This window comes from Cibotium barometz, chromosome 13, assembly GCF_041138505.1.
Source record: "Cibotium barometz isolate CiBa-2024 chromosome 13, ASM4113850v1, whole genome shotgun sequence".
Classification (NCBI taxonomy): Eukaryota; Viridiplantae; Streptophyta; class Polypodiopsida; order Cyatheales; family Cibotiaceae; genus Cibotium; species Cibotium barometz.
This window is the reverse complement of record NC_141058.1, coordinates 28078070-28210414: the sequence shown is the minus strand read 5'-3', so window position 1 is coordinate 28210414 and position 132345 is coordinate 28078070. Positions and strand designations below refer to the sequence as shown.

The 132345-nt window shown below is 42.0% G+C and overlaps 1 protein-coding gene across 5 annotated transcripts; it reads right to left on the bottom strand.

Moving 5' to 3' along the window:
* Window positions 1-48233: 48233 nt before the first annotated feature.
* Window positions 48234-100004, bottom strand: LOC147632562 (uncharacterized). 5 transcript variants are annotated; one of them, XM_086807340.1, is made up of 8 exons: window positions 99769-99819; window positions 64986-65073; window positions 64242-64296; window positions 61854-61896; window positions 51284-51348; window positions 51066-51134; window positions 50931-50980; window positions 48234-48567 (listed from the first exon to the last, which is right to left on the bottom strand). In XM_086807340.1, exons 3-8 carry the CDS (start codon window positions 64257-64259, stop codon window positions 48453-48455), a joined length of 360 nt encoding a protein of 119 aa, XP_086663466.1. In that variant the 5' UTR covers window positions 64260-64296; window positions 64986-65073; window positions 99769-99819; the 3' UTR covers window positions 48234-48452. The 5 variants fall into 5 exon arrangements, with proteins under 5 accessions (XP_086663466.1, XP_086663467.1, XP_086663464.1 ...); XM_086807341.1 differs by having other exon boundaries at window positions 51066-51119; XM_086807338.1 differs by lacking the exon at window positions 61854-61896 and having other exon boundaries at window positions 99769-99926.
* Between the last annotated feature and the right edge of the window lie 32341 nt (window positions 100005-132345).

Sequence of the window (132345 nt, the reverse complement as noted above, 5' to 3'; positions counted from 1 at the left end):
AGAAAATCAAAGGATGATAATCATGCACCAAAAGAGAGGGGTTTTGAGAAATGATGAAAATCAGAGTTAGCGCTCATAAACTTGTGATTTGAAGTTTGAAACTCCCAAAAATAGTGTTAATCACTTGCTTAATGACAATGGGCTAATGAAACGCTTGGTTCTCCTCAACCGGTGGGTACTTTGATTCAAGATTTGGTGTGACAACTTCTTGTACACCCAATTGTTGATGGCTAAAATGAATTCGATCAATTCAAACTGTAGGCATCAATTATACCTTTTTACTTGCTCTAGAACCCTATACTTTTTGCTAGTATTTTTTGAAGCCGTTTTTGCTTGACTTAAGTTGAGCCCTTTGGTATGGTGGAAGCCCTTTGAGTTGTCTTGAAATAGGTTGAGCCCTTGATGTGGTGGAAGCCCCATGGCTTGAAGACCCTATGCTTAGTCTTCAAAGAAACTTAGTCCCAAGGAGTGAGAAACAACCAAATTAGTGAAAGGTGCATTTTTTACAACCAGATTAGTGAAAGGAGTGAGAAACAACCAGATTAGTGAAAGGAGTGAGAAACAACCAGATTAGTGAAAGGTGCATTTTTTACATAAAGGGAAGAGAGATGTTTATGGTTAATGGGGTTATAAGTTATGGCTTAGAATGACGATAGCTAGAAATCATGGCACTGATACCATGTTAGAATTAGGGTTTAGAGAGATTGGGGTGGAAAGAAGTGATCAATAAGCATGGTGGTCAGTGCTAATGAATTAGGGTTTAGAGAGATTAGGGTGGAAAGAAGTTGCCATTAAGCATGGTGGTGGTCATTGCTAATAAATATGGTTAAAACTTAATGATTCTAACATAAGATGTGGACACACATAAAGGGAAAAAATGAGAATGAACCAAGAATCACAAGTGTAAGAGTGCTTTCTCCGTCAGCTATGATGAGCCTTTTATCGGCACCAAAATTGAGAATGACAAGAACCACCAGCATAAGAGTGATTTCCCCATAAATTGATGAGCCAAGAACCACAAATGGAAGAGTGATTTCTCCATCACTTGATGCGCCTTTTATAGGCACCAAAAGTACACAAAAGTGAGCACCCAAGAATATTCCTCAAGGTACCCCAAAACCTTAGAACCTTTTACACACTATTTGTTGATGGATGATTATTTACTTATTTCAAACATTTAGGAGATTCATAGAATCAAGGGTAGTGAAGAGATTATGGGTAATTTAATGGAGTAAATCATGGAGTTGATTTTAGATCTAGATGCTCATATGAGATATATAAATTAATGTAACCACAAGCTCATTTTAGAGGGGAATTTGCATTAAAATAAAGCATTGATTTATGATTGTTTTGTGCATGTTTTGGTTCTTTGTTAGTTTTGATTAATTTATCATGGTGCTAAGTATTTTCTATAAGCCTCCCTAGCTTTGTAATTTCAAGTTAGTATCAGAGCCTCGAGGGCTAGTCTTAAAAATGATTAGGATAGAATTAGAGGAAGATTAGTAGCTCATAAATTGATGTAATTACAAGCTCATTTTAGAGTGAAATTTGCATTACAATAGAGCATTGATTTATGTTTATTTTGTGCATGTTTTGGTTCTTTGTTAGTTTTAATTATCTTGATTAATTCATCATGGTGCTAAGTATTTTCTATGAGCCTCCCTAGCTTTGTAATTTCAAGCTAGTATCAAAGCCTTGAGGGTTGGTCTTAAAAATGATTAGGAAAGAATTAGAGGAAGATTAGTAGCCTATAAATTGATGTAACCATAAGCTCATTTTAGAGTGGAATTTGCATTAAAATAGAGCATTGATTTATGCTTATTTTGTGCATGTTTTGGTTCTTTGTTAGTTTTAATTGTCTTTATTAATTTATCATGGTGCTAAGTATTTTCTATGAGCCTCCCTAGCTTTGTAATTTTAAGTTACCATCAGAGCCTTTAGGGATGGTCTTTAAGTAACATAACAAAGGTGTCAACAACAAGTAGAAGAGCGGATGGAGTAGGTGGGTAAAGTCCCGTAGTAGAGGTAACCTACTGGCTCTCTAATACCATGTAGGTTGACATGGTACCATGAGAGCCTTTAACTAGAGAGAGAGAGAGAGAGAGAGAGAGAGAGAGAGAGAGAGAGAGAGAGAGAGAGAGAGAGAGTATTATATGACTTAATGATTACTTAATTGATTGATGTGTTAACCTACACCAAAAGTACAATGCTTTAATAGGCATGTCACATTATCTTTTGACCCAAAGAAATCACACACACACACACACACACACACACACACACACTGGATGAGTGACACATGGCACATTTATATCCTTATCCACACCTAAGCCAAGTAGGATGCATTCTTGTGCAGGCTATGTGATTGTATTAATGAGTATTGTGATAGAAAATTGAGGACACATTGTTCTCGGGTATGGGGCTCATTTGAGGGTCCATATGTTCTCAGAAGGCCATGGAAGCAGTCGGATAATATGGTCGGTTAGTCATTTTAGACCAAGTTAGGGGTTAGGGGCTGACGTGGCCAACCTACGTCCATCCCAACCATTGGTGCTATGGACTAGTTTGGCAGCCTTAGCTCAAGTTTATTGTGTTCAAGCACTTTTGTAAGAAAGATATCCAAATCGCCATCAAAGCTCCTTACCTGGAGTAGACAGGTGGGTGGATGCCATCAAGTCTTCGCGCAAGCAGTAATATTGCTTACTCTCCACTTCTTTCTATAATTCAATGCTTTGTATTGTGTTGATCTAGCTTTCACTTTTATGTATTCTTACAAGGATTACATAAGAGTCATGGAAAGAATAATTGTATTACAAATTTTTGGTTCGTTTTAAATATAGGAGAGGGTTCCCTTTACAAGATGTGTGCATATGCTGACCATACATGGAAAGCATAATTGTATTATGACTTTTTAATCTATTTAATAGGAGAGGGTCCCCTTTACAAGATGTGTGCATATGCTGCCACCACACATGCCACATATCCTAAGAGGTGTCACCTTTATATATCATTTCTTACATGGTTATTCCTACACAAAAAGGAATCCACACACTCGTGGCTTTTCACACAAACTAGAGCTGCATTACACACACTAGAGTGCTAGTTTACACAACCACTTAGTATTGATTTATTCCCACATTAACCACCATTAATATTTAACAAGTTGAACACCCTCATTGAATTTTTGGTTGAGTTGATTATAATATCTAAAATAGCACCATAACGGCTATTTGTAGATCTCTCTCAAATCACTCACTCCAATATAATGTAGCATATGTATATATAGCTTACATGTGATTTGAAACAAAATTTCCTATTGTCATGCAACTTAATGATGCCTTAGTGTGGTGTCTATTTGTAGATATCTCTCAAATCACTGACTCCAACATAATGTAGCATATGTATATGTAGCTTACATGTGCTTTGAAACAACATTTCCTATTGTCACACAACTTCATGATGCCTTAATGTGGCTTCTTTTCCATCTTTAACTAACTAAAGAAATTTATTTTATCTTTGTGTGGAAAAAAAGTAAATCTTAAGATCTCTTTGCAGAATTGGGTGGAAGGAGCTTTTAGGTTTTCTAAAAGATAAGAGAGTTTTCATATGCATTGAATGAAATTTAATTGAAATTATTAGGCAAGACAGTAATGCTTCCCAACTTCATTAACACAAATTGTTGAAAATTATAGTGATGTGGATGATGTGTCTTTAAGGGGGAGCACATGAGAGCCTTCTATGTGTGCACACGCATAAAGGTCTAGAAGGGCCTTGGAGAAAATACTATTTGTATGGTGTGCACGCAAAGTTTGGTTTTCCTTGGAGAAGATAGTATTTGTATGGTGTGTAGGAAAAGGTTGGTTGTCCAAAGGTCAAATTGGTTGGTGACATCATAAAAGGTGAATAGGTAGATGTGATTGAGAGAGAATTTAGTGTTGGAGTTAGGGTTTGGAGAGATTAGGGTGGAAAGAAGTGAAGGGAAAAAGTGAGAATGAGCCAAGAACCACATGTAAGAGTGGTTTCTCCATTAGTTGATGAGCCTTTTATAGACACCAAATCACATAAAAGGGAACACCCAAGAATATTCCTCAAGGTATATCCCAAAATTTTTGAATCTTTTGCACACTCTATTTGTTGATGGTGGATGATTATTTACTTATTTCTAACACTCTTCCTCAAATAATTATCCATCAATCTAGAATATATATACATGTGTGTGTGTGTGTGTGTGTGTGTGTGTGTGTGCCTATATATACATATCTCTCTCTCTCTCTCTCTCTCTCTCTCTCTCTCTCTCTCTCTCTCTCTCTCTCTCTCTCTATATCTATATATATATATATATATATATATATATATATATATATATGCATGTATGTATGTATGTATATTAGTTTCACTACCCTAGCCTTTGACATGTTTGGATTTACCTAGCAATCTTTGACTTAGTCTTCAAGGAGACTTTATAAAAGAGTAGCGATATTATGTGAGTGGCTTTGATTTCAAGGAAGCCTTTTAGAACGCCCATTATAATTTTTTGACAAGGTTAGCCTCTTCTTTGAAGGTCGGTTCTTCTTCATTGGTTGCATTGCTTGTTGATGATGATAATCTCCTTTTGGCATCTTCTTTGAAGGTCGGTTCTTCTTCGTTGGTTACATTGCTTGCTGATGAAGATCTTATTTTGATGGAGAAATCATTTTTTTACTGATTAGGTTAAGCCCTTTGTTGATTCTTTTGTTGGAGTAGACGACTTGACCTTCAATGATGTCACCAACAACCAATTTGACCTTTGGACAATCAAACTTTGCCTACACACTACACAAATAATATTTTCTCATATGTATTGGGATTTTGAGTCTCTTCTAGACCTTTACTCATGTGTGTTGGGATTCTGAGCCTTGTGTGTATGTGAATGCCAAGTCTACATAAGCAGTGTCCCAACCATCTGGCCACACTTGGCCAGATGGTTGGGATTCTGAGCCTTGTGTGTGTGTGAATGCCAAGTCTACATAAGCGGTGTCCCAACCATTTGGCCACACTTGGCCAGATGGTGTATGTGAATGCCAAGTCTACATAAGCGGTGTCCCAACCATCTGGCCACACTTGGCCACCATCAAGTGTCTAAATTGGAACTACCAGGTGCCCGGTTGCTCACCACAATGGCTACTCATCATAAAGGGGGCCCTACAAAATAGAGCACATCCATCACATATAGAAACAACATGAGGGTGGAGCATTGAACATTTTTTTAAGGGACCAGTATATATATATATATGTGTGTGTGTGTATGTATGTATGTATGTATGCATGTATGTATTATTCAAAAAGCATTACATCCTTTCAGACTTAGACAGTAATTTATCCTTCAACCTCTATTAAGCAAGCTACAAACCAAATCCCATCTATCATCCTCAAGCACAAAAGAGGATTTCTCCCAAGATATCTGATAACCAAGCAAAATGCAGGCTTCTACCATAGCCTCAGTGGTACATCCCCTAGGTGCTTGTTTCTCCAACACATCTCCTTTCTTGAACCGTATTTGACTATGGGTTTGGTGCCAACTTGGGTTCTCAATAAAGGCAACAAAAGTGTAGTTTATTTGCTTCACCTTCTTGTACCATCTCTTAGTTTTAGGTCCATACTTGATTGGTTTGGACTAAAAGCAAATACACCACACAATTAGGCAAAGCCCAGTATGAATGAATTCTTTTCTAAAAATCCCCTTTTTAATTCTCTACTAATGTGTTTATTATTGTGTTAGTCGATATCACTCTCTCTCCCTACTCAATCATACTCCTTACTCTCACTCACAAATGGAACCAGCTCTTGTCCACTCTCAACAAGGGACTAACCATGGTATCAGAGCTATAGAGACACAACCATTGTAGAGCAAATCATTATTGTTTGCCACCATCTCAAATCTGGTCTCCCCACAATCATCGAGCTGGTTCATCACTCCATAGCCCATCGATTTTAAAGCCTTCTTTTGTCATTGCACATAGCACATAGCTCATCTCTGCCAGCTCACACCACCACACACCACTATCATTGGTTTTTGGGGAGGCCTAGCCCAACCAATGGAGTGGGAAGCTCTAGTGGAATGAAGACCACCTCAACCACTTTTCCCAGCTCCTCCACCACCCAACCATCCTTCTAGAGTTGGTGTGCCAACACATAGTAGAGCTTCTTAGCTAGCAAGGGGAGTAGAGGTATTTCGAGCCAACATAGCATCTTGCATATAGAGGTTCATAAATTTTTGGACTTTTATGCATACACCAATTTTGGGGCAAAATCAGTCTTTTGTGCTAGGAATTTTGGGGATTCATAGGCACTCCAATACAAGTGCACACTCTAGGCACTCTCGAACTTGTGCATGTTTTCTGAGCCTAGTTTTTCTCACCCAAGTATACATTTTGTTCTTGATTGCATTCTAAATTTTGACAAATCCTGATGTCTTGTGTACGCGTTCATCATTCAATATTTTCTTACAAACATATAGGGTGCATCAAGGGTTCTCTTCTAGGGGGGTCTTTCCTATTTTGTGTGCACATATTTTTCTTTGAGAAATCTAACATTGCATTATTGTTTTGGTACCAAGGAAACCTTGATAGTGTGGACTCCGAAGAAGCCCTTACCTATTACCAACCCAACTAGCTGCTCCTGGAACTACACCAATCAATAGTGACCCTACGACCAATATACTCTAAGAGTTTAGAATAGGAGAGTTATGAACCACATGAGCAAGATGATTCATATGGGTATCTACAACAGCCTCCACTTGTTGTTCAACCTCCTTGTTTGTATCCCCATAGTGCAACTAAGGTTGAGAGATTTTAATAACATGTCATGCAAGCCACCTCTTCAATGTTTCCTTCATGGTCCTACACCATGTTTTCGAGTATCCTTACAAAGCCATTGCCGAGTGTCCTCATAAAGCCATTGTACTAAGTACCCCACCCATCCATGAATCTAATTCCAAAACCCCAATGTCATTTCTTATGGAGGCACATGTTACAAGTGTGGATTCAAACATGCTTTCAAGGATGGTCCCAATAGAGTGGCAATCACCCCAGTGAGGCAAGAGTTTCAAACCACTTTGGTGAGCCTTAATTTGTGGAGTGTACAAGGAGTAATTATTCATATAGTTCCCCTTAATGTCATCCCAAGGCTCCAAAACAAGATGAGGGCATTAACCAAGGGAATCTCCAAGGCTGATAAATAATAAGAAAAAAGCTCAAGCTTGAATACCTAAGGAGCCTTAGGTGCAAGGCTTAAAGGCTAATACTTAAAGGCTACAAGTAGCCCTTGACAACTAGTGGATTAGAACCTAAGGTCCAAAAGTAGCCCTTGACAACTAGTGGATTAGAACCTAAGGTCCAAAAGAAGAAAACATTGAAGAGAATGTATAAATGTAACACATGAGGTAACACATGATGTCATAGCCATTGAAAGTTTTTTTAATGAGAGCTTTGAAGCTACATCCATTGCAAAGATAGCAATTAACCTCCCACTCAAACCAGCTCTTCCCAAGGAAAAGAAGCCCATTGACTTTGCAAAGCTTCGCAAAGAAAAGAATTCCATTGACTACATAAACCTTCCCAAGAAATTTAAAGAGTATCCCAACCCCATGTTGGAAAAAAGATCAATGAAATAATCCCAATAAGAGTGTATGAGGAAGCATGTCTTGACAAGCAAGTGATGGTTGAGTACAAACCACTAACCCTACTTGACTATATCCTAGACCCTATCTTAGATCCAATCATAGAACCTATGAGGGAGTATCAAAGCATACCAAAGGCCTTGACTGGACTTGTGACTATTCTTAAGAGGCCGTAGAAAAATCCACTTCTAGAGCCTCTACCTCCAAAACCAATCCACAGACCCTATCTTAGATCCAATCATAGAACCTATGAGGGAGTATCAAAGCATACCAAAGGCCTTTACTGGACTTGTGACTATTCTTAAGAGGCCGTAGAAAATTCCACTTCTAGAGCCTCTACCTCCAAAACCAATCCACAGACCCTACATTGCTAGATACAGTGAAGGACTCAATGGTGGGAGATAAAATTTGGCCTTCCATGGGTCATCACACATAGTCATCATAATATTTTCTTTGAGGTGATTTGTGATGACTTCATTTCATCACCTTCAAAGGCACCACATTGTAAGGAAGATTAAGTGCACATCCCTTACACATTGGCAGGTCCAAGCCCACCCTGTGCAAACCAAGTGTAAATATCCACTCGCATGGGACATAGCATGCCTCACAGCCTTCTTGTCCTCAAAAGTCTAAGTTTTGATAAGTTCTCTTTTGCAAAGGAAATTTTCAAGTTTGGAGAGACTTATCTGACTAGATAAGTGGGAATCTAAGAGCTCACGTAGTTGAATCTATAGAGGAGGAGTTTTAACAACAATCGCTCATTAAGCACTCTCATTATATTCCCAAAAACCAAAGGATAGTTAAAAGTGCCCATGAACAAGTTGGGATACTATTTTAAAAGGATGAAAAGAATGTCATGTTATCTCTATTATTTATAAAGAAATGTCGTTCTCTACAATCTTGGATGGTGGTGCTTGTGTTAGCATAATCATCAAGGATTCCTGTGAGGCCTAGGGAAGCCCACCACTCTTAGGGCACAAACCTTGTGGTCAGGCTCACCAATGGAAACACAACTAAACCACTGGGCATCCTCCAAGGTGTAGATATTAAGACCTCTAGGCTAATCTTCCCACTCATTTGCAGTGAAGAGGATTATGCATTTTGAAAGACCTTCAGGCCACGAATCATTTGTGTGGTGATGGATTTCTTGAGAAGGCCTTACATTTAAGACACAAGGCTAGATCATGATTCACGTACAAAAAGGTAACTGGTCCTTAAAGGTAGGCTTGAAGATACAAAAAACTCACCCCATGGGTTGTAGTGTCCTCTCGCCAATGAGTCTAACACATGCAAACCGCTTTAGTGAATATCTGTAAAGCATACATCAAAGAGGCTTCCATCAATTCAATTAATATTAGTAGATCTTGTCCACAAGATGTTGGTGGATGGTGAAGATGAGGAACTAGAATATGATCCCCTCATCTCGCGGATCCTATGACCCATAGGATTGCATTCACATTATTGTGAAAACCATGGACACTCTTCCATAAAAGCTTGTGATAAAGTTTACACATGATTAGATGGTGCTGAAATTATATTCCTGATAGTGGTTAGTCGTGGCTGACACCGGGGCTAGTCACAACATTTTATCTTGGGAGGCATGGACCTCATGAAGTCACCCACCCCTCATACCATCTGTAGCTATCATCACCACAGAAAACAACCCTCAATATGTAACCATCGATAGTTTTTTTAAAGCACAGTTTCACATATGAACAAAACTTATATCTTGTATGTTTTATGAGATCTCAACTAGGTACAATGAAAGAGTGCATCATCCTTGTAAGGGGACGGATTGATTGTGTAGTTAGTTACCAAAAAAAGTACCATAAAACTTAAGCTTTTCCATACAAAATGGTTAAAAAAGAACTGCAAAACTTGAGTTTTTCTACATGAAATAGTTAAAAAAGAACTAAAAAACTCGAGCTTTCCCATGGAATGGTTATTGTACCCTTGGTGGATGAGGACGCCATGAACATACCAACATGAAATGGTTAAATAAGAACTAAAAAACTCGAGCTTTCCCATGGATTGGTTACCATACCCTTGGTGGATGAGGACACCATGAACCTATCAACATCCCAAGCCTCATCAAACAGACTATTACCTTACGTAACCCCTAACACCAACACTCCTCTCGCCTCAATGAGTCACACCCCCTCAAACCATGTGTGGTTTCTCCATTTTTGGAAGAGAGTTCTTGTGATCTATTTGTTGTTGTTACTTGTGAGCAATTTTGCCCCCATCCAAGTGATGAGGCAATAGGCAAGTTCTTATGATTTGCTTACTATTGCTACTTGAGACATTTTTCCCTCATCCAAGTGGTAAGGTAGTAGGCAAGTTCTTATAATGTGCTTACTACTACTTGTGAGAGAGTTACTCCTCATCCAAGTGGCAGTAGGCAAGTTTACATGTTGGTTGCCCTTGTTTCCCTTGTGTTAAGTTGAGTGCAAGTAGATTCTTATGGTTCCTCCATTTTTTGGGAGAGAGTTTATGTGATCTACTTGCTACTACAGTCTCCACACAATGTGAGGCTTTTATGCTCTTGTCACTAAGGTTGGTGGTGAAGCATTATTTTTGTTGTTTTATTTAGGCTCCCATACAAAGGAAGTAACTTTATGATATCCTTGAGCATGTAGTAGGCATGTGGGCACTCATCTTTTCTGAACCTTTTAGCTTGGGCACCAATCTTTTTTGAACTTTTGGCTTGGGAGTTGGTGCTATCATTAGAGGAAATTTGGACTCAAATTGGGCCCTTTAAGGATTGTTGCACATTCTCTCTCTACAAAAATGGGCGTATGGTGAAATTTTTACAAATCAACTTAGAAGTGAGAGAAGTTTGGACATTTGGAATCTAGTCTTTGAGACCTTTCCAATGATATATAGCATGATAAGCAATTTTGCATATTCAAAAAGTCCCCAAACTTTGTGATGATGTGGCAATGTTACCCATCATGCTATATATCATTGGAAAGGTCTCAAAGAGTAGATTCCAACTATCCAAACTCCGCTCACTTTTGAGTTGATTTGCAAAAAAATTACCATGCTCCCATTTTGTCGAGAGAGAATGTGTAGCAATCCTTAAAAAGGTCCAATTTTGAGTCCAAATTTTTCCTAATGTGCTGTTGAGATTTCTTCCCTTGTTTTATGAGTTAGTGCCCTTTTGCGATTGAGGTTTTTTCTCTTGGTTTATGATTCAATGTCCTTGAGATTGAGGTTTCTTCTTTTGTACAATGTTAGGGAATCTTATGGGTTTCTTTAGAATCCACACTTCAGCATTACCTTCATAGTATCCTTGAACTTGCAATAAGTTCTTTAAAACCCTTTAGAGTTGGCACAGATTGTTGTCAGGCTCTTGTGGGTTTTTGTGGAAGAGGTGGTAGTTGGATAGCCTTCTTTTTAAAATTACGAGATTTGTATTATTGAGGATGCAGCCAAATTGGATTTCCACCCATATAGTAGCCTTGAGCTATAAGTAGCTATTTTTCCAACTATCTTTTAATTCTTTGTAGATTATGGATAATGATTTTTCAGGTTGAGTTACCTTCTTTAGTGGAGATGAAGGTTAGGTGCCCTTCTTGACATGAGGACTGACATCTGTGGGCTTGGGCGACAATGATGATGAGGCTTGGGTTTGAAAACAGAGGGGTTGTTGATGCAATGTCATGTCAATGGGACTTATCTACAATGATGACTTTTAGTGTTGTTTGCCGATGCCTTAAGAATGTTTACAAGAGGGGTTGGTGATGATGATGAAGTTTTAATGATAAAAAAACTTTTTCTCCTCGAGTGTGGTTGGTCAAAGAGGGTTTCTTAGAGTAGATGCATCATCATGGGGGGGTTTGCTGAGATAGAGACTTCATCATGGGGGGTTGCCAAACATAGAGGGTAGGTGATTAATAGTAGTAGTTGTTAGAGAGGCTATACTCTTGGTGGGAAGAGGGTCTATAAATGTTGAGGGTAGGTCTTGATTAATAGTAGTAGTTGTTAGAGAGGCTATACTCTTGGTGGGAAGAGGGTCTATAGATGTTGAGGGTTACCCTTGCTAGAGTAAGATTCAATCTTTTTTGTTGGTGCCAATAAGATTGGCGGGGCATGCTTAGAAATAGCTACTATGAGGTTGGAGATAAGGGTATGTTTCTTTGATCATATTGAGGTCAAAATTAAAGGAATAGTGGATTTTCCAAAGAGGGATTTTGATGGAAAGGCATATCTTCAAGTAGGGGAGCTCTCTAGGAGGAAGCTAGTAGTCTTTTGCATTGAGTAGCATCATAGAGATCATTCAGTGTTGGATCTTCATTATCACAAAATAGTACCACCAATTCTATATTGTCAAACTTCACAAGGTGAATATGTCGCTGGTTTTCTTGTTTTACATTTTTTTCCTATTGGAAAATATAACCAAACTTTGATAGAATCCTCAAATGTAATCATGCATGTCCTAGTTTATAGCTTCAGCTTTAGTCTTGAAGTTTTCAATTCCCCATTCTCTTTCAAACATATGCATTGAATCTTCATTCCTTGGTTCACTCATAAAGACTTGGTCAAAAGCATATGTATCCATACTCTAGCTATCACCATTGTCCAAGATGCTTAATGTGGCACTTAGTGTGTACAATGGCACTCTAGGCCACACATTGTAGGCACACTCATCGTTATTTACAGAGACTTGTTAAAAATCTTGTGAATCCTTTAAACGGTATATGTGTGGCATTAGAATACCCTTCTATGTAGCCTTTTACATCTAGTTACAAACTATGGTTAAGTCATAGGGGTGCAAAGATGGTTACAAGTATAGTTACGTTATAGGGGTTCAAAGATGGAAACTACTAAAGCATCAACTTTGCACGAAAAGAGTATCACCCAATATGGATGTAATGGAATGTTTCATCTTTTTTCACAATCGAATAGTGTACCAGCCAACATGAACCAATACTAATTTGTAATGAGGTGTTTCATTTTTTTCACAGTTAAATACTAGCTTCCAATATCATCCATATACAATTGCATAAATTAAACAAGATTGGTAGATCCATCATATTTTCCCATGAGCTTGGATATTACAAGTTTTTGCAATCAATCAATTCAACTCTTGAACTGGCGATTTCTTGGATCGATCGATTTTGCTTTCTAATTCTGTTCTTTAATTGATGATCCCACTTTTTGGAATTGCTATGAGTAATGGTTCTTCCATCGATCCAACTCTACCGATCCTAGTTTACCGATTCCACTATTTTCATGAATTCCACTTTCTCTTGTGATCCTACCTCGACTTATTCCACTTGTAGGATCCTCCAATTCTACTTTTTGGGATTGACCGATTCCACTTCTCGGATTAGTCCATTCAACATTTAGAATTTCTCGGCTTTACTTTTAAGGATCATTCAATTCCACTTTCTTAGATCGTTCAATTCCACCTTCAAGGATCGTCGAGTTCTACTACTAATTTTAAAGTCTACACAAGCTTTATTTTAGCATCTTTTATTCTCAAATTCTCCAGCATCAATAGGTATGACCCAGCAACTCTACAAATGATTGTTTGGTATTCTTTCCAAAGAGGATAAATTAGATGGGTCAAATTACTTCCTACTATAGAGTTTTATGGTCAGAAACATCCTAATATAAAGGGTTTATGGGTCATGTGTTAGTGGTGATGATGATGACCCTTGATTGCTCTTGTAACTCCACAAAGGGGTTAGGGCTAATAAATCTGACAACAAGCTCCTCAAATTACTTATGATGGATGACCAACAAAGATGGGATTCACATGATACTCAAGCTTTGGCGTTGATCTCTTTGTTAGTTAAAGGTCTATTGTTCCATATATTCACTCTTATAAAACATCCATGCTTGCTTGCAACACTCTAGAAACTATGTATGAGGCTAAAAATGATACAAGGGGATTTCCTTTCTCAGAAGGCAACTTGATAATGAAAATATGCAAGAAAAGGGGTGCATGAATGAACATTTAATAAAAATACAAGACTTGAGAGAGAAACTTCTTAATATTAATGAAGTCGTTCCTATGAAAAGGACATGATTAAAAATCACCCTTAACTCATTACATGAATCTTATCAGGGTTTTAAGCCAATTCTCCAAACAAGATTCTTATTTGGTGCAAGGGGTGCATGAATGAACATTTAATAAAAATACAAGACTTGAGAGAGAAACTTCTTAATATTAATGAAGTCATTCCTGTGAAAAGGACATGATTAAAAATCACCCTTAACTCATTACATGAATCTTATCAGGGTTTTAAGCCAATTCTCCAAACAAGATTCTTATTTGGTGCAAGGGGAATGTTCAAGGACTTGATGCACCAACTTCTCATTAGCTGGAAGATGCAGTAAATGTTAAAAGGTCAGTAGTCAGTAAATCTAGGCTTATACCTAGATGGGTTAGAAGCACCTTGCAAGATAGCAAATTATCTGCTCCTTTATAGAGTAGAACTAGATCCAGTGCTCGAACCACTTCTTCATCACTGAGTTTGCATTTCTTAGTATTGAATGTGTATGGTCAGGATTGATGGAGGATCTTTGTGTCCCTTTAGACACCCCTACTCCTATTCTTGTTGTGTTGATACTCAAAGTGCCATGGTAGTTGGCAAAGAATCTTGTCTTTCATGCTAGGACCAAGCACATAATAAAGTGTATTATCACTATGTTAGAGAGAGGCTCCATGTAGGAGAGATCAATCATCTGATCTATTAGAGCAGTACACATAATAATGTGGTAGATATTTTCACTAAAGCATTATCATATGAAAAGTTTAAAGCCTTCTACAAAGATTTGGATCTCTTTCCTTTCATAGATTGATATGTAATCTTTGTAAACCTCAGATTTGTATTACTAGGGAGTTTTGTTAGATATTTGGGAGTACTACACTGTGAGGCCATGCACTTATGCGATGGAAACTTTTGTCCCACTAGGTTTTTTTCCCATGGCAAGAAGCCCACTTTTCTTTGTTGAAAAACTCCAAATATATGTATAGTCAAAACATTAAAAACTATGTGGAGATAAAGTTTCTCCTAGGAGGTCACCCATCCCAACTGTGTTCTTGAACATGCACAGTTCGCCATGGAGTTTCTAAAAATGGTGCAACCTCAAAATGGATATTTTCTTGAGTACTTTATGCGAGAATTTGAGATGTTTTTTTCAAAAAATAAAAATAAAAAAAGACAAGTCTCTCCACTCTTTTGTTTGAGAGAAACATTTTCCCTAGCCTCAACAACTACAATGTCTTTTGAGAGAAAAATACAAGCCCCTCCACTCTTTTGAGAGAAAAATTTCCCCTTGCCTCCCCAGTTCCAATGTCTTGAGTATTAAAATTTTTCCTCTCCTCGCATCTTCTAGGCTTATAGAGAGTATCTTACTACTTCTCCAAAGCTTCTCTCCACTCCTACTAGCACTTTTGTATCCCTTTCTTGACCTTGGCTCTTGTTTTTCATAGTGACGTGAAAGCTTTAGTTTTTCACGATGGTATGAAAAACTTTGGCTTTTCACTGTGTGACATACTTTGATGTGAAAAATTTGTACACCATGAATTGGCCATATCATGAAAAACTATGCCGTGAAAGTTTCATTTTTCATAGCGTGAAGAACTCATACAGGGATGTACCATGAAAAACTCTAGTTTATCATATTTGAAAAACTCTACCATGAAAAACTTACACTACAAATTGGTATACCATGTACTGAAAGTACCTAGTTTTTCATGGCATAGAAAACGCATACAAGCTATATTATGAAAAAATCTATCATGAAAAACTCATACATTGTGAAAAAACTCGTGCATTGTTTATTGGTTGTATCATGAAAAAACTCTTTTTCATTGCATGAAAATCTCTTGTTTTCATGCCAACTCTAATTGTGGATAACCTCTTATCCAGTTTCCTAATCTCCTAATCTTAATCGTGTAATCTCTCTATAGTCATGGCATGATTTCAAGAAGGTTTTCATAACATGATAAAAAATGTTTCTCATGGGCATGGAGAACCATGCAATTTATAGATTTTTTTTTATTTTTTTAAATCATTTTTTGTGCCCTAATGTTCCAGTTTAATTCTCCTAAAATGGGGATTATGATTTTAAACTCAATGACACCTAAACACAAAACAAATTTTTGATTTTTCATGTCTCGACTCTATTAAGCATGAAAATCAATGGACTAGTGAAAATTAGCAAAAAAAAAGAGTTTCTTATGATTTTTGTGTGCTTTTTTATTTAATTAGTCTTTCCAAATGTCTTGCTAACCTACCTATTATAAGAAAAACAATACAAAACAATCAAAAAAAATTGTGTGCTTTTTTATTTAATTAGTCTTTCCAAATGTCTTGCTAACCTACCTATCTACTCTATTATAAGAAAAACAATACAAATCAATCAAAAAATTAGATCTAAGCTTATCCTAAACGTTTTCCTATAGATTATGCACAAATCTCTTCCAACTACTATATGCAACTCTATATTCTAAATGTATCTAGCTAGTTTCTATCATGCTCTGAGATATAACCAAATAAATAGATTCATAATAGATCCAAGAAAAATAATAAAAAAAGCACACATAAAAAAATCATTTTCCCCTTCTTTACTCACCTTTCTAACCGTATGAGGGAAGTGAATATATCACTCACCACACTGGACGACAAATCCAAAAGAAAAACTATAGAAGCACAATGAAACTCCCGGGTAGTAGCACCAAAAATATTAGACCACCTATCTCTCTCAAAAACTCTCTACTCTTTCTCTCATTCATGGAGAAAATATAAGAGCAAGAAAAACATGTCATGGGAGCTTTTTGATGTGTCACACGGATGCAACACCCTCTTCTTTTAGGGAGCTCTATGTCATAATACTCCCCTCGATTCTTTATCATGCTGGCTAGTTATCATCCACCATTGGGTAGCCACACGCTTCTCTCTCTCACACTATGGTAGCTACACAAGCATAAGGATAGAGTAGAGAAGCAAAATCAAGACTACAATTACATAATAGAAGAGTGTGTTGCATTATGAGAGATAATTGACTTATATATAAGGTTGTAGGTGTTCACACACACACTTAAATTATGGTCAACCAGAGGTGCCCAAGGCTCATAAGTGGCCTGTTTGTTATACAATTATTAAACTCATAATACATGCATGAAGTACATTCACATGGGATTCATCCTAGCTTGCTACCATATGCTCTTATGCTCTTAGAGTGGGAATTGCTATAAGTATTCCCTAGAACCATCATAAGTGCCCACCCAAGTTGTAGATTTGGACATCATTGCTTCTTATCTTGATCTTTTTAGTGTATTAGTCTTTACTCTTTGATGTAGAATATTAGTGGCAACAATTGGTAATCCCAAAATGCATTAACAGCATCCAAATAGATTACTAATCCACAAATCTTTGGATATTCCAAGCTAGATCTTAGAACTTTCGAAAGAGAAATCAGAGGGAGATGTGGAATTTGACCTAATCTCAAGAATGTTTGATGAGATTTTTGAATGAAAGCATGACATGTGTTTTTAGAGGAGATTATCATATGATAAGTCATCCTACTCACAACAGAATGTCAAAATCTACTTAAGAGATATTGCGAGACTAACTACATTTTTATCTCTAAAGATCGTTATGCCTATTGGACTGTTAGACAAATCCAAGTCTTTAGACACACTTGAAAGATTGGATGGATGATAGTTTGATAAGGGTAAAAAAATGTGTTGTAACTATCTACATAGGAGAAGCCTAACATTATTAAGAAGATAGAATGGTAAAACTTGGCCAATATAACAATGAATGAACTTGGTTATCATTTGAGAAAGATAATTTTAATGCAACATTTTCAGTTATATTTAAAGGTTGGGAAACCATAACTATCCTAGATGGAGGTGTTAGTGTTACAATCATAAATAAACATTACTAGGAGCACTAATTTGCATCAAAATGGCTAATTGAACAAACACTAGAACACTGGAATTCATGGCCTAAAATTCAAGGTATTTTCTTTCACTTATTTTCATACTTATGTGGTGATGAATGTGCATTTTTGCCGCACAGGTCGTAGCTGGTGGGGACTTGCCAGACACCGTATGCGAGCCACGAATGGCTGTAAGCATACAACCAGGGAAGGAAGCTCAAAACAGAATGCAAAAAGGTGTGTCACTCACCGCTTAACTGCTGCCGCCTTGAAGGATTCCCGCGTCGCAGCCGTGAAGGAGGAGCCGCCGTCGCCGCTCTACCGCCTCTCCGCCGCCATGCCGCTACACAGTGCTCGATCACTCTCTCTCTCTCTCTCACATACACGCAGGAGAAGGAAACCAAAGAGATAAGGCAAGAGCACTCTTGTATTCACAACACATGAGAATGAGGATTTTAGGGTTACATTTGACTCTTATAGGTGACTTGGCCGTTCACACTTGGGCGCCCATACATGGCCGGCCGATCCTAACCCTTATCCTACTGATATTCAAGGTGCGCCTCTCATCGGTGATCACCCAATCCCTTCATCCTTAACATATGGTGCCGACAAGCCCGGCCCATGACTCAGAATAGTTAAACTAATTACACGACGTAAAACATAGTACATCTCATCATCCGTCATGGGTTAACATGCCCCCCTTCCTGATGTAGATTCCGTCCTGGGAAGCTATGGTATGGTAAGCTCGAGAGGGTTGGGAGACCGTTTGCAAAACAAGGAAGTAGAGTGAAAGTGTGCTGGAATTCAAAAGATATAAAGTGTATAAATTCAAGCATGTTAGACCACAATGGATGTTGTATGAGAACTTAGTTTAAGGGTCACATGAATGAGCTAGTGTATCAAATTAACAGGAGTTTAAGATTATTGAAAGTAAATCAAGAGTTAGCAAGTTGTCCAAGGTTAATCAAGGTCTAAGTCAAGGAAAATAACCAAGCTTAATAAATAAACAGATGACCACACTGTGTCTACTCTAAGAACAAGTAGTTACCACGAGCCTAGGGACACAAGAACATCAGAGTTACATGAGCCTTTTGCCTCTTTTTTTTTTAATTTAAAAAATGCACATGACAATTTTTACACACAATGGCGACCTTCCTAAGGCAAAACTAACATCAATCCTGGTACCATGTTTAACACAAAGCATTCTCCAAGAATCTATTAGTTCACCTTAGGCAAGGCTACCCCCTACCAACCAAGGCATCGGTCTGGAGTAGAATAATCCTCGCCTACCAAGTATTAATAAGGCGATAGGCCAACATTAAAGCACATCATAGACTTGCATTGCCATTTATTGTAGGCTTTTTTTTTTAATTTAAATTTCTTTTGATCTTTGCTCCTGAACTAAAGTGTGTTCTTACATCCTTTCGACAAAGGGGTAATAGCTATGTCCTAGAGGTCAACACACACATGGCCAGGTGTCAAACATTAAGATGGTTTGACCCTAGACCTAAGACAATCGTATTCCAAGGTTAACTAAAGACGTCATGCTGCCTAGGAATATTTCCAATAAAGTTAAGCTCATTAATGATTTACACTTGCATGCAAGCAACTTCCAAAACTAAGTAGTACATTGACAATTTCCATGTGGTCATGCATTATAGTTTATGCAATTAATTGAACAGTAAAAACGAAAGAGAGTGGGTATGGAAGAATTACACCTGTAATTGGAGATCTCCTTGATTTGACGAGACAGCTTGCAATTTGATGTAGATATATTTTAATGAACGTTGCGGCAGTCTCAGGACTTGAAAGCAAACCCACCTCAAACTTTTCCACCTGTACAATCAACTAACAAGCATCATACCTCGAGAGGCACATCAGTGTGAAAATTTCAAGACTTATTTAAGGAATCTAAACTAGAAAAAACTTGAAAACACTAACCTACCTACCTACCAGTCACCACACTACTACTGAGGATACGGTAAGAGGATGTTGTAGAGTCCTGGCTCTAGCCCTAAGGCTAAGCCTCTATCCGCATCATCCAAACAAATAAAGTCAACCTCAGTAGTGCCATGAGTTTCATCTATCCATTCATCATTGTCAGATATTTCCTTTTCATTTTCCTATCCACATAAACTCTTCAAGAATGTAACCATGCGAGGATAGTCATCTTGTGGAAAAGGAAAGCATTGGGCTATCGGGGATATTTTCTCTACGGAGTAGGGGTCAGTCATGGTCAATAGGCGAATTAGCCATTCTAATTCCTCAACATTTTCCTCTCTGGCTAGTACATCTATATGATCCCATTCAATTTCAATTACAGGATAGCACATGTGGAATATCTGAGAAAGGTACAGATGATACCTCTCATTAAAGGTAGGAGTGGATGAAGTGTATGATGATCGTGCATCTGCCATATCTGCAAACACAGATATAGCATCAGTAGGTTTATGACAGGTCAATCTAGTTCTTGATTGGATACGAATTTGTCTCCTCTTTTTGTGCTCTTGTCTTTTTACTATTTTTTATTTTTCTATTCTTTGGTTGTTTTTTTTTAAATGTATGAAGCTATATATATACATCCCCTTAAATTTGGCAATTACATGGTCAGGGGAGAAGGTTAAGGAGGAAGCATTAGAATGTCGAGCGTGAGTACATGCTCCCCCTTTCCTTGGGTAGATCATATTATTTGCAATGATATTGCAGCCTCTTGGAACCAATTTGTCCAGCGGGTCATAGGTTGTGATGTGGGCAGATAGCTTTTTATGACCCTTGTGGCCACATCCAATTGCCAAGATGGTAGTGTACGCTCCCATTGACGAATGGAGGAAATGGTTTCCGACGATACTATTACAAGGGGAGACGTAGACTCATCGATTTTTTATTGGGTGTTGACAAGAGTAGGTGTAGAGCATGTAGAAACTTCTATATGAGTGTGTGCCTGGCATGAGGAGCTAGAAGCTTCATGTGGCTCTCCCCTTCCTGAGCTAGGTGGTAATGATCGATATCGTTTGGGAATCCAAACTAACTCTGGAAGAAGTGGTGCAGAGCACTCTGTTACCTTTGCCTTACCACGGTCTTGAATTGTCATTGGGGTGGCAACAATTGGTTTGCAAGGTTTTACAGGTGATGTAGAGGGATTCATATGTTTAGGGACCCAAATCTGGTCATTCCCCTCGTAGTACCCTTGGGCTACTAATAAATTTTTAGGGATCCATCGTGATGTTACATTGCCCTTTCTCGGGTGGGTAGCTGCTTTCCTTCTACGAGGCTTCTTGGTGGCTGAACGAGATTGAGTAGAGGAAGTAGCTATTAACGAAGCTTTTGGGACCCATTTGTATGTGCTCTTTGGCATAGGAAGCGGAGCCTTAGAGACCACCCTCTTGCATGTTTCCACTCTTGGCGTTGAAGCGTTAGAGGGATGGCAAACAATCAAAGATGGTTTTGCCACTGGACTTTGTGATTTTTCATTATCTAGCATTTGAGTGGATGACTTAGGTGCAGGATTTTGAGCGGTCAGACCTAGTGTTGGTTCTTGCGTTGTGACTCGTCTAGTTGCCCAATCGATATTGCACTTGGTGGCCATCATCCATTTGCGCCCTAAGTTTACAGTCCCTTCCATGGTACCAGCAGGCATAACCAAAAAGCTTTGAATTATGGTCCCCTTGTCATAGGCAACCGGAGTGTGCAGAATTCCTGAGACAGGGGTTTTCTTCTTGTTGATTCCTTGAACTTGGATAGCGCTCTTGGATAAAGGTGGTTTTCCAAGTTCACACCACACGCCATATGATAGCAAATTGTGTTGAGCTCCTGTATCCAATAATGCATTATACAGCACCTCCCCGTAAGGACTTTGTAACTCAATTGGGTATCTTAGAGGTGGGTCGGATTCCCAGTGAATCCTCCTCTGCTTCCTCGAAAAATACTTGCGTAATTCCCAAGTTGGCTTCTCGTTGTCGCCTAGCACGCTGTTGACGTTCTTTGGCTTTGACTCTCGCTTGTATCTTTTTAAGCTCAGCTTGTTCTTTAGCTGCCTTCTTTTGATGGATTGCATGTAACTCTTCTTGGCTCAGGGGGTCATAGTATCTTTTGAATTTACTCCCATTAAGGAATCCAATGGTTTCAACTCCGTCGAGAGTCTCCACTCTAATGGTACCTTGCGAGGTAATTTCACATACTCTATACGGTCCCTTACCAGCGTATTTGAGCTTCTTCTTTTCGTTACGCACTCCATACATCAGGACTTTATCCCCAACCTTGATGTCCTTGTCCTTCAGGTGACGATCAAACCATTTTTTCCTTCTATCCTTCTCCACAAGGGCATTGTATACAGCCAATTGTCTCTCTTCGTTTAGCTGCTCAAGGATATATAGACGCTCTACTAAGGGATTACCATCCCAACCCTCTTGAGTAGCAACACGAAGACTAGGAATGAAAAATTCCCACGGCATGATTGCTTCTTGGCCATATACCATTTTGAATGGTGTGCAATTAATAGCCACTTTGTACGCAGTACGATAGGCCCATAAAGCTGTCGTAAGCTTTAGATCCCAATCCGTGCGATGAGCTTCAACTGTCTTTGTCAAAACAGAGATTAATGTCTTGTTTGTACTCTCGGCTTGGCCATTCGCTTGTGGATAATAAGGAGTAGATTTATGATGGGATATCATGAAATTTGTTGTGAGCTCCTTAATCACGTCATTTATAAAATGCGTCCCATTGTCGCTCACAAGTTCAAAAGGACAACCGAAGCGTGTGATTATATTTTCAAAGAGGAACTTGGCTGTTGTCCTCGCATCTGCCTTACGTGTCGCTTTCGCTTCAGCCCATTTGGTCATATAGTCAGTGGCCACAATAATATAGCGAGATTGTGTGTTTCGGGCCGCTGGGCTAATTGGACCTACAAAATCTAAACCCCACTTTTCAAATGGTTGGTTTACTTTGATTGGATGTAGGGGCATCTGATCTTTCCTCTGGGGTTTCTTGTATCGTTGGCATTCATCGCAACCCTTCACAAAGAGTGATGCATCTTGGAACATAGTGGGCCACCAATACCCTGATTGTAAGATCTTTCGCGCAGTCAAGTCTCCTGAGAAGTGACCACCGGCTACGCCCATATGTGCCTCTTGCAAAATGTATAGATACTCATCCTCTCGGGCACAACGCCTAAGAATGTCATCCTTTTCTCTTTTATAAAGAGTCCCGGCTATCAGGCAATAGGGTTCGCATTCTTTGATCAGCTTTCGAGCTAGATCTTTACGAAGCTCCTTGGGTGGGAAGCCATTAACCAAAAAGTTAACAATCTTCTCACTCCATTCAGGCATTGTCTCCACCATGAACAGGGAAGTGTCAGGTAAGTCATCATCAACCCCCGTAGGAGCCTCACCATTAGGTATGCGAGACAAATGATCAGCCATAACATGTTTTTTGCCAGGTCTCACAACAACACTGAAATCAAACTCAAGAATAGCCATCGTGTGATTCTCCCTGTGAAGCATGGTTTGTTTACCAGATACAACAATGCTTGATGATCCACATAGAAAACAAACTTGGTGGCAAGGAGGTAATAACGAAATTTCCTTACTGCATATATCATTGCCAACCCTTCTCGCTCCGTAGTGGTGTAGTTCATCTCAGCATCGTTCAACTGGCGACTGGCAAAGCTAATGGGGTAGTCTAGCTTGTGTTCTCCAGGTTGAGTTAACACACACCCAATAGCAAAGTTTGATGCATCAATATGCACATGGAAGAGTAAATCCCAGTTAGGCATTCTCAAGATTGGAGCACTCGCCAAGGCCTTCTTTAATAGCTCATAGGCACGGTCACATTCTTCGGTCCAAATAAACTCGATGCATCAATATGCACATGGAAGAGTAAATCCCAGTTAGGCATTCTCAAGATTGGAGCACTCGCCAAGGCCTTCTTTAATAGCTCATAGGCACGGTCACATTCTTCGGTCCAAATAAACTCGATGAGAAGCTTATACAATGGTCGAGCTATCTCGGCGAAGAATAGAATAAATCTTCGATAATAACCAACGTGGCCCATAAAGCGTTGGACTCCCTTGTAGTTGGTGGGTGGTGGCAATTCCAGAATGACCTTGATTTTACTCTCGTCCGTGGAAATCCCATTTTTGGACACTATATACCCTAAGATAGCTCCGTGTTTAACCCAGAATTGGCATTTGAAAGGATTCAAGGAGATGCGATATAATCTACACCTTTCAAATATTTTTCGTTAACACATCAAGTGCTCGTCCCAAGAGGAATGAACACAAAGATCATCTAAGAAAGCTTCACAGAAGTCCCTTAGATATTCCTTAAAGGCCGTGTTTATCAATCGTTGGAATGTTGCAGGTGCATTGGTCAAGCCAAAAGCCATGACGCGAAAGGCAAACACTCCAAACTCCGTGATAAATGCTGTTTTAGCTTGGTCCTCGACTGCAATTGTGATCTGATTGTAACCCGAGTACCCATCTAAAAAGCTATATGCCTCTTTGCCTGCCACTCTTTCAAGCACATGTTCAGAATATGGCAAGGGGTAATGATCCCTTCTAGTAGCTGCATTAACCTTTTTGAGATCAACGCACACTCTGAGTTTCCCATTCTTCTTTGGTACGATGACTATCAGAGAAACCCATTCTGAGTGCTCAATAGGGTATATGAATCCACATTTTACAAGCTTTTCAATTTCCTCTTGTACAATCTTTGCGTACTTAGGATTCATTGGGTAGGGACGTTGCTGGACTGGTTTAGCAGTGCTAATCATTGGAATCGTATGTTGCACCACCGAGGGTGGAACACCCTTCATATCATGATATGTCCAAGCAAATATGTCCTTGAATTCTTTAAGAAGCTTCGTAAGTGCAGCTTCTTCTGCCTTGGTGAGGTCTTGAGCAATAAAAACTGGTTTAGACTCCTCACCCGGATCTGCTAAGTCTATCTCCTTAACTACCGCAGATATTTTCCCCATCAAGAGGCATAGCCGTTGATTCCTATCCATAGAACAATTACTATCCGGGATTTACTTTTTCTATCGTAATAACAGAATTTGAGTCTCGATGATCCATCAGTCCAGCCTAACCCCATCTAGTCCCATGGGTTAGCCAACCGCCCAACCACTGTAGTGATGGGATCCAATTAGGAATTTGGTTAGGTTTTGTCTCGGGTACCAGGGAAAAGAGTTCCCAGGCCCCCTAGCCGGAAGTTCATGTAAAAATAAAACTAGTCACACCACTTACACACCCAATATGAAATTACCTTTTTCACAAATTCAACCAGTTTTAAAACAATCCTTTAATGAAACCATAGTATCACTGATCACAATCTTCCAAATTATCCGGTTGATTCTTAATTTCCCATCATTCCTTCATCAGAGTATCTATGGCATCATTGGCAACCAGAACGCTCACCACCTGTCCACTCAGGGGCCTTTTCAATAGTTCTTAGCCCATAATACTCGGCAATATAATCACTTATAAAAATAAAGATGGACTCTCATTGAAGATCAGCAAGATCAACCAACAAATCCATATAAAGAGCCATGGACTCATCCATTGAAGACCAGCAAGGTCAATCAACCAGATCCATGCCCGGTTTCAGAAAACAACTCTTACTCCTTGTTCCAATATCTTCCTCGACGCACGTGTGGGTATCCTAGGCGACCCAGAGCCCGAGCACTGTATGGTCAGCACCCTCTAGGATCCTTCGCAGGTGACCTAGCGCTTCACTCATAGGCCGCTTCCTTGGTTCCTCATCCACCGTACCGGAAGCTCACCATTTTAATCGAACCGAGGCTGGTCAAGACCTCGGCGGGTTGACCTTGCTACGCGAGATGTCCTCCATTGACTCTCCATCCCCAGCAGTTGCAACTTTATCAGTTAGGTCTCCACAACCTTAATCACAAGACGGTCAAAATGCTTTCCCAGCATTCTTGACATAAAACAGTCATTTACAAATAGCATTTACAAACAGTTTACAATACAGTTTCTATATTAACTCTCATTTTTTCACATTATCCCTCATCAATCCACATTACTTATTCCATATTCCATTTATATGTGTACTCATCCCATCACATCATTTTCCATCTCATCACTTCAGATTCCTTCACATCACATATCATATATTCACATCCATACATATATCCACATCCACATCCACATTCACATCCATACATCCACATCTACATCCATACATCTATTTTCACATCCACATCTACATGCATCCTCATCCATACATCCACATCTACATGCACATTCACATCCATACATCCACATCTATATGCATACATTCATATCTACATGCATACATCCACAACTCCATGTATACATCCACATCCACATTCACATTCACATCCATACATCTATATCTACATGCATACATCCACATCTCCATTCATACATCCACATCCACATTCACATTCACATCCATACATCTACATCTACATGCATACATCCACATCTCCATGCATACATCCACATCCACATTCACATTCACATCCATACATCTACATCTACATGCATACATCAACCTCCACATTCACATCCACATCTATACATCTATATCTACATGCATACATCCACATCTCCATGCATACATCCACATCCACATTCACACTCACATCCATACATCTACATCTACATGCATACATCCACATCTCCATGCATACATCCACATCCACATTCACATTCACATTCACATCCATACATCTACATCTACATTCATACATCCACCTCCACATTCACATCCACATCTATACATCTACATCTACATCTACATGCATACATCCACATCTCCATTCACATCAAAATCTATACATCTACATCTACATGCATATATCCACATCTCCATTCACATCCACATTTATACATCTACATGCATATATCCACATCTATACATCTACATGCATATATCCACATCTTCATTCACATCGACATCTATACATCTACATCTACATGCATACATCCACATCTCCATTCACATCCACATCTATACATCTACATGCATACATCCACATCTCCATTCACATCCACATCTACACATCTACATCTACATGCATACATCCACATCTCCATTCACATCCACATCTATACATCTACATCTACATGCATGCATCCACATCTCCATTCACATCCACATCTATACATCTACATACATACATCCACATCTCCATTCACATCCACATCTATACATCTACATCTACATGCATACATCCACATCTCCATTCACATCCACATCTATACATCTACATCTACATGCATACCTCCACACCTCCATGATTACAATAAAATTCTTTTAATTAATCTAGGATGATAATTCCTAGAATATGGTAGGAAGTCCTCTTTTCATGCTTTGAATGAAATTATTCCATGTGTAATTTTTATAAAAATTTTACCATAGCTCCGCTGCTATGACTGATAAATCTCAATTATCTTAAAAGATAAAGCTTATCATTAAGGGAATGATTAGAATGATCCCTAATTGGATCATTAACCCATAATGGATTGAATCATCAACATTCATGAAATACATAAACTAAAAGCATAGGAAAAGCCATTAATTTGGTCTTAAGTATAGATTAATCTTGGATTAAGAAAAAGCTTTATTTGGATTGAGAATAGGTCATGAGTATGACCATTTCTTGAGTGAGAGAGAGATATTACATAAAAACCATTAGAATTAAGCATAAATGGAATTTTATGTAATTCTTTACTAACATTCATTAATTACTTCTATAGCATTATCATTCATCAATTAACTTCAATAGCATTCATCAATTTATGTAATTCTTTACTACCATTCATCAATTAACTTCAATAGCATTCAAAAACCATTCCAATTAAGCTTCTCAAGCTTGAGAGGGGTTGAGAAGAGAGAAACATTGAGAAATTATAGAAAAGATCAAAATTCACCACTTGCTTGAGAGGGGTTGAGAAGAGAGAAACATTGAGAAATTATAGAAAAGATCAAAATTCACCACTTGCTTTACAAATTGCTTGATTCTTTGTTCACGGTAGAGGCCCCCAACCAATCAATTGGTTTAGTATGTTGATGGAGCCACCAATGAAGATTGAAGAAAGAGGGAAGCTCCAATTTCTTGCAAATTGGAGAGAATTTTAGAGAATAGTAAATATTAGCATTATTTCAGCATAGTTCTAGAATAGTAAAATTCTCCTCCTTTTTTTCAAAGGACTCATGTTCTATTTATAGGAGAGGGAGGCTCTAACCAAATCTAACTGATTTTTAGAATTTTCCAATTTCAGTTTGGTTGAATTTGGACTAGATTTAGACCTAGTTTGGTTCCTTTTTTATTCGGTTTGGTTCCTTTTTTATTTGGTTTGGTTCAAGAGAGAGGAGAGATAAAAATATCACATTATTTTTGAGTTTAAAACTCATTCAAGCATGTGAAATATGCTTAATGGACTCCCCTCCCTTACATATGTGTCAAAATGGAATCATTATACCCAAAATATCTCATATTTTTAATATTGCTCATAGTTTTTTACTAATAAACCTTGTACATTTTCAACTCTTCATCTTATGTGAGCATTTACTCATTTTTGGATACCCAAAATATCTCATATTTTTAATATTGCTCATAGTTTTTTACTAATAAACTTTGTACATAGTCAACTCTTCATCTTATGTGAGTATTGAAGGGACTCCCCTTCCTTACATATGTGTCAAAATGAAATCATTATACCCAAATATCTCATACTATTAAAATTACTCATAGTTTCTTACTAATAAACTTTGTACATAGTCAACTCTTTATCTTATGTGAGCATTTACTCATTTTTGGGTATCTTCTTTTACAAAATTAGATTTATCTCCTTCCCACACATGGATTGATCCTATTGGCTCACAGGAACCTTAATTGGACCATAATCCAAAGATTTCTGAAAATCTAGACTCTTAGACTAAGGTTCTTTATACCCATTTCCAATTAATTCCAATTGCACATTGGAAAGTTCTTTTTGAATTTCTGTTTCAGGAGAACTTATTTTAATAAGATGAAATAATTTTCTATCCAAAAATGTTAAAAATTTGAATATTCTCTCTCTAGAATATTTTCTCTCTCTAGGTTAAAATAGTTAGAAACAAGGTCTTTTATATTTTTGAAGAGGGATTTAATTACACGGAAAGATGCTGGACATCTTGAGAGGCTGGGGAGGAATCTTACATTCTCTCCCACTTGAAAAACGCGAGATGTCCTCATCTCACAAACTGGGGGTAATTTTGCAAGATGCACGAATATGAGACTAAGAGAAAATTTAATTAAGATTAACCACCAAGAAAAGTCTCAAAGAGAGCAAGACTCAAGACAAGAACAAAGGTTTCAACTTTATTCACTCTTGGAGCATATATAGCAAAGATAGAAGGACTTTTTACAATTCCATAAGCCCGTCCATCATATGGTCACAAAAGCAGCACTCACAAGCTGCACACGTATAAGGTAACTCATCTATGGGAATAATTTGGCTGGTTATTGTTGCAGCACCTACCTCAGTGGTATGAGGTGATATAACAAAAAGACCTCGAAGAGGCAAGCCGAAAACGGAATAAAGACATATCTTTTGGTGAGGAAGAAAACACGCGAGTAAGAAGACCCGCTCAGAAAATCCACCATGCCTTGATCTCATCATGCAGTAGTATCGGGGACCCAAACCCAAGGCTTCAATAACCATAGCCAAGCGGATATTGTTACGAAAGTGTTGTCGCCCCCACGGTGTTACCCTAGTTATATCTCGACAGGTCCGCCATTTGGTCTGAGCTACAGAAGTTCCAAAGAGAGGGAAAAGTGAGCGCTCATACAGTTCTATAAAATCCTTCTTCACAGACTCGTTTGCGTCTTGAAGGTGAGAAATCATCATGGATAAAACCAATTCCTGCTGCCAAGCCATGAAGGAGATTAAGAAAGAAAGGGGATCGATGGAAGTAAGATTACTGTGAGCGACAAGTAAAAGTTATGACTTTATATAAAGGAAGGAGCTAGCGTAACCTAGAAGCCAACGGTATCTTGCCACTGAAGTTTTACCGTCTTTCCATGATTTGGGTTTGGCACATATTTCTATAGAAGGCTTACATGAAATACATTATGAACTTTGAGATGAGGACGTAAACGAAGCTCGTAAGCTAAGTCACTTACTTTCTTTGAATTCAGATAAGGCTCACAATATCTGGGGGATAACTTCTTATACTCCCAACAGATAAAGAACTTCTTTTGGGCCGTACTCGAATGAAGACCAAAACCTTGGTATCCAAAACACCGATTTTTACTTCTTAACTCATTGTTCTGAATCCTTAAAACAGGTGGGACTCCTGAGAAGTATTCTAGGGAAAGGGTCTTCCTTTTTTTTAAACAGAATTTTTCTTTTATTTTAGAGAGGGAATAATTATAAGATCAGAAAGGGAGATTCTTACTCCTGTATACCTCGAAGGTTGGGGAGGAATCTTACATTCTACCCCACTTAAAAAAGTGTGAGATGTCCTCATCTCGCAAGGTAGAGGACAACTCTTTTTCTTAAGATCCAATTTTATTCTGGGGTTCCTTATATTCTGGTCAACCCAACAGAATACTGGGATAAATATCCCTTAGTCAACCCAACAGAATACTGGGATAAATATCCCTTATATAGAACTCATTATTAAATAACATCATATCCTTCATATCTTTAACATGATAATGGTCCATTAGACTGAAAAATTTCCTTCTGAACATTCCTCCACGGGAATTTCAGTCAAGCAAGTTCTCAATTTGTCATCCCTTAACTTGATCTACCGGTCAAGTGTTAACAGTAGCAATCTGACAGCACAATCCACTAATCTCATAGTGATTTGCTGAATTCATTATCATCATTCCAGTTATGAATATCATCACAGGGATTCGTCCCATTCATCCTCATTGTGGTTTGTTGAATTCATTATCATCATTCTAGTTATGAATATCATCACAGGGATTCGTCCCATTCATCCTCATTGTGGTTTCGTTCAGGTTATTATATTTCAACTAAATTTCAAAAATCATCATTTTTCAATCAAAATCCAAATCACAGGGATTCGTCCCATTCATCCTCATTGTGGTTTCGTTCAGGTTATTATATTTCAACTAAATTTCAAAAATCATCATTTTTCAATCAAAATCCAAATCAATTCATCAATTCTCAAACAGAATTAAAAATCATATCAACCACATTCAAAATCATCATCTGGATAGCATTAACGCTTATAATTTCAAGTCTTAGATTTACTCGTATATACTGTCAGTAAAGAGCTGCAGTTATACTCTCGGTATATACGGCTAGTCACGGCCCTTGGAATTATAAGGTAAATACCATCATGTCTAGACCTCAAGCAAGTCAGGGATTCTATATAATTGCAGTACTTCCATCTGAAGACCCAATTACCAAATTATGAATTTCAGTTTGAATATCAAATTGTATGAATTATATCACACAATTACAACCTTTTTGAGTTTCTTGATAAATTTTTGACATATTTGTCTTCTCAGTTGATCTTTATTAGCCAAATTGCTCTGATACCAACTGTGAGATCCCTATTCCCACTGCGCAACGGGTTCAGGGTGCTAGCAGTGGAAGAAGCATATCATACGCGGGGCAGAGTCCCACACTCGGGGCCTCGTCCACAGATATCCGGACAAGAGACTAATCCGTCGGTTTTTCCAAAATCGAACCCGAAAAAACTTCCTTTATCCGGAAAGCTGCACGGGCAATTCCACCAGGATAACTTTTTACTCTAACGTAGTCAATACCATTACTGATCAAACTGATCCGACTGTACCTCTAAAGGTACTCGGTCAGATCAAGGAAGAAACTTGCACTTGGATCATTGGGATCAACGCTTTTTTCCCCATCAAGAGGCACAGCCGTTGATTCCTATCCATAGAACAATTACTATCCGAGATTTACTTTTTCTATCGTAATAACAGAATTTGAATCTCGATTTACGGATCCATCAGTCCAGCCTAACCCCATCTAGTCCCATGGGTTAGCCAACCACCCAACCACTGTAGTGATGGGATCCAATTAGGAATTTGGTTAGGTTTTGTCCCGGGTACCAGGGAAAAGAGTTCCCAGGCCCCCTAGCCGGAAGTTCATGCAAAAATAAAACTAGTCACACCACTTACACACCCAATATGAAATTGCCTTTTTCACAGATTCAACCAGTCTTAAAACAATCCTTTAATGAAACCATAGTATCACTGATCACAATCTTCCAAATTATCCGGTTGATTCTTAATTTCCCATCATTCCTTCATCATAGTATCTATGGCATCATTGGCAACCAGAACGCTCACCACTTGTCCACTCAAGGGCCTTTTCAATAGTTCCTAGCCCATAATACTCGGCAATATAATCACTTATAAAAATCAAGATAGACTCTCGTTGAAGATCAGCAAGATCAACCAACAGATCCATATAAAGAGCCATGGACTCATCCATGGCTCTTTATAAAGATCAACCAACAGATCCATATAAAGAGCCATGGACTCATCCATTGAAGACCAGCAAGGTCAATCAACCAGATCCATGCCGGGTTTCAGAAAACAACTCTTACTCCTTGTTCCAATATCTTCCTCGATGCATGTGTGGGTATCCTAGGCGCCGAGCACCGTATGGTCAGCACCCTCTAGGATCCTTCGCAGGTGACCTAGTGCTTCACTCATAGGCCGCTTCCTTGGTCCCTCATCCACTGTACCGGAAGCTCACCATTTTAATCGAACCAAGGGCTGCTCAAGACCTTGGTCGACCTTGCTATGCGAGACGTCCTCCATTGACTCTCCGTCTCAGCAGTTGCAACTTTATCAGTTAGGTCTCCACGACCTTAATCACAAGATGGTCAAAATGCTTTCCCAACATTCTTGACATAAAACAGTCATTTACAAACAGCATTTACAAACAGTTTATAATACAGTTTCTATATTAACTCTCATTTTTTCACATTATCCCTCATCATCAATCCACATTACTTATTCCATATTCCATTTATATGTGTACTCATCCCATCACATCATTTTCCATCTCATCACTTCAGATTCCTTCACATCACATATCATATATTCACATCCATACATATATCCACATCCACATCCACATTCACATCCATACATCCACATCTACATTCATACATCTATTTTCACATCCACATCTACATGCATCCTCATCCATACATCCACATCTACATGCACATTCACATTCATACATCCACATCTATATGCATACATTCATATCTACATGCATACATCCACAACTCCATGCATACATCCACATCCACATTCACATTCACATCCATACATCTACATCCACATTCACATTCACATCCATACATCTATATCTACATGCATACATCCACATCTCCATGCATACATCTACATCTACATGCATACATCCACATCTCCATGCATACATCCACATCCACATTCACATTCACATCCATACATCTACATCTACATCTACATGCAACATCTACATCTACATGCATACATCCACATCTCCATGCATACATCCACATCCACATCCAAATTCACATTCACATCCATACATCTACATCTACATGCATACATCCACCTCCACATTCACATCCACATCTATACACCTACATCTACATGCATACATCCACATCTCCATGCATACATCCACATCCACATTCACACTCACATCCATACATCTACATCTACATGCATACATCCACATGTCCATGCATACATCCACCTCCACATTCACATCCACATCTATACATCTACATCTACATGCATACATCCACATCTCCATTCACATCCACATCTATACATCTACATCTACATGCATACATTCACATCTCCATTCACATCCACATCTATACATCTACATGCATACATCCACATCTCCATTCACATCCACATCTATACATCTACATCTACATGCATACATCCACATCTCCATTCACATCCACATCTATACATCTACATCTACATGCATACATCCACATCTCCATTCACATCCACATCTATACATCCACATCTCCATTCACATCCACATCTATACATCTACATCTACATGCATACATCCACATCTCCATTCACATCCACATCTCCATTCACATCCACATCTATACATCTACATCTACATGCATACATCCACATCTCCATTCACATCCACATCTATACATCTACATGCATACATCCACATCTCCATTCACATCCACATCTATACATCTACATCTACATGCATACATCCACATCTCCATTCACATCCACATCTATACATCTACATCTACATGCATGCATCCACATCTCCATTCACATCCACATCTATACATCTACATCTACATGCATACATCCACATCTCCATTCACATCCACATCTATACATCTACATCTACATGCATACCTCCACACCTCCATGATTACAATAAAATTCTTTTAATTAATCTAGGATGATAATTCCTAGAATATGGTAGGAAGTCCTCTTTTCATGCTTTGAATGAAATTATTTTATGTGTAATTTTTATAAAAAATTTACCATAACTCCGCTGCTATAACTGATAAATCTCAATTATCTTAAAAGATAAAGCTTATCATTAAAGGAATGATTAGAATGATCCCTAATTGGATCATTAACCCATAATGGATTGAATCATCAACATTCATGAAATACATAAACTAAAAGCATAGGAAAAGCCATTAATTTGGTCTTAAGTATAGATTAATCTTGGATTAAGGAAAAGCTTTATTTGGATTGAGAATAGGTCATGAGTATGACCATTTCTTGAGTGAGAGAGAGATATTACATAAAAACCATTAGAATTAAGCATAAATGGAATTTTATGTAATTCTTTACTAACATTCATTAATTACTTCTATAGCATTATCATTCATCAATTAACTTCAATAGCATTCATCAATTTATGTAATTCTTTACTACCATTCATCAATTAACTTCAATAGCATTCAAAAACCATTCCAATTAAGCTTCTCAAGCTTGAGAGGGGTTGAGAAGAGAAACATTGAGAAATTATAGAAAAGATCAAAATTCACCACTTACTTTACAAATTGCTTGATTCTTTGTTCACGGTAGAGGCCCCCAACCAATCAATTGGTTTAGTATGTTGATGGAGCCTTCAATGGAGATTGAAGAAAGAGGGAAGCTCCAATTTCTTACAAATTGGAGAGAATTTTAGAGAATAGTAAATATTAGCATTATTTCAGCGTAGTTCTAGAATAGTAAAATTTTTCTCCTTTTTTTCAAAGGACTCATGTTCTATTTATAGGAGAGGGAGGCTCTAACCAAAGCTAACTGATTTCTAGAATTTTCCAATTTCAGTTTGATTGAATTTGGACTAGATTTGGACCTAGTTTGGTTCCTTTTTTATTCGGTTTGGTTCCTTTTTGATTTGGTTTGGTTCAAGAGAGAGGAGAGATAAAAATATCACATTATTTTTGAGTTTAAAACTCATTCAAGCATGTGAAATATGCACCTCCTTTAATAGACTCCCCTTCCTTACATATGTGTCAAAATGGAATCATTATACCCAAAATATCTCATATTTTTAATATTGCTCATAGTTTTTTACTAATAAACCTTGTACATTTTCAACTCTTTATCTTATGTGAGCATTTACTCATTTTTGGATACCCAAAATATCTCATATTTTTAATATTGCTCATAGTTTTTTACTAATAAACTTTGTACATAGTCAACTCTTCATCTTATGTGAGTATTGAAGGGACTCCCCTTCCTTACATATGTGTCAAAATGAAATCATTATACCCAAATATCTCATACTATTAAAATTACTCATAGTTTCTTACTAAAAAACTTTGTACATAGTCAACTCTTCATTTTATGTGAACATTTACTCATTTTTGGGTATCTTCTTTTACAAAATTGGATTTATCTCTTTCCCACACATGGGATTGATCCTATTGGCTCATAGGAACCTTAATTGGACCATAATCCAAAGATTTCTGAAAATCTAGATCCTTAGACTAAGGTTCTTTATACCCATTTCCAATTAATTCCAATTGCACATTGGAAAGTTCTTTTTGAATTTCTGTTTCAGGGGAACTTATTTTAATAAGATGAAATAATTTTCTATCCAAAAATGTTAAAAATCTGAATATTCTCTCTCTAGAATATTTTCTCTCTAGGTTAAAATAGTTAGAAACAAGGTCTTTTATATTTCTGAAGAGGGATTTAATTACACGGAAAGATGCTGGACATCTTGAGAGTCTGGAACACCATATTGGGGAATATGGAAATTTCTCACAAGTTTGGGACACGTGGTCAAAAGTTTGGATTAACCATAACTTGAATACCACTAATCCAAAATGAGCGCTTTATAGCTCTTTAGATTCCATTTTTCAAGCGCTTTCCAACGATAGGTCATATGATAGGGTTTTGAGAAACTTACAAACATGTTATCCATGTCTCCTTTTTTAAGTATTCAAAAATGGGAATTGGAAAATTCCCAAATTCACTAATATGGTGTTCTGGGGAGGAATCTTACAACTTTTTTAGAGAGCTTGAGCTCAAGATCTACGTAGACACCCACGTAAGGTCACCAGCACATCACCACGTTAGCATAGTCGTACATGGATATGGCACACACCAAGAACACCGCACGTGTTACCATGCCTTCACAAAACACAGTGCAAGGCACCCAACGAACACATACTGGCGACACCACGGAAGAGAGTGATCTAGGACACGCCCAATGGGATCACCAGAGTCCAACCCTCCCCCCACAGCAATACCAGCGCCGCACACACATGCGGGCCCTTCTAGATGGAGCAAGCGTGTGAAGAAGACCCCACAATGCAGCCACCCCAGAGATCAAGACAGAGAGGCCAATGATGAGCAGTTCGACTGGGTTGGTGAAAACATTCCTACATTGTGCAGCACCATAGGTGGCAAGAGCCTACTACCAGGACAGGGTGCCCTACCTACCCGGGAGGAACTTGATACACAGGTACCATAGCAACAGGAGAAGGAGGATATGCAACTAGCTCGGCACATTTGAGGTGAGTGAGACACGATCTGCAGATCTTAGATGTTAACCTTTTTTTTGAAGCAACTCTTTTGTTTCAAACCCCCCTTTGTAACAAGCCTATCTGGCTTTCATTTGTAACCTTTTGATAAATTAAAATTTTAAGTTTCTCTTACAATGTCTCGGTGTCATCATGTTTGTTTAACATGGAGTGTCTATCATGTGCCAGTTTGTCACCCAAGGCATCAGAAATACTCCTGAAGGACAAAGGAAGTTGTGCCAGAACAGTGTGAATTTGGCCTCTGCAACAACGATGTAGGCTCAAAATTCGCATTGTTCAGGCACTTCTCCCCTAGCCACTCGGGATCAGTTCTGATAATGAAGTTGAGCACACTAATTGTAAGAAACAATAGTTTATAAGATAAAAACACCTTTAATCATGTGTAAAAATATAGTGTTTATCATCCAATACATCACAATTGCTCCTGGAGGACTGGGAAAGTTATGCCAGAGCAGTGCGAATTTAGGCTCTACATCGACGGTGCAGGCTCAAAATTCGCACTGTTCTGGCACTGCTCCCCCAGCCACTCAGGATCATTTTTGATGCATTTATAATGAAGTTGAGCACACTAATTGTGAGAAATAGTAGTTTATAAGATAAAAATACCTTTAATCATGTATAAAAATATAGTGTTTATCATCTAATGCATCAGAATTACTCCTGGAGGACTGGGGAAGCTATGCAAGAACAGTGCGAATTTAGGCTCTACAGCGGCGGTGGAGGCTCAAAATTCGCACTGTTCTAGCACTGTTCCCCCAACCACTCAGGATCATTTCTGATGCATTTATAATGAAGTTGAGCACACTCGGGATCATTTCTGATGCATTTATAATGAAGTTGAGCACATTAATTGTGAGAAATAGTAGTTTATAAGATAAAAACACCTTTAATCATGTGTAAAAATATAGTGTTTATTATCTAATGCATCAAAATTACTCCTAGAGGACTGGGAAAGCTATGCCAGAACAGTGCGAATTTAGGCTCTGTAGCGGCGATGCAGGCTCAAAATTCGCACTGTTCTGGCACTGCTTCCCCAGCCACTCATGATCATTTCTAATGCATTTATAATGAAGTTGAGTACACAAATTATGAGAAACAATAGTTTGTAAGATAAAAACAGCTTTAATCATGTGTAAAAATATAGTGTTTATCATCCAATGCATCAAAATTGCTCTTGGAGGATTGGGGAAGCTATGTAGAACAGTGCGAATTTAGGCTCTGCAGTGACGGTACAGGCTCAAAATTTGCACTGTTCTGGCATTGCTCCCCTAGCCACTCAGGATCATTTCTGATGCATTTATTATGAAGTTTACACTAATTGTGAGAATTAATAGTTTATAAGATAAAAATAGCTTTAATCATGTGTAAAATTACATTATTTGTCATCCAATGCATCAGAATTGCTCCTAGAGGGCTGGGGAAGCTATGCCAGAACAGTGTGAATTTGGACTCTACAGCAACGGTGCAGGCTCAAAATTCGCACTGCTCCCCCAGCCACTCAGAATCATTTTTGATGCATTTATAATCAAGTTGAGTACATTGATTATGAGAAACAGTAATTTACAAGATAATACCTTTAATCATGTGTTAAAATACATTTTTTATCATCCAATGTATTAGAATAACTCCTGAAGGGCTGGGGAAGCTGTGCCAAAACAGTGCAAATTTGGGCTCTACAACAGCGGTGCAGGCTCAAAATTCGCACTGTTCTGGCACTACTTCCCCAGGCTCCCAGGGTCATTTTTGATGCATTCACAAAAACATTGATGGTACAAACTAGAAAAAACAATGATATACTTGATGAAAATAAGTTTACAAAAATTGTATTGTATTCATAATAAGAAATGATACATCATCTTTACAAAAACTTTCTTACAATATTGAGCTTCCTTCTCTTGTTATTGGGCAGAGTGTGCTCAAGGAGTGATTGGGCTATTTCTTTAGGATCCTCTATGCCTATGCTTTTGGCTATACCTATATGAGCAAGAAGCTTACCCCTAAATCCAGAACCAAAAACATTGACGAAGGCAAGGGATTTTTTAATCAAAACTATACATTTAGTGCTCTGTGCCATAGAGGCTACACAAAGCACCTTAGAGAGGGCTTTCAAAAAGAAGAGAGTGAAGGCAGATTGAGGGATGTAGTCCCTGTGGATAATGGCGATGCCATCCACAGGAAGTCGACCAAGATAGTGCGCCAACGCAGCATCATGTCCATGGACCTTGGCTTGGTCTCTGTCGGCCGCCTCTCCCAACAAATGCGTCAATTTCAACCACCCTCTACAATCAAAGGAAAAATTAAAATATTTTCCTATACATAATTACAAATGTTTCTAGGTTGTAAAAGGTCAATTATTACCTCTTGCTCAATGTCTTCTTTTGCCAAAGTGCTGCTGGTGGGCGGTGAGGTCAATCGAGGACTTAGCCTCATTCTTTTTTGGTGCTTTGGTCTCCTCCATTACTCCAGCACAGCAAGGGTATCCTTTTCAGCCTCTAGCTTATCTTGTAAGGTTGTGAATTCCTCCTCTGGAACTAGGGCTTGCTCCGCGGTCTTAACCACAGTTTCCTTGACCAAAGCAACTATCTCTGCAATAGACTCTGCAAGGGGTAATATAGCACTATCTAGGTGAGGACTGAGGTTGGACGTATCAAGGTCCACCTCACATCGCGTGCATATAATGCCCAAGCATTCATCCATTCTCAAGCCAGCTGTCTTTTCAAGGTCATGAAGAAATAAGTATTCTTCACCTTCCACCACAATGGTGCTTAAGAGATTGATCTCAAGCTCTGGCAGCACCTTGCTCTCCTCGTGTGGTGGGAAAGATGGCCCCGCATCTTCTACTACAGTGGACTGTTTAGCAGATTGTGCACCCTCTGGAAAGTGCTCTGATGCAAGCTGCTCTTCTACACCAGCACTCGTTCCTACTATCTTCACTTCCTTGTCATCCCTCAAATACCTTGCCAACTCCAATGCAGGCATCTCTACCTCCTCATCCGAATCCTCATCATCACTGATGAGGAACGCAAAAGTGGCAAGCCATGAGAGGAAACTAGTTCCTAAATTGCCCTTCCCCAACCTCTTCACCTCCTGCTTATTGAAGGTACAGTAAGCTCCTGCGGGGATGTAGATGTCGATGATGCGTTCAAGGCGCTGGATGTAGGGGCGGGCATATTGTTGAATGTACTTAAGCAGCTCAACAGGCACCCATCGATCATTGGGGCAATGGGGAAAGGAGATGGAGTGGGGAGCCAAGTATTGCTCCATGTATGCAATCTGCGTCTCATAATGTTGGGACGCAAGGGCGAGCGACTTTTCAAAGTCGACTTCACGAGAGAACATGACAAAGAGCTCGCTCTTGCCCACGGGGTGGTGGAGAGGAACTCACAGAAGTTGTCAAAGTGGGTAGCCATGTCAATGCAAAGAGACAGTGTGAGCTCGTGCTTGGTTTCTATCGCGTGAAAATGAGAAAAAAGGGACCTTTGGCTATTTATAGTTAAAATTTAAAGTTTGGCCTTTTCACACTAGACCGCTAGACAAAAAAATTACAGTTTGCAAAAATATTAAGATTTCAATTAAATAAAGATTGGTTAAAAAAGAGCCTGCTACAAAATTACAAGCATGTTATCTAATCTAAAATTGTTATAATGTCTTCATTTTTTGCCCCTCTTGTGACATTTACTTCATGTTGATCTCCATCTCCTTGTTGACTTGAAAGCTTGTCATTGCCTTCACCTCGATCCTGAAACTCTTGCCCCTCACATGCATCAAAACAGAGGCTATTTTCCCATATGCTCGGTTCATCTTCAAGCTCTTCCACATGCCTACTATGTGTTGGTAGGGCTATGCACTGCTGAAAATTCAAGGTCCCCCATTTGCCATGATTCTGAGACCATTGTTGTCCCCTCCTTATGCTTCCCAATATGTTAAAATATAGAAAGTGGTACAATAACCAGAAAGTGTAAGGGTTAACTCTAGACATGCAATGGAATCAGATATGCCTTTCTTCTCATCAACTTGAAACTTGACTCTTTCACATTATCAAAGCCCATGATGCTAAAGTGTTGACACAGGTCTGTTAGGCTCCAATGCTTGCTTGCTGCCACTCGCTCAATCCATCCATTTTGCATCATCACAGCTACCTCAATAGGCATAATTTCTTCTTCTGAGGCTTGAAGTGGGATCCATGTCCTGTGCTTTTGCATCCATCTTTGGTAGTGCAGACGCATGTACAAAGTAGAGCGTGCCTTCAAGAACCTGAAAGACATTGTAGAATCTACTACATTGCACTTGTACACATCACCTTGATGTGACCCCTCATTAACCTCCCAACCCTCTCCTAGTAATCCTTGAATGAGGTCAGACAGTACCTCCTTACAAATATACATTATTTTTGTTTGGTGCATTGGCATGGAATTGAACATGTGCACAAAAACATGTAAAGGACAAAACCAATTTAGCCCTACTGACCTAGATGCCTTTGAAACTTGAGTGATGTCTTGATATCACTTACCATCTTAAACTTTAAGCATAAGATGGTCCAAGCATCAAGTTTGGGCCATTCGGGATTGTTAAGAGGGGGGTTGGGGATCTCTTCTAGCTTGCCAAATAAACCTGGTTTTTTATCTACAAAATATGAGTGAGAAAAGAAAAAGATATTGTTCTGTACAAGATCACTTGGGCTTTGGGCCATTCGGTGCCAAATAAACCTGGTTTTTTATCTACAAAATATGAGTGAGAAAAGAAAAAGATATTGTTCTATACAAGATCACTTGGGCTTTGAGATACAAACATTGTCTCTCCAATGGATGCATGCATAGCATAGAAAACTCCATGAGGCTTTGGAGTGGTTGTTCCTCCTCAACATAATTAGAGGGAAAAATATCTGCAGAGAGACATAAGAAAATGGAGAATCATAAGAAAATTTGAAACAAAAAATCTAATATTAGCATGTTGTTAAAGCTGTGTTTATGTTACACTGACAATTTGAAGGAAACCTTGGTCGTTGGCCTTGAATGTACAGGTCTCCAAGGGTATACACATGTTGCACTATGGCAACCAATCCTTCCTTCTTAGTATGCTTGAAGCCTTGTAGCCGCCCCTTCCAATGATGTAGCATGTTCCCCAGTTGACGCACTCGTCGATGTGGTCCCTTAGAGCTTGGCTACATGTAGACCCAAGCCCCAACCTTGAATCTTGTTGGAACCCAAACTCCATTCTCATCTCTTGTGTAATGCAGCATAAGCTCTTCCACCTTCTTCCTAGGTCTTCTCACATTACTGGTGGTAATGGTGGTAAGAAAAGAGAAGAAGGAAAAAGAAAATCTTGTTTTACAACAGAAGAGTGGAGAGGAGAGAAAGTTCAGGGTTTTCAGTGCAGCAATGGAAAGCTTAAAAGAGGGTTAGAGTTTGAGAATAGGCTTCCTCAACCTAGAGTAGACTAAAGAGGGATAAAGTTTCTGCAGCAATGGAGAGGGAGGGAGCTTGAGAGAGAGAGAGAGAGAGAGAGAGAGAGAGGGAGGGAGGGAGATTGAGAGGGAGGGAGCTTGAGAAGGAGGGAGAGCTTGAGAGGGATGGAGTTTCTGCAGCAATGGAGAGCTTAGAAAAGGAAGAAAGAGGGAGAGGGAGCTTGAGACTGGGGGAGCTTGACAAAGAGGGAGAGCTTGAGAGGTATGGAGTTTCTGCAGCAATGGAGAGCTTAGAAGAGGAAGAAAGAGGTTCAAAATGAGCTTTCCAAACCTAGAGTATGTTGGGGGGAAGTTTGAGAGGGAAAACACACTTTTGGGAAAAAAAATAATTTTTTTTAATTTTTAGGGTTTTTCATCTGCGCGATTCTAGGTGGGGGGACCTCTAAGTTTGGGCCCAAGAGGTAGGGGACAAGAGTAGTAATTAGGCCCCATTAGCAAACCAAAGCCTAGGCCCCCTAGGGTCAAAGAAGTCAAAAATGTGCACCCAGCCCTCTTCCTATTGGTCCATTCCTAATCAAAAGTTAATCCAAGAGGCCCTCTTTGGGTCCAAAACATTCCTAATGAGCCCTTCAAAAAGAAGCTCTCGAATCATGAGGCACAACCAAGAGGAGGTGAAGGTGGTGCTAGTTATCTCTCAACAATGCTAATAAGCACCCACTCTGTCACACCCACTTTACCTTCAAAGCCTTGGCAACCCTCGCTTCTCTTAGCCCCTTGGCAACCCTCGCTTCTCTTAGCCCCTTGGCAAACCACTTTACCTTGAAGTATGCAATGCTTAGCTTTTTTAAAGGGCCCTAAAAAATGAGCAAAGGGGGCTCTCGGGGGAGAGGCCGCGATATCGCGGCCTCCCGGGAGCCCCCTTTGCTCGTTTTTTAGGGCCCTTCAAAGAGGCTTATATAGGATTGATGAAAAATATTAGGGCATAATTGAGGCATTGTTCAGGCCCTTTGAAGGGCAAAACACTGAAGGCTTTTTTTGTATGTAATTCTTTTCTACAGAGATGGATATGGGCGAAAGTACAACTCTTCCTTTAAAGACTAGAGGGAGGGGCAAATACAAAGCCTCAACACCTCCAAAGAAGATTGGGAGAAGGAGAAAGCCTCCAATTCGTACAGACACTGAGGAGGGTGATCATGGTGGGGATAGATCCGAGATGGAGGCTCCTACAGGCACAGAGGACACATCTGTAGATGTCCATGATTTAGATGGAGGTGGAGATGAGACACACTCTTTCATTGAGGACATTAGCTTGGATCTTGTGGGAGGGGGTGACATCATTTCTAGATGTAGGCTACTCAGTTCAGATGAGTGCCCTAGAATCCCCTTGTGTAGACTAATTACCTATGCTAGAGTAAGGGAATTGAGAAGTGATGTTGTTGCACTTAAGAATGCGTTCCAGTATGAGGGATACCTCCCAGAAAAGGGTGCATTTATAATTTCTATCTGCAAAAAGTTACACCAGTACACTCAGGGAGTCTTGGTCACCCATGTGGAGGGAGGTGGATGAACTATTCGAGAAGGAGTAAGAAGTTAAGCTGGAGTTCCCTTACCTTTCTAGGAAGATGTTCTATGTGTGGGAGCGCAACCATAGAACCATGGCTTGGATGTCCATGATTGCAGAGTCATATACAGAGAGACTCGAGCACGCCATATTCGGGTCATGTGCACTTTGATAGACCCACGGAATACAAGTTAAATTGCGCTGCTTACAGGGTTACAGAGGATGAACTCGTAAGCCTTTTTCTCTTTTTCCTTTCTTGTTTATGTCTACTTTAATTTTGATTCATTTAATTTTGAAAATTTATGTTTGTAGATTGAATGAGCATGCGGTTATCAAACCAAGCTTGAGGGATGTACTCACGAATGCTAATAACATTTGTGAGTGCGACGCTCAAGTTTTCATGAGCTCCCTGACTCCCCAAGAGCGTCAGGTCATAAACAATACAAGAACCAGGGAGGTGAAAGGAATTGTAGGCTGACACCCTTTAAGTAGAGGGTACTTAGCAAGGCTTGTATTTCAGGTGAGAGCAACGTCCCTTTTCTTGCCTCTTGTTTGTTTGGGATATTGACTCGTATTTTTTGGAGGTACATTCTATTTGCTTTGTCAATGTGTTGCAGGTTGAATTTAATGCAGACATCAAGAAAGCACTAGAGAGGATAAAGGCTACAGTTCCCGTGTGGAGGAGAGAGCAGCTGCAGAGAAGAAGGAGATTGATGCAGTGCAACGAAAATATCTGATCGGATGGGCAGGGTATAGTATCTACACATTCATAAGTGGTGTTGAGTGTGAGAAGTATGAGTCTTCTTACTATTGAGTTAATGTTATGTAGGTCTTAAATTACCTTGATCCACAACTTGGAGATGTCTGGAAATTGAAATTATTTTCCTTGAATTTTGAGACTGCAGATAAGGTCATCACTCTAGAGAAAATTAAGTGCATTGCACTTGCTCTCCTTGAGGTGGAGAAAAAAATTCAGTATCTCTCTTTGTTGGAGGCTAGTGCTATCATGAGGAATATGTATTACATGCCTTCAACAAATATTCCTTACAGAGGGTGAGCTTTGTATTTGGTGTCTTTGTTTTGCATTGAAAATATTGTTTGTGTTAAATTCAATCTTCTGTTGCATTTTTTTGTTGCAACTAAAGGTGGTTGGCTAGAGAGATTTTTTTGAAAACGATAGAAAATCACGCCCTTGCAATGCTTGAGGAGCTCAAGATTGTAGCAAATATAGGGCGGTTGTTTACGCTACCTTTTCAAACTACACTCCAAACTACACTCTCACTCAGTATTATGAGGACATCAAAAGTTGGAGGGGAGAAAGTATATGCTCACCTCTCTGAAGATAAGAGAGAGTAGTGAACTGAGAGGTGTTGGGAAGGCTAAGAATTTACTTGCCAGGAATATAGAGCTCGATCGGGCAGCACATAGGGTTGTCTTTAGGTAAGCACTTCATTCATTCTTTTTGCTAATGTCCATTTTTCATTATCATTGTGCCATGCATAAATTTAATAGTTTCTTTTGGTTGGAATGACCTAGATATCTCACGTACTTGAAGAGTGAAGGCAAGATTGAGACCTTCCTCGACATTGCAACAAGGGGTGGACAAAGATTTCAACCCCTGCAACATCCATGTATCCAGTCTCCATGCATGGCCGCTCCCAGTGGGAGTTGGCCAATTGCCCTTGGTGGTTGGATTTTTCTGGTAGAAATGTACTGACACGAGAGCTTGATCTCTATAAACAGTATTCTACCACCAAGAAGACCAATGATCCTCCCAAGGGTTAAGATACTCCCAGAAGGTCGAGATCACGGAACCAAGGATAAGGACTACAAAGAAGGTTGGTTTTTGTTCAGTGTTTGCAACATGCTACATGGAGTGCAATATACCAAAAGAAGTATGATTATATGGTGTTTAACCTTTCTTTTTTGTTCTTGCTGATAGTGGTGGATGTGGAGCGGACACCATCTCCACCACCTGGGGATTCCACTCTTGATATTCATGATGGTGGTGATTATAATTTAACTACTCATTTTATGTCATGAGATTCAAATTGGATGTGATATGGATAGGTAGTTTGGTAGATACATATGTTTATTGATGGATTGTTGTGAATATTTCATTAAATTCAATCATTGGGTTTTTAATCAGCTAAAAGGATAGTGAAAGTTGTCACTCCCTTTATCTATTATTCACCACTCTCACCGGATAGGACATTGGGTCATGGAGGTTTGGCCACATTTGGATGCTCAGTAGGCAACTATATCTCCATGGGTCAGGACTTTTCTCATGGCAAAAAAAATGACATGTATGCCAGGATACATGACTTTTTTTGCTAGCATGTGACCCTACCAGGGAGTACAAGAAGAAGAGAGTAGTTCGATGGGCAGCAGATTTCATTTTCTTGGACTTTTCAACTAGGGAGAAGTTGGGTGTCGGCTTTCCATTGCCTCCTTGGAACTTGCTTTCAAAGAACCATGTCAAATACGGTTTAGTCACAACCGCTTCTAGTTTGGGAGATAGTGGATGACTTGCCATGCTTTGCTCCATTGCAGGTAATATAGGATATTCACATGCTAATTGATAAGTGTATGCCTCTTTTCTTGGTTTATATGATGATCTTAAATACTGTGCTACATTGCCACGTCCTTGCTTGACATGGATCGAGTGGTATGTCAAAGTCCAAGACCTGCACGTGATGAGAAGAGTGGTGGTGTTGGACAAGAACAAGTATGGCTTTGTTAAACATTATGGGGAGGACATGCCGGTATGTACATCCGCTTCATGTCTATTATTGAAAATGGTTTCTATTGGAATAGATTTTAGTGTTACATGAAGTTTCTGCTCTTGTGCAGCTTCGTACTTCTATGTTGGTGTTTGCATGTCACAGTGGAGCCACGCCGCCCATATTCATGGCCGAGAGCGAGCGATGACATGTGGACCCACTACATGCTAGAGGCCCAGCGGACTCATGGGCTCTCATCTACGTGTGCACCATTTCAAGGTGCTAGAAGCGCACTAGAGCGCTCGTGTGGTTTTGTTTCTATGATTTTGAGTTTGTGGACCCACTACATGCTCGAGACGCAGCGGACTCATGGGCTCTCATCTACGAGGGCACCATTTCAGGGTGCTAGGAGCGCACTAGAGCGCTTGTGTGGTTTTGTTTCTATGATTTTGAGTTTGCTATGTGTGTCGAGAGATCTAGTCCTGGAGATAGGTTGCGGCACAAGCCCTCTCATGAGGTCATGCCAAGCTAGTGGTAGATCTTGTTATTCATTTAATGTGGATGCACTCATAATTGAAACGCATGTGTTACCACTAGTGCAAGCATCCGTTGGCAAGAGAACTCATAGGGATGACAAAGAGATTGGGAAGGATGATTATTCAACAAATCCCACTTCTAATCCCTTTGATGACTAGTGAGACACTTTACTTTCATTTTGCAGTACTACGTACATTGTCTAGTGACACTTTATTTATGGTGAATTAAAAAATGACTTGTTATGGCATATTTTTCCTTAAACCCAGATGTTTGATTTTCCTTGTGATTGTGGTATAAGAGAATGATTGAGTTAACATCATTATATTCTTGGTCATTGTATTCCTCGCTTCCTAATATGAACTTATTCTTCTTTGAATTTTGTCGCTTTTAGTGTTTTGCCTACATATGCGAAAAGAATGACTACAGCCATGGTGAGAGACAAGCGATATGATCAACAGAGCAAGGAACATTCACGCATTCATAGTCTACGAGTGGATGACTAGTGTGAAGATAACGGTTGAGGTGTTTTAAAGATGTTTGAATCTTTTGGAATATTGAGTACATGGAATATTGAGCTAGAACTAGCATGCAGTGTTATTATATTGAGAACATGGAATATAGAGTACAAGGTCTATCCCATAATGACTTGCTTTTGTTCATTTTGAGAATTAATCTTTATTGAATACGTATTCAAAACTTCCATGAGTGAATGGAAAGGACCAATGATCATCCTATGTTTTTGTTTATGTGAAGACAATATGTAAAAATCAATTGTGAATAGAGTTTTACACAACGTTTCTCAAAAGCATCACTCGAACTCTAGGCTCGCTTGAACGCAATCGCTCGATGTTTCGACTTATTCTGGTGGATCATCCTATGTTTTTGTTTATGTGAAGACAATATGTAAAAATCAATTGCGAATAGAGTTTTACACAACGTGCATCACTCTAACTCTAGGCTCGCTTGAACACAGTCGCTCGATCAACTTACTCTGGTGTTCATAGGAGGAAAAAATGTGTGTTAACACACACACACAAGAAGGATGTTTGACTTTATTTCCACCCAATGCAAAATCTTCAATAATTGAGTGCTTTTCCTTTGTGTAAGAAGTATCTTTCAATCATTGCCACAAAACTCATACAACCCATTATGATTTTTGTAAGCTTAACAGGTGCCTTGTAAGACTCATGTGAGAACTTAACTCCATTTTTCAAAAAATGTAGAAGTGATTATGATGAGATCTTAGAATATATTGACATCGGATCGCAACCATTTTTAAAAATTTATCATGTTTTATGGTTAACAAGCTCTAATGATCGGTATATCGTGCTCATCATCTTTCACAGTTCTCAATTAAAGAATAGCAATGAAATAACCCTCTAATGAAAAAGATTGATTTGTAACTTCAACCTTCACTGCCATTAAATAAACTACTACAGCTACTACAGTTCACTAGCCTACTACCTTCAATGATATTGGTGAGATATCTCCTTTACACGTCCTCAAAGGCAGGGCAAACTTTTTTGTATAGAGTAAGAGAACCAGAAAAACTATTCTATGAAAATTGACCAGCAGATACATACAGCAGGTGGCTGTGAAAAGCACTAATGCACACTCACTCATGAACATCTGCTGTAGCTAGGGAGGAAGCAGCAGTCGCTGTTACTATGGCATCTACTATGTCTTGCTTCCCTCTGCTGACAGCCTCATCCAATGGTGTTCGGTCATACCTGTCTCATCTCAAGAATTACATGCCAAATCACTTATCCGTTTTTGTAATATTTATTGGGCAATTGAATGATACTCATTAATCGGACAATTAGTAGAACAGCTAATTCAGAACAAAAGTTTGCCACACTCGTTAATTTGCAACACCCTTTCCTGCTCTCTATCCTTCATCTGCATCACCATTGCATACTAACAAAGAAAAACCAAGAGGAGAGGTGGGACATAGAATGCAGCCTTGGGCAACACTTGGTGCCTTTTCTCTATCTATGTCTACATGATGTGGACACAGTATGTACATGATGATGACACAATTTTCTGCCATTGGGTGGCTTCAAGGCCTTTTGAACATGCAGAGCCAACATAGTACGCAGCATCAAGTGACTTGGTTGGTTAGGCTCTTTTTTCAACACAAATTGTTACATGCCCTGTAATGACGGGGTTCCCCTAAGGATCCAGTTAGGGGGGCATTTGGGAGTCCTATGGAAAGCCAAGTGTACAGTGGTTCAAAGGCCACCTTGCCAAGGCGGTGAATCATGAAGGTACATAGGAATTCACACGAGGATCTCTCTGATGCATGGTTCAAAGGTGGTGAATCATGAAGGTACACAGGAATTCACACGATGATCTCTCTGATGCATGGTTGGGTGGTTTTGATCAAGAAAGCACCTGAAGATCCGGGCCATCCTCTCATCAGATCCAAATCCGGGATGTACTCCAATGCCATAGACTGGTGCCGCCATAGGGAAAGGACATTGTTTCCTTGTATGCCGTAACAGAGGAAAATGATCCATGATGAGCCCCACTAATTTCACTGACCTTATTGCTCATTGTGCAATATAGGACCCGCACAGTGCATGGGAATATTTTCATTGTCTTTTTTATGTTTATGATCTCAGCTTACACATGGAATATATGTAGCACTTTTCATCTCATAGAACCATTGGGTTTTTAGCAGGCGTTAATAAAACTGTTCTTTCTCTCTCCTCGGGACTTGCTTCAGAAATATAGACAGGCAACCCCACACGTGGTGGATATTGAGGCCAGGTACACAGTCCATGAGGAGGACACATTATGAGCCCATAACATGAGGTTCTTCAGCTGACTACTTTATCATACACAGGAACTATGTAGTACATTGACCCTGTCTATCCTTTCGGCAACTAGTCTTTTACTTTTTTCATGTTGTCTTAACAACCAATTTACTCGTGGATCACATGTAACAACATTTTGGTCTCATTGTGACACGCCTTACCTGCACGTACACATGGTTGGCCTGTAAGAGCCAAGCAGCAGCCCAAATGTAGGTGCAGCCTGTGGGCAGGTGCAAGTGCCACATGGCAAGTGATGATGTGGTAGGTCGTGAACACGCCGACCACCATCACACGCATGTTGGAAAATCATTATAATCATCTACATTCCTCAGCAACCAAAGCCTATAGAGCGTCTCTCTGCAGAATAGGCTGGTCAAGGAGATCTTAGGCAGTTGTGGGCTAAGAACTGAGGTCTTCATTCTTAGTCATCTTTCGTACTTGAAGTACAGTTGTAACACTTCTTTCTTGTATAATACATGAGTAGTTTAGGACTCTGTGTGTGTGTATGTGCACTCTTTTTGATCTTTGAAAACCCTAGCACATAGGCACAAGCGTTCTACACTCACAGACCCGTTCGGTATTTTGTGGACTTCTTTAGAGGGACTACCCGGGAGAGGACACAGCCGACAGCCCAGCAGTGGGCACCCCGTGGGACTATAGTTGAGAGAGCTATCCAGTTGGGCAGATCCAGACGCCCGAGGGCTCGCGGATCCTCACATCGGAGATGGTGCCTACACCGGAGGATTCAGAGCATCATTGCGAGGCATCGGGCTAGGCATCTCACTGTGGCAGATATCCAAGCCATCTGGCAGAGACCCATGCTAGAGCTCCTAGGATGATTACCACTCCAGCCATATACTGTTGTACTCACTGTCACTTTTGTGCTCCCCCATATTCATGTATTCATGTATTCATGTATCCATGTACTCATGTACCCCATTTTGACTAGTAGCATTAGCTACCCACTCTCCCTAGTTGCTGCTTCCGGATGCTCCCTACTACTGATGTATATTGTAGGGCTAGATACTTACCTTCAATTCTTTCTTTTCTTTTCCAGACAGTGTATCAGATGTCACATGGTTGTAACTTTGGTCTCATAGGTCACTTTGGCCTTTTGAAGACGTTAATATAACATTTCATTTCATTTCTCTCTCTCTCTCTCTCTCTCTCTCTCTCTCTCTCTCTCTCTAGCTTAGGCTCTTTATTAGGTTCTCCCCAATCATTTAGCTCCATTCAGTGAATTTAAACAAGTTCTTATAGGTTAAATCATGTACCGATTCAGAGCGCTTGCATTTGCTCCTCTTGCAATGAGTTCCTCACTTACCTGCACGTCATCTTCTCCAAAGTCAAGGAGTTGGCAAAGTCAATGGCCAGATGGACTATGAAATACTACTGAGTGCCATGCATACCTGAATCTGTCCATTCAAGGCAGCCCAATGGAGAGGTGAGTTTTTTTCATCATTCTGAACATTCACATCCTGTGTTAAACATCCCAAGCTTTGTAACGATGTCAACTCTTCACTAACAATGCAAAAAGTTCTATCCATCCTATTCTTAGGCTGGCTCACAATACTTTATTTAGTAAGCACACCCAAGAAAACAAAAAGTAGTGCTACAAGCTTGTTACCGCTCCATGATCAAGCAAGTACTGTACAACATCCATATGCCCATTTGCAGCTGCCATGTGAAGGGCTGTAAAACATAAAGGCATAAATGTCACAGCTGGAAAACACCATAGCAAATAGTGACTTGCCTAAAACTTCTAGCTGCCAATGCAATTGACAGAAAGGTATTGTAGTCTTTGTCATGCAAATTGATAACCACCACCAGCATAACAAGAGAAGTTAGTTTTGTAAGCCTAGCTTTGCATATATATACACCTAGATGAATCCAAGAACATGCCCAAATTCACCTTTTAGGAACGTGCATGTTATATACTCATGGTAGTCAACCCACAAGACTATATAACTATCAACTCCATTATGCATAGTATGGACTAGATACTACGACATCCCCACTAACGTCATCAGTGCCCAATAGTGGGTGTAGAACTCTATATCAAGATATGCTCTCACACATGCACTCCACACACACACATAAGAGCATATATTCACACAAAAGCCCTTGGTACTAAGTTTCTATCAAACCTCTAGAGATGTAGGGCAGACTTGGCCATAATGAAGCCTAGCACTAAGGGAAGTAGCAAATAGAAAGAATTATTAGAGCAAATAAGTAGTTGATAGGGCAAATGCACCGCTAAAGATAGAAAGAATTAGCACAATAACACCACTCCTTTCAGATGCATAGTACAATAAAATATACACCGTGTATTTTCTGGCTCAGCTTCACAACCTAACAAAGGTACTTCAACACACTCAATAGCTGATAGCAAAGTGTTATTGCTATGTCCCTCCTCCAATCAAGAAGTAGAGGACCCAATAATGGGCCGGCCTCTCACATTCGGGTATACTTTTATAATCCACAGTCTGGATACAAGCACACTGCCCTCAAACCTGATCTGCACACAATTACGAAGTTTTTCAGGTGAAATAGAGGAACTCTAGCCAGAAGTTTGGGAACCCATGAGGAGTCAATGAGGAGCACAGTATAGAGACCCTTACCTAAATAGAACAGTTGAGAGATGGCTTTGCAGGCTCAGTCATTCCCAAAGTATTCTCTCTTTTCTGCACCAACCCATCCCATTTACCACGTTGTATGGATAAGGACAAGACTCTCACACTCATTTACCTACCTGGCAATCCCTCTCTTGAAATTCTCTCCTTAAAGCCTTAGTCTAAGGCCTTGGCTTATAGCAAGCCCACCCACTAGGTTACGTGGCTCCAAACCATGCCGCAAGTTTGTACATACACATCTTTGTAGGTGTGCCCACCTTCATTAAGAGGCGTTCACGTGCAGAGAAGGACAAAGAAGCACAGGGCACAAAGGGATTTACGGTGATGGATAATCAGGGTATAAGAGCGAGCATGTAATAAGATGCATATGAAATGTATTTTGCAGTGTGAGGAATCTGGTGAATCGGGACTATATTGAAGTGCTAGTGATCACAGCTCGGCCTCACAAGGCTCTCAGGATTAGATCGTGGGGTGGTGGCATTTGAAAAAAACGGTGTGTCGGATCACAAGGGTTAAAATCTCGTGAATATCCTGTGTGAGCATGGAGAGCCATCAAACACACCTAAAGGCGGGAGGATCCACTCATAGGATATTTGATGTTAATCCGGAGTCCCTTGAGGAACCAACCCAGGCTTGGTTTCAGGCACAACCGGCAGATGTGCAAGCAGATTGGGCTCAGCTCACTGGGGCTTCGATTGCTCTTTTGTTACAATTGTTACTGTGGCCAGTGTATGGAGGAAAGACTCTCATGGTGGTTCCCTAGTGATGAGAGAAGCAATCATAGCGATGGGACTCGGGAGACCCGTAGCCTAGGGGCCTCGGCCATGGTCAACCCCATTGGGGGGGGGGGGGGGGGGGGCGTTGGTGGTGCAGGCCAGAGCACCTGTTTCAGAGGGTTCCCCATCACCAAGAGGAGTTCATGATACTCCTTTGGGAAGCCCCAGAAACAGATTTTCACCAGACAGCTAGTCACAGCGGTGAGTGGGTCCAAGTCTACCATGAAGCCATCAAGCAATGTACTCATGTGCACTAGGGCTCAACTACAAGACTCTGTGCTAGGGCAGCCTTGTCAAACGTAATCAGAATGTAGCCCTTTCCTAGGAATTGGATGCCAAAATGCATCTTTGCTCATCGATGGGTGCAGCTTACAGGAGGTCCTGAATCTGTCCCCTTGCTAGCTTGCTTCCGACAAATCTGCAGATCAAGGTGGTGGCCTGCAATGAGACAAGCGAAGCAGATACGAGTTGGAGGTCTGTTTCTCAGAAAGGGCAGTCGAGGGCAGCCTCGGCATGGGATCCACTGTTTGATATCAATAAGGGTTTGGTGACTACATCATGTCCAATCTGGGTCGAGCTGGTGGACATGCGGGGGGAGGGGGGTGGGGAGGCGGAGAGGAAGGAGAAGGGATCGGCTGGAAGTGATCCATCGGAGAGGGAGGCTGCTAGGAGGGGCTCATCCGGGGTTCAATGGGGCCAGCTGGCCTCATTGGAAACTGAGAGCCGGAAGAGGAATCTCGGCGGGGAAGCAGCCGCCAAACCAAAGGGGCCCTCTCTGTGATTGGAGGGGGTCCATCGCCAATGGGTGGGTGCTGTGATAAATGCTCGAAACGGTTCTCTGACAGAACCGAATCCTCCTGTACCCTACCGGCCTAGCGCGCAACGGCGACACTCAGCTCTAGTAGTCGGCTGACAGCCCGGGCACGGGCCAACGGTCCGCCACTCTACGGCAACACGGTCGTCCGTGGTCGGGTCTTGGTGCTCCGCGGACCGCTGCGAAAGAGCCTGCCTCTCTCTCTATCCCGGGGAGACACTGTCTCTCGCGAGGCAATACAAATGCGAAGGGATGGAATCCCAACTGCCCCTGCGGCGAGAGACGAGGCAACAGGGGGGCGGGGGGGGGGGGGGATTCCATCACTCTCCCAATGACTCCACCCATCACCGGGAGAAGAGGAAGGTATTCCTTCCTGAGGCCTAAGAAGAAGACTGTCATTGGGGATCACGATACGCTAGCCAGTGGGCCGGACATGGGGTCGAAGCTGTGCTGCCACCGTGCAAAGAAGGCATGGGTCGTACGCAGTGCAACAGGGCTCAGCTGCATGACTCGATCTGATGCCGCTAGCGAGTCGAACTCAACTTGGTAGTAGCCACCCCCCAAAGGATGAATGTCTATGATCTTTGTAGGCCCACCGATGAGGCTCACCTGCGAAAGATCTCTAAGTTGTCCACGCACAGGGCGGCTACCGACAATCTTGCATACCAGAGTGGAGGCCTCTAATGATGCAACAATCGTAGCAAGGAGCTGAAGGTCTGCTTCAGAGAAAGATAAGCAAGTAATGGCGACCTTGGTCAGGGTTGAGGAGCCGCTACCATGGAGTTCCCCCCGAGGGTGAAGACCAAAAAATGCCAAGACTTACCGAATGGAGAATGCCCCAAGAACTGAGAAAGCTACCTATAGAAGACGGAAGGGCAAAGAAGTTGGAGGAGAGGCTACAGAGGAGGCAACGGAGAGACACGGGAGAGGGGGGGGGGCGGGGGTGCTGTTGGTGGGGGATGGAGGGGAATGCGGGGGATGGAGGAGGGATGCGCAAGCAGGCGGCGAGGAAGAAGGGGTGCTGGCAATAGCGAAGGGGGCAGGCAACAGGAAAAAATGCATGAGGGGGGGAGAGCGCGCAGATCTGCGCTGAACTGAGAGAGCATTTCCCCCCATATCCCGGTTATCCACTATAACTGGGGGATAAGGGAGACCATGGGGCGGAATGCCCCTTATAGAAGGGCCATGAAGACCAGAACCCACAATGTGGGATAATGGCTACCAACGTGGCAGTGTAGGAGAGGAAGGCGACGAAATCCAACGCCAACACAGCAGCATATATAAGCAATCGCCTAACTTCAGCATCATTCATTCAGATTTCAGCAAAGTCTCAAGCAGAATTCAGCAATAAAATAGCATATAAATATCCTATCTTCTCCAGGCAAATATTGAAGCTCCTCTTCCATTCTCAACTAGCATATATAAGCAATCGCCTACACAGCAGCATATATAAGCAATCGCCTAACTTCAGCATCATTCATTCAGATTTCAGCAAAGTCAGAAGAACAAAGAGAATGTAAGGGCAGGAGTTGCTGACCCATATTCGAAGACTGCTCGCTGAAGCTACGCCCCGTCCCTGCTTGCGCGACCTGCACACCAGCGCCCGAGCTTCAGACTCTGATGGAGACTCCTCCCGCCTCGCCTCAGAGGGACTCATCCGCAGCCCCCTCGCCCGCCCCCGAGGACACCCCCATCAGGCTTTCTCTTTCGCCGGAAGAGGAAGCGAGCCTCACCGCAGAGGTGGAACGCCTTCAGGCCCATTCCACCATCTGCCGTATAGTCGGCACTCGCCCCAGCAGAGGGGAGATCCGGGATCTTCTCCAGGCCCGCCTTCTTGCAGATGTGGGCAAGATCCTGGACGTACAGCTTCTGGGCCGGGGACATTATCAGATCGAGTTCGAGACCGCCCAGAGTGTGGCCAAGGTCCTTGCCATGAGTCCCCTTGACATCAGGGGTGCTCGGGCTTTCTTCAGACCTTGGCAGCATGGCTTTGATCTAGCAGCGGCTGAGCAGGGAGAGCGCCTTTCTCATGTTACAGTTTGCTTCCCTGGACTCCGCCGGGAGTATCTTCCGCTTCTCTCTCGGCTAGGAGCATTGGTGGGCTCGGTACTCGAGACTGGCCCCACAGCAGCTTCAGTGGTGGCCAGAGCAGCTGGGCTACCCTCCGTCAGAGTTTTGGTGTCTGACATCTCCTCCCTTCCTAAGGTCATTCAGCTACCTAGGATAGGGGGGGGATGGATTGATCAGAGAGTGGAGTTCTCGGGGCTCCCGAACCAGTGCTTCATATGCAGGCAGGTCGGCCATCTGGCCAAGGCCTGCCCTCGCAGGAGACCTCAACCCTCACCACAGCAGCAGGCCCCTGATGGCCCGCCCACAGATGCGGCACGGCAGGCTGCCTCCGGGACGCCTGCTCAGGCCACAGAGACCTCGGAGTGGCAGCCTGGACAGGGGCACCGCCAAGGGAGACAGTCACAGCAGCACGCACAGAGACCGCTGCAGCAACAGCCACAGTCTCAGCCTCACTGGGTTCCCGTGAGGAACAGCTTTGCTCCCCTCCAGGAGGAGACCTCGGCAACGACTGAGGACCAGGAGATGCCAGCACCCCCTCCTTCAAGCCCCCCCACCCCCACCCCCACCCCCATCCCCTCCCACTGCCTCGCTTCCACCTTCGCCTCCTCCCGCCCCCGCTCCGGTCTCGGCAGCGGCTCCCTCTCTGCCCCCCTCGCCCCCCCTCCTCCCCCCCCACCCGCCTCGCCTTCCCGGGAGACCCTGGTAGTCCCCTGGCGCTCGCCCGCCGGAGGGCGCTGAGCACCGACCTCGCTCGAGCACCACAGAGGAGACCTACCATGCCGATCCGGGCTTCACGGATATCATCTATCCGCAGTCGGCTAAGTCGCCTCGGTGTTAGACAGCGATCGGAGGCTTTTGGTTACGCCTTCACTCGGCTTTTTGGAGCAGAGGGCCCCCATGAGCCAGCACCCATCCGAGTTCATGTAGTGATACCTCCGGCCCGCGGGGAGGAGGCACTTGATTCAGCAGTGGCCTTCTCGTTCCCTCTCTGTGGCCCTTGCGACCGGGAGTGGACTCTAGAGCTCGCTCTTAGCACTTTGAAGACTCAGGCAGTTGAGTTTTCTCATCATGTGAGCGACCTGGAGGTGACAGATGTGATAGGCCGGCTCTGGGAGTTGGCTCATTTTTTCTTGGATCCCGGGAGTGTGGATGCCTCAGGGATTCGTCATTTGGTCGTGCGTATAGTGGCAGACTTAGCACGCGACCCTGGATATGTATGTATACACGAGGTTGCTCTGTCAGAGCGGGAGGCAGTCGCCCTGGGCCACAGCCACTGGCGCCTGATCCGGGATTCTTGCAGTACACCGGGTGGGCAGATTCGCAGCCGCTCGGATGGGGACTACTCTCTATCCAAGCCGCTTGCGAAGGCCCGCCGCACGGCTGAGACAGCATCTACCTCAGCAAGTCATCCATGAGGATCATCTCATGGAATGTACAGGGCCTGGGCGGAGCACATTTTATACGCTATCGAGGTTGCTTGAGGCAGGAGCTTCAGAGATGCCTGGTTGGTGGCAGCATTGATATTTTGATGATGCATGAGCACCACTTGGGTGAGAGCAGGATCCGGAGATATGGTTCGGTGATGCCTGGTAGATGGGATACCTTTTGGTCTGCAGGATTTGGTCCTTTGGGTGGACAGGGAGGAGTTTGCATGGTCATTGCAGATGTATCGCGGTAGGCCATTGTGGATCGAGGGATCATTGTGCCTGGTAGAGCACAGTATGTTATTCTGAGGATGCATGATGAGCTATTGGGCGTGCTCAACGTCTATGCGCCTAATCATGCTAGTGCCAGAGCAGAGTTCTGGACCCAGGTTACGGATGCATTGCCAAAGGCCGCACATTGACTTCAACATGCTTGAGGACCCGGCCGATAGGGTGGGAGGCAGTCATGTTACAGTGCACGGCACGAAACTTGCAGCTTGGGACCGGTTTTGCATGACACTGAGGATCACTGATGCATGGCAGCATGGGGCCTTCTCCCGTTCTCAGGACAGTCTTAGTTTCTCTCGGTCGGATCGCCGACAGGGAGGGACTAATCTATCACGGATTGATCGCTTTTATGTGGGCGACTGGTTAGGGGAGCGAGGGGGCTCCGTCGGCATTCTCGCTGGCACCTCATTTTCAGATCATGCGCCAGTTATCCTGACATGGGAGGAGAGGACACGGGAGCCCAGCTTGCAGTTGAGGATCCCAGAGAGGGTACTTACAGATCCCAGTCTCGCTGAGGACATTGAGAGAATCTGGCATGATAGTCAGTGCTCTGACCAGGATGCAGCAGGCCAGTGTGCCCAGGGACTCATCGAGCTTAGCTCTTTTCTACACGCTGCAGCTTTGACACGGCTGGGAGAGATTCGCGAGAGGGAGCATCGGCTGTGACGCAGCCTTGCCTCGTTACAGCGCCTCCAGGAGCAGCAGCCGGCATGGGCTTATTTTTGCATGGCCAAGAGGCCAATCTTCTTCGGGCAGAGCAGTCGCTCCAGGTTTTTAGTGCAGCTTCGGGAGCATTGATCAATTGGCGCAAGACAGTGGCCTTTTGGATCAGTAGTGCTCCCACTCCGGCATGGAGCCCGGACCCCGATTTTAGATGGATTCCTCCAGGCACAGCAGTGCGGTATTTGGGATGCCAGATTGGCCTAGATTTGTCACCTGAGCAGCAGATTGCCCCGCTTCTTCTGAGCATTCGGAAGAAGCTTTTGTATTGGAGTACAGCTCGACTATCCTTGGCTGGGAGGGTGGTGGTGGCAAATCAGGTGCTGTTAGCGACCATGTGGTACATTACGTCTTGCTGGATCTTCTCGAGCTCTTGCATCAGCCAGGTACAGAGGCTGATCAGGAACTTTTTGTGGTCTGGGCGGGACGGTCAGCCAACTCGGGCAAAGGTTGCATGGGCAGTTATTACACTTCCGCTGGCTCAGGGAGGTTTGGGCATTATAGATCCAGTCGATCAGAGCAGAGCCTTATTGGGGAAGCTTATTGTTCGGGGGTTGCTTCCAGGCGCTGAGCCTTGGAAAGAGCTCCTCTTGCAGCGGCTGCAGGCTCGGGCGCCCCCAGCAGGGAGCACTTGGGCACCAGAGATTCGCTGGATCTTCACAGAGATGAGGAGGACAGGCCTCAGTAGAGGATGGGAGGACAGATTTGCTTTGAGTATCCTGAGAGCTTGGGAGCTGCTGAGACCGGGGCTCTCTCAGTGACCTCCTTCTTGTGTTGAGGAGCGGGCCAGACAGCCGCTCATCTGGAGCCCAGCGGTTCGCACAGAGCAGGGTCATATGCTGGGTTCTCGGCCTCCTTTAGCCTGGGGGCCTTTAGCGGCAAGCCCAGCTCGTAGTTTTGGAGACTGGCAGGCCTTCTGCAGTCTCCCAGGTGGAGAGGCTAAGTCCCTTCAGAGGGGGGTTGATTATGAGAGATGATATTCAGGAGGCACTCACAGAGGAGTGGTTCACGCCTCTCGAGACAGTGACCCCACAGTGGATGGGAGCCTTTACACAGTTGGAGATCCTGATTGCTGTCAGAGCTTGCACTGAGGATGGCAGTTGCCTCTACTATGAGATTCAGGATGAGGGCAGACTCCAGCGAGTGGAGGTGGAGTCGCCTTTGGTTGCAGAGTGCACCTTTCAGAGGATTCGGGTAGTGGCCGCCGCTTCTCGGAAGTGGCATATAGACCCCGATCCTGCTGATGTGCTCCCGGATTGGCGCATATGGGCATATGCAGCGCGCCCCTTGGCCCGGCTACAGTGGGATCCCGGGGAGTACGAGTGGCATGATCCTTATGCATCCCTTGAGGCCACAGAGATTACCTGTTTCCAGTATACTGTTCGGCTGGGGCGGCATATTTTGACGGCGAGGAGGACGGTCTCTCCAGCGGCAGCGGGGCATTGGCGGCTACAAGGACTCTCACAGGAGTTCCTGGAGGATTTTTGGGCTCGGCTCTGGGCTAGTCGACAAGCCCGCAGGATCTCGACTTTTCAGTGGGGCTGGTCGCCCACAGGGGCTCAACAGTTGGCACTTGGCTTGTTTACAGCGGTCTTCCGGCGGCCTGCGTCCGATGAGGCCACCCTATGGAGACACAGAGACACTGCCTTTGGGATTGCCCTCAGGCGCAGCAGATTTAGCTGCGGATGCTGCGTATTCTGGCTCCCCTCTCTCCAGAGGGTATGTTTACGTGGGGTGCCGCTACTTGGTCGACTTCGTCAGGGCCTGCTATGGGCTATGAGATGGAGCAGGGCAGTCAGGCCATCAAATTTATTAGGGGCCAGCCTCGCCTGGTTCCGGCACCGGATTTCTCGTCCGCCAGCTGGACACAGGAGCGGGATTTACGATGGGAGCTCCTCAGCAGCCTCACCATCTGGTTCACCTGGAGGGCCCGGTGCTTTACGGCCTTTGAGGGGAGATTGGAGCCACCAGCAGAGACTGTACGGGGGATTTGGCAGGAGTTGATCCACACCCTGCGAGGACAGTACGACCGCATCCGGGGAGACTCGGATGAGGCGATCTTGCGGCGCCAGGCCTTTCACACCACTTGGCGTTGTGGCCCCTTCTACACCTTACACACGGGATCCCCCCGTTGGCACTACAGGCCACCTGTTTGGCTCTTCCCCCCCCCTATTGTATGATTTAGCCTCTCAGTCCTTTGTACTGATGCTTGTATTTTGCAGCACCTAGGGAGAGTCTCCGGGCTGCCATGCTGTATTCACTGCTCTGTTTCTCTTATGAGCAGGAGAGATCTTTTGTAGCCCTACGGGCGTTTTTATATAACTAATGAAAGGATCTTTTCTCGGAAAAAAAAAAAGATTTCAGCAAAGTCTCAAGCAAAATTCAGAAATAAAATACCATATAAATATCCTATCTTCTCCAGGCAAATATTGAAGCTCCTCCTCCATTCTCAACCAGCATTTGTGCAGTCCTACAGCTATCTGGACTTGCATAAGTGACCCCAAGAGTCTTTTGCAGTGCCTTGGATTGATGGATACTCAGCCGACGTACGGTCTTCCTCGTCCTTGCGTTGGGCAGTCATATCGCTTGTTCTCAAGCATTGTACAGCAGTTCTCCAAAGAATTAATATAAGCAAATACTCCTACTTCTTTTTTTTTTGGGAGGGGGGGGGGGTGCTGGGTTTCAATGGGTAATTGGGACCCAATACTGTGTCGTCTACTTCTTCTCTCTCTCTCTCTCTCTCTCTCTCTCTCTCTCTCTCTCTCCTTTGTGAATTGGATGCTAAAGATCTCACCACATAAAGGTATAAAGAAGGCCCTATTGTGCATGACCACGATCAACCTCAATGCATGTAACACCCTATCTAAGGTGTTCCAAGCTTCTAAAGCATCTCTGGCGTTAGCTATGGGATGAATGTATCCATCACTAAGGCCTAGAGCAATAATAGCCATTGCTTTTTCATCTTTTGAAGTCCATGCTTGCTCCCCCTCTCTAGTAGGTGGCTTTTTCTATTTCCCATTTGCACAATTGACCATTTAACTTGCCAAGTGTGAAACCCCATGCCAATGAATTTATCAATTTGTTGTGTGACCATGATGTGAAGGGTGATCTTACCACTTGGCTTCAAGCACAAGGGCAGTCCCTTTACAAAGAAAAAGGAAAAAAAAAGTGCAATCATTGATCAGCAGTCAACAATTGACAAGTGCAGTCGGGCGATTGGTCGATTGTGCCGACCGGAGGCACAATCACAACTAGAGGCAGCAATCGAATCGATTGAACAGCTTCGCGATTGCAGATCAGGCGATTGTAAAATTGCAGGCAACTGGAGAATCACAGAAATCAATTGAGGAGAGTTTTTCAGGCAGTAACTGTAACTCTGGTCAAATTGGATTGATTTCTTGATGGAATCGGCTCACATTTCAAACATAGCATGCTTGATGAATAGATAAAACAATTTCATGCTCAATTTTACCAGGAGTCGCCAATTCACAGAAGCATTGTGATTTCTCAGAGTTCTGCAAGTCAGAAACCATCATTCAGGGGAAGTCAGCATCACTAAATGCAAATTGTACTCATCCTCTGCTGGCCAACAGCAGTCAGCTGTGTGTAGGGGGTTTAGTCATTGATCCCTAGTTGGGGCAGGTCAATAATCAGTCCATATTCGGTCTTAGTTTACCATTTTGGAAGGCCAAAGGCCACAGAGGTTGTACAGTCAAATACATCATTTTGTATCATATCAATATACTGAATACACAGTTCATCTCCCTCTTCTCTCTACATCTAATCATTTCTTTTGCATTAGTGTTCCTAATCAGTAGGCTTAGGGCTGGATCACGTAAGTCAAGGCTTCCACATGTATGAAGTTTTCCTTCTTTTTGGTAAAGAACTGCAAGGAGATTTGGGGGCTGTTGGAGTGGAGGGATCTGCGAGAGCTACTGGCAACTACTTGTTGGGTTATCCTTTATGGTGGTCCTCTGTGTGTGATCCCCCATTAGCCTTGATAAATTGTAAAGTGGCTAGAAGGTTGAACAATAAAGACTTAAGACACATGGGGAATGTTTGGGATGGATCTCTTCTGGGTTGCATGATCACTGATCAACCATCGGTGATGTATGGTGTTTCAAGGTTTGATAGGCCTGTACTACTCTCAGTAATGAAAAGGATAAATTTACAACTGAATACTACCTGCAGGTGGGACAACTGGACATCTAATTGGTGTTGGGCTGTGCAGTGTGAGGCTCCTTCCCTTAGTCTTGTTACTCCCTGAACCTTTACATGAAAGAGTCAGATAGGAACTGGGAGCATCTCAACAGACCATAGAGACTTAGCTTCTCTTATAGATACTGATCTTTGAGATATTGTATGTTATGGGAATCAGCACTACCTCTTCATATGGTGATCTTCCTTTGGAAAGTAAGCTAGGTGCCTTGCGTATGGGAGATAAAGTACAAGCTGTACTTGATCCAGCCCTAAGCCTACTGATTTGGAACACTACTGCAATAGCAATGAATAGACAGCAGAGAGAATAGAGATGAACTGTATTTTCAATATATTGATATAGTACAAAAAGATGTATATGTTTGTACAACTTCCATGGCCTTTGGCCTTCCAAAAATGGACTGAATTCTTGACCACAAGACTGACTATGACCTGCCCCATGGTGGGGATGAGATGCTTATAACTGAACTATTGCTTGCTATTTATAGGCTCCTAGGAAATACCCACTCTTGACCAGCAGAGGACAAGCACAAAAATCATATAATATTATTTAAATGCTGGTGACTTTTGTATGTTAGGTGCTTATGACCTGGACGACTCATGGGCTGATTTTGGGGGCTTCTTCTTTACCAACCAGAGCCTATTATTTACCCTAAAACTGCTGCCTAATCAGGGATTAGCTAGGAGACTGGCTATGTTCACGTGTGTGCATGTGACATTCCCTCCTGCTAAACTTGATGATGGGTTGGAAACCTGTCATCCTTCCTCTTTGGATTACTAACACTGTACTTTGACTGTTTAACTTCTGATACTTTGACTGAAAACCCTGTTGCTCCTCTGATTCCCCTCCAAGTTTGGTTTGGGAACTCTGCATCTGTTCCACTTCCTCCCCATGCCTACACTCCCTTTCCCTTAACACAGCTGAGAATGATCGTGCCTGATGCTCCACCTTTGGAACTGATCTAAGAGCCAATGGTACGCTCCTTCGAGCACACAACTTCCAAGAAATGCTTTCCTCTGGCTTTGCCTGCTGCCGACCACCTCATAAATGCTACCCTTGCTGCATTCTTCCATGGATCTATGCGCCTTTCTCAGGACAGACGAGTGCTTAGATGGTTGCGCCTGAATGCTTTGATACCAATGTTGCATGCGGAAGCCTTGTTGTACTTGATCCAGCCCTAATGCAATAGCAATGAAAAGACATCAGAGAGAAGAGAGATGAATTGTATTTTCAGTATATTGATATGTCGGTACAACTTCCATGGCTTTTGGCCTTCCAAAATGGACTGAATTCTTGACCAAGAAGACTGACTATGGACTGACTATGACCTGCCCCATGGTGGGGATCAGATGCTTATGACTAACTACTGCTTGCTGTTTACACGCTTCTAGGAACAACCCTGCAGCCACCCAACTGCTGTCGGCCAGCAGAGGACAAGCACAAAAATCATATAATATTATTTAAATGCTGCTGACTTTTGTCTAGTTGGTGCTTACAACCTGGGCTGATTTTGGGGGCTTCTACCTGCCAAAGCCTGTTATTTACCCTAAAACTGCTCAGCTTGTGCTGGTTAAGCTTTGCAACCTTAGCTTCTCTGCATAAGGCACATGCACCTTGCTTCAATGACATAAGAAAGCTTACCCTCCAGCTCAAGCCCATCCTTAGCCATGTCAACAGCCCGCATCGAGGTGCCTTCCTGCAAAGATTGTAACATTATCATATCCATAAAAAACCGTGGTGGGAATAATGCCAGATAATTCTTCAGTAAACATGTCACCTCTTTCCCTACTGTAGAGTTGAGGTTTTCTTGATTAAACCCACTATACTGGTCTATTGTTATCATTATGTCTTGAACTCGCTCTTTGGGATTCTAAATACAGAATTTTTGCAACTGGTCGCACAAACCCTAACCTATTCATTGTCTCTCAGAGCTTAAGATCAGGGCCCAAGGGATTAATACCCCGTCGCTAATGTCCCTGCAGCTCATCTCATCACAATCTACAAGCAGCACAATCCTCCATCAACAGCAACTTGCCCACTTTTTCATAAGCAGCCTTGATGAATACTTTGATTCTTAAGTAATTCTGAGTTCGCATTCTAAGGTGTGGAACATTAGGACTGTTAAACCCACAACGCCCAAATCTTACTCAGGTAAGTATGCCCAAATTTCAGGTGGCTTTCCCATTATTCTTCATATGGGCTTGTCTGTTTCAGCCAGACACCCAGCCACATTCCCCATTAGTAAGCAGTGCCAGCCAACCAATATACACATCATGGACACCTCCCAGCCAGCTGGTCACTGTCCACCCCTCTTAGCTACAAAGCGTTTTGCTAGCTTGTGATATTATGTTCATAAAAAGAAAAATGAATGAACTCAAAGCTAACCTGTGCGTCCCTGCACATCTTGGCTGTCAGCATGCACACCTTGTGCCAAAATCTCTCTCACATCATCGATATCTCCATACCTGGCAGCCTGGATGTAAAAAAAAGACATTTCATAGAGCAATGCTCTCCATTTTTTACTTGTAGAGACAAAAAAATGCACATGATCGTATAGCAAGGATTATAAGGAACCTATTTGATTATCTTAATGGGGTAAACCAAGATTCATGGCCATGAGTATAAAATCACAAAAGCAAAAGTATTTAAAGAAACCAAAGACACCTGCAGAATCATAATAGGCCCAGCACGCAAAGGCGGTGGGTAGACATGGTGCCAGGAGAGCTGGCTGCAAGAGAGAGAGAGAGAGAGAGAGAGAGAAGAAGAAGAAGATATATTAACGTCTTGCAAAAGACCCAACAGGTCTATTGGACAAAAAGTGTACAATGTGTCCACGTAATCTCATCATGGAAAAAAAAGACAACGAAAAGAACTAACACTAATCCCTAGGTAAATGTAGATATGTATGGATTATCATCGTCATCCTCATCATGGAGGATCACCATCCTCATCATCATGGATACAAAGTGGGTGTAGAGGATACGGGGGGGTGAGTGTGGAGAGGGAGCTATCCATCATTGTGTGGTAGGGGTCCATAAAGGATGTCTAGCATCAGCGAGGGGGTGAGCACTGAGGAGGGCCCCTAGATCTGCAGGGCTGAGGAGAAGCTGGGAGAGACAAGGTGGCAGCTCCAGATGCTCTGTGGCCGAGGATCTCATCAATCTGGGGCTGGTGAACTTGGGGGTGCTCGAGGTCCAAGAGGGTGAGGCCATCTGGCTCTCTGAAGTACGGTGGCACGAGGCAGGGTAGCTCTAGTCGAGGGGTGAGATGGGCCCTAAATACGGTTTTTTTAAACACTTACAAACTATGGAGCCTCAAGCTTGAATGTGAGGGAAGGTCCGGAGGGGGAGGAGTCCAACGTGCTTGAGGAACCGGAACATGGAGATGTGTCTCTCCAGTTGGATCTCCCAATTGTCTCCAAAAAAGAGCCGGATTGGGTAATGCGATGCCAAAGGTCTCCCAATGTAGTGATTATGACTAAGGGACCGTCCTTGCATAGATATGGGCAGTGCATCTAGGGTGATAGGTTTAGGGACTCCTCTGCAAATCAAAATGGCCCTATCCAAATCTTCTCCCTCATACATAACTTGCGGATCTGACTGTCTAGCCTACCTATACCAGGGATCTCCAAGTGATGTAGCAAGATTCTCTCCTCATCCTGCCAATCAAGTGAACAATCAAGTGAACACTACCAATCTACCTTGCCAGTTTTTTGGGTCTCTCTGCAACCCCATATGGAATGCTGATTGGACACAAAAGTTGCGAAGTATTGCTGAGCAGGATTTCTATTTTTGTTGAGCATTTGGGATCTATTTCTCAAGAGAGGGGGGGGGGGGGAGGGGGGGGACACATCGTATTGTAAAAATTGGTTCGTACCGGTACGAGAAACAACCATGCGCCTAGTCTATGGTAACCCCGAGGAAACGGAGAGGCTCTTGTGTGCACTGTCTGACTCGTCTGAGAGGTGGGGGCTCCTGGGTGGGTTCCTCTCTTAGGCAGCGGCAAGAGGCTTCCTCGATGTGGGAGAAAAAGCTCGTGGTCCAAGGCTGCGAGGTATCTGTGCCCAGACACTGTCGGCGTGATCCAAGCAGCTAGTCCCTGTGTCTACGCAACTCCAGAAGGTAAAGCCCAAGACCACACTGATCCGGATAGTCAATGACTCTGGATAATGGCCCAAAACCCTCTCTAAACAGACAATGGAGTCTCCTACGTATCTCATAATACACCGGGCATCTGCAAACATAGTCCTCATTAGTCTCCACCTCCAGGGAACAAAATGTGCATATGTGGTCCACTCTATCAATACCCTCAGCTCTCCCCGTCTCCACGCTAAGCCTGTGTGAAGAGACCCAAATCTAGGAAAACCTCTCTGTAGAGTTGCATCTTGGTCCCAAGATGCTCCGGTGCCTACCATCTGTTCTGGGTCTCCAGTCGTCAGCGGTTAATCTCCTGATGCGTGAGAGGCAAGAGGGGGCATCCAAGTTAAAGTCGAAGGGTGGAAGGTGGGTCAATCTGGAAACCATGTATCTGGAACCATCTCGACACCCTACCATGCCATGATGTGGGCTGACCATCTGTTGCAAGTCTCTGTGATAACTCAAGTGATAAGCGTGGGAGTCTATCATGGCCCAGGGTGTAGATCCGCTGTATATACGTCATTGTCTGGAAGAGATCCTCTACTACCAAGGGGAAAGCTCCAAACTCTGCTATGACAACCTGGTGTGGTACTGATGGTTTGCTTCTGACATTCCTCCATTACACCATGACCTGCATCCTCTCCATCTTACTGAACTCCATCCACCCAAGATCTGGTCCCCAGAATGCTGCTCCATGCATAGCTATCGGTGTCACCAGAGTGTCAAAGAGCCACCCTTTCGTACTGGGCTCCTGGAAATGGGCCTGAAAACAATCTCTCTAGGCGGGCTAGGGCTGTGTGAGGTGGGCCGAGGCAGCTGGTTTCATGTTGAAAATGGGTCCTGTGAATGTGACTCCAAGATAAACATACGAGTCCACAATCTCCACTGTGCCACCCCCATAAACAAAACTCCTAGCACTCCTCATGGCTTTCACTTGAAGGGAGAGAATTAGGGTTTCATGTGGGAGACATACACAGAGAAGAAGGGAGAGAGAGAGACATGTGGGGATAAGTCAACTCATCAAGTGTGAGTGTGTGACTCCCCTATCACACATGTATATTTGCTCAAGTACACATAGTGCACTTAGTACATTAAAAGTACTAAGTGTACTATGTACTATAACTTATGGGCTTGTACACACTACAAGGGTGGGCATAATGCCTTTACCCCAACAACCTCCCACTTAAAGGCAAAGTGCCCTTAAATGAAAGAAAAGAAAAATCAGCATGTACATGATAATATACAAGGCCATATCAAGGCTGAAACTGGCCTCATCCAATGCCCAAGTGTCTGCAATGAGCAAACCGCTCTGGAGGCAAACTCTTTGTCAACAGATCAGCCGGGTTGTCATCCGTATGAATCTTAACAAGCTGAATTTGCTTGTTCTCTATTATTGGAATATGTTGGAATTTATGATCAATGTCATGGTCTAAGGTTAAAGCACTCAATAAAATGTAAAAGGACCATGTAATATGAAGGGAATCCAGGTGAATGAAGGGTAAAACCCCACTTGAGATAGGCGAGTTTCATTAGATGCTTTGGAGGCTATATTCTAGGGAGCCATGTGGGGGGAGATGGCCTTGGATGCCTTTGATAATATGTAAGCAGTGATGTCACTCAACCATGTACAACTTGGCTATAAAATGGTGGCCTTCCTAATGAGAAAAACACGAATTTTATATGCTATGTAATGCTCCTTATTGTGCTGTCATTATGCTCTCTTAATCTTGGATTAAGTACTAGTTAATTACACTTTTGTTCATGTGACCATCATGGGTTATCTTGAACCACCATAGCTCTTTCATCACTCCATGAACTCATTAAGCTTTTATCATCACTCATTATGCTTTTCCCAACATGGTATCAGAGCCATGATTATCCCTAGGCATAGTAATTAACCACATTGATTAATTTTTCATTTTTTCAAGCTTTCCATTAAAGCTTCACTGCACCCCCTGCTGGTTTTTTGCTTCATGTGAGCTCTATACTCCACCAAATCTCAAGCTTTTTGATTCAAAAGAGAGCTAACACCCGGCGCTTTCTACACCTAGCTCCATTGGAGCTCCCACGAAGTATACGCGGCGCATTTCTCTCTGCAGCAGCCCGCCTCTGCGCTGCGAAATTCGTGAAATTGAAGCTCTACAAAGCATGGTTTGCAAATTCCTCTTATGAGCATTACATTGATGCTATGAAGCTCCTCCTTATTGATTTTCATGAGCAATGGTCCACTGTAGCTGCTGTTTGAACTAATTTCTCAGTGACAGTACATGCTGTGTTGCAGAGCAGATTTACAGAGATTGAAGCAACATCTTGGCATGTTTGAGTGCTGAGCTTAGAGCCAATACCTTGGTTCTCACTTGGTTTAAAGCATTTTATGTTTCTCATTTGGGAAGAGCCTCATTCAATTGCTCAAAGCTCACTCTTTTTTTGGGGGCAGTTTTTCCCTCTTTAATTAATCATCTCCACTAATCATCATATAATTATCTATTGAGATGACATTCTAATATGCATGTTGAGTTGAATATCTCTTTGTAGTCATGCATTCGGATGCTGAATCATCTAATGAAGATTATATCAAAAAATCATTGAAACCCAAAAGCAAAACTAGAAAACCTAGGATCAAGTCTAGGCCCCGTTATTATCACTATGCAAAATCTTATGGGTTTGGGGAATTCTTGAGTAATTTCATGCATATATATGGTGAAGGGGGATTCTAGCTTTTAATTTATTGCATTGTTCAGTTCCAATCATGGAGTCAACTTACATATCATCCTCTTTCATCAAGAAATTCAACGGTCATGACTTCCACACTTGGCAAGTCAAAATGAGATTTTTACTAATGAAAGAAGGAGTTTGGAGCATAGTCAATGGCACTATACCTAAACCTGCCACACGAGAAGGAGAAATCTCTTGGCAAACCAAGGATGAGAAAGCATTAGCTCTCATTGCCCTTGGAGTCGAAGATAGTTATATACATTACATTGGTAATGGAACATCTTCACAAATTGCGTGGAATTCACTGGATAAATCTTTTGGTGCTCAAGGCCTTCACAGCAAAATCAGTCTCAAAGTAGACTTTTACAGTCTAGAGTACAAGATTGATGAGACACTTGCATCTCACATCAACACCATGAAGAGCTTGATGGCCCAGCTCGAAGCCATCAATGAACCAGTCAAGGAGAGTGATGCCATAGCCATCCTCCTAAAGTCAATGCCATCCGAGTATGATACACTCATGCCGACCTTAAAGTATATGCAGGATCCCACTTTGGAGGGAATAGAGAGTGTTCTCTTGGAAGAAGAGAAGAAGCTGAAAGGTACAGTCATTGATCTTGTCTCAAACCAGGCATATCTTGTTTAAAAGCAAACCGGCAAATCACTCCAATGTACACATTGTGGAAGGACAGGACACCTTGCCAAGAATTGCTACCACAAAGACAAGCCAAAGCGAATATGCACCAAATGTGGAAAGCCAGGTCACCTCGCCGACAAATGTTACACCAACCAGGCAAATATGGTAAGCACTTCGAATGATTCCGCAGAAGCAATCCAAGCATGCAACAATGTTACTACCTCCTTTGATGCAGAGGTAGATGCAGAATGGGCTTTCTAAAGCCAACAATGTTTATGCCCTCTCTTACCCAAATGTTTATGTATGGACACCTCTAACCACCGATGATGTAGGTTATGTGTTTCTATGATGCTCACAATATCTCTCAGTAGGCCATGTAGCCCTCAAGGGGGGATTGATGGGGAGTTGGGTCTCCATGACCAACAAATGATGATGATGATGCCCATGGATATGATAATGATGATGCTATGATGATGATGGGGTATGGGAGAGGAATGTTTTCATGTAGGAATGTTTTTCATGTCATTTTCTTTTCGCAATGTAGAAGCTATGCTCCCTATGAGCGATGCTAATTTCTTTTATGTACTGTAGAGCTATACTCCTTATGAGTTAAGCTTTTTCTTTCATGTAATGTTTGGATCAAGGGAGGGCAATATACCATGCCATGATCAAGGGAGGGTATTGGAATATGTTGGAATTTATGATCAATGTCATGGTCTAAGGTTAAAGCACTCAATAAAATGTAAAAGGACCATGTAATATGAAGGGAATCCAGGTGAATGAAGGGTAGGCGAGTTTCATTAGATGCTCTGGAGGCTATATTCTAGGGAGCCATGTGGGGGGAGATGGCCTTGGATGCCTTTGATAATATGTAAGCAGTGATGTCACTCAACCATGTACAACTTGGCTATAAAATGGTGGCCTTCCTAATGAGAAAAACACGAATTTTATATGCTATGTAATGCTCCTTATTGTGCTGTCATTATGCTCTCTTAATCTTGGATTAAGTACTAGTTAATTACACTTTTGTTCATGTGACCATCATGGGTTATCTTGAACCACCATAGCTCTTTCATCACTCCCTTAACTCATTAAGCTTTTATCATCACTCATTATGCTTTTCCCAACATCTATCACCTCTCTGATGAAGTGATACTTCACATCCACATGCTTCGTCTTTGCATGAAAGATAGGGTTCTTTGCCAACTGGATGGCACTCTGACTGTCACAATGCAACAATGGAATATCCCCTGTATAACCCAAATCAACCACTAACCGAGATAGCCATAATGCCTCCTTGCAAGCCTCTGTGGCTGCAATATACTCGGCCTCTGTAGTAGATAAGGCAGTGCAATTCTGCATCCTGGATATCCATGACACAGCACCTCCTGTGAATGTAAACACATAACCGGTAGTAGACTTCCGGTTATCTGGATGACCGGCATAATCCGAATCCGTGTAACCATGCACTAATGCATCCTGTTTGCCAAAGCAGATGCACATATCCTGTGTGCCCTTCAGGTATCTCATGACACCTTTCACTGCTTCCCAATGCTTCTTGCCAGGGTTGGCCATGTATCTAGAAACCACTCCCACTGCAAATGCAATGTCCGGCCTGGTACCACTGAAGAGAAGATCTCATCAAAGTCCACACCATATTCTTGCTTGAAGCCCTTAGCCACTAACCTGGCTTTGTATCTTGGCTTTGCATCAGGTGCAACTTTGAGCCTGTAAACCCACTTGCATGGCAAAACCTTCTTGCCTGTAGGCAAATGCACCAACTTCCATGTTCCATTTTTGTGCAGAGAATCCATCTCTGACTTCATAGCACGCTCCCAAAGAGCCTTGTCTGCCCTCTGTAAAGCCTCCTTATAACATGAGAGCTCCCCATAGTCAGTGAGCATCAAGTAGTCAACCCCTGGAACAAACCTGTCAGGGGCTTTGGAGGGTCTTGTGGACCTCCGTACCCAATGACCATCATTTGCAGGTTGCTGTCCAGCCTGCATATCACCAATTGGTGGTTCCTGTTCCATGCCATAAGGCTGAAAGATCATGCCCGGTATCTCCTCTAACTGTGGTATATCCATAGGGATATCTTCTGCCATCTCTGGCTGTCCATTTGGACCATTTTCAGCACCATTTAAGGGCTGGTTTTGATGCTGTAATGGCTGATTTACAGCCCTTGGTTGTTGTCCATGATGTCCATCATCATCAAAGATGACTCTGCCAGGCTCCTGTTGCCTTGTAGGCTCCTTATACATGCATGTTTCATAAAAAATGACATCATTGCTGCGTATAATCTTTCTATTCACGGGATCCCAAAGTCTATACCCCATTTCACCTCTGTCACCATATCCTAGGAATATGCATTTGTGAGACTTAGGATCAAGTTTGGTGCGTATTTCCCTGCGTATGTGCACGTACACAACGCAACCAAACACTCTCAAGTGCTTGTATGACGGAGGCTTCCCTGTCCATACTTCCTCTAGCACTTTCCCACCAAGCCTCGTGTTAGGTGACCTGTTTATAAGATGAACGGCTGTCATAACAGCTTCAGCCCAAAAATTATGAGGTAACGCAGCATGTGACAACATAGAACGGACCTTCTCCTGAATGGTCCTGTTCATCCTCTCTGCTGTCCCGTTTTGTGGAGGATCATAAAGAGTAGAGAGCTCCCTCTTGATGCCTTTAGCATCACAAAAGTCCTGAAACTGTTTGGACATATACTCTCCACCATTGTCGGAACGCAAAGCCTTCAGCGTTTTGCCAGTTTGATTCTCAACATGAGCAACAAACTTCTCAAACACTGAGAATGTATCACTCTTCAAACGAAGAGGATAAACCCACACCTTACGTGTGGCATCATCAATAAAGGACACAAAATATTTTGCCCCTCCCAAAGAAAGCTGAGGCATCTCACATACATGCACAAGCTCTAACTGAGCACCTTTTTGTCCAAGAGCTTTCTTGTAGGGGCACTGGAGTTGCCTGCCATATATACAATGCTCACAAAACTGAAAACTTGAGAACTTTAGAGAAGGCAAGTAACCAAAACGAGACAATTGCTCCATTCCTTTGACACTCATGTATCCCAACCGGCTATGCCACATAGAGATTTCCGGCAACTCGGTTGCATTTACATTAGCATGGTGACAAACACCAGCATGCATGAAGTAAAGAGTGTCCACCTTAGAGCCTCTGGCAACAACCAGTGAGCCCTTACTAATCTTCCACTTTCCACGACCAAATGTGGTAACATAATCAGCATCATCAAGCTGTCCAGTAGAAAGCAGGTTCTTCTTGATCTCAGGCACATGCCTGACATCATGGAGCATAAGCTGTGAGCCATCTGAAAACACAAGCCTCACATCACCTCTGCCAAGAATCTTGCATGCATGATTGTCACCCAAATAAACTACTCCTTCATTGCCAGCAGTATACCTGACAAACAAGTCTCTGCAACCTGTGACATGAAAGGAGGCACCTGAATCAATGATCCATGAGTGCATACCATGACCATCTCCTGCAAGGAGTGAATGGGCATCAAGTGAAGACGTGAATAGGACTTCATCCTCACTGTCACCTGCATGTGACACATTGACTTCTTCAATCTTGACTCCACTTTTGCCCTTTGGCTTTGCATCTTTGGCTTCATCTTTGTCTTTGTCTTTTCCTTTGCCCTTTTCCTTTTGATCATTCTTCCATTTGTAGCATTGCTTTTTGATATGTCTCTTCTTGCCACAATAATGGCATTCCAAGTCCTTTTTGGAGCGGGACTTGCTCCTTCCCAGTTCTTGGCTTTTACCCCTTTGCTGGGATCTCCCAAGTGCATTCATTGCATTGGACTTTCCAACAAAGTTGTTCTTCCTGTTCATCTCCTCTTGAAGGAGAGCACCCTCAACATCTGCATATGACAGCATAGCATTTGAATTGCTAGTGGCTGTCCTGAATGTGTCCCAACTCTCTGGCAAAGTGCATAAGAGAAAGGTGGCTTTGAACTCATCGTCCATTGCCAACTTTTGATTGATGACCTGGCTGACAATACCATTAAACTCATTTAGATGGGCTGTCATAGACGCCCCTTCCTTCATTTGAAGACCTATGAGTTTCTTCAACCAATACACTTTGCTTGAGGCAATTTGCTGGGCATACAAGTCCTGCAATCTTTGCCACATTCCCCAAGCTGTCTTCTCTTCACGTATGTTGAAAAGTAAAGTGTCTGACACAGACAACATGATGGTAGATCTTGCTAGCTCATCCATATCTTCCCATTCTTCAGCAGTAAGAGAAGCGGGCATTACACCCCTTTCTTTGATGGGCTTGTGCTGCTTCTTCTGGAGCAACACATTATAGCACTGGGTTTGCCAAATGTCATAATTATGTGAGCCTTCAAGCTTCTTGATGTGAAGCAATGAAGAGCTCTCACCTGTGGTTGCCATAGCAATATGCAACCTTTGACACAGTCAATGCCTGACTCTCTGCAAGATGTGCAAACACTGCACCAAAGCACACAAAGTGCTCACAGTTGTTCTCCCAAAGTTTATCTCCCACTGCGGAAGCACAAATGCAACTCTACTCCCACTGAATGTGATAAAATCACCAAAATCTGGTTGCTGCAGATTTAGGACAGCACCTTAAATGTGCTATGTTCCCCTTCCAAAGTATTGTACAACAGTACTAAGTGCTCACCAATGATGTACCAAACCTGTACCGGCAAGTACAGCAACTGAAAATGAGCCTTTTCCTCACTCAAATCAGTGTACAGCCATCCCAAAACTTGTACAAAGTTGTACCAAATCTGTACCAGCAGGTACAGCAGCAATAAATGCTCTCTTGGCTGTCCAAATGAGTGAAAATCAGACTTTTACAGTCCCCACCACCACTGCATACAACAGTCCCGAATAGAAATTGGGCAAAAGCCCCTTGACTGCAGGTGGATTTCTGAGGATTCAAGGCATAAAAGTCTTGCCTGCTGCTTTGCCAAGCTCAACAAGCATAAAATCTTGAAAAGCCCCTTGATTCAAGATCAATTTCTGATCATACATGGTACATTAACGCACATGAAGGCATCCAGAGTCTTCACAATGCTTCCCCTTGGCCACATATACATCCAATACATAAAAGCCCCTTGATTTACAGGCACATTGAGTGCTTGACAGGCATCAACACATTGCCCAAAGCATCAAATGCCAGTGCCTGTATGCAAATCAACCCAATCGGCACAAAAGGCCTTTGATTTGCACTGCAATTTCCTGCAATTTTGGCCCGAATGTGAGATTGCTCACATTATACAGCATGTATGAATGCCCAATGGCACAATTACATCAAAAGCCCCAAATTTTGACATCTAATTTCCTGCAAATTGACCCGGAATGTGACCAATGTCACCCAATTTTGCCAATTTTGCTCAAAATTTGAGCAATTTGGCACCTGTACCTACTCAATTGCAAATCCCAAAAAAAAAAATTTGAAGCAAATACCTCGTGGCAATTTCTGATTAATGTTGCAGAAAGGGAGGAGTCAAATTTACTGCTTCGTATTTGCTGACTGTGCAGGTACGGATGGTTGCTGCTGCTCCTCAGGCGTGCTGCGATGGCCTCTTGGTGTCTTCAGTGGCAGTAACGGTAAGCTGTGGCTGGGTGTAGGTTCTCACGATGAAGACAGAGGCAGACGACTCTGTCAGAGGCACGTGTGTGTGCCCAGCGCAGCTTCTCAGCAGCGGGTAGTTGTGACCGGCTGTTTTTACGTGTTCGCCTTGGGCTGGATGCACGCGTGGATGAAACCGCAGGCTGGCAGTGTCGGGGATGGAACTGCAAGCTGGCGGCGTTTCGCTACAGGTGCCTCACCGGCTGCGAGCGCTGCCCCAGCGAGTCGGGAGACGAGTTACGCTATCGAGGTCGGCGACGCACGGCGCTCGACCCCTCCAGCTGCGCGCTAAACTCCTGCCACGTAAGCCTCAAAGTGGGCTGAGCGCCGCCCGTTGTGGATGCGAATGCTTACAGAATCTCCACAGCTTGTCGGCTTGCGTTCCCATGCTGGCTCTTGCTTCTTGCTCGAAATGCTTCTCCGCCTTCTTCTTCACCAAGAAGACTGCACACCGCACTCCGGATACACACGCATAGCTTCCATGGCTGAAAACGTTGTAAACCAGCCCTCGGCTGCAACTGGCTGACCCCCGCAACCAGTTCTGACGCAGGCAACCAGCGGCCAGTTTTGCACACACAGCACACCCAGGCGACCAGATCTAATGCAGCACGCAGGTCCGTACAGTACACGCAAGCTCTGATACCAGTTGAAGGGAGAGAATTAGGGTTTCATGTGGGAGACATACACAGAGAAGAAGGGAGAGAGAGAGACATGTGGGGATAAGTCAACTCATCAAGTGTGAGTGTGTGACTCCCCTATCACACATGTATATTTGCTCAAGTACACATAGTGCACTTAGTACATTAAAAGTACTAAGTGTACTATGTACTATAACTTATGGGCTTGTACACACTACAAGGGTGGGCATGATGCCTTTACCCCAACATCACTGCGGGCTTGGATGTGTTAAAAACCATAGGCTTGGTCTTGACTCTTGCCCAGATTCATCGTGAGATCCCATTGCCCACAAAAGGGCTGCAAAGCCTCTAGATGGCGCTGCAATCCAGCCACCGAATCTGAAATCAGCGCCATGTCGTCGGCATATAAGAGGAGAGGTATCATTGTACCATATAATGTGGCAGCCAGCGCCCCTAATCTGTCTATAAAATCACTGAGCTCATCAATGTGCAAACCAAATAGAGTGGGTGAGAGAGGGCACCCCTGTTTCACCACGATAGTGCTCGGCACCGTGTCGGACAGCCCTCTAGCACTCTCACTCTTCCTATTACAGACTCTCATGACTCCCCAAATCATCTCCTCTGGCAAGCAGAGCTCTTGGAGCCTATGAAAGAGGCAGGCCCTTGGTGTAGTGTCGAAAGCCTTGTGGAAATCCACAAAGCAACAGTAATTCTTGCACTAGTAATGGATTATGGTCATGGACATGAGACATGGGACACATGGATTCATGGACATAAAGGGGCAAAAGTTCAAAGGTTATTGTGAGTGTAAATGTAAGGAGGCATAAAACGATGAATGCCGAAGTCAAAGGGTAGATTCCAAGCTATAGTCACAAGAAACATTTCGAGGTTTTGAGGTTTCAAGATTTCGAAGGTTTTGAAGGTTTTTTTTCGAAAGATTTCGTCCGTCGCTTAAAAAAACCACAAGTTTCAAAAAAATTTATACACACACACACACACACACACACACACACACACATATACATATATACATACATATCATAGTCACAGGGGACGGAGGGGACGGAGGCTTGGAACGCCGGGACGGCGCAGGGACGGGGACGGGGACGGCAAGGGACGGACGGACGTCCCCCTGGAGGCGTCCCTCACAAGGGACGGTGAAGGGGACGGCAGTAGGAACGGGGACGACTGTGGGGGACGGCCCTGTGGGGGGACGGCAGGGAGCCATTCTGTGGTTTCTTTTGCCCGTTTCTAGCCGTTTGCGGGGCCGTTTCTAGCCGTTTGGCTTGGCCGTTTGGGGAGGCCTTGAGCCTTTGAGGCTTGGGCCTTGGGCCTTGGGCCTTGGTCCTTGCCTCTCTCTTGCCTTGAGGTTTGGCCTTTAGGCTTGAGCCTTGGGGCCTTGGGCCTTGGCCCTTGCCTCTCTCTCTCTCACTTGCCCTTGCCTCTCTCTTGCCTATCTAATATCTATATAAGAACAAGGCTACAAGGCTACAAGCATGGAGTTTAGGCTTTAGCGTAAACGGCCCCCTGCAGAGAAGGGCTCATGCCCCCCTCCGCACCTTCCCCCAAGTAGGCTGGTGTGAAACTGCGCGCCGCAACGGACCCAAAATTTACAGCCCATATGCAGTAGGTGTATAATAACTCACCGCATATGCATGTAGCCTGGTTGGCAGTGTGCCAACCTTCTCCAGAATCGTCTCATGCTATCTGGCCACAATCGGCCACCATCCGGTGTTAATATGACTCAAAAGCTTACCATTTTATGTAAATTTGTGCTCATTTTGATGTACTTCCAAAGTAGAATAAGTGGAGTAGAAAAACTTTTAAAAAAAGTATTTTTTGAGTGCCGTTCCCTCCCCCGTCCCCGTTCCCTACTTATGGCCGTCCCCCGTCCCGTCCCCGTCCCCATCCCCCGTTACCGTCCCCCCTTCCTTGTGACGATGATACATACATACATACATACATACATACATACATATATATATATATATATATATATATCATACATACATACATACATACATACATACATACATACATGTATGCATGCATGCATGCATGCATATATGTATGTATGTATGTATGTATGTATGCATGATGCATGCATATATATATATATATATATATGTATGTATGTATGTATGTATGTATGTATGTATGTATGTATGTATACATACATACATACATACATACATACATACATGTATGTATGTATGTATGTATGTATATGTATATGTATATGTATATGTATATGTATATGTATATGTATATATATATACACATACATACACACACATATACATACATATACATATATACATACATATATACACATATACATACATATACATACATAATACATATATATACACACACATATACACATATACATACATATACATACGTTTCGAAGGTTTCGAATCCAGTGCAACGAAAGACCATTTAAATATATGTATTTATGTATGTATGCATTTATGTATGTATGTCTATATACATACGTATATATACATACATACACATACGCTTCAAAGGCTTCGAATGGACGAATCCAATGCAACGAAGAGCAAGCTGTGGGTCATTAGAAAGTAGTTCTCTAAGCATTTTTCAATGGGACGAGAATTATCAGTTTAGGGTATGTATGTAGCCAAGGGGAGTTAGACAGGGACATGATTTCCTTCAGTTTTGAGGTTTTTTAGACCAAGAGGAGTTGCACATGGACATGATTTTCCCTTGCAACCGCCTATTGGGAAGCTCCAAGGGCGTGTTTAAACCAAGATGGCAACGCAGAAAAAAAAACCTCAAAAACCTAAAAATAAAAAAAAACAAAGACTTGAAATTTGGGCAAAACTACCGTACCGCAAAGGTTTCGAGGGTTTTTGAAACTATTTCGAAGTTTCGAGGTTTTTAAGGCTTCAAAAGTTAGAAACAGGTTTTTTGTGACTATTTTCCAGGCTTAATGTAAGTGATGATATATGCAAGATAAGCCACATGGGATGATTGAGATAATCAAGGGATGTAGAGGTATTCATGGAAAAGGTGGAGTGAATCAAGGAGATGATTATGGGATGAACTTGGTCACATTTGTTGTATCATTTCATGGCTATTTAAGAGCCTCAAGCTAATGAGAATGAAAGCGGTTTTTGTGTCTATCTTATGTCCTCTTTATAGTGATTTTAATTAACTTGTAATTAAGTTAATTGCATTATAATGGTTGTGATTATCTTTGATCCTCTCTAGATCCTCATTCCCACATGGTATCAGAGCATAGGTGTTAGGAGGTGATTAGGAATGTATAAGAGCTTGGGGTTTTCTCAGCTTAGATTAGAATCTGTTTCCTTCTCTTGCTAGGCAAGAGTGTGTGGCTCTCCATCCATGCTTTACTTCCTCTTTGTTACCATTCATTGAAGAGGAAACCATTAGCTTCAAAGCTCACTCCAAGGGCGGCCTAGACTCTGTCAAATAGTGCTGCAAAGGCGATGAAACAAAGCCCTAGCAGAGTCTTTAGAAGGGACATCTCAAGCTTAGAAAGAAACTTCAAGCACAATCACACACACTAAGAAGCTACGAGTATAAGGGCACGGAATCTACAACAGCTAGTTGACCAAAGCATCAGTTATCATTGGCAGCCACTTCTCTTAGAAATGACTAGTCGTGTATTTTTGACAACATCAAGATTGCATTAATAGTCTGTCGTCACACAGCATCAATTTGTAGCAAACCAAATATTGCTACATGTCAAATTGTCTTCTTGCATAGTAGCTCATGGTGGATTTCTTCAAAAGCATCATCTTGACGAACTGTTCGCGCCGTAGAAACTGCAACTTGGGAAGCACAAATTGGAGATTCATCAGAGAGGTGACAGCTCCAATTCAAGAGCAAGTGTAGTAGCAACAAAGCGTCGATACATCATTCTTCACCAGCCTTCATTCAACTTGCAAAAATCCAATCAATGCACTGAGAAGAAAACGGCCACCTCTGCCAGCTAATTTTTATCAAAAATATTTTTTTAATGGTGTAAATTGTCCTTCAAAGGGGTGTTTCACATGGGTGGTGAAAACTCTTGTGCATATGGGTTTAATGAGCATGTTTTCAAGGGCATCATCCACATAGACTCCATTAGCATGAAATTCATCATCGACATTGATGGTAGCATCATCAAATTCGTCATCAAGGAAATCATCATGAAATGAAAATTTCATTATCTTTGATATTGAAATGTAATGTAATTTCATGGTTTTCACCTCTAGACAACTTATGATGTAGCCTATGTGATAATGGAATGTTTTATGTTATGGTATGTTACCCCTAATGGTTTTCCCTTGAGAGTCCACTTAGAGCTCAAAAATGGCCATGTTGGAACCAAGGGGGGCTGTTGGAAGTTGTCTCCCAATGGCCCTCTCCAATTCTGGTTATGGAATGGACATTGGGTAATGGATTATGGTCATGGACATGAGACATGGTACACATGGATTCATGGACATAAAGGGGAAAAGGTTCAAAGGTTATTGTGAGTGTAGATGTAAGGAGGCATAAAAGGATGAATGCCAAAGTCAAAGGATAGATTCCAGGCTTGATGTAAGTGATGATGTAGGCAAGATCAGCCACATGGGATGATTGAGATAATCAAGGGATGTGGAGATATTCATGGAAAAGGTGGAGTGAATCAAGGAGATGATTATGGGATTAACTTGGTCACATTTGTGTATCATTTCATGGCTATTTAAGAGCCTCAAGCTAATGAGATGAAAGTGGTTTTTGTGTCTATCTTATGTCCTCTTTATAGTGATTTTAATTAACTTGAAATTAAGTCAATTGCATTATAATGGTTGTGATTATCTTTGATCCTCCCTAGATCCTCATTCCTACAAATAATAGCCCTCAAAGTGAAGATGTGATCAGGTGTAGAGTACGTTCTCCGTAAACCAGCCTGTCCCTTGGCTCTATACCCTCGTCTCTCTGCCAATAAGCTGATCTCTGCCTCCAGTACCGCCCCATAGAGCTTTGCGAGGGTGTGACCGATCATGATTGTGCGGTAATTGTTAGGGTCAAGCCGGTCCCAGGCCTTGTGGATTGGGATAATGGTGTTGGTGGTCCAAGATGGTGGGAAGCCTTGGCAAAGGGCCAAGTTAAAGAGATCAGCAAGGAAAGGGGCAAGGGTATCACAGACATGGGAGATGTGCTCAGCTAGGAGGTCTTCCTGGTCCATGGCTTTGCCAGGCTTCATCTTTTTTATGGCTTTGGTTATGTTTTGGATGGTGAACAAGGTGGCTGAGGTAGGACGAGGAACATGAGATAGATCGGTGGAGTGGTGTTGGAAATTTGGTATAGGCTTTGAGCATGCCTATGCCAAACGGTTGGGTCTTTGATGGGAGTAGGAGATTGGCGCTCAAGAAGTTTCTTCCAAGCCTCCTCACTATCCTGCTAAGAAGCAAGCGATAGAACTCACCCTCTCCGCAGCATCATTTCAGTGGCTTGCAAAGACGAGCAGGCACGCTACATGTGGCTCAAGCTTCACCGGTCAAGAGGCAACCCCATCTTCATAGCCATTTGCTACTTCCCATCTGACACTTTCAGATTTTCCCCCATTGATGGGCAATCTCCATTTCTAGACATGTATGCTAACATCTTGGAGTTCTCTACACAGGGAGATATCCTACTGTTGGGGGACTTCAATGCACACACTCAGAGCTCCCAAATTAGTTTCTTTGAGTTCTGGGGAGATGACTTTCTCTTACGAGATGTGGATATGCAAGAGATGGGCTTCCAGAGAGTGTCACAGGATGTCGGTTCCATCACAGCTTTTGGCAGGTTCTCTTAGAGATGGGATCAGCACATGGACTGGTCATCTTCAATGGGATGGCCCAATGGCCAGCCTTGGGTCACCTCACTTGCTTACCCTATAAAGGAGGTTCCAGTGGAGTGGATTATCTCATGGGCTCCCCGGCCTTGACCCGTTACATCCATATCTCCCCGCCACCCCTTTCTTGCCAATCATGCATTCCTCACCTTCTCCATAGCCATTTCTGTCCCCAAGTAGCCAGCCCTTACCCCCGGTTCATCATTCACCAAGATACACTTTGATCATGCCCTTGATGGAGTCTTACCAAACCAACCTTGATTCATACCTCTCAACTATTGATCTCTCAGCCCCCCTCTCTATTATTACTACTCAGCTTTCTGACCTTCTACATGATGCTGCCAGTAACTCTTTCCCCACCAGCCATCATTCTTCCTCAAAGCCCCCTTGTGGATCCGTGCCACACCATAGCTGGTATGATGAGGAATGCTGGGCAGTACAAAAGAGCATCCTCCAACACAAAGCATTGGACCACACCACCCCCCGTCAAGCGCAGAAAATCCTAGATGATGTCTACAACACACAGCCTCATAGAAATGACTAGTACATGCATGCAAAGGTACATGTAGACCCTCTAGAGATGATACATATTCCAACACCTCCTCTTCAGCGCCAAAGGGGCGGTCCAATACCAGCACGCTGAAGTAACACCTCCAAAGTAGCTCTCGGAAGTGGTTTCGTGAAGAGATCAGCCACAGTGTCCTTGGTAGTACAATAGGCCAGCCAAAGAAGCCCCAACTCAATCCAGTCGCGTAGAAAATGATAATGCACCTTAATATGCTTGGATCGTTCCCGTATCACATGATTCTGAGCTAGAGCAATAGCACTATGAGAATCCGAGAAGATGGTAACTAGGGAAGTGTCGGCACAACACAAATGCTCCAGAATCTGATGAATCCAAAGTGCCTTAGTGGTGGAGGAGAGAAGGTAGGATTTGTACTCAACCTCGGTGGAACAAGCAGAAACACTCCTCTGCTTCCTGTACCAAGCATGAAGCAATATCTAGATGTGGACCTCCAAATATCAATGCAGCCTGCCCAATCAAAATCTGTGAAACCAACAAAAGCAGCACCACTAGAATAGGTGATGCCATAATCTGAAGTACCTCGAAGATAACGAAGAACTCTCAAAGCTACCTGCCAATGAGACCTTCGAGCGACTGATGAGAACTAGCTGAGAACACTCATAGCATAGGAGATATCTGGACGGGTGTTGGCAAGGTAAAGCAATGAGCCAACAATCTGCCGGTACACTATGGAATCCACCAAGGGTGTATCATCCTGCTTGGATAACTTGGCATTGGGATCCATGGGACAAGAGAGAGGTGTGCAATCTGACAACCCAGTGACCCACAAAGTGAGAGCAACTTCTTCACATACTTCTGCTAAGAAATGAAGATACAATCATCTTTCTGCCAAACCTCTAGCCCAAGAAAATAATGAAGAAGGCCAAGATCAGTCATCTCAAATGTCTCTGAAAGCTTGGACTGAACCTATGTGACCAACACAATATCTGAGCCAAAAAGGATGAGGCCATCAACATATAAAACGAATGACACAAATATCCCCATCAGAAAGAAGCACATAGAGATTGTTGTCAGCATATGCTCTCTCAAAGCCAAGAGATAACAAGAAGACATCAATCTTCTGATACCAGGTACGGGGTGCTTGTTTGAGACCATAAAGAGCCTTCTTCAGAAGATACACATGGGTGTCCTATTCCTGAATCACAAAACCAAGAGGCTGCTCAACATAAACTTCCTCCGCTAAATCTCCATTCAGAAAAGCGGATTTGACATCCATCTGGAACACGGGCCATCTGAAGTGTGCAGCCAGAGCCAAAACAATCCTGATGGTGGTGTACCTAGATGTAGGAGCAAATGTCTCATCAAAGTCTTCACCTGTCTTCTGAGCATATCCTCGAGTAACAAGGCGGGCTTTGTACTTGTCCAAAGTACCATCTACATGAAACTTGACTTTGAAAATCCATTTCACACCAATCACACGACGATGTAAAGGCCGTGGCACCAAAGAACAAGTGTGATTCCTCTCAATAGAGGACATCTCTGCTTCCATGGCTTGCCGCCACTACGGCTATGAAAAAGCCTCCTCTCGACTCTCAAGCTCGTAAATCTCTTGGAGAGAACTCATGAGAGAATAATTCACTATGTGATGAGATGTGGAAGCCCGAGATGAACGGCGAGGCCCAAGGATGGTGGTAGAGTTCTGGTAATGAATTTGTGCAACAGTGAGACTAGAATCTCTAAAGAGTTGTTGAACCCACCGAAGTAGGCCAGCCTTTCTCTCAAAGTGGGAAGAAGAAGATCCAGCTGCAGTAGAGAACTCGTCCGATGCTACTGGGAGAGGTGATGAAGTAAGCACTGGCGGGGGTAATCCCGAAGTCAAAGCAGGACTCGTAGAGGGACTGGGAGCTGCAGAAGCTGGTGCAACAAGAACTAGTGGCTATAAAGTAGCAGCTGGCACCAGAGTTGCAGCATTAGGAGAAGGAGGAGGAGGAGGAACTGGACGAGGAAGAGGTATAAGATCACTAACGTCTGCGGCGGGAATGGATCATCCAAAAAATCGGTAGATGCATCAAGTGGAGAGGAGTTGATGCCAAACAAGCTCTCATCAAACCGAGCGTCACAGAAAATGATGATGTCATCAACCTCCGGATCCCAAAAGCGGTACCCTTTGGATCTCAGACTGTAGCCTGTGAAGATCATCCTCTTTGACTTCGATGCGAGTGTGGTCCTCTTCTAATCTGCATGATGCAACAAAGCACGAGCCATCTCTTTTACGGTCCAGTTCTTCCGTTTCACAACTCCATTCTTCTCAGGAGTGTAAGGAACTGTGGTCTGTCGGTGAATGCCCTTCGATGCAAGGAAGTCATCAAACGGTACAAACTCGCCACCATTATCAGTCTTGAGAAATGAGACTGTACCCCAGACTGATTTTCCACCATTGCGATCCAAGTCCTGAAACTGGCAACATACCCAGACTTTACGAGTGAAATCATCCACAAGAAGTAAATATCGAGCCCCTCCAAGAGACTCAACCTCCATAGGTCCAGCAAGATCTGCATGTATAAGCTCCAGTTTTCGGGTTGCTCAATGAGTGGCCTCCTCTTGAAATGCATCTCAATGATGCTTGCCCATCATGCAGGATGAGCAAATATGTGAAAGAGACCTAAGCTGAGGTAGTCCGCTGACAACTTGCTGAGAATGGAACTTCTGTAAGGTAGCAATGGATACATGACTGAAGCGTGAATGCCACCGAGAAGTATATGCCTCAGAAACCAAAGCCATCAAGGGGGAGAAAAGCTGATGAATATGAGAGTCAATGCGAGGGATCTCGGAAGTAAAGTTCGTGATCTTGTTGAGAACCCCATTGGCAACAACCGATAGAGTCTTCCTGTCGATCACTTCAATGACCTCATCATCAAAGTACACACCAAGTCCCTTCTGAGAAACTTTGTACACTGAAAACAGATTTTTGGAAATCCGTGGTAGATATAAAACATCATGTAAGGTGGCAAAGGAACCCAAAGAAACATTACCAACACCGATGACAAGAAGCGAGGAGTTGTCGCCGATGCGAACTGAAGAAGAGAGTCTGGTAGTATTCTAGGATATGGGCTTGATTGGTCATGTTGGCAGAAGCATCACTATCACCAACCCATTCCACTGCTTCAGGTGTGTCATTGATCTCTTCTAGAGAAGTCATCTCTATGATCACGAGGAGTGAATCCTGTGAAGAAGTGGATGAATATGTGACTACCATGTATGCTACTTTGGCAGATCCCTTCTCTGAAACTTTGTCCTTGCCCTTGTCTTTGGTGTTGTCCTTGTCAGATGCTTTGGAAGCATCTTGGGCTTTATACTTGGCTTTCGCCACTCAAGAGCTATCGCGACAAGCAAAGCAACGAGCCTCAGTATGACCTGTCCTACCACAGTAATCACATTCATTGCTTTTGTCTTAAACTCCTTTGAATCATGGTTACCCTTGCCTTTGCCTTTGTTTTTGTTGTGGTTGTTGGAGTTTCCTTTATCGCCTTTGCCTTTTCCCTTGTCAGAGGCAACAAAAGCAAACTCCAACTTGTCTTTTCCGCGATGCATGCACTTGTCGTGGAGATAACTCACGACTTCCTCAAAAGGGGGAAGCGGATCACGGAAGTAATGATCCCTAAAAGAATCAAAGGAAGCAGGCAATTTACCAAGACGTTTATGGATAGGATTGTTGATTGTGCTCCTGTACTCCTTAAGCTGTAACTTGATACGAGTGAACTCTCCAATCTTCTCAATCATATTATCTAACTCATTGATTGTAATCTTCTCCATATCTGACTCCGGTTTGGCAAATCTTGAGTGTCGAAACTCTCCCATACCTCCTCTGGATCTCCGTCCACATCTGATGAGCATTACTCCAAGGAAAGATAAATTGTCTATATAGACAAAATCATGCAATGGATGATGATAAGACGGGCCCGAGCATCCAATATGCTTCTCAAAGCACAGTCTACCCAATGAGATGTGGAGTTGGACATCCACACACCGGCTCCTTCAAGCAATAACGGAGTGTAGAAACACCAAGTATGATAGTTGGTTGTTGGAAGCTTCATGGAGTCACTAACTTGGGGAGGATTGTAGGATGGTATATGGGTATGGGTGGGAGCAAGACCTGGATCAGAGAAACTCAGAGAAGAAAGATTGGGAAGAGGAACCACCTGGGGAGCGGGAGCAAGGGATCCAAGCAGTGAAGGTGTTGGAGTATCAACTCCAGAAGGAGTAGCAGCAGTAGAGAAATCTCTTGAAGCCATGTCCTCTGACAAGAAACCTTTTCTGAATCAAGAAGGCTGTAAAAAACAGCAAAATAGCCTCCTCTCAAGCTGTGCACAGCAAGAGGAGAGAGAAGAAAGGGAGAAAGGGTGGGAAAAGAGAAATAGAGAGAGCAAATCTCTCAAAAACCCTATCCTCAACACCTAGAAGAGAGCTTCAGCCGCCAACAGCAAAAACGCAGCAATCCTAGGATACAGATGCAGAAAATGCAGAAAACTTGAGAAAGCCTCTCCTCCAATTAAAAAAAAAGCATCAATTTCTTGCCTGTAGATCAACGTTTGGCTCTGCTACCATGAAAGAAAGAGAAAACACGGGTTGTGGGCAAAAGCACAAACTTTAGAGGCTGTGGATATGTTATGTGTAAACATGTACATGCTAATCTCAGGGCTAATCCCAAAGGCAACATGATAAAGACTCACTAGAAACACAAATTTGGAGCATTGTTGCTACTTTTGGCAAGGATTTGACTAATGGAGGACAAAGAGGGCTGTCGGCCAGCATTTCCAGGAGCATGTCCAGTCGGTTGCAACAATATTCATATTATTTGTCCCGAAAGTTGACCGACCAGCAGTCGGCCAGTTTATTATGTCATATCCAGCCAATAAATAGTGTTGGATGCTCATCGTTTTTCTCATTCAGGCCAGCAATGGGCTGTCATAGAAATAGGCCATAAATAGGGTTTACACCTTTTCATGGAAGGCAGCCAAGGGCTGCAAGGATTTATGTACCTTTTTGTACCATATGAAATACTGAATTTCCAGCTCTCTCTCTCTCTACTCTCCCTTTTGTTTGTGTTTTTGCATCAGCATGTTCTAGATGGTGTTTAGGGCTGAAAAAAAGCATCTCAAAGCTTCCGCATGTAACATTGGTATCAAAGCATCGGGCTCAACAAGGCTAAACACTGATTTAGTCCCATATGAAGGTGTACAGGTCCAAGGTACAAGAAAGTACACAAGTACGAGGCCCAAGGCAAGGAACATAAGACCGGGAAGAACTCCCAAGAGGTTGGTTGGTGGTGTTCCACAAAGCCCAAAAGGGCTGGCAGTCCGATAAGCCAAGAAAGATTTTCGGGCAACAGTTCCAAGGGAGGATGATCCTCCAAGGGGTGGAGTGAGAGTGCCAAACTCATTTGTTAGGAATGGAGACCAAGACAGTGTTCAGAGACAGGGCACGAACGGAATGGGGACTGGATGGAACAGATGCATAGATCTTCTTCAGAGTTAAGAGTGGATTTGGAGACCGGGCCAAGCATTCAATGGAAAGGTTGCCAGAGTAGGAAGGATGACAGAGGGACTTCGGGAATGGAATGGGATGATGACGGTCATCCAAGAAGCAGATTGGAATCCCGTCATCAAGTTTAGCAAAGAGGGATGTCGTGTGCACACATGTACATGCTAATCTCAGGGCTAATCCTAGAGGCAACATGATAAAGACTCACTAGAAACACAGATTTGGAGCATTGTTGCTAGTTTTGGCAAGGATTTGACTAATGAGGGACAAAGAGGGCTGTCGGCCGGCATTTCCAAGAGCATGTCCAATCGGTTGCAGCAATATTCATATTATTTGTCTAGGAAGCTGGCCGACCAGCAGTCGGCCAGTTTATTATGTCATATCCAGCCTATAAATAGTGTTGGATGCTCATCGTTTTTCTCATTCAGGCCAGCAATGGGCTGAGTCATAGAAATAGGCCTAGAATAGGGTTTACACCTTTTCATGGAAGGCAGCCAAGCGCTGCAAAGATTTATGTACCTTTTTGTACCATATGAAATACTGAATTTCCAGCTCTCTCTCTCTCTCTCTCTCTCTCTCTCTCTCTCTCTCTCTCTCTCTCTCCCTTCTGTTTGCGTTTTTGCATCAGCATGTTCTAGATGGTGTCTAGGGCTGAAAGAAGCATCTCAGAGCTTCCACATGTAACAAGATAGTTGAATATTGCCGAAAATGAGCACGAGGGAAGCCATAGGTGGTTACAAGCATAAGAGACTGTTGCAATAGCCAATAACCTCCAGCAAATATGCAAGAATGAGATGAAATATGAGGAGAAGGGTGTGCTCCCTTATATATCCCTCAAATGATCTGGTCGGCCAGCTGTAGCAAGCTTGTGTAGCACAAATATGCTATAAAAAGCCTTAAAAAAGACTCATAAATGGTAGAAAAATCCTAGATTATGTCTACAATGCAAGACCTCATAGAATTGACCAGTACAAGCATGCAAAGGTACATGTGGACCCTCTAGAGATGATATATATTCCAACATCTCTCTCTATATTTCTATCTCTTGGACACGTGGTTGAATCTCACGGCACGTCCCGCTAGGCTTATAGTGGTATTAGAGCCGGATTTCTCTCGAGGAATCTTTCTTGGGGTGACAGAGCCATGTCGAGAGTAGAGGGCAACCAAGGGCCTAATGAAGGGAACAACTAGGAGGCCAATCCAGGAGTTCAACATGGACCAAGGTCGTCAATCCATTACTAATGAGACCACAGCCAAATCATCAGAAGAGTACCATGATTTTTAGCAATTCAAGCGTTTGTTTAGAGATGAAGACTTCCTTGCTTGGAGAGCCAAGAGGGAACAAGACAAAACAAGGGCTCAAATGTTTGAGGATTTCATCAAAGATAGAGCCACCAAAGCCGAAGGAGTTGAAGCCGCCAAAGCCTATCTTCGTACCAAAGGAGTCAACATTGCAAAAGGATCTAGGGCCACTAGGTTTGTTTCTCATGGAGGAGATAGGGGAGCTACCCATATAGGCCTACTTTCTCATATACAACCTCTTTAGGTCAAGTAAGGGAAAGGAAGGCAAATGAGTCTTAATCAACGGGCAAAATGGACTTCAAGCCGGGAGAGATGAAGAGCGTTAAGTTCGATGCTTTCTATGGAAAGAGGGATACACAAAAATCTTTATCTTTTTTCAAGCAATTTGATGCCGCTTTTGGAGGAGAGGACTTCTCCAAAAAGTCCAAGATTTGCATGGTTCGCATGCACTTGAAGGATGCCGCCTTGAATTGGTGGCTAAGAGTGGTACAAGAAGGAACCGAGCCAAAGACATGGACCGACTTCAAGGTTATGTTCAACAAGAAGTTTCTACCCACAAATTTTGAAGTGAATCTGTAAATTGATTGGGATGAAGTAAAACAAAAAAGTTAGTGAGAATGTGGCAACCTATCTTACAAAAAGTTCGTGAGAGTGTGGCAACCTATCTTATAACTTTTCAGCTGTTTCATTGAAGTTTACTTTATATACTCCCATTCCACCGCTAATGGAAATGCGTAAGTTTGTGAATGGACTTCAACCAAAGCTTATGCAAGCAGTGTATATGGCCGGTCCGAAATCTTTGGAGGAAGCCCAAGACTAAGCCTTACAAGCCGAAGCTTTGTACATGCCTTGGATAGAGGGCAAGACAGAGAATGACAACCGGGATCCACCTCAAAAGAAGAAGTTTAAAGACGGATCCCAATCGAGAACCGAGCCTCAAGAGAAGAAGGATGGGAGTGAGCACAAACCTCCACTCTTTCGAAGAAAATTGTCCCTCAAGCAACTTGAGGAATATGCCAAAGAAGGAAAGTGTTTTCAATGTGGAAAGAAGGGACACTTGGCTACAAATTATCCCGACAAGCCAAAGCAAGAAGAGAGATCGGAAGATCATCCCATTGACATCATGCCAGGAAGTTCATCAAGTGGTTTGCAGTGGTGGTTAGCCCATTGCATGTTTTGACAAAGAAAAGTCGTGGGATTTCAGTGGACCAAAGCTGAAAAAGAATCCTTTGAAGCATTGAAATTCTATGCTAGCAAAGGACCAATGTTGATTATTCCAGATTTGTCAAAGCCGTTTGTGGTAGAATGTGATGCCTCAAGAGATTGCATTGAAGCGATCTTGAACCAAGAAGGCCATGTTGTGGCCTGTGAAAGTCTTAGATGAGGATTTTAAGGACATTTGGAACAAATTGCACAATTGAGATTTGGTGACCTCCTATGTCATCAAAGAGGCGTTCCTTATGAAGCAAACCCGGTTATATGTAACAAAGGAATTTGAGGCTAAAGTGATGGAAGAGTGCCATGCTCCACCCTACATGGGGCATAGAGGCATCTTGACTACAACTCAAGCTTTGGAGCACTACTTCTATTGGCCTAGCATAAGAGAGGACATTGAGTTACATGTTTGAGAATGTTTGGTTTGTCACAAGCTCAAGTTTGATCGACAAAAGCCAGCAAGATTATTGCAACTCTTGCCAATTCTAAATGTTCCATGGGAAAGTATTGATATGGATTTTATCTTTGGATTACCAAAGTCAGGATATGGAAATGATGGTATTGTTAGAAGTCATCTCATGTCCAGTTTTATACACCAGGGCCTTTGTTGTGGGTGTGCCCGCCCTTATGAGGTATTTTATCATTTTTCCCCACTCCCCGCATTTTTCCCTTATTTTTCCCATTTTTTCTGTGGCTTGGGAGGCAGCCTTGTAGTGGCAGGAGGACCCTGAGCCTGGCCGACTGCATCTGTGAGATGGCCGACTGCACCTCGTGAGTCGTGGGACTCTTCTGCTGTGCTGGCCGACCCATCTTGATGCTGGCCGATTGTGTTTATCCAGTCGTGAGGATTCTTGTGTCCAGTCGGCTGCCTACACAGCAGGCCGACTGCTGGTGTGGGGGCATATAAATACGCCCCCAGCCCCCTTGCCACTAGTGTATCATACCGGAATCTTCTTGTGTATATCAGAGCAAAGTTACACGCCTACATCTCTCTCTCTCTTGTGCTGTATTTTTTTCTGCATGTGTTTTGCTCTAGTGTTCCCAGATCTGGTCATCATCTCTGCTGCGTATTCTGACATGGTATCAGAGCCTAGGCTCAGATAGTTCTTGGGATTTGTGTGAGCAAGAGGGGGACTGTTGTGTGGCTGATTGGTGAACTGTTTTGGACTGTTCAGGAAGAGGAGAAGCAAGAGGACGACGGGCTGATTTGCTGGACAGCCACTTGCAGGTATTAGTTCTTCTTTGTTCCCACCCACCTACCCTTTTCAGAGTACATCCCCGCAATGGCAGATCTGTTTGAGATGGCCGAGAGACATGTGAAGATCCCGACACTCCCCACGTTCCCGGTGGACCGTCAGTTGGACAGGAGCAACTACGGCATATGGAAGGTTATGATGGAATCTGTTCTGGAGTCTTACAACCTCGCTGATTTCGTCGTTGTTGGGGTTCCACGGCCGGAAGTAGATTATTTTCCTCAACTGCACACCACAGGTAATCAATCATATAAAGCATATGACGCTGGCCAGAGGTATATGGCAGCATTTGGCTTCTCTTTACAACAGGGTATCGCCCATGAAGAGGATTTCCTTGGAAGTACAGATGCGGGTTATGAGCCCTGCAAAGTCGTCGACGATGCGGGAGCATATTAACAAGCTGCAGGCTCTTCAGCAGGAAGTTCTTCAGGCTGGGAAGGAGATATCGTCAGAGGACATGGCCATAACGTTGCTCACACTTGCCCTCTTCGTACTACATTTTACTCGTCTTTGATTACCAGTGACAGGCTCAACACCATCACGTGGGAGGAGCTTGTGCCCATGGTCCTGGACCAGGAGGAACGATTCACGAACCCTCCTCAGGGTGGAGGTTCGGATGCCTTAACTGGCCAACGGTCGAAAGGCCGTAACTCGGGCAAAGGGAAGGCTTCATCGGAGAAGTCTTCTGAGAAGAAGTCCGATGCTGACCGCGAGAAACTGAAGGCAGAGAGGACCTGTAATGATTGTGGCGAGAAAGCCCACTACTGGAGGCAGTGTCCCAAGCGGAAGACCGAGAAGGGTGAAGATTCCTCAGCAGCAATCACGAAGACTCCGGCTTTTGTGCACCTGGAGGTGGTGGACACCGATGTTTCATTTTCTTCAGGCAGGGAGGAGATTAGAGGACTCTCCGCAACGGATACTCGGGAGTGGATTCTCGATAGTGGTGCTTCCAGGCACATGACTCCTTCCCGTTCCGGTTTACAGGATCTCTGCAGGCTTTCTGGTCATATTCTTACTGGGGATACGTCCACTATCCCAGTTCACAGTGAGGGCAGGATGGAGATAGTTCCCGATGGCAGAGGGGGGAAGCATTCCTCCCAGGTGTTGTATGTTCCGGCACTTGGTTTTCATCTGTTGTCAGTGCATCAGGTTTGCAAGACTGGCGTACGGGTGGAGTTTGATGAGCATTTTGTTGCTCTCCGAGACAAAGCAACAAGCCAAGTGGTTTGGGAAGGTGGAGTGGAGAATGGAGTTTACAAGCTTTCAGCACTCTCTCTCCCAGGTCCTCAGGTTTGTGATGAGTGGCAGTCTGGTAATGGCCACTTATGTGTGGATACGCTGCAGGTGCAGGCTTTCAGAGACCAGATGGTGGATAGCTTACCAGTAGATGGCAGCAGTTGGCAGGAACTTTCCAGTACTGATGTTGGTGGTTCTTGCGTTCGTCAGTCAGAGGAAACTGAACAGGTCACTTATGCTCTGATGTCTCGTCGTGTTCAGGACAAAGAACCTCCAGTAGATGAGGATGTTCTTTCCACGGGGACCTTTGGGAAAGCCAGGCAGGTGTCAGGTGCTTACTTGCAGAAGGAGGTGGTTTCTCCAGGCTTTGTGGTTCCGGATTCAGAGGGGGTGGTTAACATGTTTCAGAAGGCCTTCCATGGTCTTCATCAGGTTTCCAGGACTTGTTTATGCACCGTAACAGGTGTTGATCCTAGTGAGCAGTGTGATGCCTCTTTGACTCAAAAGCAGAATGGTTCATTGATCTGGTTGATGGACACCAGATTGGACGGGAGCTTCCTGATGAGGCAGTTGAGCTCATGGTTGCAGATGTCTCTTTGGGAGGCAGGATTGCGTTTCCTGTGGTTTATGCGGCATGCGAAGGATCATGGACTCTTGTACACAGGAGGGAAAAAATGTACATTTGTCTACTTTCATTTTCTATGCAACTTGCAAGTCGCAACATTCTAAATTTTTATGTTTTGGGTAAGTTGTAACTTGTAACTTCTCTAAGTTTTGCATCTATATTTATATTTTTAAGTATTTTTTAATGGACTATACCTCCACCGTATTTTTATTTTCAAAATTTAGCGGTGCGTTCCGAGACCGTATTTGAACATACTGTACCGAATCGAGCTTTCGTACCTGACAACTATGGAGCTGGCCATTGGTTGGCCCATGTGCTAATGATCTACATGCTTACTAATTCTTTCTGATGCAAGACCTATGGCTATGGTTGACTTCTACATGCATCTATCTGATGAATTCTCCAAGTGGGTGAGAGGGCTAACACATGTAGACTCGCTATGGCTGTGGAGACTGACCTATGTAGCTCATGCCTGACATATCCCAAACTAGGGCTCACAATGTGGTCACGACATACAACAAATATTCCTAAGGTAAATCCTACTACATGAATGTTGCATTGATTGTTGCATGCGCGGAAGCCTTGCTGAATTGATCCACATCCCTAAGCCTATTAAGAACAAGATGTTGATTAACGAGAGAGAAGAAGAGAGAGATTGGTGTCACGGTTTTTCTTGTATTTAATATGGTACAAAAAGGTGGCTGAATGCTTGTACATAACTCGGCCCCTTGGTCAGCCCCATAGGGGAGACCTTTGGCCCTACACGACTTCTTCTGACTTAGGAGAATGATGATTGAATGAATGAACTTGACTGAATGACTGAATTATGATTTTTTGCTTGTATAGATGTTGAGGTGTTGGTCGACCTATTGCTATAGCTGTCGGCCTGCTCTGGTGGACATGAATAATGCCATAAATACTTTATTAAATGCTGTGCCTTCTGCAATGACTTGCCCATGTACTAACCTTCAACCAGATGCTGGCCGACTGGCTGCTAGAGGCACAAGCTGGCTGCCGTGACTCCTGTATGGAGGTTGACAACTCGATCTCCATGCCCTCCATGATGCAGGTGATGATGTTGATGATGATGATGATGCTCATGATAAGGGTACTACTTATTCTGATGCTGACGATAATGCTCCTACAGCTAATGATGTCAAATGCTGACTTAAATAAATCAAGGATTAATGTTGTTCATGCGAAGGTTTAACCATGGCACGAGCGTGCGCATGACATCCCCTCCTACTAAGCTTGATGACGGGGTGGACACTCTGTCATCCTTCCTCCCTCAACTACTGACTCTGACCTACTACTTCTAACTCTGACTTTGACTTTAATATTTTTGTCTGAACATCTTCTGTTAGCACATTCATCCTCAGATTCTGCTCTTTTATGGTGCCCATTTGGTCCCTTTTGCATGGCCCTTGCTTGTGGGCTGCCCACCCCTTTTTTTAGTATTTTTCTCGGATTTTTCCCAACCTTTCTGGCATTTTCCAATCGGCCTTGTCCAATAGCTCCAGTCGGCCTCTTTTGCAGCTCCAGTCGGCCAGCTTCCCCCTACTATAAATAGTGGGTGCTGGTCTCTCATTTCTCATTCAGTCTTGTACGTATTTTGCTCCCTCACTTATGAGACTTGTAGTGTCTCTTTCACCACTGTCTAGAATCCACTCCCGAGTATCCGTAGCGGAGAGTCCTCCAACCTCCTCCCTGCCTGAAGAAAATGAAACATCGGTGTCCGTCACCCCCAGGTACACAAAAGCTGGAGTCTTCACGGTTGCTGCTGCTGAGGATTCTGCACCCTTCTCGGTGCTCCGCTTGGGACACTCCCTCCAATAGTGGCCTTTCTCGCCACAATCAGTACATGTCCTCTCTGCCTTGAGTTTCTCGCGGTCTGAGTCGGACATCTTCTCAGAAAACTTCTCCGATGAAGCCTTCCCTTTGCTCTTGTTGTTACAGCGACCGTTGGCCAATTAAGGCCTCCGAACCTCCACCTATGGAGGGTTCGTAAATCTTTCCTCCTGGTCCAAGACCATGGACACAAGCGCCTCCCATGTGATGGTGCTAAGCCTGCCACTGGTAATCAACGAAGAGTAGAAAGCTGAGTACTGAGAGGGTAAATGCGACAACTACGTGATGGCCATATTCTCCGATGATATCTCCTTTCCGGCGTGAAGAACTTCCTGCTGAAGAGCCTGCAGCTTGTTAATGTGCTCTCGCATCGTCGATGACTTTGCAGGGTTCATAACCCGCATCTATACTTCCAAGGAAATCCTCTTCATAGGCGATACCCTGTTATAGAGAGAAGCCAAATGCTGCCATATACCTCTGGCCAACATCATATGCTTGATATGATTGATTACCTGCGGTGTGCAATTGAGGAAAATGAAAGAACGGACCCTGGCATTGACACGATCCCACAACTGTACCTGTGCCTCGCGTTCCTTGCGAATCGAGGGTAACTCCCCTTCCTCTAACTCCGGCCTTGGAACCCCAACAACAATGAAATCAGTAAGGTCGTAAGACTCCAGAACAGATTTCATCATTTCCTTCCATATGCCGTAGATGTTCCCGTCCAACTGACAGTCCACGGGAAACGTGGGGAGTGTCGGGATCTTCACATGTCTCTCAACCATCTCAAGTAAATCTGCCATTGCGGGGATGTAACTGAAAAGGGTAGGTGGGTGGGAAAAAAGAAGAACTTAAACCTACAAGTGGCTATCCAGCAACTCAGCCCGCCTTCCTCTTGCCGTACGGTCCAAAACAGTCCACGAATCAGCAACAAAACAGCCCCCCTCTTGCTCACACAATTTCCAAGATCTATCAAGAGCCTAGAGCTCTGATACCATGTCAGAATATGCAGCGGAGATGATGACAAAATCTGAGAACACAAGAGCAAGTGCACTACAGAAAAACACAGCAATGGAGAAGGAGAGAGAGAGGCGTGTAACTCTGCTCTATATACACAAGAAAATCCCGAATAACTGATACAACAAGTGGAGGGGCCATGAGGCCATTTTATATGGCCCCACATGTGCAGTCAGCCAACAGTAGGACAGCCGACAGCAAGCTGAAGGCCTAGCTCCAGTCAGCCAGCCCCAGAGAGTCAGCCCTCACACGTGTGGAGTCGGCCAACATCTGCACCAAGTCAGCCAGCTACAACAGATTATCTGGGGGCAGCAGACTCAGTCGGCCACCATAAGGATCAACCAGGAGCCGAAAAACAGCCTCCCACATTTGGTAAAAAATAGGGAAAAATGAGAAAACACCTAATCCGGGCGGGCACACCCACAACAAAGGCCCTGGTGTAAATGTACAAACAGGAGATGACTTCTAACACCACAACCCTAAGCCCGATTAAGAAAAAGATGTTGATTAACACATGATTAAGACAAAGGAGAGAGAAGAAGAGAGAGATTGGTGTCAGGGTTTTTCTTGTATTTAATATGGTACAAAAAGGTGGCTGAATGTTTGTACATAACGTGGGCACTTGGTCAACCCCATAGGGGTAACCTCCGGCCCTACATGACTTCTACTGACTTAGGAGAATGATGATTGAATGAATGAACTTGATTAAATGATTAAATTATGACTTTATGCTTATATAGATGTTGAGGTGATAATCGGCTTGTTGCTATAGCTGTCGGCCTATTGCTAGCCATGAATAATGCCATAAGTACTTTATTAAATGCTGTCCCTTCTACAATGCCTTGCCCATGTGCTAAGATTGTCATTTAGTTATCTGATAATTCACAAAGTGCTAAAAACTCCAAGGGCCAGGACAACCAAAGGGAGCCTAAAGCAAAAGTGGAGATTGAAGGTCAAGAACAGATCATCCACAGGCTGAAGGTTTACAGCCACATGAAGATCTACAGATTTGAGTCTTTTTCTCATCATTCAATAAAGCAAATACACCATCCTTGGTGGGGGCCCTGCAGAGGTATTTGGGACCCAACCGGGTGTATTGTCTTTATTGTGATTCTCCTCTCTCTCTCTCTCTCTCTCTCTCTCTCTCTCTCTCTCTCTTCTGCGCAACATTGTGCAAATCGTCAAGAACCAAGGTGCTGAATATTCGTTATCTGAAGTATAATCCTATCTATAAGCTTCCGCATGTTACAATACCTTAATGGCTTCCTGGGAACAGGAGAAACAGCCTCGTTTAGGTGCCTTGATCAACCTCAGTCATCAGTGCGTTAAGGAACACGGGTATGCAAGGAAGGGAACAGTAGGTATGGCAAAATTAGATTGCATGCATGCTTAATGAAATGAAACATAATCTATCAAAGCAAAGCATAAAAGGTCTCATAATAAGAACATGTTATATCATGTAGAAAAGATGGGGTCCCTACAAGTGACCAAGTGAATCTGCTGACTCTCTGTAATGATAGAGCACAACTGAATATACAAAGATGGCACGAGAAGTGTCCACCTTTTGCACGGTCTGTTTTGCATAGCCAAAGTTTTCCGTTAGGTGCTATCACGTGACCTTTGCCATAGTGGAGGTAAGATTTCATGCTTTGACCCTTCAATTCCCAAACCTTGATCAACATCCCACATGTCACCCAGTATATCATGTTCACTCCATCGTAGGCCAAATAAGAACTAAAGCTCTTTCCAGCATTATTACAATGTTGAAGGCATTTTGGAAGTCCACACAGCAGCGACACGCTTTTGTAGAAGTAGACCGTGCTCATTAATTGCCTGCATGATCTAGTGTGGAGTAGCTCTGTTGGAAACAACCTTCCTTTCCCCACCCCAAAACTCCCCACGCAGCTGCATGGGATCAGATGGCTCACTCTGGCGATTCTCATAGGGCCCAACACAGGGTAGCATGGGGTCCACCCAAGCCTGTGACATAGCAGAAGCCTTCATGCCTTAATCACAGCCCTTAAGCCTACTTAAGAACATTATTGCAAATTAGACAAAGAGAAAAGAGAGAGATAGATGTTGTAGAGTGTTTTCACTATATTAATGTACAAAAAGGTGACACGAATATCTGTACAACTTCTTGGCCCTTGGCCTACCCAAAAGGGTGACCTCTGGCCTTCTACTGACTTATGACCTTCTATGAGAAGGAGATATTTTGATAAAAATGATGGCAATGCTTATACAAGCCCTAAATGAGCTAGTCAGTCCATCTTCATGCTGTCGGCCCGCATAAAATGCTCCACGATTGAAATATGTTGCGTTTTTTCTCACTCGTGTGAACTGAACTGCTGCTGATTGGATATACTTGCTTCCGGACTGTAGGACCTAGGTGCCTTTGGTTGCCTAAATCTACTTATGAGGCTGTCCATGCCAAGGATTACATGTGTGGGGCAGCCATGTCCACGTGGGTGCATGTGACATACCCTCCTGCTAAACTTGATGACGGGGTGGATACTCTGTCATCCTTCCTCCCTAGACTAGTGACTTTGGAGAGGGACTCACTAACTTCTAAAACTTCCACTGTCCACTCTGCCACTGCTTTGACTTGGGGCCACCATAGCTTGCTTAAAAATATTGGATAGGAATGGTCATAACAAGCTGTTTTTGTTCTTAGGAGGCCAAGCAATGCCCCCAAGTCTTGTATAATTATAAACATACTATGATCACCAAGAAGCTTGCAGTTACCACCTATGTTAGACCTAGGGCTTCAACTGGGCTTGCTACCTAGGGCTTCATTTTTACAAGCTTAAAAGCATCAATCTCTTCACTGCGTCAGAGATAAACTAGCCTACTTACTGAAGACTCGGTGCTGCACTAATACATCAACTTTATCTTCTATAAGATTAAGTTACCTAACCTTTTTAATGGAGTAAAGCCTTGAAACAGTGTATCAGTTGATTGCGAGCAAAGCAATACCTCCACAAGTGATTCGACAATGGGGTTTGCTTCACGTGCTGGCTCGCCATTCGGTGGGCGTTCTGCCTCCTCCACAGAACCGTTGGGCACTGCCATCTTGCTCCAAAGAATTAAGCTTGTAGTGTGGCCTAATGACCAGGGCGTCGGGAGTGTGGAGAAATCCGCAGACGGACACCCTCTGTCCGTCCTAGAGTCCACACACTGTTGGGCGTGCACCCTCTGTCCGTCCTCGGGTTCAACTCTAAAGCTTAGGATCTTTTTTCCCTAGAAGTCCATAGATTTCCGGCTTCTATATGTGGGACATATTTTTGGGGACCGGACATCCATGACATAGCGCTTGCTCCAATCGAATTCTGCCATGCTATAACATTCCCACACTTATGTTGCTTTGTTGTAAACAAGGCCCGAGTATGAATATGGGTTGGTGTGACAACACCACCCTGAATATGGGGCGTTGGTATGACATCTCTTGCCCAATAGACAAATCCTACTTAAGGGTCGATTGGACAACCATCTAGTTCATACACTTCCTTTTGGAAGTTTTGATTTGGGTTCCCGATTATTAGAGATAGCCCTGGTTGAGTAGCCCACGTGCTTAGTGTCTCGACATTCACATACGATGGTGGCCTAAAACTAAGTAGTATAGAGATAGATTTGGTGTACTTCCAAATAGATCCATACATGGGATTGATGGACTTTACTCTTTGACACCCTATCCTAAAGTTCACGGGCCTCTAAACAGAACCAAATGTACCTAGATTGCCAATCACTTGCAATCACTTGCCAATCACTTGCAATCACTTGCAATCACTTGCAAGTGATTGCAATGACTTGCAATCACTTGCAACCAAATGTACCTAGATTGCCAATCACTTGCAAATCACTTGCAAATGAATGAAGATGAACTCTCATATAAGAAAATGCAAGTGTAGCTCACACTACAACATATTATAGCCCATGAGGCCTAATGCATATTTATATACAATTGTGAGGATGTGAAATAGAAGCACATGTGTAGAAGAGTAGGTGGCTAATGGACATAAAATGATCATGTGTAGAATAGTAGGTAGCTAATGGACGCAAAATGATCGTATTGACCCAAGCCACACCTACGACATGATGACACCAAAGTGTGGCATGGACCCAATGTGGTTTGCTTATGCTATAACATAGTCATACTCTTTACAAGTCTACACACCAATTATCTACCTTACTATCTACTACATCGTAACTTATATTAGCTTACAACCATGTGAGACTAGCCATCAAAGCTCCCTTTAAAGAAGCACACGTGTAGATCTCGTAGCCATTTAATGTATTCTAATGGTTAATATAATATTGTACTCTATATGTGATACTATGTATTTTTAGTTTAAGTTTTGTGCTATAAAGATCATGAGCATACATTGTATTCTTTTATATGGTATTAGAGCTCCATCTTGGTACAAATTTTCTTTACTAGGTGCTATCTAACAAAAGATATGACGGGATGGTTTCTTCTCAAGACCCTACACACTACCTGACTCTCAATGGAAATCCCTATAACACTAATTACCATCTCCAAAATGAAGAGGGTATAAGACCATCTTATCCTTGGGATATTGCTATCAACATTGATGTTCATCCTCCACCAATATGGTATGACCAAAGAAATCTAGTACAATCTTCTCCACTAATATTGATAAGAAGAAGTGTAAGGTTTATATCTTTTCACACAAGAAGAAGTGTAAGGTTTATATCTTTTCACACAAGAAGAAAAACATTTACATGCTTTCACTACAACAAGAAAGAGCATCAAGCTATTTGTTCCCATCAAGGAGGTATGTAACAAAATAGTAGATGTAGAATTGCAAAATAATCCATGATGTTTCTAGGGCTTTAGTCTTGTCTTTCTCTTTTCAACTTATGGGAGATGACATCATGGTGGCTTTAGATAACGATGTTTCTAGGCACTCTTTAGTTTCTCTTTTCAACTTGTGGGAGATGAAATCATGGTGGCTTTAGACGACAATGTCCTATCAAAGGTGTATGTACTATATCTAACTCTTGTCTAAATGTGATTTTGCAAAATCCTCTTTCGGTCTCAATTGAATAGGAACCTCCTTTTTTTGTCTTAGCCATCAACATGACTTGTGGACTCATTATAATGAAAATGGGACTATCATTATTGGAAGTAAATAATATTGCAAGCACTTCAACTACAAGTACAATAATATATATCAATATATGGTGGTGTGAGCTAACCAAAACTAGCTATTAAATAAACATATACTAATGGTTATAGTAATTTATAGAGAAGCAAATAAGTGAGAGAGGTTATTGCTAACTTTGAGATCTTTTGTGGAGACATTGTGTAATAATAAGATGAGTAGGGGGGGCTCACCTAGGTTTCAAGTTTCAAGGTGTCACTTATGAAGACCACCTATGATGACAATGCATACATGAATTAGCTTCAATTGCTCCAATAAGATCTATAATAACAAGATGAGTAGGGTTTCAAGGTGTCACTTATGAAGACCACCTATGATGACAATGCATACATGAATTAGCTTCAATTGCTCTAATAAGATCTATAATAACAAGATGAGTAGGGTGACAAGGCTATTATTTTGGTAAATTCATCTTAACAATTTTAACGTAGATGGTTATATAAAATGTATTGATGAAGGTCAAGGTGGTATTGTTACAACCTCTTCCACTTAAGATTCCACAATAAAACCAAAATGTATGTAAAGAGGCCTTGCCATTGCATTGTACAAGTTCTTATCAAATTTGGTTGATATTCAAGTGAAGGTGGTACTATTACAACCTCTTCCACTTAAGATTCCGCAATAAAACCAAAATGTATGTAAAGAATGTATGTAAAGAGGCCTTGCCATTGCACTTGCCATTGCATTGTACAAGTTCTTATCAAATTTGGTTGATAGTCAAGCGAAGGTCAGGGTGGTATTGTTACAACCTCTTCCACTTAAGATTCTGTTGTAAAACCAAATGTATGTAAAGAGGCCTTGCCATTACATTGTACAAGTTGTTATCAAATTTGGGTTATAATCAAGCCCCTTCAAAAGTTAGAGCAAAGTTCAATCACAATCACATTTTTACTTGGTTTGGGAGTTCTTTGTTAGCTTTAGATAGTAGTCCCAACTCTTTGCAAGCCTGTGCAAGGTTTAACCATGATTCCATTTTTACTTGCCTCAAGAATTCTTAGTGTAGGATAACTTCTTACAAGATTTGATTGATACTATGGCATCCTTATAAGGCAAGGGAACATCATCCACTTTTAGTTGGCTTGGACATTCTAGTGTTCCAAGGCTCGATAAAAATAGTTTTTGTGCTTTTTACCATGTTTCAAGATATAGAGTGGAGTATTTGTTTACATACTTATTAAATCAAGTGGCTTGATGCTCATGATAGTTGAAGATTTAAACATAGATAAAAGCTGAAAGTTTGTGTGCTCTTACCATTAAATGCATGGATCTATTTACTTATAAATGAAATGTGGTGGTTGGGGGGGGAGTGGTTTTATGATTGTTCACCACTTGAAGAGAATTGTTGAGTTGGTCCATTTATCTATTGAAAGTGCATCAATATTACATCATTCCTAAAAAAAGTGGGTTAATAATCTATCGTTCATTGTAAAAGGGTTTTAAAAAGAACTTATTGATGATGTTGTGACTTGAATTTTATTACTAATCCTCATTTATCCCTGGATTAAGTTTCATTTCTCATCTAGATTCACTAAAGAAGATAGCTCAAGCACAAAATAATGTTGATAACATTGTTTGTGTTTTGGAGGTACACATTAATCAATAAAAAATAAAGAAAATGTGGAATTCTCTTCATTGCATTATCACATTGGAAGCACGATCAAAAGTTGATGCACGTTGCTACCCTCTAAATAAGGCACCACTATTCACAATGAAAAATCACTACGTCGAAAATGACACAAACAAGTATAGGATGTCATATTTTAATAGTGATATTTGTTATTGCTTGGATTATCCCCCTCATTATAGCATAGAAGGTACTAAGCTTAAAGCCTACGATGTCTCATGGAATGATATAGAATAATATATAGATATTTATGTTCTACATTGTGACTTGTGTCGTCTGAGATCAAATTGTTACTTCTCAATAATTCAACTTCCCCTTCAAAGCTTAACCATCAAAAGGATAGTTCTCAACCTGCAATGATGTCAATGCCTATTATTCAAAGTAGAAGATACTGAGCCTATGATGCCTCATGGAATGATAGAGAATAATATATAGACATACATGTTCTAGATTATGACGCCCTCCAACACCATAATGTTTTTTTATCAATAATTCTACTTCACCTTCAAAAACAACTCCAAGCTTAAGGCGCAACCACCAAAAGGATAGATAGTTCTCAACCTCCAACAATGTCAAGCCTATTATACAAAGTAGAATTTTGTTATCCCACTTAGCAAATGTGGGTAGTTTTTCAAAGTAATAAAGTAGACCTAATAAGGTAATCAACTTACTCTTCCCATCTTAATGTATGTATACATATATGTTGGACTATCCATAGATGTCCCTACAACTGCTAGAGGTGAAATCCATGTCAATGAATTGTCAACACCACCAAAGGTTTCAATGTTGAAATCCATGGGCAACATGTGCATGAGCAAGATAATTAGCACTAATCTTACACTAATCTAATATGATTAGAGTGAATTAATCTAAGATGGGTGTAATCTAAGCTTACTCATGATGATGAGTGTGTGCAATAGACTCAAGCACAATTAGGTTACAAGATTAAGACTCGTACTCATAGAGAGGCTTGAGATGTGTGCAAGTGATATGATTTCATTGCTTGAAATGGCCCCCTTTTATATGAGGAGGTACACCCTTGGACTTGTACAACAATGGGGGATAAATCCCTTTGTTCATGTGGCTTCATGCTAGGCTTCACACTTTCTTAGCTACTCATCTCACTCCCTACCTCTTCCTTGTGCTCTATGGCACCACACTTCTCAATACCCCCCCTTGGTGCCATATCTCTAGGCTACTCAAGGTGGTAAAATGCAAGGTTTACAACATGTCATCACCCCCCCTCATTTCTAACTTGGCTACGTAACTTAGAGGCTCTTTGTCTCGATTACTCTCTAGCTCAGAGGTTTTTAGAGGTGGTCGGGTGTGAATTACAACAATTATTACCCCCTTGGGTGCTTAACTGGCTACTCTCAAGCGGCCGGGTATGAGTTACAACGATCATTACCCCCTTGGGTGTGAATTACAACAACTATTACCCCCTTGGGTGCTTAACTAGCTACTCTCAAGCGGCCGGGTATGAGTTACAACGATCATTACCCCCCCTCGGTGCTCAATTGGCTACTCTCAGGTGGTTGGGTAGATACACACAACAAACAAGATGATAAGATGGGTGTCTACTCATATAGTGACCCCTCTTTTACAACAGATGGTTAGGGTAGTGGTGGTAGCTTGATGTTGCTGCTGGCTCGAGATCTCCTTGCTTTTGCTTGATGAAGATCCCTTATTGCTTTCTTTATTCTTCATGTTGATGTCGTGTCCTTCTTCAGCTTGTCGAGTGCTTCTTGGCTCTTGGTCTTTGCTTTTTGGCTTGACTCTTGGCTCTTTGACAGCTTCTTTGGTGTGGAAATCATTCTTCTTGTTGCCACTTGATGGTTGGTTCTTGATTTCCTTATGTGTCTTTTATGCATTTAGTGTAGATGCCATGTTGTATGCTATGGTCATCTAATGAACTTGTTCTTTAGACATGCTTAGGATTGTGCTTTGTGCCTTCATGGTTTGCTTTGTGAGGTGCTTGATTTGCCCAAGGATACGTAACCCTTCCCTAATGAACTTCCCAATGTTTGATGCCGTGAGAGGGTCTTACCATGAGCTTGTGAAGTGACAAGTCTCTATGGCAATGTTTGTATTCTCTTACAAGATTCAGCTCTAATTTTTCGTGCAATGACTGATTACAAGATAATGTAATTGATAAGATGCAAGCTTATGTTATAAAAATGAACTAAATGTAATGAAACCCACTCAAATTGATCAATGTGCAAATAGATGTGATGAAGCTAGATACAAAAGAGAGATTGCCACAATGGATTTACACCCTATTTTTCCAATTTTGAATTTTAGTTGGCCCAATTTCTGCTAATATAGCACTAATGATGGTGTATGAAGAGAAATTAACAAGTCAATCTTTGGCCATAAGGAGGAGAAGATGGGTAAGATGAAGATCAATGAGACTAATTACTTGATTAGTGAGGTATTTAAGCTAGTGTGAGCTGAGATTAGTGATGTGGGGATAGGGAAGGCTCGGATACCATGTTGAAATCCATGGGCAAAATGTGCATGAGCAAGATGATTATCATTAATCCTACATTAATCTAATGTAATTAGGGTGAATTAATCTACGTTGGGTGGTGTAATCTAAGCTTACTCATGATGATGAGTGTGTGCAATAGAGTCAAGCACAATTACGTTACAAGATTAAGACTTGTAGTCATAGAGAGGCTTGAGATACGTGCAAGTGATATGATTTCATTGCTTGAAATGGCCCCCTTTTATATGAGGAGGTACACCCTTGGGCTTGTACAACAATGTGGGATAAATCCCTTTGCTCATGTGGCTTCATGCTAGGCTTCGCACTTTCTTGGCTACTCATCTCACTCCCTACCTCTTCCTTATGCTCTATGGCACCACACTTCTCAACATTCAACCACCTTGATTCACAAGCTAGATATTAGTGATGATTAGTACATAAACTTACAAGAGATAGAAGAACATGTGAGCTATATATAAACAAAAATGAAAACCACTCTTTGAGAGATAGTCTTTAATCCCTTTTACATATCCATTGATGAATCTACTCTCTTAATGGCCCCTTTCAGTGATTGGAATGCTACATTGTATAGCTTTCTTCTATAGAGTGTTAGCAAATATCTTTATGGCTTGGTAGCCTAACACAATCACTACATATGAAAGAAGTCTAAAAGATGACTACACCCTTTAAGTACAAGTTGGAGCTAAAAGATGACTACACCCTTTAAGTACAAGTTGGAGCTAAAAGCAAAACATTGGTAGGCTTCTTGATTGTTATTTAAAAGGCCAATAATAAAGCCCTTATTTACATCGTTAATCTTAGTGCCAGCTATCATTCTAAGCTTCTCCTTCGTGGGAATGTGAACACTATTATCTCGCTAACAAGAAAGCATTGAAGAAATTTGGTCCTTGTGAAGGGTTAGCTATTCTAGATAGCTTGTGTGGTCTTGTTGTACTTATTTTCCACAACCTTTGTAATAGTATCCACATTTATCTTCTCCATACTAGGAAGTATAGCTTTTCTACTTTCCATCTCAACACCTACAAGAAATTAAGAGGTTAGTCTTTCTAGCTCAAATTATGGACACCAAAGATTACATTAAATAGAAAAAAATATCTTTCATAAAATAAAGTACCTTCCAAACAAAACTGGCAAGGGATACTATGTCCTTGCCTATCGCTGACCTTTTTTTGCATCTATCAAAAAACAGTCTATTTTCAATAGATCTTCAAGGAGGCTATTGATATCTAATGTATTGATCTCTCTCATTATAGCAATCTTTTCACCATAATGTATTTTTGTGAGACCCCTGCCCCTTTATCTATGGTAGCAGAATCACACTAAGGGTAGAGCAACTCACTCGAGGCCTCATATCACAATATATTAATACTAGGCTATTTCATCAGCTCCTCTCAGTCTCACTACTAGAACGATCCTTAAGTAGCAAGAAAGGTGAAGGATTCCTCCGAAGTGTTTTCCGTTCATAATTATCACAAGTAGGTTACATCGAGCAACTCCCCGCGAGGCACACAAGATGTTCTCACTCCTCGATTATGAACGCAGTTCTTCTATCCTTGTTTATGTTTACTAGACTAACTTCTCGTTCCACAAGTTTCCTCGTTCTAAATGTACAAGTTTGTTTCATTTTGGAAAGTATCTGCACAACTTTGTCCACCTTGTTGTGGCCACCTTGTTGTGGCCACTTTCCAGTGCTTGATCCTTTTCTACTTAGACTAGATCCATAGGTCTACTGGAGGGTAGAAGGCTAGACCCATGGGATTGGATGGGGCGCCCCAAGGCTAAGCCCGGCGGGCTAGGCCTAGCCCCATCCAATCCCATGGGTCTAATCTTCCACCCTTCACTAGACCTATGGGGCCGGTGTGTGAATTCATGCACCCATAATCGAAATTGCCACTTTACGCCACTTAAGATAAAATCACACATGCACTCCTTTAAAAACAATCCTTTCATAAGAGAAAAACATACATCATTATGTTCTTTCCATACTATATGCATATATCATATGTCTACATCACACATCACAAGTAACACACCAATGTCACACCATCATTATAAATCTCCTCGCACCATGATTGTGATCCGTAGATCAGGATGGCATGCACCAATGAGCTCAAACATTCCTAGAACACTGTGATGGCATACAAGACCCTTGCATCTCTCACATCCACTCTTAATGGAAGTGCCAAATAATCCTATCTATTATTTATCACCTATGCTAGAAGCACAAATAGGTACTAGTGTCAAGAGCCACGTGTATCCACGTATACCTAGTACCAAGAGACTTAGCCACCAGGAACTACCCTACCCATTTCACTCTAGAGCCGCTTCCTGTCCATCACATCAATTTTTCTAGAAGCACAAATAGGTACTAGTGTCAAGAGCCACGTGTATCCACGTATACCTAGTACCAAGAGACTTAGCCACTAGGAACTACCCTACCCATTTCACTCTAGAGCCGCTTCCTGTCCATCACATCAATTATTCTAGGAGCACACCCATTTCAAGGTATCCACGTATACCTAGTACCAAAAGACTTAGCCACCAGGAACTACCCTACCCATTTCACTCTAGAGCCGCTTCCTGTCCATCACATCAATTTTTCTAGGAGCACACCCATTTCAAGGTCTCGGACCACCTTCGTGTGATGCACCCCACACCCACAAGATAATCCATAAACCTATGATAATTTCACAAGCTTCCAAAAACAAACACATACGCATCATATGAATACAATATCCAAATGATAAAGCATGATTTCAAACAATATATGCCATTCATAGTTAAATAAGTGTAAACAATATATGCCATTCATAGTTAAATAAGTGTAAACAATATATGCCATTCATAGTTAAATAAGTGTAAACAATATATGCCATTCATAGTTAAATAAGTGTAAACAATATACACCATTCATAGTTAAATAAGTGTAAACAATATACGCCATTCATAGTTAAAGCAATGTAAACCACCGCAAGCTCAATGAGACATCAAAGCTCTCCAATCAAAACTTTGATGAGCAAGTCAAATTTCTCCTACCAGAACATATCCTAGCGAGGGCTTCTCAAGGTGTTTCTTTCCATTAAAGTTCTTTGCATATAAAGAAACTCTTTATAAGGTCATCCATCGACTTCTCTTATTTGGGGCTTATCTTTATGTTGAAAATCTGTAAGGGTCTCTTTGGTTATTCTTAGGGTCTTCTCCTTCCTCTAAGGGTTCTTAAAATATCCCAACTTTGATTTCTTCTCTTTTATAGATTCATTTCCCTTGTTATTAAGGGGATGCTAAATCTTTTCTTTGGGGCTTATCTTTATGTTGAAAATCTCTAAGGGTCTCTTTGGTTATTATTAAGGTCTTCTCCTTCCTCTAAGGTATCTTAAAATATCCTAACCTTGATTTCTTCTCTTGTTTGGATTCATTTCCCTTGTTATTTGGGGGATGTTAAATCTTTTACAAACTTAGGGACTTGGCCTCTTTGAATTGAGCACATCCACTCCTTGTTTTTCCTAACTTTGGCCTTGATCCTAGTTCTTCTTCAATAATGAGGGAAGAAGACAAGATATAGGCGCTACTACATTTTTTAATTTCACACAACATTACTAAAAAGGGCAAGTTTTTTTAATAAAACAAACAAAAGATAGAGCAATACATATTTTATTATATTCTAAAAGCTTCATTTGAGTACAACAAAAGAGGCCACCATCAAGCTATCAACAACCAACACTCGCTCTCATGGAGCAGTGATACATGCGAATGGACATGCTACAATAAACTCGATTAGGGGCTTGGCTAGCAGTCAAGATCCTATGATGAGGAGTATAGTTCCTAAGAGTTCTACACATCAATCTACGAACTCTAAGATCCAGTCAAAGTGATCTATGGAGAACTATCCCTCTCACAATATCTAATTGAGAATGAGAGTCATTGCAAAGGTAATGTTCTCTGCCAACCTCTCACCATGCCTGCAGAGAGCGCCATGATCTACTGCCCCATCTATAACTTCGATCAGCAGTGTTGATCTCATCAGTGGTTGGAAAGTAAAGGCTCTTAAAGAGTCTAGCCAAGGTGATCCGATCTACGCAATGAGTTGAGGAAAGAAGGTGCTCGAAGGTGAAGGCTATCATGTTGTCCTCCGAGGACACCAGATAGATAAGGTTTGGCCATCTTCTACTCCACCTAATAAAATACTATAAGTTTCGTTTTAGGCTATACACCATACAATAAAATCACATTTAACATTGTAAGCTCACGTCTAAACTTGGCTGAGCTCTGATATCAGCTGTGAGGCCCCTACCCCTCTATCTATGGTAGCAAAAGCATGGTAGATCAACTCACTCGAGTTGGTGTCACAAGTAGTGCATTAATTTCACATATCACAAGTAACACATCAGTGTCACACCATCATCTTAAATCTCCTTTCAAAAAAGAAAAACATATATTTCTTTCCATACATGTATATATCATTATATATATGTATACACCATCATCATAAATCTCCTTTTACAAAAGAAGAACATACAGTTTTTCCATATATGCAGATATCATATATACATATATATATATATCACATATCACAAGTATATATCACATATCACAAGTATATATCATATATACATATATATATCACATATCACAAGTATATATCATAAGTAACACATCAGTGTCACACCATCATCATAAATCTCCTTGTGATCCTTAGACTAGGATAGCATGCACTCCTGGACCACCATAATGACTACAGGAGCCCTACATTTCTCACATCAACCTCAACACAAGTTCCAAATAATTATAGGAGTTGCTTCTATCGGTTGAGGTGGATGTGAGAAATGCAGGGCTCCCAAAAGCATGAATACTTTAGATATCAATGTCAAGAGCTACGTATGCCTAGTACCAGCACGTATACCCAACCACCATGCACTACCCTACCCATTTCACTTCCAGAGCTACTTCCTGTCCATCACACCAGTTGTGCCAAGAGCACACCCATGTTTGATCAAGAGGAATCAAGGTCTCGGGGATGACCCACCTTCGTGTGATGCACCCTACAGATGTCAGCAATCCATAAACCTATGTGGTACCTTCATAAGCTTCCATAAACAAATACATATGCATCACATGAATAAAATATCCAAGTAATAAAGAAAGATTTCAAACAATATACACCATATTCATACCCGAAGAAATGTAAATCATTGTAAGCTCAATGAGACATCAAAGCTCTCCAATTGAAACTCCAAGCAAGTTGAATTCTCTAGTCAACAACATATCTTGGTGATGTCTTCTCAAAATTTTCCCTTTATTCGGGTCACTTCCAAGTCTTGATCCCATAAGTTATTCCATTCAACTTCAATTAGAAGCTCAATGAGACATCAAAGCTCTCCAATTGAAACTCCAAGCAAGTCGAATTCTCTAGTCAACAACATATCTTGGTGATGTCTTCTCAAAATTTTCCCTTTATTCGGGTCACTTCCAAGTCTTGATCCCATAAGTTATTCCATTCAACTTCAATTAAAGTCTGTTGCATACAAAGAAAGTGTTTTTAAGGTCATCCATCTACTTCTCTTATTTGAGGCTTATCTTTATGTTGAATATCTCTAAGGGTCTTAAGGTTTTTTTTTTCCTTGAAGGTAAATATCCAACCTTGATTTCTTCTCTCAATTGGATTCATTTCCCTTGTTATCAGTGAGCACATCTAATCCTTGCTTTGCCTAACTTTGGCCTTGATCTTAGTTCTTATTCATTACTAAGGGTCATTTAATTTGGTCTTCTTTAATGCACTCACAAGACTTTCCTTGTAATATATGAGGTCAAAAAGGTGTTCTCATTATTCTAAATTTAAGGGTCAATTAGGATGTTTTATCTCTTAAGATATGTTTCTTTAAAAGAGATTGATCCAATCTATCCACATCTACATAATTTGGCCTTCTAAAGTTAAATCTAGGGACTTAACCTAGTCTTAACCTTAATCTTACCCAAACACATTAATGTAAGTAAACAATTCCTCTTTTCTCTCTATTTCTTTCTAGAATCCTTGGCCAATGATTTTTCCTTTTAGAATTGTGTAGAGAATAGGAATTTATTATTTTAATTTGGCTCAAATTTGACTCAAATTAGAATCACCATGGAATAGGAGTTACTTTGCAAAAGAATAGGAGAAAAGCAAAGAGTTTATTATACCTTTGAAAGTTGACTTATAGGAGGCTTGCTGTGTCTTGTGTGTAAAGAAATAAGCTTCCCATCTCTTCGATAATCCATTAGTTTTTTGTGGATCCCTAGGTGCTTATACAACACCAATGATCGCTCTCTGACACTCAAATGATTGCTTTACATCCTAGGTAATGCTAACATATGACTAATGACATGTGCATCACTAAAAACAAGGCAGAAAGTACTCTCTTCTCTCAAGGAAAAAACTTTGTAGATTTCTCATGAGAAGGGGACCCATTTTATATTTATAAATGATGGTTGCACACTTGCACAATTAGTTCCCTCAAAGTTGGTAGCCCACAATATCCACTCTTAGACTTCATGTATCTAGTCATTTCTCATGCACTCAACCACTCTTGTATGCATCCACCCATACATCTAACTCCCACATTTATGCATGGCTATGATTATCTATTAGTTAACCTTGCTTATCTCTACATTAATGATTATTATTTTTCTCAAAAAATACCCATGAGACTTTTGCACTCACCTTCCAACCTTAGACTTTAGTCTTTCATGCATCTAACCTTGGAGTAATTAAAATGTGCACTATATTTTCAAAGTTTTCCAAGGCTAATGTACACACACACCCTAACATAATCTATGCATAATTATTATCATTTAATTTTCATGAAACTATCTCATTTAGATTTTTAAATTATTTTTTAATTTTTTTAAACTTTATTTTCTGATTTCTCAATTTCTCAGGCTTCCAAGTTTCTTATTAAAATTTGATATTCTCTCACTAAAAATATATGCCTTAGAAATTAATATCCTAGCTACATTATGAGATAAGGAAAGATGGTTTTTACATTCTCCCCCCACTTTGAAGATCCTAGATGTCCTTATCTCGCAAATTGGGGATAATATCTTCTCAACTCTTCCTTTTCTCCCAAAGTAATAATATTCTTATTCAGGAAAAACTTCCATTTGATTAAATATTCTTTTAAGATCCTATTCCTAAAAGGGGCTTTTCCTTGAGGTCCAAAATTGCCTCTGTTTTCAGCTTAACCTTGGGTGTGGGAAGAGAAATATGCTTATCATCCAATATATTACTTAGTTTTGGAACAAATTTCTTCAATAAACTCATATGAAAGACATTGTGGATTTTCACGTTGTGGGAAGAGCAATCACAATGTGCCTCTATAGCACCAAAATCACTGAAAACATCTAGCACTGGACACCCAGTAGCTCTGCAACCATCCAATGAACCTCTCCTGAATTAGTATGACACCTGAACCCTCCTAATTTGAGTCAGTTAATTCACTAAAATGTCCTTTTGGGTCAGATCTAGCTTTGAACAAGTTTAAACTTCAACCTTAACCCCTTAGCTGACCTAAATTAATCCCAGCTGATTGTAATCTGACTCTTGCCTAACCTGGATCTGACTCATCTAACTCAATTGATTCAGACTTCCTCACCTATGTGTTCTCTGACACTCACACACCCCTAAACAGACTAAAATCCCCACTAATCTAGTCTTGCAGCTCCTATTCTGGCTCTGCTGACTGTTAAATACCCTCCAACCCAAAACTATTTGACTGGATCTGTCATACCCCTGACTGTTAGATTTAACTTTTATTAACTCCCTTTTAGTCCACAAAGACCCTATCTACCCTTCTACACTCTCAGTTGGCTGATTCTGATGCTCAGCTGACCCTGTCTGACTCTGATGACTCTCAGCTCACATTGATTGAGTCAGCCCTGACCTCACAGACTTCAGACTTTGACTCACAATTGATTTTCCTCATAAATTTCAATCAAAACAACATCTTCATCACAACCAAAACAACCAAACACAAACTCTATCATCCATTCACAGCAAACTCAAACCCAACCACTCAAGCTTCTACATATAAATAAAACCAAACTGGTCTCAACAAGCTTGAGATCCTAGGCTCAAACAAAGGAGAGAAAGATGGAAATCAAACAAAGGAGAGAAAGATGGAAATCAAGAGAACCTCCATAGCTCCAAGCTTGTTTGATGGACCCTATAGCCAGCTCTGCAAACTTTCTCCTTCAAACCAAAGCAAACAGTCAAACAAAGATTCTGGGTTGCATGAAGTTCCATCAGGGGTGTGAACAAGGATTAGGCTTGCCTCTACAACCTTCAAAGGATCCACTATCTCACCAACAAACCATATGCTTTGGCCTTACCAAAACCTACTCACACTACTATCTTCTCTTCTTTCTGTGCACTCTTGTAATCTTCTTCACAATGAACTCCTCTTGAACTCCTTCAAAGCATTCCAAAAACAAAAACTCCCTCCTTTATTCTACACTCCTCCCGGAAAGACCCCCCGAGAAAAAACAAGCGCATTCCTTCTTCTACCTCTTCCTACCAGCAAACTACCACGTGTTTCTCCATGCTCTTCATGTGCATTTCCTTCGTCATGTAGTTCTCTAGGATCTCCCTATATCTCCATGCACAGTTCCCCCTCTAGCCGTTTCTCGGCCTTCACATCTATCCTTTTCAAACTACATCAGCTACACACTATGTCTTAGACTAGCATATGTTCACACCATCTTTTAACAATTTTCCTTATCCTCCTCTGGGCTTGTTTATGCCATGGTTTTACAAGGCTCAGAAAACCTCTCACATATTTGCCCCGACCCCATGGTTAAACACTTTCAAGTGTTTCACTTTAGCTCTTCTGCTTTACATAACTCTGATGTGGTATGGCTTCAACCTTAAGCTATTGACCCTGCTTCGATGCATCCTGCCATTCAAGTCCTTCAAGTGTTAGCTCCCATTAGAGAATACCTCCCATTATAGAAACTTGTTTTGCTGTAGCATTGCTTGTTACCTTGGCTTCTAGCCATCTAGTGAGATAATCCACTGTAGTAGTGTGAATAATATAATGTTTCTTATTCTTGGTTCCTGGAACTATCACATCCATTCCCCACTTCTCAAAAACTCCATAACTCAAAATATGATGCATTTGTTCTAGAATCAACACTCTTTTCTGGAATCCTTGGCATTCATGATGACAACTCCTGCACCAATGATTAATGTCTCTGTACATGTTTGGCCACATAAGCTTGGCTAACAAAACCTTCCTCTTTGTGATATCAACCCCATAATGACCTCCACATCCCTCTTCATGGCAGGTCTTCAGGCAATCCTGAATCTCATTATGACAAAGAACTCTTCTCAGAACATTATTAGTCCCTTTGTGATACAAGCAATCACCAATCATCAGAACATATATCATGGCTCTCCTGGCTATTGCTTTCCTCTTTGAAGCATCCAAAGTCTTTTTGGAAAACCCTGTAAGAAGAACATGCTCTTCCTCATGAAGTGATTCCCTACCTTGATATAAAGGCTCTTGGACTCTTATCGCATGTATATCTTTGATAAACATTTGTTTTGCCAGCTCATGGGCTATTTTGTTGTCATCCTTGGACACATGCCATATTTGAAAAGCTTGAAAACTATTAAGAAGCCTTCTAACCTTTGAAACTAGCCTTTTATCTCATCTTTGTTGACTTTCCATGTACTTGCTTGATGCTAAGCATGGCATCTCCTTTAATGATAAGCCTTTTCACTCCTCTCCTTTTGCACTCTTCAAGACCCAAACACAAACTAGAATACTCAACTTCATTATTGCTTTTTACCTCTATCTCTTGACATCCAGACCATAACTCCTTTCTTTGGCCATCAACAAAGACAAACCCTGTTACTCCTTTGCTAGCACTTTTCTTAGAGATTCCATCAAAAAACAATATACCCTCAATGTCGTGCAACGTTAGGATTTGGTACAATCTACTTCTCAACATCCTTAACAACATAGACTTGGGCTTTACCTGAATTTCTCTATAAGTGAGCATATCAGCCATGTGTGCCCTCACACTATCCTCTTTGATGAAGCTCATATCAAACTCCTAAAGTGCCATAATCCACCTTTACACTTTTGGGTTATCACCTAGGTATCTCATCATATGAAGCAATAGACTACAAGAGGTAACACAAAAGATCTGTAAATCAAATAAGACTTCAGTCTCTTAGTAGCATAAACAAGAGCCCCAATAAACAGTTCCTCATGTCATGACCTCTCAACATCACCCATTATCTTATTGATGTAATAAATAGGCCTTATGTATGATTGCCTGGTACCTTTTTGCATCACTACTGTCCCTACTGCATGATGTCCAACACAAAGGCTCAAATAGAACACCTGGCTCCAATCTGGGGGAATCATGATAGGAAGAGTAGATAGCAAATCCTTAATATTTTTAAAAGCATCCTCCTCTACTTGACTCCACTCAAAAGGATCCTATTGACTAGCTTTCTGTAGGATAGACATGCTCTGCAAAAGCATACAAAAAGACCTAGATAGATATTTGAGCTTCTGGACAAAGCTTATTAGCTCCTTGGTGGACTTTGGACTTTCCATCTACAACAAACTTCCCACCTTTGCAAGATCTGGTGCTATACCATTCTCTGACCCAAAAGTACTACCCTAGCCCTTGCTAATCTGCACTTAGCTGGATTGAGTTGGGCTCCATCTTTATCAAGTTCTTTAAACAGTATGTCTAGCTTCTCCACATTTATCTATATGCCACTATACACACAAAAATCATCCATAAAACTGTGACAAAGGTTCCAAGATAGGGGCCAAGAACTCTATCCCATCCAGCTTTGAAAATTGGCATATGCATTCAGAAGCCCAAAGGGCATAACCTTGTAGAGCAGAATACCCCCCAAGGAGTAATAAAGCTATTCTTTTTTTGGTCTTCTGGGGCTATCCTAATCTGAAAATAACCACTAAATCCATCACAAACTGAATATCTCTCATGTCCTGCAACCTAGTCCACTATCTCATCATGAAATGGGAGAGGATAATGATGCCTCTTTGTGGTTGCATTGAGAGGTTTGTAATCCACAAAACTCTCCACTTATTACCCTTCTTTGGCACAATGACCAACATAAGGGAAACCCACTCTACATCATCTGGATATATTAAACCAGCTTGTTAACAACTTAGTGATCTCCATTTCCAAGACTTTCTTCTGAAGAACACTCAGCCTCCTCAGTTTCTAGACCACTGGCTTCACCCCTTCCTTTATTTTAATCTCATGACTATAATCCTTGGCAAATAGCTTTGGATGTTTGTCAAATAAAGCCCCATAATGTTCTTTTGTCTTTATTAGTTAAGTTACTAGTAGCAAGCGTCTCCATCAACTCAGCTTTTGGTACATAGGGCTCTACATCTTGAACATGATTTTGCTCAATCCCATGACCAGCCCTACCAGCCTCTTTCACCTCACTTACATGCGCTCCACACATGTCCACATCTAGCTCCAACAAGCTTTGATCTAAACCCAGGTCATCATTAGCTTCATCTGAAGATTTTGTAGAATAGGCATCATAATTGTCCATAGAGTTTGAATCAACCCATGTATCCTTTTCTAACTCCTCTCCAAGCTCCAAAATTTTGCCTGTCTTCAAAATCATACCTTATCCTCTTCTCTTTAGGTCTATCAACAAACAAGTTATTGCAGCTCCTATACCAATCCTAGACTTCATAGCAATTAGGCAGGGTCTTGCCAAAATAATGGGGTATGCCTCAACCCTTGCTGGCATGACATGCATATCTATCATTACCTTGAGCCCAAGCACATTCAACTACAAATATTTAATCACACCAAGATGTTTTACCTTTGAACTATTGGCCATCTTAGTATTGAAAATAGACTTCCTTGTCACCTCTAGCCCAAGATCGAACATGGCCTCCTCTGTTACGACACACACTTGGGCTTCTCCATCAATATAAACCTTTTTGACTTTCTTGCCATGAATCTAGACATCCATAATAGGTAAAATATTAGAAACCTTACTCAGCTGAACCACATTAACCTCTGGCATTCTAATTCTGCCTCTCCTAACACTTGCAAGTTTGTGCCACTATCTCCTTATGTTGGAATTCAACTGCAAGTTTGTGCCACTATCTCCTTATGTTGGAATTCAACTGCAAAAGCTGACCATAAGTGATATTAGCTTTGTTGTGTTTAATATTAGAGACAGGAGAATCTAAGGGGACTAACTCGAAAACATCTATACCAATCTTCCTCCTTCTAGCTCTAGCCTTTCCTTGTTTGCTAGATTTAGTTTTTTCCATGGTTGTTTTCCCCTTCTCTTGCTTCTTCTTGGCTCTTGTCTCCCTACTTGAATCTTCAGATTATGATCTTTGCATCCTTGTCCTTTTGTGGGAAAGCACATCTGCCTCACCTTCCCCTTCCTCAACTGCCTCAATAATATTCACATTACCCAAAGGTCCATGAGGTTGCACTTGTCCTGGTTTGGGCACTTGATTTCCATTACCTCCATTCCTATTAACAACATCCCTATTACCCTTTGGTCTTTGAATAGTGGGATATATTCCTCCTAGCTCCCTTCTTCGTTGAGGACACTGAGGCACTATATGACCCCTTTCTCCACAATTATAACACTAAACGTGATCCATTCTATTCCTTGGCTACCTCTCCCCTTAAGGTCTACTTGTTTGGTTTTATATCACCTCAATAGCAAGATTCAGGTTCCCAATCTATTCAATCAACCTCAAGATCTCTTGATGAAGCCCATCATGCCCTCTATTTGGCTCTACAACCCTTGGAACCTCCACATGGGGCTCTCTTTCCACATGAACATCCATAGGGAATGGCTCTACTACATGCCTGCTTGCGTCCCTGTCCTTTCTTGCCAGCTCTTATTTCCTCATCTTCTTCCTCCCCTGCTCTGTAGCCAATATCATTGCCTCTGCCTAATTGTCTGGATCTTTAAGCTCCACTTTCTCTTTAATACTTCCATATAACAATCTTATAAACTTGCTTTTCTCTTTAATACTTCTATACAACAATCTTATAAACTTGTTTTTCTCTTTAATACTTCCATACAACAATCTTATAAACTTGTCTTTCTTCAAAAAGTCTAGTGGCACCTGCTTTTCTCCCAAAACCCTGAGAATTCTCCTCCAAACTACTTCAAAACTATTGACAAAACATGTAATTTCTTCATCCTCCCCTTGATACAACCCATTCAACTCTCTCTAAAGGTCTTCATGGCTATCCACTTTTCCATATATCCTTCTCAATGCTCCCTTCAACCTGTCCCAATCTTCTTTGTCACCCTCTAGTCACATCTTCATACCATTCTCTAGCTCCACCTTCCAACAACAATCCCACCAATCTCAGCTTATAATCATCTTCATCTCTGTTGTTACTAAGGGCTGCCCCAACTTAATCCTCCTCAAGAATTGGTCTACATCTTCACCTTTTTCTCCTTTGAATAATTGGTATCTTGCTCCAACCATAAGTCTTGAGTTGGTGCGAGTGGTTTCCAACATGTTGATCAAATCCCTAAACAAGAACTTTTGATCCTCAATGGGGGCACCAAAACATGGGAAGATAAATCATAATCTACCTCTATAGCACCAAAATCACTTAAAACATCTAGCACCTTGACACCTAGCAGCGCTGCAACCATCCATTAAACCTCTGTTGAATTAGTCTAACACCTAAACCCTTCTAATCTGAATCAATTAATTCACTAAAATGTCCTCTTGGGTTAGATCTAGCTCTGAACAAGTCTAAACTTCAACCCTAACCCCTCATTTTACCTTAACTGATCCCAACGCTTACTGTACTCTGACTCCTGCCTGACCCAGATCTAACTCACCTGACTCAGCTGATTCAGACTTCCTCACCTATGTGTCCTTTAACACTCAAATAAAAACCATCTAGCATGCAAGAATCCGATAGGACACAAGAAAGTAAGAGTAGTGAAAGAGGGAGAGAGCTCACAAGTATTCTATTGCGAGGGAATGAAATTTATTGCTTAATGTCAAAATTGACTTATATATACATGACTAGCTTTCACACTAGGCTAGAAAAAACTTTAAAATGACTAGCTTTCACACTAGGCTAGATAAAACTTTAAAATGACTAGCTTTCACACTAGGCTAGACAAAACTTTAAAATAGTCTATTAGAAATAGGTTCTACTCTTAAGCAACTATATACATGAAGTTTATGACTTCCCCATTTGGCAAGCTAAGGGTAAGGCCACTTTATAAAGCCTAGTGATGTCTACAAAGGATGGGTTTCCATGATGAAAAAGTGCCTTACGATAGGTCGAGCGGGTGAAATTGTGCTAACTTGCAAGGTGGTTAATAGTGAGTGAAAAAACCTAAACATATTCTTAGTTCTCTTTTCCATTTTATTTGAGGTTTTACTAGTTGAATGCTTGATGGATTATTAATATATTAGCACTTGATCCTTACTCTCACCCTAAGGAAAGGCATAACACATGTAGGCAGTTGCACAGTTATCATAGATTTTCTTTGGTGGACTACGATGATATGAGATATACTCACCCAACCAACTTCCTCCAAGGATACCATCTTCATCATTATTGCACCTATATATACTATATACAACTTTCATTCTAAGCTCTAATGTGTGTAAAAATCCTAGGATTTTCACCTTTGGAGCATGTAACGATACACCAAAAATAAACCAGTCTCTTTAAGTATAGGTTGACCAAGGCCCATCCACATTCTCATTAAGTATAGGTTGACCAATACCACATTCTCATCAACACAATTTTTTTGGAGTCAATAAGCTTTATCTTTCACCCCATTAATCTTAACTAGACATTATAACCACACCTTGATAGGTGAATGGTTCTTCTTTCACAATCAAGATGCTGACTATAAGTGACCAAACCATAAGTGATGTTTATTATGGTGCAACTTTTCAATTCTCGATCATCATAGAGTCCAAAAGGACTGGTTATGCTGAAAATTCTCAATTTTCTCATTGTAGGTTCTAAAAAGATTATTCTTAGCACCTATCACTTTGAAGATGTTGATCATTAACAAGTGGGTGATGTTTATTATGGTGGAACTTCTCAATTTAATCGTCATAGGTTCCAAAAGGATTAGTTTTGAAACCTTTCACATTTGTGGAAGTTAAAGGCACATTTTCTTGTCGTAGATCCCAAAAGGATTAGTCTTCATTACATTTGTGGAAGCTGAAGGTAGATTTGACACCAACTCCAACTCAAGATTTAAGAAGACGGATTTGAGACTAATTCCAACTCAAGATTTAAGATGACATATCTGAGACTAATTCCAACTCAAGATACTTATTGGGTAGCATCACACCTATGTTTTCTAATAAATGCATTCACTTGGTGCCTATCTTAGGCGTCACATCTATCCTTTACAATAAATACATCCATTTTTCATAAAATTTTAACTCCATACATAACAAATTTATTAATGACCACATATTTGAGACTAATTCCAACTCAAGATACTTGTGTGGGTAGCATCACACCTATGTAATAAATGCATCCACTTGCCTTAGGCATCACATCTATACTTTACAATAAATACATCCATTTTTCATAAAAAATTAACTCTATACATTACAAATTTATTAATGCCCTATTTTCTCTCTTGACATGACTGACAAACCTAAATAAAAAACTATTTAGGCTCATTGTGTCAAACTCATATCCAAGTAATTTTCCACCCATAGGGTGCATCTTCCATCTTTTAAATCAACCTTTAAGATTTTACCATCCGCTCTAAGATATATATTATGATAGATAAACCAAATATATACAAGTCATACACAAGTCTTGTGTTTCCTTCAAGAAAAGTCGTCCTAATGTCACATCACATCAATCAAGTTGCTTAAGGAAGTTCATTGTTCCCATGACGGACGATGAGATGTACTATGTTTTACATCGTGTAATTAGTTTAACTATTCTGAGTCATGGGCCGGGCTTGTCGGCACCATATGTTAAGGATGAAGGGATTGGGTGATCGCCGATGAGAGGCGCACCTTGAATATCAGTAGGATAAGGGTTAGGATCGGCCGGCCATGTATGGGCGCCCAAGTGTGAACGGCCAAGTCACCTATAAGAGTCAAATGTAACCCTAAAATCCTCATTCTCATGTGTTGTGAATACAAGAGTGCTCTTGCCTTATCTCTTTGGTTTCCTTCTCCTGCGTGTATGTGAGAGAGAGAGAGAGAGAGAGTGATCGAGCACTGTGTAGCGGCACGGCGGCGGCGGAGAGGCGGTAGAGCGGCGACGGCGGCTCCTCCTTCACGGCTGCGACGCGGGAATCCTTCAAGGCGGCAGTTAAGCGGTGAGTGACACACCTTTTTGCATTCTGTTTTGAGCTTCCTTTCCTGGTTGTATGCTTGCAGCCATTCGTGGCTCGCATACGGTGTCTGGCAAGTCCCCAGCTATGACATGTGCGGCAAAAGCGCACATTTTTGGCGCCGCTCTACCGGGGAGTTGCCCTGCACCAAGCGTTTGCAGCTCGGCTGCTGCGTGAAGTTTAATCCACACTGTAGGAAAGCGACTGTGTGTTCGTTGTTGAGGTTTTTCTGTGTTTTGCAATTTGTCTTCTGCATTTCTATTTCTTTTGTTATTTTTTCGCTCCGCGTGTGGGCGTGCATTCTGTTATCTGGTTATTTGCGTGCGGGGGGGATTTCTGAATCCCCAGATCTATGCTGTGTGCGAACTGCGCCGCGGCCAAGGCTGAACCCTAAGGAAACCCTAGAAAACTTATCCAAAAAAAAACCAGAAAATAAAAATTAAAAAAAATATAAAAAAATAAAAACGTAAAAATTAAAATTTATTTTCAAAGAAAGAACCAAACGTGTGGAGAGGAAAGATTTTCTAATTGGAGAAAAATTTTTTGAAAAGAAAGAACCCCAATTGACCCATGACCCACACCCCACGCCCCGGCCTCGGTCCCGGTCTTTAGATATATATATATAGGAGAGTGAGCCTCCATAGCTTCCTTTCAAGTGGTATGGGAAGTCGTGCCCTATATGTAGCCCACTCCCCAAGGAGTAAAGTGAGCATGTGGGATAAAGCCCTCACCCTTTCCTCCACAAGCAAATAGGCTTTTGCCCCTTCCCCCCAAGGAAACAGACTGTTTTGAGGATTACAGGAACTCTGGATAGGAAAACACGGTGCTGTAAAGCACGCTAGGACCCTTTAAGCGATACGCTCGTTTCGAGCTATCACACGCCCTAGTCCAAGTTCGACTGTAAGTAAGGGGGTCAAAAACGAGTTAAAAACAATCTAAAAACAAGTAAAAACGGGGTGCAAAACACCTAAGAAACCACTTGTGTGAGTTTCAGGGGTAGTTACCAATGCCCGTAGGGTACCCACGTCATATGCATCTATGCTCTGGTCGGGTGCTAGAGCCTGAGCCACTAGAAAGCGTTTCAGTCTACGCAGGCTCACACCATCCCTCCACGTTAGCATCTTGGCCTTCGGCTGGAACCCAAGGGAGTGCAACCCAAGATCCATGAATAGTGGATAGTGACTCATCCTCTGACTCAGAAGCCATGGAAGGGCACCCTACCAAGAACCCTGAGGAGACAAGCCAAAACATGCCAGTGTGGGTCCCACAACCCGGATCTAGCATGTTTAGTCGTCTAATAGAGACCTTTAGTAGAGCTACACGCTGTGAACATGCGACAAGCGAAGTGAATGAAGAAGGAGGGGTAGTGGATTCGCCATTCACATCTCATGTAGACCCTACCCTCCCAAAGAGTGTCCATGTGGATATTCTACCCACTTCGTTTAATGAGGGCCCTACTGAGCTACCACATTCCGATGCTCCTCCTAAAGTAGAGGTCCCTAGAAGCCAATCCATAAGAAGTGACATTGCGTCCACTTCAAGAGAACCGTTTGGCACACCAAGTCTAGATGGGATATTTCTCAATGAAAATTGGGAATATGATCTACACACAGAGATTCTAACTGACCTATACACAGGTTACACATACCATGTAGGTTGGTTAGAAGTCCTACGATCTACATCTAGCGCCACTAATCTAGAGGAGCAACAACACATGATATGTGAGGTTATTCATAGAATTATCCAATTTGAGAGGCAAAATAGGGGAGTGAACCTAGTTTCCACTGGTCCTATGAGATTTTTGGATACGGGCAAGGCCAAACAACCAACCCTATCACAATTGGAGACTCCCTCTCAGTGAGTCCCATAGACCCTTCATATGTTGTTTCGCCTGGAGTCTCAATGTAGGTTGAGCCCACGAGCAGTAACTTTAGTTTTCCAACCTTGGCTCAACTTTCCATTAAGGAATCCACAATGCCTACCCCAATGATGAGCATGACGGAAGGTGCACCTGTTACCGCTATAGTTAGTACGACGCCGCTACCTAGTGGAATAGTACCTACAACAGTGCGTGCCAGTGCCTATAACCTTAAGGGTTGAAGAGCGCACTCACTACCCCACTCTCAAGAGATTGTTCTTGAAAGAATACATACGTGAGGGTGTGCTTTGGGGAGTAGCATCTCAACTCCAAAAAGCTGAACGTGAGGAAGGGGAGTCAGTGAGAGACTTTATAAGTCGATTGAAGCATCTAAATTCTCGCTGCACTCCCGATGAACGCTTCAATAACAACCAACTCCTCAATAGATTCATCCGAGGATTGCGCCACGAGGACATTTACAATGGCCTAGTCATTAGAGGTCTTACAACGTGGGAAGCAGTCACTGCCAATGCAATCCAGTTAGAAGACAACTTGATGATTGCAGGTAAAAAGGTGTCTTCAGAAACAAAATCCGTTAGTTCGCAAGTATCTGGGCACGAGCCAATGACAGTAAAACCTATTGCCAAGGAGCCTAAGATATCTGAAATGTCTATGACTGACCTTACTAAGGCTCTCCAAGAATACTTTAGGGGTAATCGAGCTCCTCAAAATAGCCATATGTACCCAAGGAGAGAGCAACAATGGTGTTCGGTGTGCTTAGGACCACATAGCACGAGTGAATGTCCCACATTCAGAGTCAAATTCAATGGGAATTGCAATGCATGTGGTAAGTACGGCCATCAATCTAAAGATTGCCTAGTACTTAAGCGAATGTTGGCAAATCAGGCACCACTAGCCTGGTCAAATACACCTCAAGTACCCGCGGTAATGCTTGCACAACCTGTCGAGCAACCGTCACAGCACATAGTTCCAAGGAACCCGAATGTAGTCCAATCTGTGCCATTACCACCGCCAGTGCTAGGACCACAACCTCCACATCCAAGGATTACCCCAATAAACCAGATGGGTTGTGAGTCACATAGTGCGTGTGGGGATTATGAAGAGGAGATAGACCCCACTGCTCCATATGGGATTGATGCGTTGGAAATGATTCCCCAGTACTACATGGAGGATCATTTCGGGCAAGTCAAGCATGTATATCAAGCGGCTGGTTGATCCCAATGATCCAAGTGCAAGTTTCTTCCTTGATCTGATCGAGTACCTTTAGAGGTACAGTCGGATCAGTTTGATCAGTAATGGTATTGACTACGTTAGAGTAAAAAGTTATCTTGGTGGAATCGCCCGTGCTTTCCGGATAAAGGAAGTTTTTTCGGGTTCGGTTTTGGAAAAACCGACGGATTAGTCTCTTGTCCGGATATCCGTGGACGAGGCCCCGAGTGTGGGACTCTGCCCCGCGCATGATATGCTTCTTCCGCTGCTAGCACCCTGAACCCGTTGCGCAGTGGGAACAGGGATCTCACAAAAGTGAAATGAAAATGAAGTGAGAGAAGGAACTATTAATAGTTTTTTTTAGGAGAAAAAAAACCTAACTAAACTTATTTTCTTAGCCTTATTACATTTAGATTTATGCTGGTGCGTGCACAACCCAACGCCTCCCTTGTCTTCTCATTCGTGCACACCAAGCACCATGCCTATGGGGAGCATTGGTGGTCTGCAACCATTCAAACCGAGCAGCATGACTTTTTGCAGCCCTCGTGCAAGCTTAGATTGTTGGGCCCGCTCCCTAACCAATACCCTTCCAAAGGTTGTGCGATAAAACCAATTGGACATCTCTTGTAGATAGTTTGTACGTGTTCCTCCTACAGAAGCTCCACCTCCATGTCTTGTATTTTTGAAATAAACCCCTCTTGCTTTATAATGTGATTTCTCCATCCCTTGGGTACTCCACATGTCGAGCGATCCATACTTGTTCATGAAATACGCACCATGCGCATAAACTATGTGCTGTATACATGACAATAGAATTTAATTAGAAAAAGTCAAAGTTAAAACACCAATTTATTTTTTTACTGTACAACTTACCATATAGTGTGTTACTTTACTCTCTCCCCAAGCTAGCACACTTTTGGTGAATTCCATAATCGATATGGCACTTAAGCAATTGATCAAAGATTCTCATGAATGCATGAAGTGTGCAAAAGTGAATATTCTTTAGTGGAAAATTAATGATGGGGCTCCAATTTGAATTCCTGTTTGGTTCTCCTAGCATATCACGAGACATGACACCTTCCACCCATCTTGCATTTGGTTGTTTCTCATCTTCATCATCAGTTGACTCGGTTGGATCTACTGCATCTTCTTGTTGCTTCCCTTTCTTGGGACCTTTCGAGGCATCCTTCCCAATAGAACCAACCTTCTGTATACCTTTTCCATTTGTCTTTTTCTGCCTAGGAATATCAATATGAGCATTGCAGTATGGACAAGGCCATCTTGATGTCGCGCGTTGAGCACAACCCATCATGCATTTAATTGTCTTCAAATCTCCCCCAAGATGCCAATCCACCTTGAACTTTCCTATGTTTTCTACATCTAAAAGTTGACCATCAATTTGCTTTTTGATTACATCTGTTATCCAGGGAGTCCTTTCAAACATCCATGTCAATACCTCATGTGTCTCCTTCGGTACCTCGAATGCACCAAGCCACCCAGACCTCTTTCTCAGATTGCACACTAAAACTTGGTTTGGTAGTCTTTTTCCATGCACATATCATGGCCTCCTTCATGAGCGTAATGCTCATACGTTCTAGCTTCCGACATTTCACAATTTGGCACTCATCTAGCTTGAGCACAAATGAAAGTGTGCTCCCCAAAACTACAAATAAACGGTAATTTACAATATTCAAAACAAAATAATTATCTTCATTTTCTACTGAAAAACATGAATAGTAGCAATTGCAAGTTCTCACCTTCTGGTGAAAGACCATAGAACTTCACCATAGCTTATTGTAGTCTCTCAATATGAACAAAGATGTTATTGTAAACATTATAGTGAAATTCTGTACTTGTTGTCTTGATTTTCTTTCTGCTCGACCGTGTGTCTAATGTTAGTGTGCTCTCAACGCAATAAAACTGTCCTATAGCTCGCTGCACATCATCATTATTAATACGCTTGACATTGTGAATCACCTTGAGTGTAGGAAATAAAGTGCTAGTGATTCCTTGTCTTAGAAATGCATCTTTTACAACCTGACGGATTGCTTGGTACCCTTTCATGCTGATTCCAGTCGCATCACAAGCATGTTGAATTAATGAAGAATCGATGGAGGTGGTAATCTCGCTCACTATATTGCTGACAACAGCTTGGCGTATTTTAGGATGGTGAGAGAGAAAGTATGAGAAAAGTCAAGAAGTAAGAGAGAGAGTATGAGAATATTCCCATTTAAAAAGTGAAACTAGGGGGGTATGGCTGATGTGCCAAGGCCCCAACAATGAATCAAGCCCACAGTCCACCCCTTCTAATCCATATCTAGCTGACTGCATGGATCTTTGAATCCTCCTTCTTTGTGACAATGGTATGATTGTCTCAAGAACCTGTTGAACACCAAGCTCATCCAACTCCTCAGTTGCTTCCTCTTTACCAACAATCGACATGTCCATGACAATATCTTTGGCAACACCAACTTCAATATTTTTACAGGACATGAATGGGTTCTTTCTTGCATGGTCTGATACCATTTCATCTACTTTCTTTTTTTAACCTATCCTCATCAACAGGATGCTCATGAACTCCCACATACACTGCACATCTTGAAGTATGTTCACGATCATGCAGAATGCAGTAGTAAATGAAAGCTTTACATTGTGCAACACATATTGGTATCTCACCACAATGAATGCATAATAGGGAACCACACTCTCTATTAATTGGACCCACAAGACATGTTTTTCTCAATTTTCCTTTCCATTGTGTTTCAAACACAATGTAGCCATTATAGTGTCGTGGCCACTTTGAAACCTGCTCTATAGTGGTGGCACTCAAGAAAGCAACATGAAATGAACTATTAAGTGGGAGGTTTTCAAGCAAGCTGATCTCACTCACAGTGTCCCTCGATTTGGCAGAAGGTGTAGCCTCCTATGTTGTTACTATAGAGAACACACAAGGATGGCTAGGAGAAAGAAACACAATGAAGAGAAACCAAGAAAGAGAGATGGTATCCAGAAGTGCTAATATAGCATAGTCCAACTTGAACATCGGAAACGGATATGGTGGCCAAATAATGACAACAAATGCCATATTCTGAATTGAATACTCAATCAAGAAGTGGCAGCTATCTGGTTCACATATAATTTGCAGGCATAAACAATTATGTTTTAGTATGTGCCATCTAATGCACTGAGGGTTGTGTGAGGAGATTGTGCTCTATAACGTTTTTTGATTCTGCAAGAAGTCATAGAATATTTTAGTGGACAAGAAAGGGTTTTCGTAACCCCTCAACAAGGGCTAGAATGGCTTTGCCATTTATGGCCCGTTAATTGCCATTTATGGCAGCTATACTAAATGGATTACTCTGGACCATAGAATGGCCTGTTAATTGCCATTTATGGCGGCTATACTAAATGGATTACTCTGGACCATAGAATGGCTTTGCCATTTATGGCCCGTTACTATGCCACTAACCCAATATAGATCACATCGGATCTTTGTGAATAATGTTGTACCATACGTCACATCAGTTTACTACTTGTTAGATTCTAGCTTATTCTAGTTAGTACTTGTAAGTTAGTCTTTAGTAGTAGTCTAGGCTAGTAGTTATAGTAGTTAGTAGTTCTAGTCTAGTAGTTAGTCTTTAGTCTAGTTTAGTAGTCTCGGTTAGTAGTTTAGTTTTAGTTCTAGTTTAGTTAGTCTTTATTCCTCCCTCCCCTTAGTATTTAGCCTCCCAACGTTTTGTTTACTCATCCACTCCCCTTGCTCCTCCATACCCTCCCTTACTCCTCCACTCCCCTTACTCCTCCAACAGAGCAGGTCGCGGGACACCACATCTCCTCCATACCCTCCCTTACTCCTCCATTATTCCTCCACTCCCCTTACTCCTCCAACAGAGCAGGTCGCACGACACCACATCATGGATCGATGGTCGGAGCAAGGGTCGCGGGTCGTAGCAGTGCGAGCGAGTCGTAACAGCACCACGACATCCTCCAGGTTGGTCTTCCTCATCCTCTTTTTCTGCATTCCAATGTGCCAAAAAAAGGGCAGAGAGGGCTCCTGGGAGGCCGCAATATCACGGCCTCCCAGGAGCCCTTTTTGCCCTTTTTTTGGCCCATGAAAGGGCACCATGATGGATGTGAGTGTGCCAGCAACAAAGGGCTCCAGTATGAACTTTCTACATGGCACCATGATGGCTGTGAGTGTGCGACCGGTTTTGCAGGCACTAAAAAATGAGCAATATTGTCCTTGAGATTCTTTGAAGGGCCATAAAAAATGAGCAAAGGGGGCTCCCAGGAGGCCGCGATATAAAATGAGCAAAGGGGGCTCCCGGGAGGTCGCGATATCATGGCCTCCTAGGAGCCCCCTTTGCTCATTTTTTATGGCCCTTCAAAGAAGCTCAAGGCCCCCACAGTCCCAGCTCAGTGCCATGTCAGCCGCATGCTGCATGCTACAGTGGCCGCATGTTTTACATGCAACAAGGGCTCCATGATGAACTTTCTACATGCTACAGTGTGCGCATGTTTTGCATGCTACAATGGCTGCATGTTTTGCATTGAGTTTGCAAGCTTTGGCTATGCCGCCCAGATCACCGGTAGAGCAGTTCTTGCATAGAGGGTGCGCACATGTTTTCCCCCTTTGCTCATTTTTTATGGCCCTTAAAAGAAGCTTAAGCCTCCCACAGTGGCCACATGGTGCCATGTTAGCCTCATGATGCATGCTATAGTGACTGCATGCTGTAGTAAAGAAGTGATGGCCATCATGGCTGAGCAAGGTGGAGGTGGGCCATCATGGCTAAGTGAGTCAGGGCCATCATCCAGCAAGGGGGGCTTGAGCTTCTTTTAAGGACCCTAAAAAATGAGCGAAGGGGACTCCCGGGAGGCCATGATATCACGGTCTCCTAGGAGCCCCCTTTGCTCATTTTTTAGACATTAGGAATTTCTTGTGTTTATGAGTTAGAAACTCATCATTTAGAGGTTTTATTACTTTCAATATGCTTACTTTGCAAAAGACCTATCATCTGGAGCTTCAATTTGACACTCGAAGTCTACCTCTTTTCTACACTACAAACAGTCATTTGCCTCTACTAATCAATGATTAATTGGCACTAATCCTTGTGTTCTTGGACCATTGAGAGTTCAATCATACTTTTTATTTCTTCCCAAAGTTTCATATTGAGAAATCCCCCTGATTTTCCCCTCTGATGGTGCTCTCCAAATTAAGGTATTTTTTGCGTAGTGAATAGAAAATTACTTTCACTAATACCTTGACTAGTGCTAATCATCTAACGTTTTTAGGGCCATTAATGGTTCATATCTCACATTCAAGTGTTTCTAAACCTCTGTAAATTATCAAATCGGATTTTTCCCTTGATTTGAGTGGTCAATTTGTTAATCCAAAATTGGGTATAAATATGTATCATCATTGTTTGGGACAATGGGATTTATGAGCTTTTATGCTTCATGTACCGCATCTATCACGCTCATAAATCATTTGTAAAAGGGAAAGACACTAGCCATTGATAAGACTAAGACCTCCTTAAGTCGATTCAGTGCATTATCATCTGGAAGGGATATGCATCATCATCATCATGTCAAGATTTACGAAAACATTACGAATATGATCTATCTTTGCTTACATGGATTTCATTACACATTGAAATCAAGGATGAAGAAGACCAAGGGCTACATCAACATCAAGATCTACATCAACATGAAGAAGATCAAGACAAACATCAACATTACGAGCTATTTTATGTTGAGTTAAGGGCCAAAATTTGAATCTTTTGGACTTGTTATATAGCCTTGATGTTATAAAAGGCATAGGTGGCTTCCTAAACCAGCCAAGCCCACTTGTGGTCACCCCTTTATCCTAAGTGAATTACAATCATAACTAGATGTCTAGCATCTGTTATCATTGTCTAGCATTGTAAACCACCATGAGTAAGATACGTGCACTTGGATGCTCATCATAAACAACTTTGTAAGCAGTAACTAGAGCTAGAATTTGCATCATATTCAAGTAATTAAATAATCTAACATATAAGAATCCAATACAAGAATACAAACAGTTTCATGCTTTGATTGAGAATCAAACATGTTTAAGAGTAAAGTGTCTGAGGATGGATGGTGGTGGTATCTATCACTTGAGTTTGATGCTTATTTGTAAGAGCATGGCATACATCAATAGTTTACTACAAGATATACACTACAAATGAATGGGGTTGCTGAAAGAAAGAATAGACATATTGTAGAGATAGTTAGAGCCATGATTAATGAGATTAATATGCCCAGCTTCTATTAGGCTGAGGCATACACATATGATGCTATGTTTCTAATAAATCAATCTGTGACTCATATTCTTAGAGATGCAAGACCATATGAGATGTACACTGGAAATAAACTACGGACAGAAACCAGATGTGAGCAACTTGAAGATATTTGGTTGTGTATGTTATGTACATGTACCAAAAGAGGTGCAGTTGAAACTATAAGCCAAAGATATGAAATGTATATTCATTAAAGTTAGTGAGGAGAGAAAATCCTTACGAACATATAAACCGATGCAAAGAAGCTGAATATAAGCTGAGACGTGAGCTTTGATGAAGGATTAACATTGTATGCAAGACCGTGACACAAACTAGTTGTTGCAAGGTCAAGCTATGGTGAAAGCTTGCTTTAAAGAGGATGTGAATGATGTGGTACATCCACACAGAGATATAAAATATGATTCAAATGATGTATTTGATGTGGCCAAACATGGGAGAGTTC

Bases quoted from the DNA above. Each gene is read 5' to 3' on its own strand.
- LOC147632562 (XM_086807337.1), bottom strand. From the start codon at position 99,864: ATGGCAGTGCCCAACGGTTCTGTGGAGGAGGCAGAACGCCCACCGAAT. The intron at 51,135-51,283 runs GTAACAAGCTTG...TGTTTAACACAG, and splicing joins ACTTGCTTGATCATGGAGCG to GATGTGAATGTTCAGAATGA. The intron at 48,568-50,930 runs GTACATGATTTA...GAGATGAGACAG, and splicing joins AATGCAAGCGCTCTGAATCG to GTATGACCGAACACCATTGG.